Source organism: Molothrus aeneus, chromosome 14, assembly GCF_037042795.1.
Source record: "Molothrus aeneus isolate 106 chromosome 14, BPBGC_Maene_1.0, whole genome shotgun sequence".
In the NCBI taxonomy this organism is placed as follows: Eukaryota; Metazoa; Chordata; class Aves; order Passeriformes; family Icteridae; genus Molothrus; species Molothrus aeneus.
Window position 1 is genome coordinate 13839216 of NC_089659.1, and position 141700 is coordinate 13980915.

Genomic DNA, 141700 nt, shown 5'->3' on the forward strand with positions numbered 1-141700 from the left:
ACCTTTGCACTCTTCCTAAACAGGGATTATTTCATCCTCTCAGAATGGCTTAAGCACTAATAAAAGGCATTAAAAATTAATTTTCCACGCTGTCTGTTGGTGTTTCTCCCAGCCCTGGATCACACTCAACAAGCAGAACTGATCAGCAAACCCAGACCGTGTTCTCTGCGCTGATGCCCCCGCACAGACACTCCCCCCCTCCACCTCCAGCACATCACCAGGGGCCAACGTGCAATTATTAACCTTCTTTCTTTTCCCTTTCCTCTAAAAAATTAAAAAAGGAAAGCTGTTGCTGGCAGCTTGGAGATTTGCTACGGGTGTCAGGCCTGCTCCTCTCTCTCCTTGTGTCAAATCCCATATGCAAAGGAGATTTGTACACGGGCACAAGGCATCGCTGTGTGTGACATCCACTGCCCCCCGACAGGCACCATCCCTGTCCCAGGGGCTGGGAGGGAGGATCCTGGGGGAGAGGGGGAGGGAAAAACAGGGAACAGAATCACAGAGTGGTTTGGGCTGGAAGTGACCTTACAGAGCATCTCATCGCTGCACCTCCACGGGCAGGGACAGCCTTCACTGCACCAGGGTGATCAGAATGTTTTGGGGTGATCAGGCAGGGTCTGTGCTCCAGCCTGGGCTGTGTGGGGTGTCACTGGGACTCATGGCAACTTCTCCTTTGGGCCAGGAACTCTCCAGAAAGGACATTCACATCCCTTCTGCTGGCTGGTAGGGTCTTAAGTGGTGCCTGTATCATGCAGGTGGCTGCTGTCAGGAGGCATTTGAGCTTTGGTGCTTAAAGGTGAAAATGTGGGATGTGTGCATGGGTGTTGAGCAAGATCCCTCCCAAAACAGGGATGAACAAGCCCTGGCCAGCAGATGGGATCCCATCAGACAAGGCACAATGGAGGGATGCTTGGCAGAGGGACCATCAAAACACAGGAAGCCATGCAAGGACCTCCAGGTGACCCCACTGCAGGGGCACCACCCCAGAGACACCCCTGAGCTGGGCACTGGGGCAGAGCCTGCCCAGGGTGCCAGCAGCGCTCCCATCCCTGCAGAGACTGGGACACCAGTCCGGGAAAGCCACCGGTGCCCCATTCCCAGCCAGCCCCGCTGCTGCCCCTGCCTTCCCTGCCTTGGATCCACCCAATTACAGCTAATTAGCTTTTCTGCCATAAAACCCTAAGGAGACAATGGAGAAAAGCCTCCTGCCTTTGACAGTAATGAAGTTAAATAGATATTTATTTATCCTTTTATTAGACAAACCAATTATAATTTTACGCTTGAAATAGCTAATTTTTAAAAGTGATGTCGAAGCATATGTATATACTGGGGTAATATATGGCCAGCCCTGGCCTGTAACAATCCTGCCTCATTACCAGCACGGCTGACGTGGTATTTAAATATCCTCTAATGCACCCATTCATAAAATGATAATTAAAAATACGCTGAAATGCATCTATTAGGACAGAGATCCTGATTATTTATAGGCTCTGGTTTGAGTTTTGAATGATAAAATCCTGAGTAATTGCTTGGAGTGGTGAAGTGTTGCTTCCCTGGCAGGCTGACCCACCATGGCTGGGAAAGCAGAGGCTGCTGATTCCCAGCGAGCTGTCAGTCTGTCCGGGATCACGGGACGAGCAGGCTGAGCCTCCCGGTGCCCTGCGGGAGAGAGGAGTCCAAAACATCACCAGAGCACAGGGAGAAGGCTCAGAGTGTTCCTCCTCTTTCAGGATGAGCAGTGTCCATCTGGCACCTCCAGAGCCCTGGTGTCCAACAGTGGGATGGGCAGAAAACTGCTGCCGATTGCAGAGCAAGCACTGGGAGTGAGAATCCCAGAGAAAACACCTGGGAATGTCGGTGCCAGAGCAAACACCGGGAGTGAGGGTCCCAGAGCAAACACCTGGGAATGAGGCTCTGCAGCAGGCTCTGCTTTCCCCACCTCTCCCTGCCATCTGGACATGGAGTCGGGTGGCTGGAGACCACCTGACTGCTCAGCCAAACGCCAGAGACCAGAGATCATAGAGAGACTCTTAAAAAATTCATTTCCCTGGCTATAAACCCTCGGTGAGTGCTGCTGAGTGCTGGGCTCAGCTGGCCCGGGCGGCTCCGGTGCCTCCCTGCAGCGTTCGGAGCCACCTGGCCCCGCCTGAGCCCCTCGGCCCGGCCTGGCTCCTGTGCTGCTGCTCCTGCTCTGTCCTCTGGCTCTCCATCCACTTCCCTCTTCCCACAGGATCAGGGCCTCCTGCACTCTTTTCTAAAGGCAACAGGAATGACTTGGGAAATGAGAAATTTGCTTTAAGATGTGATTTCAGCCGTCTCACACCTAGGAGGGATTTTCAGCTAATTTCCCCAAACGTTCCTAGTTGGAGATTTCTTGGCTCAGGGCTAAAGGGTCAGTACAAGCCACCAGAAGTGGGAGCTTCCCATCCTGCAGGGCTGGGTTCCATCACTGGTACCATTCCCTGGTACCATTCCCAGGATACTGGACATCCTTTTCCAGCCCATCGTGTGTTGTCAATGGAGCTCTGCGAGGTGATGGCTGAGTTTTTGGGAGACAAGACCAATTCCTCACAAATCTTCATAGTCAAACACATTATTTTCCAAAGAAAAGAGGCTTTCCAAGGACAGCCAGCTGCCAGCAGATGGACACAGCAGAGCAGGGCAGCTGCTGGAGCTGGAGGTGCTGCAGGAGCCTGGAGCTGTGGGCAGGAGCCCACTCTGGGTGCTGCTGCCTCGCCAGCCCTGGGCAGGCTCCTCACCATCCCTGGGGCAGCTCTGTGGCTCCTGGGGCTGGGGGATGCCCCTCCATGCAGCCATGGGATGTTTTTTCCATCTCCCATCTGCTCCCTGCTGCTGCCATCTGGCTCTTTCCCAGCCTGGACTCTTCTTCCTCACACCTTTGCCCCTCCAGTGGCTCCACAGCTCCAGTGAACGTGGAGCCCTGGCTGCTGCTGCCATTTCCCAGCCACTGGTGCTCTGGAATCATCTCTGCTCTGGCTGTGACAGTGCCTGTGGCTGTCCTCCACAGGGACAGGTGCTGGTTTCCATCCTCCTTGCTGCCTCCATGGCGAATGCCCAGTGGGTTTGCTGCACCTCCTCTTTTCACTTTTACTCCAGTTACTTCATCTCCCTAAACTGAGCTGTTCTGGGTCATTCTCTGGGGAGCCTTTAGGAGCCAGAACAAGAGCCAGACCCCTGGGACGGCAGGGCTGGGAGGGGATGGGTGTCACTGTGCCACCACCTGGCTCTGCCAGCCCAGCCTGGTCCTGCACAGGTGCTGAGGATGGGCAGGATTGTGTGTGACAGATGTGAGCCCAGTGTGTGACAGATGTGCTGCAGCATCTGGGCACAAGGAGGGACAGGGCTTCCAGGGCTGGGAGCAGCCAGGCTATGGGGCAGAGCAACTCCAGAGCCACATCTCAGTTACCACAACACAGTCATGAGGAGTGGACCAAACCTCCTTAAATCTCTTCTAAACACACCCAAGCACGTGCTCTGCCACCGTCCTGCCAGGAGCAAAACCTCCTGCAGAAGGCTCCAGGACACCCATCCTTGCTCTTTCACAGACATCCCGAGGATCAGGGGCTCCCCCCGTGCCCCCTGAGCCCCGTCCCCCATGGCTACTGGCAGTGGGCTGGGGTGCCTTTGGTGCATCACACTTGGTGCGGGTCTGTGCCATGCCCGGGGTCTGCCACAGCCTCCTGCAGACCCCTCTGGAGCAGCCCCGACGCCACGGAGGTGGCTGGAGCACCTTTGGGGGCACCCCAGGCTGGGGGTTTGCTCTCTGGTTTGCTGAGTTCTGCGGGGACACTGTGGGGACCCTGGGGGACCGCAGTGTCCGGGTGCCCCCGTTGCCATCCCCCGGCCGGGCTGCGCTCCCGCGGGGTCCCCTCGCTGCAGACACTGGGTGGCACTCGCACGCCTTGGCACGGCAGCTGCCAGCAGGATTTTTCCGGAGGAAAGCACAGAGATTGAGGGGTGGGGAGGAGGATTTACCGCCCTCCCCCGGCTCCGGGGGTCCCTGCGCTCCGTGGGCGCTGCTCATCCAGCGCTCTGCCCTGTTGGGGTCCCCCCGGCGGCTGCTCCCCGCGTCCAGAGCATCACCAGAGGCTGCACAGCCCGGCCACCCCTGCCCAGCACTGGGCTGTAGCTGTGTCCCCCCATCCCAGTCCACATCCCCTCCCAGCTGGGGGAGCCCTGGGAGAGCTGCGGCTCAGCCGGAGCCGCCGCCACCCCGCAGTGCCCGCCCAGCCCCATCCCGTGTGCTCCGGGGATCTCCAGCTGCCACCCCCCAGCCCCGCACCGGCCCCCGCACCCGGGGAACTGGGTGGGAATTACAACACATCATTTATTAAAGGGTTGCTGTCAAGGTTGACAAGCCCCCAAATTAAGTAGCTTAAAAATTCCATTAGCTGAGGTCTTTCTGGTGCCATGTCCTATCTCACTTTTGTTTATCAACCTTCACGGCTCTGAATATCTGGTAGCTGCTCAGCTGTGTCCGTATGGTGGAGAGACTGGGGGAGGATGGGGGAGCCGGGGGAGGGGAAAGTTCAGCACCCGAGGAGCTGGGAACGCGCCGGGAGCTGCTCGCACCAGCCCGGGAACGCCAGGGGCTCGGGGCCGTGTGGATTCAGCGCTCCAGGGGCTCGGGGCCGTGTGGATTCAGCGCTCAGGAACACGAGAGGAGAATCCCCCACGGGGAGGGCAGCAAGGGAAGGGGTTGGATGGAATTCTGGGCTCTGAGGTGCTGCAGATGGTGACGAGCCCCCCCCCCACCCTCCCTGCCAGGGTGAAGGGTCCTGTGCCCTCTGCTCCCAGCCTGGAGCTGCTCCTCCTTTGGTGATGTGAGAAGGGGAAAATTCCGTGTTTGGGTCAAGAGCAAGGGGACATGGATCCCTCGTGTCACTGCATGCAATGCCCAGGCAGCAGCTAAGGAAGATGAGGTGGTGTTGCTCATCTCCTCTTGGCACCACAGCTCCATCCCTGCCGTGTGGCAGGACCTTGGAGATCCAGGGAATGGGGACAGAGTGCCTGCACAGGCATCTCTGCAGCACAGCATCCCCAGCTCAGGAGAGGGCATTTGCACAGCTGGAATGTCACATTCCTTTAAAATAAACACCAGGACAAGAAATGTCACAGAAGCTCTGGCAGGGCTGTGTGTGCGGCCAGCGAGAGGTGACAGAGTCTGGCACGTGTCACTTCCAGTTACTGCTGTCCCCTGTGGGCCCAGCAACGCGTCCTCAGCCATCCCATCTCCCAGGGCTGCAGGGCTGGGGAGCAGAGTGTGTGACAGAGGCCATGGGCCACACCAGCACTGCCAGTCTGCTCACACTGTGTCACCAGCCAGGGGCTCTGGACACAGCTCTGGACACAGCTCTGGGCTGGGCTCTCACAGTGCGCAAAGGAAGGAGGTGCTGGCACCTGTCTGTGTGGTACCACCCATTCCTTCAGCCCATGTGCTGAGGGAGAGCTGCTCCCAGGCTCCAAACATGTTCTTTGTCAGGGAGGTTTCCTGGGAATGCCAGGAGATGCATCCACGTATCACTGCCACCTGCTCTGGAAATGCAGCACAGGGTGATGGCTCCTCACTCACCCTGGCCTGATGCACCCGAGATGTGGCTGCTGGAGGCAGCTTTGCTTCCCAATCCCTGCTCAGGTGTGCCTCCCCTCCTGTCCTGTGACAGTCCCTAACACTTGCACAGTGGCAGGAAAAGGAGATTTTGTGTCTGTAAGTCTGTCAGTCCTTGTTTTTCATTGTCCCCCAAAGATAATGGGAGATGCACAAAAACAAAGATAATGGGAGATATCACGAGAATCAACCAAACTTCAGGAGCCATCCCCAAAACTCCATCTGTTTTTGAGCACTGAGTGTTAATCACTCCATGGCCTGGATCAGTGTGTCCCTCACCAACTCTGCCCCCCTGATGGGTTCTCTCACTAGGAGATGTCAGGTTATTAAAGAGCAGGACTGAGGTTTGCTGTCCCCACCAGTGCCCTGTCCTGAGCACCCCGTGGGATCAGAGCACCAGCATGCACCCAGCCTGGGGAGGTGGGAAACACCTCATGCCCAAACCTGCCCCGTCCCCGCGGCACAGAGGGGAGGGGAGTGTGTGTGTGCAGGGCCAGGCACCCTCCCCGCGCCCTCCTGGCTCCAGGAGCAATTACTGGGTGTGAGGGGAACAAGAAATCTGCGTGAAAAATCTAGAAAAAGCAAACTGCTCCATTCCACCAGGAAGGAACCCGGCTATTTTTAAGTTCAGGGACGATGCACGCAGCCAGATAAAATATTCAGATTTGCACAAAAGAAAACAGAAGGAGACTGAAAACATCGCAGCTCTGTCTGTCCCTTGCAGCCTTCTCCCCACCCACTCCCTGGGGCTGCCTGAGCCCCCCTCGCTGTCCCCGTGACACTCGCCTGGGGCAGGGAGGATGCACAGACACGGGCACGGGGATGGGTGGCTGCTCCCACACGGAATGCCAAACGCTAAATACGTGCCAGGGCATCTCAAGGAACGGCTTGTGAAACCCACTGACCCAAATTCTCCCACCCAGAACACGTCCTGGCTGCGCCACAGAGATAATGAGCTGAGGCAGCAGATGAATTGTTGGCAGCCAACGCGCCGGGGAAGCGACGCCGGCGGCCACGGGGACGAGCAGAGAAAGGGCTTGGGTTACCCCCACAGTTTGTTATCATGGTGAGATAAGAGCACCCCACGGGCCCCCCTGCCCTTGGTGTGGCACCATGAGGTGGGGCGGACAGGGCATGGCCCTGGCTTGGGAGTGATGGCTCCTGACAGAGCGGGAGGGACCCCATCGCTGCCAGGAGCGGGACCCCATTCCTGACCCCATTCCTGACCCCACTCCTGGCCCCACTCCTGGCCCCACTCCTGGCCCCACTCCTGGCCCCCACTGCTGCCCCAGGTTCCTCAGGAGCAGCCAGCACCCAGGGGGCTCTGGGGCCCTGCCCAGGAGCTCAGGAGGCTGTGCTGCCCAGATTGTCCTGGCACATCCTGAGCACCACGGCAGGAGCTCCTTGGGCATGGAGGGGTTTTCCTCTCCCCTCGGTGTGCGGATCCCATAAATCAGACCCCGAGCTCTGCAGCACCAACAGGAGCTCTGCCTTTTGGGGCACATTCCACTGCTCAGTGCTATTGTTGTTCCCATTCCCCCATGGAATGGGGTCAGGGATGTTTTTATGCTCCCTTTGCACTCTTGGCCCTTCAATGCAACCACGAGGTGAACAAGTCCACAAACCATGGGGGCATTCCTGCTCCTAGGAACCCTCAAGGGCTCTTTTCCAGCCCAAGACCCCAACTCTGCTTTTCTGCTCTGCAAGCCAAACCAGCTCAATTTAATCTCAATTGAAGAAAATGGACTTGAAATGTTGGAGGTTTTTTATGTGAGGCTCTGCTCAGTTATTACTCTTTGTCTATTTTTTTTCTTTTAATATTAAAAAAAGTCAAAACCCAGGAAACCAATATTCCTGTTTCTTCTTTAAAATTTGATTTTATTAGAATTGAAATTAAGGATTTTACTACAAATTTCCCTGCACAGGATGAAAATACCTAAAGAAATGTTTTTGATGACCCAAGGAATACCTGTTCAGGAGCTGCTCTGCCCCATCCCTGGGGTCAGGCACCTGCAGCTCTCCTGGCTGTGCTGTAGAGGCCATGGCCACGCTCTTGTGGGTGCCCTTGCAGAGAGAAACTGCCTCAAATTTCACCCTGGGAGCACTTAGCCATTTGAAATATTTTCTTTTTTTATAAAGACCATGAGGATTTGCTGCTGGCTCCATGTGTCAAGATGTCCCCAACAGGCTGAGCGGTGTGGGCATCACCTCCTCTGACCAGGGTCGGAATGGCAAAGTTGTCTCTTGCTTCACTGTATTGAAAAATTGGGATTTTTTTTCAGGTTCTAATTATTTACCCCTCACACTAAAGCTACTTCTGTTTGGAGCTCATTTCTCATAACTGTTTTAAAACAAACAAAATTACCCTGACCAGGGAGGTGATGCTGAGGGTTTCAGAGAATTCCTCTGGCTCCTGTTTCCCCAAAGAGCATTTCATGGATGAAGGAGTTTAAAGTGTCTGAGAAGCGATTGCCAAAAAATGGATTGGAGGAATAAGGAGCAGCAGTGCAGAGCATTACCAAAAATACCCAGGATTAAAAACAACGTTTAATTTTAGTGTTTGTTTTGTTCTCAGCCCAAAGGCTGCTGGGGGACGTGCACAGAGAGATTGAAAAGGTCAAATTACCCAAGAAGCGCCTGTGTTAGAGGTGATTAAAGCAGAGAGAGGTGTGGAAGAAAATTATTGTGTCAATTATTAAAAAAAAAAAAAAAGGAAAACCACAAGGACTGGCTGATCACCAGCCCCTGCCTGTTGACAAATGCTCTTTCTGGTGTTCCCTGAGCCCTTCCAGCAGCACCAGGAAGGATGGAACCCCTCACTCCTGCCAGCCTGGTAGAGGTGATCATTCCTGGTGCATAATAATAGTGAGTATTTCATTTATTGGGTTAACTGTCTGTATCCTATTCTGTTTGTGAAGAACAAAGCACACTGGGGTCCACAGGCACACAGGGATGGAAGACAAGGATGAAACCACCTTGTCTTGGGTTTTTCCCACATTTCCTTCAGCAACAGCCAAACATTTTGATTCAGTGGGCCAATGATTGCCTCGTTTGTTTAAATATTTATAGCCACAAGTAGTAAATGTTAGTGGCAACCTATGAGCATCCTTCAGCCATGGGAAGTGTGTCCCCACAAGCGCTGAGGCTCAGCTGGGATGTGGAATTCGCTGTATTTTGTAGGAGAATGGCAGATGAAGTGCTCACAGCAATTTTTACAATGATTTGCCATAAAATGTGGTGTCATGAAACCATGAAAAAAAAGAAGGATTTACTTGGGGTTGTTGGTAAGTATTATCCAGGTGTCACCGGTGTTACGTGTGTGGGATTGTCAGTCTTGGTGCAGTGGGTGATGCCACCACGCTGTCCCTGTCACCTGCAGGACCTGGGCTGTGCCTGCTGGCACAAATCCCTGGCCTTTCCATGAGGCACAGCAGCCTCCTCCTTCCTATGCCTTCTCCTCAGAGCCTCTGGGGATGAGCGATATTATTGTTATTTAGCTCAGCAAAGCGGCGGCAGCAGCGCTAATGGAACAGCCCCGGCGCGCTGCCAGCTCCATTCCCGCTCTCCCGAGAATGCCCCCGGGCAGGGGCTGCGCTCCCAGCCCCTGGCTGCTGGTGCTGCTGCCGTGCTCAGCCCTGTGGCCATCCCAGCCGAGCCATCAGTGCTCCATGCCGGGCATTGAACAGCTTTGGGCACGCGGCCCCTCACCCCGGTGTCTGCTGTCCCTGCACAGACTGGCACATGTCCTGATGGCACTGAATCGGGGTGGCATGCCAGGGGCACGCTGGATGGGCGCTGGATGTGTGCTGGATGTGTGCTCGATGGGTGTGGGATGGGAGTGGGATGGGTATGGGACGGGTACGGGATGGGAGTGGGATGGGTATGGGATGGGTGCTGGATGGGTGTGGGATGAGTATAGAATGGGTGTAAAATAAGTGCTCTGTCCCCGGGAATGTGGGCTCTGTATCCCCGGGAATGTGGGCTCTGTATCCCCGGGAATGTGGGCTCTGTGTCCCCGGGAATGTGGGCACTGTGTCCCCGGGAATGTGGGCGCTGTGTCCCCAGGAATGTGAGTGCTCTGTCCCCGGGAATGTGGGCGCTGTGTCCCCGGGAATGTGGGCGCTGTGTCCCGGGAATGTGGGCGCTGTGTCCCCGGGAATGTGGGTGCTGTGTCCCAGGAATATGGGTGCTGTGTCCCAGGAATGTGGGCGCTGTGTCCCCGGGAATGTGGGCGCTGTGTCCCCAGGAATGTGAGTGCTGTGTCCCTGGGAATGTGGGCTCTGTATCCCCGGGAATGTGGGCTCTGTATCCCCAGGAATGTGGGCGCTGTGTCCCCAGGAATGTGAGTGCTGTGTCCCCGGGAATGTGGGCGCTGTGTCTCCGGGAATGTGGGCGCTGTGTCCCCGGGAATGTGGGCTCTGTGTCTCCGGGAATGTGGGTGCTGTGTCCCAGGAATGTGGGCGCTGTGTCCCCGGGAATGTGGGCGCTGTGTCTCTGGGAATGTGAGTGCTGTGTCCTGGGAATGTGGGCGCTGTATCTCCGGGAATGTGGGCGCTGTGTCCCCGGGAATGTGGGCTCTGTGTCTCTGGGAATGTGGGCTCTGTGTCTCTGGGAACGCTGTCTGGGGCACCGGGAGCAGCGGCTGCCCCTCTCCCTTTGTCTCCTTTCCCCTTGAGGGGGCATTTCTCATCCCTATTGACAACGTGTTGGGGACATTTCGACATCGAAGTGACAGTGGCATTTCCATGACCTGAAAGCGGAGCCGGGGCCGTGCGGGCTTTGAAGGCATTCGCTGTCCGGAATCGTGAGCCCGACTGTGCCGGGCTGTTAAAGCGCCGTGATGGGAACAGCAAGTGACAAAGTGTTTCTGCAGAGCGCGATCCGGCCTGGCAGGACTCATCTCCCCGAGCCTTTGGAATTTGCAATATTCATTAGGACTTGGGAAAAAAAATGTGCTTCCCTTGGAACGATGCAAATTGTGAAAGGGACCCGTTCTCACGCGTGTGCCCCCGGGTGCTGCGCACGGCGTGGAGGGGACCAATTATCCCCCTTCCAGTTCTGGGTGGGTTTGGGAGGGCCAGGGGGAAGGGAAATGTCATGGCTGCTGTGCCCTGTGCTGTGCCAAGCCAGGGAAAGGACCCTGGAGCGGTCCAGGCGTTCGTGGCTCCTGGCAGAGGCTGGCTGGGGGACAGGCACCGTGTGTGTGACAGCAGCTGCGCCATGGCAGCCCCGGGGCTGGGGCTGGCAGGGACCCAGAGCTGTTCCTGCCTGTGCCACGGCCTGGTTGTGGCACTGTGAGGCACCACAGCGTGTCGCTCCTTGGGACACCACACAGTTCCAAAGGACACCACACCAGCCCATGGGACACCACAGCAGTTCCATGCCAGGAGGGACCATGCCAGACCCCATGGCATCACACCACGGCACACGGGACCATAGCATGGCACACCACGCCACATGGCACCCTCACAAAGCACGTGGACACAGGGATGTTGCTTCTGTAGGGTTTTGTCTCCCCTGATGCCATGTGTCCCCATGCCATGCCCCAAGAACAGCCATGGGGACTAGTGTCCTGCTCCAGCCCTTCATCTTTTGAGGAGCTGATGCTGGGATCTGGAATGTTCCCCACTCTCCAGAGCTTCCTTCCCCTATCCTCCCTGGCTTTGCAGGTACCTCAGCCAATGGTTCCTGGGGACTTTGAAGGCAGTGGTGACACCTGAGGGTCCCCAGCCATGCTGCCAGCAGAGTTTGATGGGGAGGGATGAGCCAGGGGTGTGTAGATGGCAGCACTGTCCCTGTCCCGATGCTGCCCCACTGGCAGAGCCTGGGAGCCCAGCTGGGAGCAGAGAGGGGAGCATGGCCTGGGAGCTCAGGGGCCATCTGGAGCCTCTGGAGATGCTGTATAAACATCCACAGCCTGGGCCCATCTGTCAGGGCTCAGTGTAAACAGCCTGGAGTGGGAGCAGGAGCCCCTTTCCCAGGAGCTCTGGGGGGTGACAACGCATCCGGACTCTTCCCCCAGTGTCCAGGGGACCTTGGGCTGCCTGCAGACACCCTGACTGTCCTGAGGGATCCCAGCACTGGGACAGCATGGCTGGCTGTGCCTGGGCTGGCCACAGGGAGCTTGGACATTTGTACCACCATGGAATTGCAGAATCTAGAAGGTTGGAAAAGGCCTCTGAGACCACCAAGTCCAACTGTTCCCCCAGCACTGCCAAGGCCACATTCACACGTTTTTGAACACTTCCAGGGATGGCTGTGGAGTAGCTGACTAGGACCAGTTGATCTCTTCCTCTGCCCCACTAATTCAGGAGTCCTCTGCAATTAAATGAAATTTGGGTTTATTGGAGAAATGCTCCCTTGCTGCCACTACTGCTGGAGGTGCAGCAGCACGCAGCCATGTGCAGGGCTCTGCATCCCCTCCGCTCCTCTCCCACAGGATCTCACAGGAATGAGGGCAGGAAAGAGAGAAGGGACCACGCTGGGTGGCTGCAGAGTTGGGTGGACCACCAGGCCAGCGCCAAGGGCTCTGCCATGCCCTGTGTGTGAGTAGAGCCAGCTCAGAGAATTAATGTCTTAAGGACAAAGGGAGTGTTTTGATTGTGGACTGATCATTTTCTGCTTGACTTACGGCAAGATTTCCAAGTTTCTGTCCTTATTTGATAGAAACGAGCCTGTTGATAAAGGGAGCAGTGGGTTTGTGCTGAGCATGAGGCACACGCACGATCCACGGCGGGGCCCAGAGCAGGCACAGGCAGCCTCCCAAGGGGTGGCCACCGGGGAAAGGGTTAATTTAACCAGTTCTCATGGGGTTTTGGAAAGTTCCCTTTTTCCAGGAGGCTGCCTGACGCGCTCTGACAGGGCCCTTTGAGCTGGCACAAAGGCTGTGCTCTGCCCCTGCCCTCCGAGCGCTCCCACCCGCGCCAGCAGCAGCTCAGAGCAGCTATAATCTCACTAGCAGAGCCTTTTACTGCTGTCACTTCGAGCCTCCTGCTCCATGTGAGTGCCTCAGATCTCCAGCAACGTAAAGAAGCTAATGAACGAGGAATAAACAAGGGTAGCCAGGCAGAAAGGCTGCACATGGGGACATCTGAGCCAGCCCGGCTGCTGGGCCAGCCTTGGAGACACCACTGCCAAAGTGATCTGTAATTAAAAAAGTCTAATCTTCCTTGGTATCCAGAGATAAAGCAGGGGGGAGGGTGTGCGTGGAGGTGATGGGGAGGGGAAGTCATGGTGGGAGCAGAAATGGAAGGAGAGGAAGAGGCAAGAGCAGAGAGAGAAGGGAGTTGGTGGAGAGTGCTTGAGGCAGGGGGACGGCACAGAGGGAAGGGGTCCTGGGGACCCCAGCCCTGTCAGCTTGGCTCCTGTCCCTGCTTCTGAGGGAAAAAGGGCTGGAGGAGCACCCTCCTCACTGAGCCCAGCTGATTTCTCTGCTGCAAGCCGGAAAATCAGGATCCTGCTGGGAGCCCAGCCCTGCTCCTGCTCCCTCCCCATCCCAGGAAAGCCTGGCCCGTGGTGTCACCCCCCCAGCACAGCCCACCCAGCCCTCCAGGCTCTGGCTCCTTGTCCTGGGGTCACTGCTGGTGGCACAAAGTGAAACCATTCCTGCTTTCCCCTGGCCCATCAGAAAGGGAAGGAATGTTGCTTTTCTTCCTGTAAAGATAAATAAGAGAATGGAAAGCCAAAGCTCACTAAAGTCATGGCTGTGAATCATTTATTCTTCAGAGCCTTCAGGGGCCATGGACCAGCGGGGTTAAGTTGTGGCACTGGGCCAGGCTGTGTCCCTCAGCTGTCCCCAGAATGCCCATTTGTCTGGCACAGAAGGGACAGCTGAGACCCTGCAGCTCCCACCAGCTGTGCTGCACACCAGCCATTGAGCTTCACCCCAAAACAGTGCGAGGAAACCCCAAATCCACCTGGAATACTCAAGAAATGCTGGATTAATGTTACTTAAGATAGCAGCTCCAAGCATTGGCAGTCATCCCATCATTTTCCTTTGTGCCAATATTAAAACTCCTGGCCAGAGCAGCGTGACAGAGTGAGTGAAACTCCAGGAGATCTTATGAGGAATGACAACCTCATACCTTGGGATGGAGTCACAGGTCACCATTTTTTCCTCCTAATTTCCAGAGTTAAAAAAAAAATAATCGCAGCCCTCTTGTTCCCTCTGGTTAAAAGTCATAAGAGCAGTAAATTAACAGCATCAAAGATAGGGAAAAAAAAAACAGCCCTACATAAAAGCAAGTGGTCAATTTGGAGCCCTGGGAGGAGAGCTCAGGGCTGATCCAGCAGGGCTCAGTGCCTTAAATGTCTCTGTTGTTCCTTTGAAGAAAATCATTGAAGTCAATGGACTCACTTAAGTGTTGGAAATGAGATGTGTGATTAAGCCCCTTGCTGAAGGGAGGCCTCCAAAGTTAAATTATCTCATAGCCCCAGCCCTGAAACAGCCTCAGGAATGGGGAGCATTCCCTGCCCCACTGCAGAGAGCCCTGCTCTGTGTTTTGGGGTGCAGGCTGGGGGAGAGCTCTGCCCTGCAGCTCCAGCCCCCTGAGACCACAGCCTTTCAGTGCCCACATCAGGGAGTTGCTGTCTCTGCTCACCTCTTTCGCCGTTTCCTCCCTAATTGGCGACTTTTAGAACCAATTTTATTGTCAGCTTCCTTACATCCCACATTATCCTCATCGGGAGCAATTTAAGGATGAATTATCTCACCTGGAGTGCTGCCCCCCCTGCCTGGCAGCGCTGCACATCTGTCCAACATCTGCCAGAGAGGAATGGGGGGAGTGGGAGAGGTGCAAAGCAGAGGTTGTTTCCGGAGGGGTTCAATAAACTCAGTGCAGGAGCAGGTTCCTGCAAGCTCTGCTATTCCAACCTGCAAACATCTACAGAGCCCCCAACAAAAGGAGGCAAAGAGTATATTGCATGTGGTATTTCTCCTCCAGATTGATTTATCACTGGCACGTCTGTTCCTTCCCTCCCTGTGCACTCCTGTCTCCTGGTAATGCTGTAATATCGTTTATTATAGGACATTATATAAAGCACTCTGTCGCTGCCAGTGTTGTTATTCCTAGACCAGACTTCTTTACTCAGACCCAATTCTGCAATCAAGGAGTCTCCTGCTTTGAGGCAGAGCCCTGCAGAGACACCTGCACTTTGTCCCTAAAGCCTCATGCTTTAAGAGGTCCCAGTCTGAGGATTGGTGTGGCCAAGCTGCCACATGGGGTCTATATGTGCCCCGGAAAGGAAGAGGAAATGGCAGTATTTGTGCTCTGAGTGGGTTTTGTTGTAGACTCTGGAATTTGTGTTGGGTTTTTCCTGTTTTCTGTGGTGGCTTTCAGACCTGGCAATGCCACAGCTGTCCCCACAGCCAGGTGGGGATGACCCTGGGGTGATGATCCCCTGGGGATGCCATACCCCAGTGGGAGCAGAGCTGGGAGCTGTGGCTGTGGTGGGTGGAATTATGGGCACATAAAACCTGTGAGATGAGCTTTAAGATCCTGTCTAACCCAAACCATTCTGGGATTCTGTGATTTATTCTTTTTTTTTTTTTTTTTTACTTGAGCAGCCCAAGCTGGTCCTTGTGAATCATTGTGGCATGACTTCCTGGCAAAGTGATGTTTCCCTCGTGTAGCAGGACAATAAAAGCAGAATTACAAATTGTTCTTCTGCTGGAAACCACACACAGAGCCCCTCTCTGCTGCTTTGGTCCCAAACACTGTCTGTAGTTCCCCAGTGCCCCAGCCATGGCATACCATTCCAGTGGCTGGTGACTGGAGTGCTGGATGTGCAGGGATAACAAGTTTTGGGGGTCTGGTTTAAAGTCTGAACACCCCTCTGAAGCCATGGGGGATGGCAAACAGCCAGGAGAGCTGATGCTGAGGAAGGACTGGCCAGGCCCACCATAATTCATGGCCACAAAGCAGCGAAGCAGCCAAAGGTATTAGGAGGTTTCCAGGAGGGATTAGGCACTGTCTTTGAAGGCAGGTCCAAAGGGGTGATTAAGCAACTCCTGAAGTACAAACCACAGCCCAGCAGAATGTGGGAGGGCACCCAGGGGACAAAATCGCCCTGAACGTGACTGATTTCCTGTGCTCTTCCTGGAGAAAGCCCATCTGGCTGGGGCTGGAGCATCCTGAGCTCTGGGGGTAGGGGCTGTATTTTTGTCAAACAGCTGAAATATCAACAAAGGGGCTTTGGTGGGCTCTGGCAGGGGGGCCAAGGGGGTGGGTGAGCTCTGAAAACCAGTGACAGAGGCAGCCAGGGCAATGCTGTGGGGGGGACAGGACACTGCAGGGAGTGCCTGGGGACACAGCAGCTCTCCCTGCTCACCATGGCCAGGCTCATACCCAGCTCTGGCCATTGCTGCCTGCCCGGGCTCCATCAGCTTTCCTGATCTGGCACTGGGAGGGCTCTGGTGCTGCTGCAAGCCCAGGAGTTAACATTTCCTAGAACCCAGGGAAGGGGGACCAGAGGAAGAGGGTTCTCGAGTGTCAACAAAGCAATGATCTCGTGCAAATAAACAGCAGAGCTGGATGATCCCGCGCTGTTTGCGCAGGGAACGGCCGGAATGCTGCTCGCTCCTGGAGCTGCTGGGGGCCCAGGCTGCCTTTCCACGGGGGGCTGGCTCCAGCCTGTCCCACCATGTCCTTGGGCTCGCTGAGGGAGCTGCTCTGGGCCACCTTCCCAGGCTGGGGTGTGGCCATGGGCTGAAGCAGTGCAGGGGTTCAGCCCCTTGTACCCACGGGCAGCTTCTCCTCCTGGTAATGGGTGAACACAAAGCTCAGGCCTCCAGCACCTCTGCTTCCCTGCCTCCTGCCTTCAGCCTTCCTTAAATCCCTTTTCTGGGAACAGAGGCTTAGATCAGAGTGAGATCCAGCCAGGATGCACAAAGGTGTACAAGGGATGAAGAGCTACAGGCAAAGTGATCCTCAGGCTCTCCAAGCACTTCCCAGGCAGTCCATGTCACTGGAGACATGGACTGCCTGTCAGGAGAGGGTTGGGGGTGGCACCCACAGCTTTGCCTGAGAGGGCAATTGGATCTGGAGATCAGGGAGGTCCATCCTTTGTGCTTGAGGAGTACTTGGTGATGATGGGAAGCCTGGGTGATGCAGGAGAGCTGGAGATGTGCGTGGCACACAGGGGGTATGCCATGCCATGACAATTCCACACTGATGATCCATGCCATGCCGATCCCATGCCATGATGCCCCATCCCATTCTTGGCTTCACCTTCACCTCTTGTCCTGGGAGAAGGAGTTTCACCCATGCAGTCCCTCCCCAGCCATGAAAACTTCCCCCCAGCACATTTCCCTCCATCCCTCCACAGCCACTTGGTGCTGAGCAGGATGGAGAATCTGCCCTGGAGCCAGGGCTGAATTCCAGCCTTGTTTATGCTCAGCTTGGACCTTTGTCCAGACCTGAGCTGTGGCAGGTGGCAGGGGACACAAATCCTCCTGTCCATGGCTGGCTGCTGTTGGTGAGCATCTGTGGGGTACACAGATGGTTTAAGGGATGCAGAGATGTTTTAAGGGGTCACAAAGATGTTTTAGGGATCACAAAGATGTTTTAAGGGGCACAGAGATGTTTTAAGGGGTGCAGAGAGGTTTTAAGGGACACAAAGGTGTTTCCAAGGGCACAAAGATGTTTTAGGGGTCACAAAGATGTTTTAATGGGTGCAGGGAGCACGGCCAGGCCCTGGCTGACACACAACTGACACGGCCCAGCACATGTGTGTTGAGGAGGAGTCTGTCTGCAGCAGGGAGGAGCAGATCTCCCGGGTCTTCAGCTTTAATATCCTCTGGATTAATATCTAGGAGCTACACATTTATGGGAAGCCAATTACACACACACAGACCTGCACATGTAGCAAGTGAGGGGTGACCAAGCACAGGGCCCTGTTCTGCTGGCAGGACCAGGGAGGCACAGGGCAGGGCCAGGGAGGCACATGGCAGAGCCGTGGAACTGGAGAGGAGCAGGAAAGCAGCCCTGGCTCATTTGTTTTTTGTGACATCATGGCCTCCTCTGGCTTTTTTCACAGTTTTCCTCTGTTGTATTTAATAGACTTAATGGATCACACAGCACTGTAAGAACAACAGACCTTCAATGTTTTTATTAAAGCCATCTACAAAAATCCCTCTGTGCTCGAGCTTTCCTGCGGGGTGACTCTGCTGAGATGCTGTTTCCATTAAGGACAATTGTGGCGAATAAAGAAGGAATGAACAAACAAATGGAAAAAGGGAAGGGGAGGGAGCAGTGGAGCAGAGAGGGCTGCTGCTGGCAAGAGGGTGATGCTGGCTGTGTCCCCCTGCCCATGCTTGACTGGGGCCCCTGTCACCCAGCCTGGCATGGGGGGCAGTGCCAGGGCCTCCTGCAGAACCAGACTGGTTTGGGGAGTGCTGATGTTGGCATTGCTGCTCCCTCCTCCCAGAGGGGTCACAGAGGGGAGATGGTGCATTCACACCTGCCAGGTGGGGTCATTCCCTCTCTCCTTTGGAGCTGTGAGTGCTGCAGGGAAGGAGCTCTCCCTGTGCCATGTGTGTGACTGTCACCACCCAGCCACTGCCAGGTTCCTGGTACCAAACCTTTCTGGCTGCAGAGCTGCCAAGCACCGAGCAGGTCGGTGGGTGCTGTGCTGTCAGAAATAATGGGAGCCACGGGGTTTGGCTGGCAGCCTGGGGCTCCATCCCTTTGCTCATGTGCTGGGGTGGAAAGTGAGCTCCACAAAAAGCACCTCACCAGCCCTGGTGATGCAGCATCCATGTGGGACCTGCTACTGATCCAGTGTGGGGTGAGGGGACAGCAGCAGAGAATGTCACAGCCACTGAGATGCCACTGAGGGCCCTTCTCTGTGCACTGGGGCATCCCCAGGGAGATCTACCAGGTCAGGAAAGGGGAGTCATGTCCAGTCCTGGGCCCACATTCCCGGTGTGCAGCTGGGAGAGGCTCTGAGCTTGGGCACACTCTGATGTTGGACCAGAATCTTTGTCAGCAGCTGGAAGCAGCTGGCTCTGCCCAGCCCAGCCCAATCCCCTCTGTGCCTGAGCTGGTCCAGCCATGCTCCAAGGCTGAGCAGGGCAGGAGCTGTGGCTGCAGTGGCTGCAGTGTGTTGGACAGTGCTCATTCACCCTCAGCCTGGCAGGGAGAACATCCTCCTCCAGCTGCCAAAAGACTCTCAAAACACTTCTGCTGCTTTGATCCTTTTCCTTTCCCAAAACTGATACCCAGACCTTTCATTTTGTGGGTGCTCAGAGTTCAAGAAGGTCTGGAAAAGCCTTTCTGTCTCTGCAGAACCCTGGGACCCTTGTCTGGCTGCTGCTGTCAGCAGCCCTGCCCGCAGTCCCAGCCCGGACATGGTGCTCTCCTGCCACAGGCAGTGTGGAAAATGAGGGACACACCAGAGCTCCTTTGAAAGGGAGATGTCAGTTTCTAACTGCAGCTTTGAACCTTCCTCTGAAATCCCAGGGAAGCTGACCCAGCTGATCCCATCAGTCAGCACACACAAGTCCAGCTCTGAAGTTCACTCTTCCGTCCGTGCCACCATCCCAAGGAGCACGATGATGGATGAGGCCTGTCAGTCCTGCAGGTATTTTGGTTGTGAGAGCACCCTGGAAACCCAGGGTCCACCTCAGCACATCAAATGTGGTGGCCTCTGGATGGCAGGAAGGGAAGGACACAGAGGGCAGGAAGGGAAGCACACAAACCCCGTGGGTGGGTTGATGTTGATGTGCTGGTCACTCCGTTACTCTGGGGCTCTTGGAGGCACTTGGCACGTGGGCCCCTTGGGGACACAGCAGTGCTGAGCAGGAGCAGACATCTCTGTGCCACCCCAGGTGGCTGAGGGAAGGATTTTGGGGCCTAGCCTGGAAGCACATGCTGCAGGTTGGTGTCTGGGTTTTTATTTGCCCAAGGACTCTGTTTCCATCTCATTACCCTGTGCTCCTTTGTGCACCCTCAGACACCGCCGAGTTCTCCTCGAGGGTCTGACAGACACGGGCAAAGCTCTGTGATTTATGCCACTCTGACATGACTGTAACACCTGGAGAAGCCCATCCTACCTGCCCTGCCAGAGCTGCTCACTCAGCCCTAAATCAACAGAGCCTGCCTGCGCCTGCCCTTGCAGCTCACAGAGCAGCCCCGTCTGTGCGTGGCCAGTCCCCTGTAATGCGCTAAGCTTCCCGACATGATGTTTAGCACATGTTCCCTGCTCTGCCCCCCCGCTCAAAGGCTGCCTTATAGTTTGCAAATGGGATGAAACCACTGTGCGGCCCCGCGCCTTGGCCGGGCTCCCGCCCCGCGGTGCGGCTGCCAGAACCTTTGCCGCACCTTCCAAGTCATTATGTGTAGTCAAAAGCCTGCCAGAAGGGCTGGGAGGATAAAAGAAATAAAGGAAAAAAAAAAATAAAACAGAACCAAAAAGCCCCAAATGCACGTGAAGGAGCGGCAGAGTAAGCGAGGCATGTCCTCCATGGAGCGCTGCCCGCCGCTCACCGTGCGCTGCCTGCTCCAGGTGGGTCTCCTCCTACGTTGGCCTTTTGGGGAACAAAAGCCGTGCTTGCCCGGGGAGGAGAGCTCCGTCCCCACTGGGTTTGTCTGGGACGGCTGCCACCGTCAACAAAGCCCGATCAGTGCCGAGAAGCTCGGGGGGATGTGTCGGGGCAGGCTGGGGAGCGCGGAGATGCGGCTCAGCCCCGCGCAGACACTGGGACCGTATCGTGGGGATCGGGAAACGCCTCCGAGGAGCTGATGAGTGAGGATACAAGGAGCTGCGGTTGTCTGTGTAAACAGGGAACCGCAGCCAGGAGGAAGGATCAAAGCCGGGATATTCACCCAAAGCCGCAGAGCTCTACTCCGGGCTGGAGGAAAGCGCCGGCGCTCGCCCCGGGCTGCCAGCGAGGGCACGGGGCAGCACCCCAGGGGTGGCACACAGGGACGGGTCTCATGGCCCTCCCACCTGTTCTCGTGGCCACAGAGGTGGCAGCGGTGCCTGAGCAGGGACCGAGGCACCTGCGAGCGCCCGCAGGGGGATCGGCCTCTCGGGAGGTGACGAAGGAGGGGACAGCGAAGGGGGACAGGGCGAGGAACAGGACCAGAGAGAGGAGATGAGGAGCAGGCAGAGCCGCCCGCTCCTGCCGATGTAGCCAATCCTCCGAAACGAGTGCTCGGTGCTTTCCCGGCTCCCACCATCAGGAGAGGCTGTGCGCTCACCAGGGAGCTCCGCTCCCGCTCCCACAGCCAAGGGAACGGGATATCTCTGCCCATATTGGCACCTCCCTCTCCTTTTGTTTCTTTTCTCCATCCTCCTCATCTCTGCCGGCTCTGGATGCGGCATTTCGGGAAGCAGTGCCTTGCTTTCCAGCCCGGGCTGTGCCGGGGCCGGAGCGGTGGCGGCGGGCACTGCCCGCGGCCCCTCCGCTGCCAGGAGCTGCTCCCGCCGCACGCCAGCGGCCCCGGCCACCCCGCGCTGGAGGTCCTGGACTTCTCCCAGTGACCTGGAGCTGTTTGCCGTGTTCCTGCACAAGACCTAGATTTTAATGCCAGCTGAGCAGCTGTATAAATGTTTTGTGACATTTCGGAGGCAGAATGGATCGTGCTGCTCGAGCCTCCTCTTTCTGAGCGCATTCAAATGGTACCTTTTCAGTTTCAGGGAACTTTGTTTGCTTTAAAGGCTTTTTGATCAATTCCAGCGGAGGCCTCAGACAGCCAGCCTGCCTCAGCCCTCCATCCCAGGACATCCTGCAGGCCAGCACTCCCTTTTTCTCTGCAGGGTGGCCTCCACCACAGCCACACTCCTCTGCATTCAGAGCTTCCCGGGGGCTTCAAACTCTTCCCAATCCTGGAGCAGCCATTCTGGTTATTAACAGCCCTCTCTGAACACACACAGCCCGCTGCAGCATCTGCCTGGCCCACGGGCTCTGGGCAACCTGGAAAAGTTAAAAGCATTGCTGAATTTGTTAATTGGCACAAACTGCAAAACTCCTCCGTGGAGATTCTGCCATCTTATTTAACGAGACCATTCCCTTGGCCTCGAGGCAGAAGGGAAAGACCCCAGACACCTAATGAGCTTCACAAAGGCCGCTGAGTTAATAGAGCTCAGTGTGTCGACTGGAAAAATTAACTTCAGAATCAAGTTTTCTGCAGTAAGAGAAAATGGTTTGAGGTCTAGAAATGATCACAGGGGCCCAGTACACCCAGTACACCCAGGGGAACCAGCCACAGCGATACCTGTGTGACAGGGACACACCACAGAACTGTTGCAGGGTGCCCAGAGGAGCTGGGGCTGCCCCTGGATCCCTGGAAGTGCCCAAGGCCAGGCTGGACGGGGCTTGGAGCAGCCTGGGATAGTAAAAGATGTCCCTGCCCGTGGCAGGGGTGGGACTGGATGAGCTTTAAGGTCCCTCCCCACCCAAACCATCTCTGATGAGTGCTCTTGTCACAGCAAATCCACTACTGTCACCTCTGGCTCCTTAGCTGGGACAGCAAAGTAAATATTTCAGCATTTAACAGCCCCTTTTCTGTGTTTCTGAGCTTGTGGGGAGAATACAGGTCCATAATTGCATTTCAGAATATGAGGCTCTCTCTTACATACTGTCTGGGCTAAAAGGCAAAAAAACTTCCTGCCCTGTCCCTCAAATCAATTTCCAATTACTGAGAAATCTCACCCCACACTGGCCTCTCCTTGTTTAAGAACAAACAGTGCCTTGATACTGATAAGGATTTAAACCCAACTAAGCAGCAGCTGCTTTTTACATGAGAACTACAAATTTAGTGCTCTGTGTGCTCTCAGAAAAGAGGTCTGAATTGGTCAAAATTTCCTTCCAGCTCTGTGCACACACAGGGACTGATGTGGCTGCATGATGAGGGTGTTAAAGCCAGCTTTCCCTCCCTCCTGGCAGACACGGGCTTATTCTTTGCCCCAAATCCTTACAGTTCATTTTTTAAACCTCTTGAGCAACTTATCTTTCAGTATCTCTCTTTGGAGCCTCCCATTCATCACAGCTAATTGTGGGCTGCCAGCACCCAGAGGGGATTCTGCAGCTCGGGCTGGTGTCATGGTCTGGTGGATGGCATGAGGGGAATGGCTGAGCCTGGGCTGGCATTTATCATCTCTGAGAAGAGCTTGCTTAAAAAAATAAAAAAGGCAGAGTCTGCATGGATGAAACTGAGTCAAGGGCCCACACAACAAGTCTGCAAAATCCTGCAAGGGGAAGGAAAACCATTCCCTTCTTTTCAGCAGATTGGGAAGCACTGAAATTCCTTGGAGCAGGACATGGCAGGGACAGCAGAAGCTGCAGCTCCTGGCAATCCCTGGGCTGCCTCCTGCTTTCTGCAGGCTCCCTGAGAGAATCAGTAAGGCCTTTAGTGCTTTGGGATCTTCTCCCCCCCTCCACTTCAATGGAGAAAGGGAATAAGGTTTTATATCCTCTTCCCAACACCATTTCACTGAACACCAGCCTTTTGGTGGGAAGAAATTATCTTCAGCCAAATTTTGTTTGGAAGGAAGAAATAAGCATTTTGATAACCTCTTTGATATAACAGAGGATGTTGATTTCTACTTTTTTTTTTAAATATCTCATGATAGCTCTTAATCTCCAAATGTTTGTCAAAGTCAGTTAAGAACAGGGAAGAAAGCAAAGAGTGCCCGGGGCTCCCACAGCTGGGACAAGGCAGGTTTGTCACTGCACAGGAGCTGCTTCAGCCCTGTCCTTAAGGACCTCTGTGTTCAGACGGATTTTCCATCCCTGCCTTGTTCCCTGGCCTGAGCAGCCTGCCCCCAGCCCAGGGTGCCATCCAGACTCATCCCTGACACCCTGGCTGGGGCTGTCCAGGTGCTCAACCACCCAGGCCAGGCTGGTGCTCCATGCCTGAGGGCAGGTGCTGGGATTCATGGAACATCCATGGGAATGAAGAGATTTCTCCCACCTCCCATTGGTTCTGAAGCACATGTTCAGAGGCAGGGGCATCCCCTCCTGTGGGGTGAGCAGGGGGAGCTGAGGGAGCAGAGCACCCTGAGCTCTGCTGCCTCCAACCAGAGCATTGAGAGCAGCTGCACAGGCTGGGCAGGGGACAGCCCCAAACCAAGCCTGAAAGTCCAGCCTGGAGGGAAAAAAAAGGCAAAACCCACAAAGCTGAAAGGCAGAGTGCAGTGAGAGTGAGTTACCAGGAGATTTTGAAACACAAAGCCAGAGCCAGCCCAGAAGGAATGTACACAGAATGCATGAAGATCTCTGCTCCTCCTCTGACAAAGAGCATTTTGCTGTGCCTCATGCCTGTGCCTTCCCTCTCCTGGGGCTGTGGGGAGGAGGCTGAGGGCAGGGCTGCAGGCTGCCAGCCATTGATGTCTTCTCCAAAGGCACCACGAGCTCTCCTCACTGCTGAAAACCCCAAAGCAAATTGAAGGGATTCACCCAGAGCATCTTCAGGCAAAGGAAAAACAAACCTGGAGCTCCCAGGAGGACCTGCAGCCTTGGCACCTCCGTGTGCTTCCTACAGTGGGGACATTCCAGGGTTATCCACAGCAAGGGGTCCCAGAAACAAGGGGGGGTTCAGCAGGGATGGGCAAATCCCCGTGGCCGTAGCCCAGGGAAGGAGGCAGCCAGAGGTGATGTTTCTTTCCAAAGTGTAAAACCTGTCCTCATCAGGCACCTCATTCCCAGTGAGAACCCCCAAACTCTTCCTTTCTGCCCATTGCTCAATGTCCAAGGGCACTGGGTGGGCCATGCAGTGCTTGGTGAAATACCAGGAACAAACCATGCTTGGCAAGGCTCTTCTGCAGGCGCTGCTGCCTGAGTTATCCACGTGCTCTGGGTGGGATGAGCTCTCTGGACACTGCACCATCTCTGAACCATCAGGGTGTTTTCTCCTGCTTGGTCACACCCTGTCACCTGTGCCAGTGCTGGGATCCCAGCACCCACCTGGAAAAGCCAAATTTCATCACCCCAGGCCATAGCCCCATAACCTTGCTTGACCTTTCATTCTGAGCAGCACTCTGGGTTGGTAACAATCCTAATCCATCTCTTTGGTGCTGAACTTCCAGCATCTCTGTCCCTTAAAATTCCCTGGAGGCCACTCACAGGCATGGAGCTGCTGCCATCTCCCCATTGTCTGACCACAGCAAAGACTTAAAAGCTGCTGTTCTGAAACATTTCAGAAAAAAAAAAAAAAGAACATTATTAACAGCAAGATGATAAGACTTGCAGGTTTCAAAGGCAGGAGACATGAATGATTCCTTTTCCTAAAGAATGAGACCCAATGAAAATGCAACATTTCCTTCAGAAGCAAGAGCTCCCTCCCAGCCAAAAGGAGGACAGAGAATGGCACGAGCTCCTGAGGATCCCCAGGGAGGAGGGCTCTGCCTGCACCCTGCACACAGGGTCTCCCCTCTGCAAGGACAGGAGATCAGCACTGCAGAGGGAGCCTGATGGATTCTGCTTGCCAGAAGGCCATTAGGATAAAAGGAAAATCCCACTTAGCAGAAGTTATGAATTTCCCACAGCCAGGCTGTTGGCACTGGAGGGATGGGAAGTGCTGATTATTAATGGAGGTGTTGAATGATTTCCTCCCTGGGCTGCCTCTGAGATGAGCAGGAGCTGCCCAGGGGAACAGGGAGCAGGTTCTTCTCTTCCCAGAGTGTCCATGGGGTGGTGGCATTAACCACAGGGCCCTGGCAGATCTCAGCTCCCTGCAGCTGCATTCCCAAGGGATGCTCACCGAGGGAATGGCCTTGGTACAGGCAACCCAACCTTCAACTGGGCCCCCTCTGAGAGGAGGGGTGGGCTTGTCTTCTCCTGTCTCAGGGCAAGAGTGGGAGAACTGAGAGTCCCTTCCAGTGCCTAAAGGAGCTCCAAGAGAATTGGAGAGGGACTTGGGACAAGGGCCTGGAGGGACAGGACAGAAGGGAATGGCTTTTCACTGATAGTTGAGATATTGGGAAGGAATTCCTGGCTGTGAGGGTGAGGAGGCCCTGGCAGAGGGTGCCCAGAGCAGTTGTGGCTGCCCCTGGATCCCTGGAAGTGTCCAAGGTTGGACAGGGCTTGGAGCAACCTGGGACAGTGGAAGGTGCCCCTGCCCATGGCAGGAGGTGGAACAGGATGGGCATTAACGTCCCTTGGTCCCTTCCAACCCAACCATCCTGTGATTCCATGATTCTGTGAACATCACCACGGAGCAACCATCACTGAGCAACGTGCCCAGCCCCTCCCAGCACCCCAGAGCTGCTGCCTGAGCTGCAGGAGCCCCCAGGACAGAGCTGGGCCAGCCAGGTGAGGCAGCATCAGCTGCTCCCTGCCCTGAGGAGCCTGCACAGAACATGCTGAGCTGTTAAGGACAAAACCTGTTGCTGGGAGGCAGAGTTCCACCTGCAGGCTCTGATGGATGGAAAGTATTTAAGTGAGAGCGTGGCAGCCCCAGGACAGCCAGCCCAGCTCTGCTCCATCCCTGCACTGATTTATTCCCTTCTCTGCCGCCCCTAATGCTCCTCTCAGCTCTGCGTGGCTCAATGCAGCACAAATTAACAGAGCCCACAAAAGCCCTCTGAAGCCATTCCCCTGATTAACAGGTCTGTAGTGCTGAGAGATATCTTCATTTTCATAACCTGGCACTGAATGGATGGCAGCCACGGAGCTGCAGCACGTCATTCCCCAAAGGGAGGAGTGGCATGGATTTTTCTGTACTGCAGGAATTGCCAAAGATTGAGACAAATGGCTCAAGAATCAAAAAGGGGAAAGAGGAAAGCTGGGGAAGGAAGGGAAAAACGCTGCAGGACTCACTGGGGACTGAGGGCTGGGCAGTGATGGCCCAGACTGTGACCTGCTGTGGCTCTGTCCATCCATCTGGGCTGTGCAGGTCAGAGCTCTGCCCTGGGGCTGGCCCAGGGACATTGGTGGCTGCAGCTCCTTGTGTCCCTCTCTCAGGAACCAGCAGGTTCATCAGCAGACAGCAGGGCAGTGACACATGTGTCCCTTGGAACCATTAAATATGAAGTTGGAAAATACCTCCGAGCTCAGCGTGTCCAGCCCTCATGCAGTGCCAGGGCTTACACAGCTGCTTCTGCCACATCCCTGGAGTTTTCTGCTCCTTCCTGGCCATGGTGGTGCCTCCAAGCAGGGTCATGGGTCCTGCCTGGCTCCCACCCAGGGGCAGTTCCTCAGCTGGACCCCTGAGTGCCAGCCAGGCTGTGAGCAGAGCAGGGGGGGCAGCAGAGTGGGGCAGTGCTGCGTGGCCATTCCCAGGTCCTCACAAAGCTCCATTTTCACTCTGTCATCAGGACTAAGAGCCCAGGATATCCTGGGATTCATTCAGGGCGAGAAGCCTCCCTGCACAGGAGGTCTGGGCATCGTTCAGGGTCTGGAAGCTGGGCTTAGCCCACTTAGTGGCTCTCCAAGCACTTGACCCTGGGATTTAATGACTTGCTGGGCCTGGCTGCACCTCCTGCATCTCTCCAGAATTGTGCAGAGGCTGTTCTGTGCTCCGGAGGAATGATGGGGGTGGGGAGTGACTCTTCCAGCTGTCCCCTGAGCTGGGACTGGGGCAGCCCCACTGGCCCCATTTTCTGCTGTTCCCCCTCTTCAGCCACATCCTCACCCCAGATAACCCCGGCCAAGGGAGGGGAAGGAAAAGCTCCAGAGCCAGATAAAGACAGAGGGATTATAAGGTGTTTATGCTTTTGCAAAATTAAAGTCTTGAAGGTGAGACAGGTTTACATTGGCACAGAATTAATGGTTTGATGCAGCACAAGGGGACAGTGAGAGCAGGGAGCGGGGCCATCCATCAGCACGCGCCGATGGCACCGGGGAAGGCGATGCTGCATAAATCAGGCCCTGTGCAGGAAATAAGCAGGATGGATGACAGGCAGGAGCTGGTGATCTGTTATTCCCACAGCGCCAGAAGATGCAGGAAATGTGGCTGGGTGAGTTCAGGTCTCTCTCCAGCACGGTGGCTCTGGGATGAGCCTTCCCTGCCCCGCCAGGTCCGTGCATGGGGCTGCAGAGCAGCTCTGGGCTCACCCACGAGGCACAGCAGGACCTGGGGGCTTCACTCCCCTCTCTGGAGGTGTCAGTGCCACTGCCGTCACCACAGCCTCGGAGAAACGAGCCCAAAAGGAAGCAGAGGAGGTTTTCCTTCCTGTGGACAGCTGCTGAAGGGGATTAGGGGTCTCTCTCCTGTCCTTCTGGCATCTCTGCATTGCTCTCCCTCCCTGCCAGGGTGTTCCAGCTCTGCTTTGGGAATGTGGGCACTCAGCTGAGGGAGATGAGACAGGAGCTGGGCTGCTCCATAGGCTGGGACTCATCTCTAGTGTGCAATTCCCTAATTTTAAGACTTTGGGCTCAGTTTCTCTGGTTATTCTCCAGACCTCCCCAGCAGTTCCTGGTGCCGCTCTGACTTCAAAGGGAAATGAGACCTTACACGTTTAATTGAGGCAAATTTCCTCCCTGTTGTCGGGTCAGCAAGGGGGGATTAATGGGGGCCAAGGCTCAGCCCTCTGGGGACACCCAAACATTTCAACACATGGGGCAACCCTGGAAGGTGGAAAACAGGCGATGGGGAACTGGAGGTGACCAGGGCTGATCAGGAGCAGCTGAGACACATAAATCTCTCCAGACATCAAGAGCTGCAGCCTCCCCCCACCTCTTTATTTAGACTGTGTTTTTCGAATGTAACTTGATGCAATTAAGCTCTTTCATCAGATGTCCTGCCTTCAATTTACCTCCTGCTTAGCGATATCACCGGCAAAGCAAGGACGTGGGAGGCTCCTGCAGCCTTGCACGGGTCTTGATATGGGCAGGGACAGCTCAGGTGAGTCCTGCTGTCCTGGGCTGTCCCTGCAGCTCTGTCAACTCCAGCAGCAGCCCTTGCCTGGGGTCACCTCTCGGGAGAGCAGCACAGCTGGTGGGAAGCAGCTTGGGTGCCTCACACACTGTTCCCCCATCTCCCCTCCCCTCTCCCATGTGCCTGTCCATGCCATTCCCGGGGCATGAAGAATTTGAGCAGAGAGGAACGAGGTGTCGGCGTGACTGTGCCAGGGAACTCCAGCCCTGTCCCTGTGGGATGCTCCCGGCAAGGAGAACCCGGACAGCCCTGCCGAGCTCCTTCCCCCTGCACAGACCCAGAGCCAGTGACGGACCGTGCCTCACCCGGCCAGGATGTGAGACGGGCCAGTTTGTTTGGACAGTTTTAGGGTCACTTCCAGGCTCCCGGAGATCCAGCTGCTGTCAGCAGCCGGCGATGCAGCCCCGCGGGGACCCGACCTCTGCTCCTACAGGTCCGACCCCCGGGGCCGCGGTGCTGACACCTCCCTGCTGGCTTGGCGAGGAATTTCGGATGGGTTCCCCCCCCTCCCGAGCCACCCCAGCCCCGCAGGTCTCCCGCTGGGATGCAGCTGCTCCCAGCAGCCATCCCTGATCCTCACTCCTCCCAAAGCAGAGGGGACAATCCAGCCCCGGCGGGGTTTGGGGTCGCCCTAAAAGATTTGGGATCCCACAGAATCACTGCCTGCCGTCGGGAAGGCAGCGAGTCTCACTCTCGTGAGCGAGCCCGGGGAAGTCGCGGTGCCCTCGCCGGGCCAGCCCCGGGGAAGGGCGGGCGGAGGGCGCAGGGGCCGAGCCCTGCGGGAAAAGCCCCCCCAGTCCCTTATTGGAGTGCTCAGCCCCTGCTGCGAGGCTGAAGCCCACTAACATTAACCCTGAGGCTGTAAAACCTGACTCGGTGTTTAACAGCCACACGGCGAAACACAGCGAGCCGAAAAACTGCGCGGAAATTCCCAAGCCAAGGACCGCGGCTGGAATTAATTAGTTCTTGCTCTGACAACCTTTTCTGGTGCCACCAGGTGGTAACAACGTGCAGGAGCCGGCTGTCCCTTCATGCCACAGGTCCCGGACAGATGCTCTTAGGCTGGGAAAAAGAAACCTCTGCGCCTTGGGACATCGATATCCAGGGAGCATAAATCCTCCCTGGAGCGTTGTATGGCCATGGGGAAATGCTTTTGAAGGATGGAGGGATCTTAGCTGCTACCAAATGGCAATTTTCTCGGAAGCTCTTTGGAGAAAAAGGACTTTTCGTGAGCCCCGTGCACAGCGGGGCAGCGTGGGGGAGTCTCGGTGCTCTTGCCTTGATAGAGCACTGCGGTGATGGAGCCGTGTCCCCGCTGTGGCTGTCCCCAAAACTGGCACCCACAGCACAGCACGGCGGGAGGAGCTGGCAGGTTTTCCTGGGAAACCCGAGCCTGGTCCCCCAAACACGGGAGGGAGGAGAAGGCTGGAGAGGGGAAGGGCAGCAATGAGCTCAGCGCTAAACGCTCCATGATAAAGGTTCTTTCTGGGCTTTTCCCGAGCCCTGATTGTCCCCGGGAGAGCGGAGCCGCACAGGGCGCTTTTCATCCCTGCCCGCCCCTCTCCACCTCCCGCGGTCCGGCCTTTCCTTCTTCGAGGAGCAAGAAAGTGAAAATCCTTTGATGCCAGGAAGCGATGGAGAGTATTTTCTCTCCCAAAATAAAGGACACAATTTTCTAAGCATCTCCTCTCCTCCTGGGGCCCTCCCACCTTCCCCATCCCTCGCTCCCTGCTCCTCTCGCCCCCGCTCCCTGCCCAGGTGAACTCCTGGGCAGAACCGCTTGTCATCTTTTCAACAACTCGTTTTTCCCTCGCTCCGAGTCTGCAGGGAGCGGCTCTTAATGTTTACACACCTCCGGCTGCGGGGCGGGAGGTGAAACAATCCCGGCTTTCATTCCATGGAGGGGACCGGGAGATGGAGCAGCCCCGACCATGGTGCCCACCACAGCGCTGGGGATGGCCAAGCTGCTCCTCCCCAGGGACCCCTGTGCCAGGATACAGCTCCTGCCTTTGCCATGGCTCCTCCTCCTCCTCCTCAGGGGAATGTCTGGCCTGGCTTCTGGCTCGAGGTTATCCTGGACATCACCTGCCCACGGCCACGGGCACATCCCTGGGTATCTCCCCACCGTGGAGGGTCCCATCCCTGATATCCCATGGTGGTGTTGGGTGCAAGCTGAGTTTATCAGGACTGGTGCAGGAGTGTGGGCTGCCAGCAGCCCCTCCCTGAGGTGTTTTGTGGTTTATTAAAGGCTGAGCCCGTCCCAGCCATCCAAAGCTCAGGATGTGACCCCACTCCCCTGCAGCATATCAGAGCCCCCGAGCTGGGAAGTGGAAAGGAAAACTCTCCCACCCCTCTCCTCGTGTAGCAGGATTGTGTCCATCCAAAGGTTTCTCCTGGGGACTGTGCTCTGGGAGTTTCAGAGCTGTGTGTTTGTGAGGCTGCCCCAGTGCAGTGTCCCCAGTGCCAGCAGGGAGGGCACATCCCTGTGTGTGCAGGACACATGACCCACACCCAGGCTGTGCCTTCTGCTGGTCCTGAGCCCAGGAACGTGTCCTTCCCCGTGTCCTTTGTGCCTCCTGAGCCCTGCTGAGCACTGCACAGCTCCTGCTGTGGGGGCTGAACAGACTGATCAGGTGTGGGGCAGCTGGATGCTGAGAGCCCCCGAGGACCTTCCCACAGAGCCATCACCTTGCTGCAGGTGGAGGTGGGAGCACAGAGCCACCAGGAGCAGTGGGCACTGCTGGGAGCTCAGGGATGGCCGGGGCAGTGGTGGAGAGGAGAGGGAGTGGATTCAGGGAATGAAATCTCTGTGCCAGCCCCCTCCAGGAGCGACCTGAGAGCACCCATGGCCCTGCAGTGTGTGCTGAGCATCGCCCCTGTGCCCTCTCAGGCCCCACAGACAGGAACAAGCTGGTTCTGGTTCAGCTGCTGCTGCTGCTCCTTTATTCATTTATCATCTTAGTCCCATCTCTGAGACGTGACAGAAAACACACAGATGAGGGAAAGAAGTAAAGTTTGCTGAGCAGGGTGGGATTTCTGTGTTACTTGGGGGACTGTGTCCTACTTTCTGCTGCTTCTTTCCCTCTCTGACAATACTCCAAGGGCAAAGCCTCCAAGGACCCCAAGCCCTTGACCTTCTTCGTCAGGCAGAGCTGCTCAGACGCAGCCTCCCCGACGGACCCCGGCTGGCGTCGGAATCAAGGATGTTGATTGCATTCAGATTCTAATTTACTCAACTTGCTACTAGGAAGTCATCAGAAAAAGATGGTTTAAAATCATTCAGGGAAAACTCAGAGCATAAAATTTTAATCGCCACCTTGTGAAATGAGGCTCTCCTGGGCTGGCCGAGCCTGGCTGCTGTGCAGGCGTGGATGGAGATGTTCCTCAACAGTTTGGCTGCTGTGGGCAGGAGGATGGAGATGGGGACAATCAGCTGCAGTAGCTGCTGCAGGATTTGATCCCTACAAGCAGTTTTGGGAAAATGTTTTGCTGGACACCAGCAGCAACCTTGGGTCAGGCACTCTGCTCCCATCAACACCCAAACTTTCACCCCTTCAGCAAAACCCTTTTGACATCTGTAAGAGCTGCCACCTCCACCTCTGCAGCAGGATTGTATTATTCATGGTAACCTGGTTAATAGAATAATTCTGCTTGGTTTTGACTCAAAATTGTCCATGTCAACCCCTCAAGTTTTGGTGATGTAATTCAAAACAGAGAATAAAACACCCATGGGTACGAGGCCGGTCCCTGAGCCTTGGGACTATGGCATGCTGGATCTCCCTAGACACACACTCCAGCCATGGAGCCCTCTGGGGTCTGTTTTTGAGCAAACTCATGTAAGTCCATCCCAGATAACTTGTGAACATCTCCTTAATCCTCTCTGGTCCTGCACAATGACCTGCACCCCTCAGGTGCTGAGGGAACGGGGCAGGTGAGGGTGGATGGAGCCAGCACAGACTCCTCTGCAAAACATCACGAGTTTGTAACTAGAAACAGGAAAAAGCCTCTGCCTTCTTCCTCATCCTCCCTCTGAGCAGGCTCCTGGCCTTACACAATCATTTACTTGCTGGAAGAGGCCAATAAAAGATCATTAAGGCGGGCCCAGCAGCAGAGGGGCAGATTGTGGTGCTGGGGTGGAGCTTTGCCGGGTGATCCGAGCCTGCTCCCCGCTGCCTCAGGCACCCCTGTCACCTGCCAGTGTCCCCAGGTAGCTCAGAACCCAGAGATCAATAAAGGCACACTGGGGCTGGAGTGTGAGCGTGCCCAGGCCAGCATTGATCCCTCGTCACTGCAGAGAGCAGAGTCTGTAATGGGCTGGGATGAGCCGGGGCTGACGGATCCTCGAGCAGCTGGAGATCAATAGCTTTCATAAAGCAGACTGAAAAATAGGGAAGAGGCCTAATGGCACCAGAGTGCTGGGCTACACTTACACAAGAAAAACAATTTGAGGAGGACAAAATAGCAACATTGATCATGCCACTATTCCCCCATTTTTATCTTTCTTTGGGAAAGTTCTCAGCGAACTCCAGACATCACAAACCTTTGCTGGAGCCCTGGTGCAAGCAGAGGCTGCTCGTGGCATTGCTGCTCCTTGCATTCCCAGTGTGTTGTGCTGGGTTTAACCCTTACTTTCATTAGGGAAATTCCCTGGGCAGGCCCCCTCTCCCCTTCCCTGCATTGTCAAACCCTTGGGCTGGAGGGAGGAAGGAGCATCCTCCTGCACACAGGGAGAGGGGCAGAGCTGCTCTGCTCTTGTATTACCCTGGTCTGCCCCACCCTCACTGGGACAACTGGTGGGAGTTTTGGGGTTCTCTGTCCCTGCCAGGGAGCCAGAGCTGCCCCAATAGCACCACTGTGGTCACAGCCCCACAGCAGCTCACAGGAAGAATTCTGTGCTCAGGATTAACTCCGTGCTGTTCTTGGCAGCACCTGACCAGATGATTTATCTTGGAATACACCAGCCTCATTTATTATCTTTTTTTAGAGATGTATTCTGCAGTTGTGGGTAAGTTCTGCCAAACAATGCTGGACTGGGGTTTTCAGTGGGATGCACCAAGCAATTCCTGAAACCTGGGACCATATCAGAGTCTGTGGGGAGAGTGTTCAGCTTGTCATGGACTTAATAAAGTTTATTGAGTCTTTGAGCCTTTAGAGTCTGTCTGATCCTTCATCAGGGCTTACAACTAAACTGCCAGGGAAAATAAATTTGCTGCTCAGGGGCAGGTGGTGAAATTGTCATGGATGCTAAGGCAAGGCTGGCAGGAGGGCTGGGCAGAGAGGAGGAGGTGACCACAACGAGAGCTGGGTCACAGCCAGGGAATGTCAGCTTTTAAAGGAACAATTTGCAGAAGCTGCCATGGAAGTTACTGTAAGGTCAAAGTGATGAAGCAGAACACAGTGGCTGGACAAGCAGTTCAGGAGAGATTAATCTGCCATGGAAGGAACAATCGTGGCAGGATTTGCTTGGTGGCAGTACCAGAGAGATGTCCTGACACTGTGAGGTGGTGGAAAACCCAGGGAGGCTTCAGCAAGAGAAGAGATCATGGAATCATGGAATACTAGGATGGGTTGGAAGGAACCTTAGAGCCCATCTCATTCCAGCCATGGGCAGGGACACCTTCCACTAGCCCAGGGTGCTCCAAGCCCCATCCAACCTGGCCTTGGACACTTCCAGGGATCCAGGGGCAGCCACAGCTTCTGTGGGCAGCCTGTGCCAGGGTTTTACCACCCTCATTTTAAAAAATATATCCAGTCTGACTGGACCCTCCTTCAGTTTAAACCCATTGCCCTTGTCCTATCAGACCTTCCCCTGCTTCAGTTATGGCTGAGAACAACAAAGGGGGACAAACCCAGCCCTACCCTCCCTGCAGCTTCATGTGGTGTTTTCCTGGACCTGGGGCTCTGTGCTGGTGTTTTGTGGGGTGCACAACTGCTCCCAGAATCCTGAGGAAGGAGGGCACTGCCAGAGCTGTCCTGAGCCAACCTCTGCATCAGCCTCCTCATGGAGCAATCCTGGGAGAATCCTTGGAGACTGAAAATCTCCCAGGCAAAAACCCTTGTGAAATGTCTCCTTTCCATCACTTCAATCCCATCCACTCTACAGAGACACAGGAAAAAAAGGGCCCATCTGTTTGGAATTTGCTTTGAAAAGGAAACCCAATCTTCTGGGACAGCATCTCCCAGCGCCTGCTCCTCATCCGCTGATCTCTGCAACCTTGGCACACAGAGCATCTCAGCAACCATTTCTCAGCACACCCGAGTGCAGGAGAGAGCCTGATTTACAATTATCCTTCAGTTACAAAGGTAATTTTAACTGGGATTAGCTGATCCTGTAAAGTAATTGAAGCCAGGAGGTCTGGGGCTGCTGCGCTGTTATTATCACCAGATGCCATCGCAGAAACAAAGGGTGAGGGCTGCCTCCAAAAGTGCTTCTCAAAACCTTCCAATTCCATCTCTCCAGGTAGGAAGGGAGGGTGAAATCTGACAGGCAGGGAGAGGGGGAGAGAAGTGTAGAGATGAATGAGCAGAGATCCTAAATGGATCAGGATGGACAAAGGGAAGGGGGTGAGGAAAAGGGCTGCTCGTGGGCTGAGCTCCTGCCCAGGGACCTCTCTGCAGCCTGCTCTGTGCCCAGGGAAGGGCTGGCTCTTCCAGAAGGCACTAATTATCCCTTCTTTTAGATAAAGAAACCATCCTGCAATTAAACAAAGGAACAGCCCCTACCCTCACCCTCTTGGGATACTTTGATACATTCGCAAATGCTGCAGCTGCATTTGGGGTCACCAGCCCAGCTGGCACCCCTGGCCCTCGCTGCCAGCTCTCCCCAAATCAGAGCCCTCAGTGGCTCCCAGGACGCTGGTACTGCTGTCCCAGCTCTGCTTGGAGTGGGGCTGCTCATCTGGCACCGGCCCCAGCGTGTCCCTGCAGTGAGCACCGCGTTGTGCAGGAGCTCATTTAATTGCTTGGAGGGTTTTTGGCTCCTCTGAGAAATCACCAGATCCCGCAGGTGATGGTTGGTGGGAACAGGAGCACGGGCAGGAGTGTGGGGAGCACAGAGGGAAGGGCTGGGAGCTGCCTCAGCCTCTCCCTGCAGCACCCTGGGCACAGCAGGGTCTGGCCTCCAGCCTGGCAGAGCCACCCCAGGCACAAGGGACCCTCCAGCCTGGCAGAGCCACCCCAGGGCACATCCCAGGACCTGTCCCAGGACCCTCGGGAACATCTGACGGGAGCAGCTGGGCTCTCTGACAGGGCCTTGACTGGCAGCTGCTGCTTGGATTGCCCAAGTTGCCCCCCTGTGGCACCACCTGGGTGGCATTGCTGCCACACTTGAGGGTGGTTTAGCTAAAGTGCCTTCAGCTGCCAGACACCCCCAGTGCAAAGTGGGACCAGGGCACTGCCCTCAGTAATGAGAGCCCAAGATGTGTTCAAGGGAAATATTTCTGCTTGTTCAATAAAACAATGGAAGTTTTAGGACAGTTCAAGTGCAATTGAAGCTGTCATGTCACAGATGTGGGGGACAGTCCTGTGTAATCAGATTACAGCAATTCCCTGACAGGACCAGATCTGATCCTAAACTACACGTCAAGGTCGCTTCAACTCCACACCAGAGGGAGTAAAACCCCAAACACAATCAGGAAGAAATCACAATAAAAAAGGAATTGCTTCTGCTGGGATTGCAACCAGCAGTGATCGCTGTGATTTGCACTAATCAAGGCCAGCCCGGCCCCGTCTGCTGGAATTATCTCTCCCACTAATCCCCAATGTGTTTCCTATTTGGGCTCTTCTGAGCTTCCCTGTGGAGCAGCCTGGGTGAGCCCCTGGTGGAACTGGCAGGGCTGGAGCTCTCCTTCCCAGAGGAACACCTGGGACCACTCCACTGGCCCTGGGGCTCTGGAGAAGGGTGACAGGGGGATGCTCCTGGGGGCCCCTACATCCCAAGAACAGGAGCCTCCCAGTCCCCAGATGGTTCAGCTCCTTGTGGCTCCCAGAGCTTCTGGTCTCTTATTTTAAGGTCAGAGCACAAACTGTGTCCCCCCAAGCACTGCTGGGGCAAAGGGAAGCTCAGACAGTCAGGAGCCTTTCCCAGCAGCACAGGGAAAGGAACAGGACCATCCTGAGGTGTCCTCACCTTTAACCAGATCAGAGGGAACAGACTGTACAGGTAAGCTTTTATGGTGATTTGGTTCTTCACAAAAACCATTTTGTTTCCAGCACAAAACCATTAGTCATGGAAAAAGAAAAAAAATAAACCAGGAAAAGGGAAAGAGAAACCCAGGAAAGTTCCTGAATGACAAAGGAAAGGCATTATTCCTTCTTTGTTATTCTTTACCCTGAGCAGGCTCAGCCAGCGACTCGGGGAGCACAAACCCCGCGGTGGCCTTGGGGCACTGCTGGGGATGAGCCTTACCTGGGGGACCTGGGGGCTTCTCCTGGGGCGCCACACTCTGGGACAGCCACATGCAGCCCTGTGTGACACATGGCAGAGCCAGGGCTGGAGTGAGCAGGGGTGGTGGCTTTTGTGTACACAGAGCAACTCATCACAGACACGAGGAGGGATCATCCAGGCACGGGGACAACTGGGACTGGTACTGGGAGGTGTGGGAGCAGGACTGGTGGTGCCCATGGGAGCAGGATTGGTGATGCCCATGGGAGCAGGATTGGTGGTGCCCATGGGAGCAGGATTGGTGATGCCCATAGGAGCAGGATTGGTGATGCCCATTGGAGCAGGATTGGTGATGCCCGTGGGAGCAGGATTGGTGGTGCTCACAGGAGCAGGATTGGTGATGCCCATGGGAGCAGGATTGGTGGTGCTCACAGGAGCAGGATTGGTGGTGCTCACAGGAGCAGGATTGGTGGTGCCTGTGGGAGCAGGATTGGTGGTGCCCATGGGAGCAGGATTGGTGGTGCCTGTGGGAGCACTCGGTGCTCTGGGCTGGTTGACAAGGTGGGCATTGGTCACTGGTTTTACTCAATGATCCTGGAGATCTTTTCCAACCTCAGTGATTCTGGCATTCTGTGACTGGTCCAAAAAGGGCTCTGAACAGCTTAGCAGGGCTCCAGGTGGATCCTGGCTCATTTGACTCAGGGGTTTTGGCTCTCTGTTGGCCAGTGGGGCCAACAGAGCCCATTTCCAGCTCTGAAATAACCCAAACAACTCTCACTGTGCCAAGAGGCTGCACATCCCACTCAGACCTCAAATCCAGGAGCTCCAACACAGCATGAGCTGGAGGCAGAAGCAGACTTCCTGCAAAAAGATAAACTTTCCCCACTGCACCCCTGTGCCCAAGGGGAGGCATGCCAGGACAGTGGACAGCTTTTCTTTTTTCTGTGAAAAGCTGGCAGATACAGGACCCACCAGCACAGAGCTCTCCAAGGGCACTCAGTGCATCCAGTGCAACCCTTTGCCAAAAAAAAAAAAAAAAAAAGAATCAGGTAATACCAATCTGAGATGAATTGAAGTGTGATCCATTCACCAGTGGAGTGTGAGTGATGTCCACAGCCAGATTCACTGAGTAAACTCTCCATCATGGAATATTCATTCATCTCAGCTGCTTATGAGGAAAGAGTAGAAAGCTGAAAATGTTCCAGTGCCAATTATTTATTGAAGGGATGTTCTCCTTGGCAGGCTCAGAACACTCAAGCACAGTGTTTATCCTGCCTTCCTTGGGAGAGGCTGGATCAGCAGAAATGGGGAAAAGCTCTGCTGGTGTTCAGGCTGAATTTCCCTGTTTTAAGTTTCATCACCTTTATTCATAGCTCCACTGCTTTGGGCCGTTCTGGACAATATTTCTTCCTTTTCAGTGTTTACACCCTTCAGATATTCCTAGACAGCCATTATATTCCCTGTTAGTCTTCTCTGGGCCTGGCTATATTTCCTTATTTTAATCTTTTCCCATCATCAATCCCTCCTGCCCCTTCATCATCTGTGCCTCTCTTCCCTGAATTCCCTCTGATTTGTCGACATCACTCTTGTTTATGATTCCAAGATCTCATTTAGCATTTGATTTCTGCCAAAAATAAAATTGAGCTTGATTGTTTTCGCTGATGACTGAAGGAGACATGAATTGTTGCTTGGAAAACAGTCCTTGAGACAGCAATATGTGAGGGAGGGAAAAGCAAGGCAGCTCCATCAGGCAGACAAACACCCAGATAATGTCGGCTCTGGCTCGATTGGATCTTGGGAGCTGGGACGTGCTGACAGTAATAGTCCCCACTATTGGAGTGTTTAGCTTTTAAACAGAAATGGGAGTTATAACTCAGGCCCTGGCATAAATCACCAGGCCAGGAAAATCTCTCAGATACAGGCCTGCACAATAAACCTGGCTGAAATTCCTCATCCTTGAGGAAAGAAGCAAAATTGCAGCTTCCTTCGTATGGGAAAGTGAGGGGGGGTTTGAGTCAGATGCAGCAGTTTGGTCATTGAGACCTTCAGCTGGGAAAGTCACAAAGGGTTTTGGTAGGGAATGTCTGAATTGCCACAGGGCTGGAAAAAAGAGTGGTGAAGGGCAAAGTGAGACTGCAGAAGGATTTTCTTCCAGGGAGGGACATCCAGCCTGGCCACTGGGACTGGCACTCACTGCCCACACCTCTCAGGGCTGCCCATGGGTGTCTGCCTGCACCTGTACCTGCAGCTACACCTTCCCTTCATCTGCATCTACACCTGTCCCTGTACCTGCACCTGCACCTGGATGGAGCTGTTGGGTGGTGCTGCAGGGTCTCCATCATTTCTGGCCAGCAGGTGATGTCATTTCTGTGTCCAAATGCTGGTTTAGGGACCTGGTGTTGCTCATCCGGATGACCAAAACTGGGTGGCTCCAGCCTGTGACTCTTCCAGGTGTCTCCTCCTGGCTTCCCTGAGGAGGACCGAGCTCCCTGCCCATCCCACCCGTGACTGGCACTGTCCCCTGGGATCTCTTCAGCCACCACTGGGACAATGCTGCTCCACACATGGAATCACACAAGGCTTGGGGTTGGAAGGGACTTCATCTAGTTAGAGTATTCCATGATTCCATGGTTTTACTCCCTCGGGAAATCACGGTGTGCCCTGGGCACCCCCAGGCAGAGGGCAGGGAGCAGCAGTGACCCTCCTGCATCCATGGATGCAGCAGCTGGGGCTGAGGAGCAGCACTGCAGGAGAGGGGCTGCAGCGGGAATGCTGTCCCTATACTGGAGCACATGAAACCCCCCCGGATATCTGAGATCCACATGAACCCAGCGAGCAGGTGGGGCTGGTTTCCCCTGGGAAGCAGCCACCTTCCAGGGAGACCCCAACAGAGGATCTGTATCTCCGGGGGATTTCCATTTAAATGCTCCTTGGCAAAATCCCCTTAAAAGGCTGCTGGTGACTCGTGGAAAGCTTTGGAAAACATGCTAATTACTGGGAAACAATGCTGCATCTCCATGGCTAGAGACCCTCTGGTTCCCTCCCTCCCTTCCCGGGGAGGCATTTCCATGAGAAGGGCAGCTTTGTCTCTCCGGACTGTTCGTGCTGCTTATTCCTGCACCTGAAGTCAGGCTCCAAAGTGTGGGATCCCTCAAGGCATCTCCACAGCAACCCCCCTTCCCTCCCCCGAGCAGGGCTTGGGACAGGGAGCTCCTGTCACCCCCGGGAGTGGGACAATTAGGGACGGGATTCATTGGCGTTATTGCTATGCACGGCGTGTGCTGCAGCAGCATCCCAAAGCTCCCGTCAGGATCAGGTGTCCTGTGCTGGGAGTGTGTAAAACCTCTGTCAGACACAGCCCCTGCCTCTGGAAACTGGTTTCTCCAGGGGAACACATGTTTGTTTCAGCAGAGGGGAGGATCCCGCGTGTCTCTTTGCTATCACCTCCCACCGAGGGCTCTGTTCCAACGGGAGCATCAGCTCGGGAATCAGCTCCCTGCACCATGGAAAAAGCCATGGTACTTCTTGGCTTCATTTCTGTTGGGTTTGTTTTGCTGTGGCAGAACTGGGATGGGATGGATGGGATAGGATGGATGGGATTTCATCCCTTCCCATGGGCAGCAGTGGCTTTTGGCTGGGGGATGAAATAGCCACTAACTTCCCCAGCAAAAGTCAAGAAAAATGTCAGAAAGAATTTGGGCCATCTTGCAAGGACTAATTATCCATTCTGATGAGAAGGGAAGAGGAGAGGACCCTGGTTTTAAACATAACCCAAATACCTGTGAGGAAACCCTAATTCTGCGTGTCTGTGCCCCATCTGCTCCTTGTGCCGGTGTCAGAGCCTTCCTTCACTCAGGCTTTTGGAGACCTGCCCCATGAATCATGAACCTAAATAGTTCACTGGGGTAGGGATGTACAGAGACATTCCAGGTTTGCTCAGGAGCAGTTGGATATTCTCCTGTTGCTCAGGGGGACGGGGACAAAGCGATGAAAGAGGAGGGAGCTGTGCAGGGGGAGAGCGGCGCGGCTGAGCCGCACTGCGGGAACACGGAGCGTTCCCATCGGCCAGGGGACAGCCAGGAACACACACAGCAGCTACAAGATGGCAACAAAGCAGAGGGATGGCAGCAGCTCCGGTCCCCGAGCTGGCAGCAGGCAGCTCAGGCTGGCAGAGCCATCCCTGCAGCAGGTGCAGTGCCAGGCGTGTCTGCGAACAGGGAGTGGGATGTGCCCGGGACATTCATTACCCAGGCCAGGAGAGGCTTCAGGAGGAAACAATCCCATGAACGCTCACTTCCCCACACCCAAATTCCTCCTTTTTCCTAGAGAGGCAAGACCAACACGGCTCTTTGCATCCGAGCGAGGGATTAGCCGTCCACGGTGCCTCAATGCAGGCTGGAAGCCTTCCAGGAAGTCAGCGCCCTGGCGCTGCCTCTCCCTCTAAATGCTTCGGCTTCCTGCAGGAAAATGAAATCCATTAACAAGTTCCACCCCTGCTCGGAATTCAAGGCTAGAACTGTCAATGCTTTGGGAAGGAGCTAAATGGGGGGATTTCCATAACAATCAGCAGCTACAGCATTAATCCATAGTCATATTAACCTGGGATGACAAGGACACGTCTGGCTGTTGTCTCTAATGTAATCTGCCATTGTGCCCCTTCCCGCTGAGCCCGGCTTTGTGCTGGGCTTGGGATGGGAGCAGCTCCTCTCCCTGGGTCTGGCCACAGCTCAGAAATGAGAGAGAGAGGGATAGAGACGGGAAAACGCATTGCTGTGTGTGTGCTTGTGTGTGTGTGTGTGCACAGTCTCTCCCTGTGCCCTTGTGCCCCAGGCTCTGTGCCCTGTGCTGGTGTTGGGCCTGTGTGAGGTGTCAAATACACCTGGTAAAATGAGGGAAAGGGCAGAAATTCTGGTGTGGGATCAGTGCTCAGGGAGGGAATGTGTGGACGTAGCGCTGGCTGGGTGTGTTGGGTGTTCAGCGTGTTGTGGCTCTGTCCCTGTGGATCTGCTGGCACAGGGATGCTGCCATGCCAGGCGCTCAAGTGACGATCCTGGGCAGCTCAAATGGATGGAAAAGCCATCAGGCCCCTCTGCTCCTTTACAGCACTGGCAGTGTGTCCCCTGCAGGGCTGGGCAGCCCCCACTGACCCTTCCCTTCACCTCTTTTTGCTGTATTTGCCTTCCTAGAAGCAGCACCTTCTCTCTGTGGAAGGATTAGGACATGGATACAGAGCTGCAGTGCTGGGGCATCCCACCCCAAATGAGCCTCATTTCTGGCCTTTCTTTTTTCAAAAACCTTCCAATCCATTCCATGATTTCTGTGTTACTGTTTACTTCTGTTGTAAAGGGGGTGGAAATCGGAAACTCTGATTCACCAGGATCCTTGCACAGAAACTTCACACGCTGGAACAATTAATTATCCATTAAACCCTTTGTCTGTGTCATTGCATTGTTCCAGGCTCCCATTGAAGCCCCTCAGCGAGGCAGCCAGCTTGCAAGTGTGGTTAATCAGCTAACGAGCTTAGAAATACAATAGACACAGCAACATGGTGCTCTCCGAGAGCCACCATGCCCAAGGGTCTCCAGCCACTCCAGAAAACAGGGAATTAGCCATGGTTTGGCCCCAGTGTGGGCCAGCAGAGCTGTGTGAGACGCGGTGCTTGGAGATGTGACATTGAAAAGCTTCTACCAGCTCCAGCATCATGGAATCATGGAATGGATTGGAAAACCCATCTTGTTGCACCTCTTGCCATGATCAGGGACAACTTCCACTATCCCAGGTTGTTCCAAGCCCTGTCCAAACCAGCCTTGAACATTTCCAGGAATGGGGAGTCCACAACATCCTTGGGCCACTAATGTCTCAGGGCATCAGGGATGCAGGGAGTGATGGGGACATGCAGGTGGCCAGGTCACACTGGGCAATGGGCACAGACCCAAGAGGGCAACAGCTTCAGGGCACCACTGCAGTATGAGGTGGATTTAATGGGGAAAAACTGCTGAGAAACTGGGAAAATTTCAGCTTAGCTGAGGTTAGAGGTGACGCTTGTGTCTGGAAAGTTGTTGCTGTGTGGATGAAGTTCTGGGAAAGCGGCATTGGAGGGAAGCAGGTGGAGGCATGAGATCTTTGAGGATGCCTTTAATGACAGAAATTCTGTCTCTGTTGTATTTAGGCCTTAATTACAACAGCCATAAAGGTGTTTATTTCCTGGCGACGAACGGCGGGCCAAGGAGAGAACTCTCTCATCAGCTCTTACAAGTTTCAATTACTTTTTCTCAATTATGTTTATGTTTTCCTTGCAGCTTTCAGGAACAGTTCCCAGGAGGATGGAGAAGGTCAGGAGACAAAGCCACAGAGGCTGGAGAGCTTTGGCCAAGGTCAAAGCGGACAAAATCCAGAAATTTAATTGCAAAGGTGGATGAAGGAGCTTTTAGATGACCATCAGTCAAAGCTGGAGCTTTCAGGGCAGTTTTTTAGTCCTGTCTCTCACTTGCCTTCCTTTGCCAACCTCCATGAGGCCTTTGTGTGCCCATGGGACACTTTGCCGTGTCTGGGACATGTGTGGCTGTGTCTGTCATGGGCAAAGGCTGCTGGAAAAGGCTCTGCTTCCATATCCCTTTAACACAGCCATGACCACATCCTCACAGTCTTTGGAAAACCAAACAATGAGTGATAAAACTCCAGAAATCACTCCCAGGTTTAGTCTCCCAAAGTTGAAAATTTTCCATGACTATGCCACAAACCCTCCAGCCTGGAAGCCCTGGAGAGTAGCAGAGATAAGAGCAGCTATCAGCTTGAAGAGGCTCAGGCAGATAAGCATCTTGCTTTGGAACAGCTGATAAAGCTGCAAGCTGGGAGAAATCTATGAATCTATTCCAGAGCATGGGAGTGAGGGAGCCTGGGCTGGGAATGCCTCTTTGGAGAAGGGCTGTGCATGTCCTGCAGTGTCACTGACCTGTGCAAGATCCTTGCACTCCCCTCGTGCTGAATCCTTGTTCCAGCCCTTCCCCTGGATGGAGCACAAGGAGCTCACAGCTCTGCCCCTCGGCCCCTCCAGTCCTGCCCCTGCCCTCCCCTCTCTCTGCTCTCCCTGGAGTGCTCTGTGTGTCAAAGTCATATCTGGGAGGAAACAACAGTGAAATGGCCTCAAGCTGCACCAACGGAGGTTTAAATTGGACACCAGGAAGAATTTCTTCACAAAAAGTAATGCAAAATATTGAACAGGCTGTCCAGGGCAGTGGGGGAGGTACCATCCCTGGAAGTGTTCAAAGACTGTGGATGTGCTGCTGGAGGACACAGATTTAATGGTGAACCTGGTGGGGTTAAGTTGATGATTGGACTTAATGATCTTAAAGGCCTTAGTGATTCCATGACTCTCTTCTATGATGTCACTGGTTTCCTTCTCCTGGGATTCCCTCCTAATCCTGCCTCAGAGGGTCCTAATCCATCCCACATCTCCTTTTGAAAGCTGCAGGGCAAAGAACTAAAAATATCCTTTCCTTTGCCCTGCAGAGGGAGAGCCTTGGAGGCTGCTGAGATCCCAGCCAAGTCCTGGGAACACAACGCAGAGAGTGAGGGAAACTCTGACATTCCTGGTGCTCCGCTGCCCCCAGCCCAGGGCCAGGTCCTGTGGCTGTGGGGGATCTTGGCACTGGGGGTGACAGACCATCCTGGATGGATAAAGGACCAAAAATGGGAACATTAACAGCTCCAGCACAATTATTCCTGCCCCAGACAGCTCCTGAGGCTTGGGCACAGCTGTGTTACTGGACAGGTGAGAACAGGGGGAGCGACAAAAATTCTGCTGGGACTTATGAGTGTCTCAGACTCTTACCCAGTGCCATTCCTATTCCAGTTTGTCTCTGGGGCAAACCCTGGAGGTTCCCAAATCCCCTCCTGCCCGGGGGTTGGTGTCCCCAGGTCCCCAGGCGGGAGCACAGAGCCCTGGAGGGGATTTGCTGACTCTGGGAGTGTTCAGTGCCGATGGCTCAGCGCTGCTCATTAACGGGAGAAGGAACCCATCCCCCACCCCTCCCCCTTTTCCAGGCCAGGTGGAGACATGATTTATTGCACTCTTTAGTCATTATTCTCAGTTACCCAATTATGTTTTTTAAAGTTAAAAATGCAAGAACTTTGTTGCGGCAGCATCTGGGGATTCTGCAGCATCTGGAAGATGGTTAGGAAAATAAAACCCAGAGGAAACCAAAGAACAACATCACCAGCAGATTCTTGAGTGCTACCTGGCAGCGATGTCCCCACCAGGTCAGGGGGTGACAGAGCTTCCCAGGCCTTGACCCCGGGCTTGGCAGAGCCAAATCGGGCTGGCACCAGGCAGGGGAGTGCCAGGATCTGGGCGTTTGGTCCTACTTAGCAAAACCTGCTCCTGCCTAAACCAGAACAATCAGCAGGGAGGGCTCAGCACAAGACAGATAAGGCTGCGGTGCTGCTGACTCAGCACTTCCCCTCCCTGGCTCCTGAGCACTGCCACAGTGGGTTTGGAATCTCTGGATCATCAAGGTGGGAAAAGCCCTCTGAGACCATCGTCTCCAGCTGTTCCAAAGCCACCACTAAGCCATGTCCCCAGCTGCCCCATCTACATGTCTGGTAAATCTCCCCAGGGATGGGAATTCCACTGCCCTGGGCAGCTGTGCCAGGGTTGGACAACACTCAGGGGAAGAATTTTACCTTAATATCCAATTAAACCTCCCCTGGAGCAACTTGAGGCCATTTCCTCTTGTCCTGTCTTGCCCTTGCCTGGAAGGACAGCAGACCTTGGGATGGCTGAAGGCTGCAGAGCCTCCAGCTTCCCACCATGTCCCATCTATTTCAGGAGCCCTGCCTTGGAGCAGCAGTTCCCAAAGGAGGATGCTTCTAAAATCCGGGGAATTCATTACAGAGTCCCAGGTGATGTTAAGGTCTGGAGAGGAGAGTAATGGTACTGATTGACTCCTGTTGGTATTTTAGCCTCTCCTCTCCTCTCCTCTCCTCTCCTCTCCTCTCCTCTCCTCTCCTCTCCTCTCCTCTCCTCTCCTCTCCTCTCCTCTCCTCTCCTCTCCTCTCCTCTCCTCTCCTCTCCTCTCCTCTCCTCTCCTCTCCTCTCCTCTCCTCTCCTCTCCTCTCCTCTCCTCTCCTCTCCTCTCCTCTCCTCTCCTCTCCTCTCCTCTCCTCTCCTCTCCTCTCCTCTCCTCTCCTCTCCTCTCCTCTCCTCTCCCCATGTGCAGCACGTGGCATTCCTGCTGCTCAGGCATTCCTTAGGTGCAGGATTATTTTTGCCTGTTTGCTGATGCTCAGATTCCTCCCTGCCCGTTTCCAGGTCAGTCCCAGCGCACCTGGAGCTCCCCACCCCTTCCCTGCTCTTTCATCTCCCCAACCCACTTCCTACCTGCCTCCTCTTGGGATCTCTCCCCCTTGGCTTCCCCTCAGAGGGCTGCAAGGGGGGCAGAGCCCCCCAAGACTCCCAGTGCCTTCAACACCTTTTCCAGCATCCGTGCAGCACCCAATGCCCAGATTGGTCCTTTCCATGCCAGCACTCCAGATTTCTACAGGGTCCCTTGCCAGCACGGGGCTCTGGTTAAAGATCACCTCAGATGAACATGACTGGGGCACATGGAAATGGTTTTTTTCTCCCCAGTTTGGTGCCTCTCCCAGCTCTCTGCTCTGCTTCCCTGTCATCGCCCCAGTGAGCTGAAAATGTCACCGCTGCCACCACAACCACGTGTGCCTGCAGAGCCCAACGAGGCACTTAATTAGGCAGGGGAAGAGATGTTTTTTTCCTGCCTGACCACATCCCACCCCAGAGTCGGTGGCTGCTCAGAGCCATCGATAAGCTCAGTGTCCTGGTTCACAGCCTCTTTGCAATTACAAATGGAGAAAACATAAAGAAAAGGACCTTAAATCATCTAAATTAAAGCTCTGAGAACTGTGCAGTTCCACTGCCTCAGCTTAAACAATCACAGCACCACAGCTTTTCCTTCAGCTCTGATGAGGAATTTGGGCAGGGCTCCATTTCTAGGACAAGGGGGGATGGTTTTAAATTAAAAGGTTTGTTTAGGTCACACACAGGGAAGATATTTTTTACAGTGAGGGTGGGCAGGCCCTGGCAGGGTGCCCAGAGAAGCTGTGGCTGCCCCTGGATCCCTGGCAGTGCCCAAGGCCAGGTTGGATGGGGCTGGGAGCCACCTGGGACAGTGGAAGGTGTCCCTGCCCTTGGCAGGGATGGCACTGGATGACCATGAAGGTCCTTTCCAACCCAGACTGTTTCTTTGTACTCCCCAGCCAGTGCCCTGGAGGTGCAAACATAGGAACACTCTACTCCAGGGCCACAGGAGCTGCCTGCTCTGCCTGCCTCTTCTCCAGCATCCCAGACCCACTTCTCCCTGGCAGGGAGGTGAGAAATGGCTTCAATAATGTCAAGTCTCAACCCCTCTTTAAACATATTTCAAACCCAGGAATGTTTATTTCCCTCCTTGGAAGGACCAGGCATTCTTCTGACTGGTCACACACTCTTGGTGTCTGGCAGCACAAGCCCTGACCTTAATCCAGGACAGTTCCCACCTCTGGAATCCTCAGGTAGTGATGCAAGCATCCTTTACTCATTCCCTAATTACCTCATTACCCCTGGAAAAGAGGGAGAGCCTGTCCTTTCAGGAGCAATCCTGAGGGGATTCTCCATTTCAGGCATTTTCCTTCACTGTGACAATTCTCTGCTCCACGGGGTCTTCAGGTACTGTTTTTGCAGGAACAGAGCCCTTCATTGTGCTGATGGCTCAGATGAGGGATAAGGGACTGCCAAGGAAACACGGCTTTGCAGTGACATCCCAGGTGGTGGTGGTCACATCTGGGAAGAACTGGGGGCTCACTCGGGGCTGGGGCACCCCTGGCACGTGTAGGGATGGGACAGTTCTGAGCCTGATGTCTCCTGGCTTCCCACCATACAAACAAACCCCAAAATGAATCCCTACAGCTTTGACTGGTATTTTGCTTCATTTGCACTGCAGGATTTGGTTTGGTGCAGTTTTGGGGGTGCTGAACAGCAGGAGGTGGAGGGTCCCCAGGGGTCTCCTTTTGGGGTAGAGCCATCGGTAGAGGCAGGAACAGGGGCCAAGGATTCTGCAGTTACCCAAAAACATCTGATGACACCAAGTGAGAGAGGAGAGGGATGGCTCAGGGGCTTGGAGAAGAGTGCTGGAATTGAATCCAGCAGAAGAAAATCAGTTAGGGAAGAAATTAAAATGGTTCTTGTTGAACCTTGTCTTCCAATGGTTCTTGTTGAACCAGAGTGGTTTCCCAAATGGATTGGGGATAAACTGTGCCATGGGCTGCCATGGACAATAGGGGATGATTTACCAGAGGGCTCAGGCTGGCCTGGTTAAAGTCCACACCCTGGACACCTCTTTGGGATCTGCAGATGACTCTGGTGTCCCCAGGCATGTCACTGTGGCTTGGCTCAGCTCAGCTCAGCACAGCTCAGCATGGCTCAGTTTCTGTTTTCTAGGAAAAACAAGCAGAAAAAGGAGAAATGCTTTAAAAAAAACCAAACAAAACAAAACAAAAAAAACCCAAAACAAACCCAAAACTGGAGAAGGAAATGGGGTTGGAGGGAAACAGAAGCTTGTCACTTGTTAGAAAAACCCAAAATAAACGGGATGCCATCCAGGCATAATGCCATCCAACCAGAAATGTGACCTAATTTTCCTTTCCAGGGATGAGCCAACTCCCTCCCCCCAGCAAGAGCTCCCTGCCCAGCCCCAACCACCCAGCCAGGAGCCCCAGGACCCCCAGTGCCCCCGGCCCCAGGCTGGGCCCTGCAGCACCCAGTGCACAGGCAGGAATTGGTGCCCAGGGAAGGCCAAAGGGCACTGCAGGCAAAACATCGACAACTAAAAACATTCACAGCTGAAAACATCAACAACTGAAACATTCACAACTGAAAACATCAACAACTGAAATCACTGAATGATGCTGGAGTCCCTTAATGGCAAGTCCAGGGAAGTGGTGGCTGTGGGTCACAGGTGAATCAAAGAATCGGGGTTTGGGTGGGAAGGGACTTCAAAGCCCATCCAGTGCCACCCCTGCCATGGGCAGGGACACCTTCCCCCATCCCAGGCTGCTCCAAGCCCCATCCAACCTGGCCCTGAGCACTTCCAGAGATCCAGGGGGAGCCACAGCTTCTCTGAGCACTCTGTGCCAGGGCCTCCCCACCCTCACAGCCAGGAATTCCTTCCCAATATCCATCTAACCCTGCCTTCTGGGAAGCCATTCCCCCTTGCCCTGTTCCTCCAGGCCTTGTCCAAGTTGATTTGGGCTCTGCTGTTGGGGAAGCTGCCTGTTGTGGCACTCGGCCATGGGAGGTGACAGGGCCGTCCTGACCCTGCTGCCACAGGTGAGTGTGGGGCTGTCAGAGGTTCCCACCCCTCTGCACCCACAGACAGCACCTGGAATAGCTGTGGATTATTTCTCCTCAGAACAAGGAGTGCACGTAGTAATTGTATCGAAGCGTGCAAATAGCAGAACAAACAAAATCCTCAACTTGATAGGAGCAGGGGTTGTTGTAGCTAGGAAAAAAAAATGATCAAAAACATGTCACACAGGAAAAAGGGTTTCCATTCACAAAGAAATCATTATGGTTAATTTAATTCATTGTAGCATTTAATATAAAAAAGCTTTTCTACAGAGACTGGGAAAAAAGCCAACATTTATATATAAATGGGTTTTATTTTAAAAGCTAATGCAGTGGGCAGGATGCTTCAGGGTTATTTTCTCTCCCTCTTTCTTTCAGCGCATATGCAAAGCTGGTATTGTATCCAAAAAACAAGGAATTTGCTGCTATCTAAAGTTTACAAATTGCTTTTTTTCAAAAGCACCATTTCATATCCCTTAGAAATGGAAATGACAGGGTTTTATCTCCTCACTGCCTTTCTCTTTGCTTTTTTAAAGTTACTTATATTAGTGTCCAAGGCACTGATTTGCAGAATGGGCTGTGAATATTCTGCCCCTGCTGTCCCTGGGAATGCCTGACATCTCTTACAGGGATGCATTTTCCAAAGCTGCTAACCTGGGTGTGCCCCTGGAGCTGCCCTCGGAGCTTGGAAGGAGAATCATCTGTGTTTGTGCAGGGGACAGATGGCTCCTGAACGACTGGTCTGATCAAATACCTTCAGCCAGGGAATTGCAGGGCAAGGAAACATATGGCACATCCCACAGGCAGGGATGCAGCTCCCAGGGCTGGGAGTCTGTGTGGCACTGTGCCCTGGGTCACACAGAGAGAGGAGAGTGCTGGGACAGGGCTCAGGGTGGGCAGGTGGCACCCACCTGGTGCAGAGCAGAGCCCCCTCTCCACCAGCCATTCCCAGGGCTCCGTGTTCCCACAGTGATCTCTTGGTGATCCTTGGATGCAGAGCCTCTGTCTGCAGTGGCCAGGCTGGAAGCCTGTCCCCAGGCATGAGCTGTGCCACCCTGCCTGCCTTTCCCACTTTCTACCCTGCTTTTCCCTTGCTGCCACCTCATCCTGTTGTTTCCATGTTCACAATCACGGAATCACAGAATGGGTTAGGAGGAACTTAAAACTCATCTTGCTCCAACAACTACCATTACACCAGGTTGCTCCAGGTCCTGTCCAGCCTGGCCTGGAACTCTCTCTGCTTCAGCCTCCTCTTGTGAATTTGAGGAGCACCATCTCATCCCCTTGGATCTGTCCTCTCCAGGCTAAACTCACTCCAGGCTTTCAGCTCCAGACGCTTCCTTGCTCCTTCCTTGGCACTGCCTGCACCTGGCACAGATAGGAACTCAACCTGAAAAAGTCCTTGCCACCTCTGCACCTCCTGCCAGGGCAGGATCAAGGCTGGATTTTTATTTCCCTTCCCTTCCTCTGAGATATCCCTTCAGGGATTCTCAGACTATTCACCAATACCAACAAACACGGCCACATCACATGTGTGGAGCAGGGAAAATTATCCCACTGTGGAGCAGCTCAGCAGAAACTCAAGCACAGCAAGGTGAAGCACCTTGCCCAAGGTCATCCAGGAGTGGGGAATGCCAACCAGGGCACTCCCCATAACCCCATGCTTTCATAGACACCTCCACAAAGCCATTTCCTTTGTAAAATGCCAACTGCTATTAAATTCCTGGACTTCTTAGCCCTGGAATTGCATCCATTACCCTCTCCCAGTGCTCGGGGCTCTGTTCTGGCTGTATCAGCTGGCAGGACACCCTTGTCCTGAGGTAGCATCTGCACCAGGCCAGCGCTGATTTCTGAGGAGTTCAGGCTCCACCTGAGCACCTGCTCCTCAGGCCTGGGCTTGTTCCTGCTGCTGTCCAGCCACCTTGGCCAGGAGCTTCAAAGCAGGCAGGATGGGCCCTCTTCCAAAGGCTTGGAATGCAGAGTTTGGGAAGCGTGCTGGAACCGCTACGTCTGTACCACATCTCTGATTTATTACCCCCGGTGTCTGTTGCTGCTCAGGAGCGCAGTTCCTGTTCAGACCTTTGCTTTTCCATGCCAGTAGCTTTAGCTTTTCAGCAGGAAAGCTTTCTCCCTGGATTATGCAAATACTCTGTGCATTGTCGTTCCCTGTTTGCGTTACGTTCACCTCCCCTTTGCTTTGATTAATGCTCCCTCTCCCCCACATGCTTGCTCCAATATGTTTGTTTTAGGGATGGGCAAATGAGCTGGGAATAAGAAAAATGGAACTGAACCTTCACCCAAAACTTGAAGTGGGTGGTTTGGAAAAGAAACCCACAACAGAATGAATAAGGCTTTGAACCACACAAATAGTTCCCTTGTTGGTGCAGCAGAGACAGTCTGGGCCCCAAAATGATGAAATGCGTGTCCTCTGCAGTTTCCAGCAGCTCTCCGTTTGCTCACAGCAGCTCTTGCCCCCAGGCAGGCTCTTGCAGAGGGATCAGGGGGAGGGGGATGCAGCCAGCCCCGGATGCTGCTGTGGGATCAAGCCCCCAAGAGCTGCTCTGAGCTCTGTGCACGGCCCAGCCCTGGGATGTGATGTGAGGGCTCACACTGCCATGGCCAGGCTGCCCAGGGAACGCTGAAACTGCTCCAGAGAGTCTCTTGGGACCACAGAATCCCAGAGTCAGTGAGGTTGGGAGAGCTCTCTGAGATCATTTGAGTTCAACCTGTGCCCATCCCCACCTTGTCACCTGCCCAGAGCTCTGAGTGCCACCTCCAGTCCTTCCTTGGGCACCTCCAGGGATGGGGACTCCAAACCTCCCTGGGCAGCTCCTTCCAAAACTGGAAGGGGTGAACCTAAATATACAAGTCAGCTTGGAAAAACCCCTTTGGAGCCTCTATAGAGCAGGACTGCCAAGATGCAGAGAGCTGTGGCTGCAACAGGGTGCAAGATACAGGGGGACGGTGCCCCAGGGACACCTTGCAAGGACAGGGAGTTGGATGAGCTCGTGGGGTCTCACTGCTCTTCAGAGGGATGAGAACCCTCTGTCCCTTGTGGGGCTGAGTGTGGAACCCATGGCTGGGGCCAGCACTGTCATAGCTGAGCTGGAGGGACACGCTGAGATTTGGGGACTGCAGGCACGGGGCCAAAGTGCCAGTCACAGCTCCTGCTCCCATCACACCGGGGTTTGTTTGGGAGAACCTGTCAGAGCCTGGCAGGTTTCCCATGCTGATGAAAGAAGGGAGGATGTCTGAAAGCTTCACCAGGTGATACAGCCATTAAGGCAGCATGACAGACTCACACCGAGGCACGGAAAGCCAGCAGAGATTGGCAGCTCTGGGGCCGGGAACCAAACAAGAGCTGCAGAATCAGCGCTGGGTGTGCGAGCGCTCGCGTGGGGCCGGGCACGCTCGGGAAGTCACCATCCCTCATCCTCACCTCCCTGACAGCTCCCAGCTCCAAGGAAGATGTAAGCAAACAGAAGGGTGGGAGCCCCCGCTCGCAGTCCTGCCTGGAAATTATAAAGGGCCGTTCACAGAGTGGCTTTTGTGCCTTTAAACTGAATGTTGTGCTGCTGAAAGGTGGGCTGGGCTCATGGCCACAGGGTCTCTGCTTCTTGTGGGCACAGCTATGGCACAGGTGAAGGGGCTGCAGCCTCCCCTCCACACCCCCTGCCTGGCACAGCACCAGTGTCCCAGGAGGGCTGGGACCAGTGCCCAGCTCTACCTTGGACACTGACTCCAAGGATGCCTTGGGAGCAGGGGGAGGAAATCCCATCTCTCCAGGACTGTCCTGCCCATTGTTCTTATGAGACTTCTGCCACTCAAATGAATTCTGGATGCAGATCCTGCCTGTAGCAGGTGGGGTTGGCATAAAAATCTGCTTCATGTCCTTCAAAGGGTCATGTTGATAATGCCCAGTGCTGGATCTCTTGAGCATCTCTTGGCTCACCCAGGCCTGGAGGTTATGGGTGTCTGTGCCTGCTTTCCCAGGGATCCAGTCTGAGGCACGCCAACAGAATGCCCCAATGAAATAGTTCCAAACACTTTTCAGAGCCTCTTGCAAAGTGGTCACTTCATGCAAGTGAAGATCACAGAATTAGAGAATAACTATGTTGGAAGAGACCTTCAAGGTCATCAAGTCCAACCCATGCCCTAAACACCTTAACTAAACCAAGGCACCAAGTGCCATTTCCAGTCTTTTTTTGAACACATCCAGATAGTGAGAATCACAGGGCAAGAGGGTGGAGTGGATTCAGGGAGTGATGCAGGGAGCTGGGCACAGGGATCACAGACTGGGACAAGGAAAAAGCTGTTCCCATCCCCGGCTCCTTGCAGCCAGAACTGGCTCCTCTTCCCCAAGCTGGGGCATCCAATAAAGGGGGAATTACAGGGATGAAGTTCTGCACCACGCAAAGAGGAAGCATCAGCCAAACATTCCTGGCCCACACCCCTGGCCATAATTAATAAACTCGAAGGAAATTAAACCACAAGAAGAAGAAAGCCCAAACACCAAAGCGAGGCGCCCCGGCCCAAGCTGCATCACGTGCGGCGCAGGGGAAGCGGCCCCGACGCCCAGGCAGAGCCACAGAGGTAATTGCAGTCACAGGGCGAGAGGCTAAACCAGCATGAAATGAGGCAGGGAACAGATATTAAATTTGCAAGCCCCAGGCAACAGGACTCCGTTCAGTTTATTTGCATTAATCAGGTCAGGGGAGTAACCTTGTTTTTTTCCTGCAGGAGATACCATCAGCTGTTATTTGTTTCTCATGTGAAAGTATCACAAGGCACAAACAGCGGCTGGGAGAGGCTGGTGGGGCCTGGGCCACGTCCGTGCTGGCTGGGAGGAGCAGCTCAGCCTGTGCCAGGGCCGTGGTGGGGAGCTGGCCACGCTCCATCCCCTGGGAGCCACCGAAGGACGGGATGGTGGCGGGACTGCTACCAGCACCAGAGGAGACCTCACTGGGGCTGGAGTGAGTCAGCAGCCACACACCTGCTCCAGAGAGCTCCTCACCTGCTCACGGCAGGGCTTGCTGTGAGGGGAGAAGGTTCTTCAGCCAAGCAAATTATTGGGTGAAAGAAAACCTCTGAGGGCTGCCCACAGATTCAGGAACAGCCATGACAGTGCCAGTGCTGTGGGAAAGAGCCACGTAACTTGTGACTCTGTCGTTTTTGTTCTTGTTGCCTTATGGAGGGGGACTAGGCTGATGCACCAGCACACCTTTGGGGGGATGTGGAGGGGACGGTGCTCATCCATTCAGACATGGCCTGGGGACATGGGCACACAGCTCCTGTCCCCCAGCCCCAGGCAGGGGCCTGGACTGGAGCCCCAGGAACAGAAGCCCAGGCATGGCCTAGGAGAGAGCAGGAGAGGCACTTTTGGGAAAGGCTTGGGCTGGCTGCTCTGAGCATCCCTGCCCATGGACCTGGGATGGAGCTCCCAGGATCCCAGCCCATGGACCCTGCATGGAACTCCCAGGATTGCTGCCCATGGACCTGGGATGGAGCTCCCAGGACCCCAGCCCACGGAGCTCCTAAGATTCCAGCCATGGACCTGGGATGGAGCTCCCAGGACCCCAGCCCACGGAGCTCCTAAGATTCCAGCCATGGACCTGGGATGGAGCTCCCAGGATCCCAGCCATGGACCTGGGATGGAGCTCCCAGGATCCCAGCCATGGACCCAGCACAGAGCTCTCAGGACCCCAGCCATGGGCCTGGCCTCCTCCATGGCAGCTGCTCCGCCTCACCAGGGGCACAGGCCGGGGCACTCGGGCTGTGCCCAGACTCCAGCACCCCCCTAATGACCAGCAAAGGAAGAGAGGACCAGAGCAGCCACCCTGTGCTGAAATATCAAAGACAAAAAGTGTTTTGAACCCGATCCAGGCTGGCAAAGCCTTGGAAGTGTCCAGAAAGGCAAGTCCGGGCCTTGATCCTGCCATTTCAAGTTGGAGAGCTCCTGGCAGAGCAGGCTGGTGGGAGAAGGGGGAGCGGAGCTGTGCTTGCCCAAACCCCAGCAGTGCTCACATCTGAAGGGGAAGCTCAGCTCAGAGCTGGGAGCTGGCAAAGCCCACCCCATGCTGGGGAACGCTGGGGATTAGGGAATAACTGGGGCTGCACAGACAGGGCTGGGAGCAGGGAGGCTGTGGGATGTGTCTGAGAGCGTGATCCCCCAGGTAGGGAGGGTTTGGGATTGTTCGCTTTGTCCGGCTACAAAAGGCAGAGCCTCCGTGCCCACTGCAGGGTTCAAGCAGGCCCTCCCTTTCCCAGGATCCAGCAATATTATCCAGCTGCTAAAGCTTGTGGAAGCTCTGAACTCTCCTTTCAAGCTCCTAAATAAATCAGAGCGGAGGGCAGGCGGCTGCGGAGGGGCTGCCGGGCAGGGGCTGCTGCCTCCTCGTCCTGCCAGATTGCTGCCTGTGCACAGACCAAAGCCATCTTCCAGCCGCTGATTTCACATTCCAAGGGAGCAGATTAATGCCTGCAAACTTCTCAGTGGAAGCATTCAAACGCTAATTGGTAGTTGCAAGTAATTAAAGTAATTTACTCAGATTATAAAGAAATTTCTTAACAGTGATTAAGCAACTCTGGGACGTGTGTAGTTGTTTGTAATCACTCCCCCAAGGGGATTAAAGCTCTTGGCTGTGTGTAATATGTCTTGTAACACCCTATGGGTCCTGTTGGCTCATGATAGCAAAGAACAGCTTGTTGGAAGAGATATAAATCAGGCCTGTGTGCACATAAAGTACCTCACATCGGGAACAGCTCTCCTTCACGCTCCAAGCCTGGGAGCACAACTCTGCAGCGAGGGCAGACATCCCATAAACCGGGCTTTGCTCCACAGGCACAGGCTGTGTCATCACTCACAGACAGCACCAGAGGAGAGGCAGGAGGAAGGGCAGGGCTGTGGGGAGCAGAGACACAGCGTGGGGACAGCTCAAGGCACGGCTGTGCTCACCTCTGCTCGCTGGTTCCCATTTGCTAACCCGTAAAATAGGAATAAATCCACTAAAAAATACTAAAGGGATCCACTCACCCCGTTGATTTAGTGCTCCAAAAGTAACTGAAGAAAACTGCCAGCTCTCTGTGAAGTTGATACCTAACAGATTACACTAAACCAGAGCTAATCAGCAGATTATCACTCTGATTGTTCCATGTCCTTGTTATCCCGGCCAAGCCTCTAGACCTTGCTCAAGCCTGTGTTTAGGTTCAGGGAGGCAATTCCCTCATGGAGAGCGGGGAGGAGGGAGCCCACATTGCTCATCTGTGACATAAGGATTTTTCTTGCTTGCATTTCACTTTTATTGAGTGGCTGCAGTGAAATATTCCTGTCCTAGCCCAAAATGTGCACACAGGGCTGAGCTGGAGTCACAGCTCAGAGGAACCTGGAGCTGGTGCCCTTCCCACCACAGGGAATCTCCTTTCCTGTAAGGAGGGATCTCACAGCCAGGCCCCTCTGCCCTGCCTGGAGTAGATTCCCTTTAGCTCTGGGACTCCTGCAACTCCAGTAAAAGATGCTTTTAGCACATGACTCCAGGGAGCAAGGCAATTCCCAGGAAAACATTCTGCGTGTGTTGCAGCCTCCTCTCACACCCGATGCCTGCAGTCTCACCATCCTGCAGCACCACCAGAATTTGTTTTTATGTTTTATTTATTTATAGGGTTTTCCTCCATGCTGGGAGTACAGAACTGTAAATATTCCACGAGTGCTGGCTGCAGCAGGATGCCAGTTTACCTGGGCACACAAGCTCTGAGCAAACTGGGAGCTCATCTCCACGACGACTCTGGCACAGTGCTTTGGTGTTTGCTTTCTGCACATTTTTGGCCAAACAAAGACAATTGTTCAATTATTTTTTTTTTCTCTCTCTAAAGGCAGCACAGGAAGGATGGGACGAGCTTTGTTTGCCTGCCTGGAGGAAGGCATTGTTCCATCACGAAGCCACCACAACCCTCTGTGGCCCCACGGGGTGACCCTGGGTGTCACCAGGGCTCTGTGCTGCTCGGGACAAGCTTTCCACACTCACATATAAATAGATGCTTTATTTCTGTGTTCTGTTTACTGTGCGTAGAAATCTGATTTTCCCTAATGGTCCTTTATAAATAGTTTCCACCCACCCCCTGCTTGAAAGCTTCTCTGACTCACATTGGAAATTAGGTTCTTCCCCTCCTCGCTATTGAGAACAATTATAGCTCTTTGTTCCGCGGGAATTAAGAAGCACGAGGGCTGAATCCAGCCACATGAAAATTGTCACTCTCCTTTGTTTTCTGCCTGTAATAATTATCCTGCCAACTGCTCACTGCCATCCTCAAGCCCCGGGTGCTTCTCTGAGCACCCTCCACCCTCCAGCCCAGCCTGCCCTGGCTTTGTGCTGATTCAGGTTTTAGTGGCTGCTCTTGGCCGCATCCTTCATTTACCTTTTCCTTCCATTTCCCAACAGAATGGCATCCCCGGGGGAAAAGAGGTCTCCAGACAGGCTGGGCAGGCTCATGAGGGGACAAAAAGGGAGTAGCCTGTCCTTGGGTTGCTGGTCAGAAAAGGCTGCAGCACCTTTCCCAAGGGTTCCCAGGTTTGGGCCACCCTCAGGTGAAGCCAAGTGCCCTGGCCAGGGGTGACACAGCCCCTGCCCTGGTGGGATGGGAAAAGGCTTCTCTAGAACACAGCACAAACCCACATCCCACATGGATGGATGGATGGATGGATGGATGGATGGATGGATGGATGGATGGATGGACGTTCAGTCGTGTAGACGTGGCACTTAGGGACATGGGTGAGTGGTGGCCTTGGCAATACTGCTGAAACAATGCTCTTGGAGGGCTTTTCCAACCTTAATGTTTCAGTGAGTCCATGATTCCGTGAAAAAGAGAGCAGGGGCAGGCAGCCAGAACAATTGACAGAGGGATAAATGCTTTTCTCTTCCCACAAATCTTCTCCAGTGTGAAAACCCCTGTTTAAAAGAACACAACCAAACCCTGCCCGATTTTTTTAAAGGATCTAAAATGACTCTCCATTGACCCCTCCAGCCACACACTCATTTTTCATTAAACTGTTCCTGCGATCGTATAAGCAGCGAGAGAGAACAAGCAGGCAAAATGGTGAAAACAACCCAGAGGGCCCTGGGGCTGTAATAACTGAGACAGAAACATTTCAAATTATACCTTGGGTCAAAATGATTTGAGATTGATCAGGAACGAAAATTACCCCTGAGCTCCAGTTGATTGTCTGTGCCTTGGGTTCATCCTGAGGCTGCGTTTCTCCTGCATTCCCGTTTTTCCTGGGGGTGGGGGTACCTTGACCTGTGTCACAGGAGAAGGGAAGGAGCCTTTGAGCCCTCAACACCCACCGGTGAAGCGGTGTCCTGGACAAACCCGCCCCAAATTGCTTCCTCCCTCCACCCCGGGAGATCTTGTTTTGCCATTATCAAGACAATACTGACAAGCCCAGACTGTTCAGTGGCTGCAATTTGGGAAAGAAAAGCCGAAGGTTTGTTCGCTGGGAAGTGCCCCCGGCTCTCCAGAGCTTTGTCACTTCCACTAGAAATGGGCACGTGCGTGCAGGTCCCTGTGCCCTGGGGACAAACTGGGACATTCCCTCCAAGGGCTGCAGAACGGGCACACCCGGGCCTATAGGCAGCAGCTAAAACAAATGAAAAATAACATTTGTATTAAAGATATTTATTTATATACAATATATTAGAGATTTATAGTGTATATAACCAGTATTTTAGATATTAATAATTTATGTAAAATCAGTGTTTTCTCTTTATTAATTGCTTTATATTTATGTATTTTTATCATGTATGTATTGAATATTTTTTATTTCTATATTATATATGTGTCAGCTTTTGGCCTTCATGTTGTCTCTCTGTTGGGTGCCCCCAGGTCCCCCAAACCTGCAGGCTCAGTCTGAGCCCAAGGAACAGCTTGAGGAGGGAACAAGGCCTGGGCAGGGCAATAGCTGCTTTTATGGTTTTTCAGTGTCTAACCCCAAATATTATCATTTTGTTGGTCTAATGCACCAAAGTTCAGTGCTCTCATCTGGCTGGTTTTGCCTTGCCAATGAAAAATCTGCATTATCTCCCTCTGGCTGGAATTGTCTTGCTGATGGATAACCCAGGTGACCACCCAGGCCAGGAGTGTTGGGATCCACCCGGGTGAGTGCCTAGAAAGCTCCTGGGGCAGGAATGTCATCCCAGCCCCACGGGGATGGTCCAGAGCAGGAATGTCATTCCGGCCCTGGGGGGATGGAGCAGGAATGTCATCCCAGCTCTGGGAGGATGCTCCAGAGCAGGAATGTCATCTCAACCCCAGGAGGATGGAGCAGGAATGTCATCTCACCCCAGGAGGATGGACCAGGAATGTCATCCCACCCCAGGAGGATGGACCAGGAATGTCATCCCGGTCCTGGAGGATGGAGCAGGAATGTCATCCCAGCCCCAGGAGGATGGACCAGGAATGTCATCCCACCCCAGGAGGATGGAGCAGGAATGTCATCCCAACCCCGGAGGATGGAGCAGGAATGTCATCCCAGCCCCGGAGGATGGAGCAGGAATGTCATCCCAGCCCCAGGAGGATGGAGCAGGAATGTCATCCCGGCCTCGGAGGATGGAGCAGGAATGTCATCCCGGCTCCAGGAGGATGGAGCAGGAATGTCATCCCGGCTCCAGGAGGATGGAGCAGGAATGTCATCCCAGCCCCAGGAGGATGGAGCAGGAATGTCATCCCAGCCCCAGGAGGATGGAGCAGGAATGTCATCCCGGCCTCGGAGGATGGAGCAGGAATGTCATCCCGGCCCCGGAGGATGGAGCAGGAATGTCATCCCAGCCCAGGAGGATGGAGCAGGAATGTCATCCCAGCCCCAGGAGAATGGAGCAGGAATGTCATCTCAGCCCCAGGAGGATGGACCAGGAATGTCATCCCAGCCCCAGGAGGATGGAGCAGGAATGTCATCCCGGCTCCAGGAGGATGGAGCAGGAATGTCATCCCGGCCTCGGAGGATGGAGCAGGAATGTCATCCCAGCCCCAGGAGGATGGAGCAGGAATGTCATCCCAGCCCCAGGAGGATGGAGCAGGAATGTCATCCCAGCCCCAGGAGGATGGAGCAGGAATGTCATCCCGGCCCCGGAGGATGGAGCAGGAATGTCATCCCGGCCCCGGAGGATGCTGCTCCGCCCCCTCTCCCAGCGCGGCTCAGACGGCTCCGCTCCAGTTCCCGCCGCCAATGCTGCGATGTTTAATCAGGTGCAAAGAAGTCGCGTTTCCCTTGGCTCGCTCTCCCAAGGATGCCTTTCCCTCCATTTCATTCCCTCCTCTGGCATCCAGCTGGAATGCTGGCCCAGCACTGTGTGTCTGAGCCACCCAGGCCTACATCCTCCTCCTTTCTCCAAAAATTGAGTTTTCTCACCAAACTTGGTGGGGAAAAAACTAAAAAACTGGGGTTTTTTAGTTCTGAAGGACAGGATGTGACAGGGGCTGTTTAACGGGACTTTCAGGTGAGGAGCTGCTTGCAGAGGATCCAGCACTGGAGCATCTTCTGAGGTGGAAGGGAGCTCAGAGCCCTGCTCCCAACACTGCTCATCCTTTCTCCTCCTGGTCTCCTCTTTTTTCTGCTGGAATTTTTTTTTTCTGCTCTTTCCAAACCCTAACAGCTGCCTGGTACTTGAAAGAAGGAAAGAGAGAAATGACTGTTACAAATAAATATTTAATTAAAAGGGCTCAAGCTCTCCCTTTAAAAGGTAAGCCTGACCTTTAATCACTGGCTCCATCCTGCTGGAGCCCTGCTGAGCTCCCATCCCCTCCTGGGTCTCCAGCCAGACCAGGAGCACACACGGATGAGGGAGATGTTTTCCCATCCAGCCTCTGCTGCTGCACTTGGGGAGCCACAGATGAAGTTGCCGAGCTCCCGATGGCTCCCCAGGCTGTGACATGTTCAATCCCATCAGGAATTACTGCTGGGATAACGCTTGATTAACCCAGCACAAAGTACCTGCTGCTCAGAGGGGCTGGGGGAAGCTGTGCCAGCAGTGAATGTGGCAGGAAAACAAGGGGGGAATGGCTGGGGAATGCTGGCCAGGTGTGGGAAGGGGGTTCTACCATCCTGGGATGGAGAGGAGAGCGTGAGGGGTGTGAGGTTAAATAGGTCTCCATGTGGGCAGGGCTGTCCTGCACAGAAAAGCTCTCTCTAGAGCACCTCTACATCCAGCTCGTGTGTCCTCAGCACAGTGGAGCTGTTGGAGAGGGTCCAGAAGAGGCCATGGAGATGCTCTGAGGGCTGGAGCCCCTCTAGAGCCAGGCTGGGTGAGCTGGGGGTGCTCACCTGGAGCGGAGAAGGCTCCAGGGAGGCCTTTCCAGTGTCTAAGGGGCTTCAGGAGAGCTGGAGAGGGACTTGGGATGGGGGGACATGGATACACTTCCATGTGTTAGACAATTCTGTGGCCAGCCTCAGGCTGCCAGGGGTTATGTGGGGGGGCAGCCCCATCCATGGGGAGTGTGGCTCAGCCCCCCAAAACACCTCGAGCCTCCAGACTGCACCAGCCTCTGGCCCTGCCTGAGCTGCTCTGGATGGAAGGAGATGATGTGGAGGTGAAACTTTCTGTATCCTGTTTCCAGCCCCAGGCAGGGAGGACCAAGATATTTATTTGTGTTGAGCCAGAAGAAAACTTCCCATGGCCCAGCCCATTCCCACAGAGGAATGGCACAAACTTTCTAGGAAAACACAAAGTAGGCAAGTCTGTGTTCCATGAACTTTAAGTAAAGCCTCCCCTCTCCGCAGAGCACCAGTAAACACAGTGGGAAATAAACCCAAAATTACCCAGCAAAGCCTAAAATTGCATTTCCAAACCTTCAGCCAGCAGTTCCCAGAAGTGCCAGGGCAGAGCTGCAAAAAAAGCAGCACTGATGTGTCCTGCATTCAGGGACATGCTCCATGGTGGCAGTGGGAATGCTCCCTCAGCTTGTAGGGATTTTCCCATGCTCCTTTTACCCCAGTAGAATGATCCCTGTCCAGAGCTGCCTCAGCCTCGTGTGCTGGCAGAGCTCAGGTGGGATCACCCATCCCTGGGTATTCCCAGCAGAGATCTGGGGCCTCTCATGGGACCCAGGGCTGGGGGGAGAACAGCCCCAGAGAGCCTGAGAATGGGGCTGGGTGGGCAGAGGAGGCAGGGGGGGGCTGCTCATCACCTGCTGGGGGAACCAGCAAAGCCCAGCTCAGCACTTGGGATTTTCATGGCTCTTTGGGCCTAAGGTCTTTTTCCAGGGGCCAGGGGCTTCTGTATTTTCCTTTCCCTACTTTTTCTTTTCCTCTTCATCTTCTCCTTCCTTCCTTCCTTCCTTCCTTCCTTCCTTCCTTCCTTCCTTCCTTCCTTCCTTCCTTCCTTCCTTCCTTCCTTCCTTCCTTCCTTCCTTCCTTCCTTCCTTCCTTCCTTCCTTCCTTCCTTCCTTCCTTCCTTCCTTCCTTCCTTCCTTCCTTCCTTCCTTCCTTCCTTCCTTCCTTCCTTCCTTCCTTCCTTCCTTCCTTCCTTCCTTCCTTCCTTCCTTCCTTCCTTCCTTCCTTCCTTCCTTCCTTCCTTCCTTCCTTCCTTCCTTCCTTCCTTCCTTCCTTCCTTCCTTCCTTCCTTCCTTCCTTCCTTCCTTCCTTCCTTCCTTCCTTCCTTCCTTCCTTCCTTCCTTCCTTCCTTCCTTCCTTCCTTCCTTCCTTCCTTCCTTCCTTCCTTCCTTCCTTCCTTCCTTCCTTCCTTCCTTCCTTCCTTCCTTCCTTCCTTCCTTCCTTCCTTCCTTCCTTCCTTCCTTCCTTCCTTCCTTCCTTCCTTCCTTCCTTCCTTCCTTCCTTCCTTCCTTCCTTCCTTCCTTCCTTCCTTCCTTCCTTCCTTCCTTCCTTCCTTCCTTCCTTCCTTCCTTCCTTCCTTCCTTCCTTCCTTCCTTCCTTCCTTCCTTCCTTCCTTCCTTCCTTCCTTCCTTCCTTCCTTCCTTCCTTCCTTCCTTCCTTCCTTCCTTCCTTCCTTCCTTCCTTCCTTCCTTCCTCCCTCCCTCCCTCCCTCCCTCCCTCCCTCCCTCCCTCCCTCCCTCCCTCCCTCCCTCCCTCCCTTTTCCTTTTTCCCTCTTTTCCCTTTCTTCCCTTTTTCCCCCTTTTTCCCCCCTTTTCCCTTTCTCTCCAGGATGACAGGGTCTCTCAGGCCCTCCCTGGAGCCAAGCACAGATGTCACCAAACACGAGGTCACAGTTCTGCCTCTCCAGCCAACAGCAAGGTCAGAACATCAGAACTGTGGGGCAGTGGGAACACCAAACTCCTCCTGCAAGCCCAAAATCCTCCATGGGACTGGATGGGGACACTGGCATCTGTCCCCCTGCCCTGCTGCTCTGGAGCTCCCCCAGATCTGGCACCCCCCAAACCCAAACCAGGCTCCCTCTGCAGAGTCCATTGGGCAGCCAGAACCCACAGAAAATGCAAATGGCTTTTACAGTCATTATCCCAAATAAGCTGTGTTTTAACTCAGTTTTAATTAAAGGTGGGGGGAATACATGCCCAGCTAAACAATTTCCAAGCGGATGATGGGTCAGAGCAACAGAGAATTCCTTTGACCCAACTGGCCCAACTTTTTGAAAATTTAATTAAAAACACCCCAAGTTTTGCCCCAGTAAATTTCCCAGAGCCCACAGGCCTTTGAAGTGGTGTAATTAGGGCTGTTGGGCCCCTGTAGGATGCTCCATGTGGATAAACTCCTGAAAAAAGGCTCCTGTGTGGTGGTGGGATGGGAGGGTCTGTGCAGGAGCCCCCATCCCTGGGTCACCCCTGAGTCACCCCAGGGTCAGGCAGACACCTCCTGGTGCTCCTGGGTCACCTCTGCAAGCTGTGGCTTCCTCTGCTGCAGAAAGGTGGAGGAAGCAGCACCTAACTATGGGGTTTTCCATCTGAAATCATGCTGCATGTGTGGGATCTGCATGCAGGGATGCAGGGATGCCATTTTTAGGGATGCTCCCTTGCTTTCCTGTCCCAGCAGGATCTCCAGGACAAAGCCACCACAACAAAGGAACCAAAGTCTGTCCCAGCTGATCCCTCAGGTCAGTGTTGGGACTCCCAGTGCTCCATTCCCAAGGTTGGGAACTAAACCTGGTCATTCCAGGTTTGGAGATGAGGCCAGGTTTCTCAAAGTGCTCAGCAGCTTCTCTTTTTTTCCAATTTTCTTTAAAAATAAACTAAAATAAAGAAGTCCTTGCAGCAATGAGTGGTTTCTGGGACTTGTTTCTGGACATCCTGGAATGGATCCAGGATGGGGGAATGGCTTTAAACTGGAAGAGGAAGAGTAGGTTTAGATGGGATATTGGGAAGGAATCCTTCCCTGTGAGGGTGGGGAGGCCCTGGCACAGGTGCCCAGAGCAGCTGTGGCTGCCCCTGGATCCCTGGAAGTGTCCAAGGCCAGGCTGGACAGGGCTTGGAGCACCCTGGGCTGGTGGAAGGTGTCCCTGCCTGTGGTAGGGGCAGGACTGGATGGGCTTTAAGATCCTTTCCAGTCCAAACCATTGCCTGGTCCTCCACTTCCATCACCCCTTTCCACGCCAGATTCACACCCAGCTGCCTCCCTCCTGCCACACATTCCCATGGCTCTTCCCCATCCCAGAGGGACCTGAGGAGTGCACTTTGCACTTCTGCATGTGAGTGAAACACCACAGCACCGAACTGTCTTGGAAAGAAGCCATTCCACAGTTTCCACCTGAATTTCTGCTGCAGCTTCAAAGTGAGCAGGATGCTCTTGGAGTCAGGGAGAGGAATTGAATTGAGGAACCCCCAAGCACAGGCAGGTGCCTGCTGCCATTGGGTGGGAAGGTAGAAACAGAAAATACATGGAAGAAATTGAAGAAATTGGAACAAGGAAGCAGGAAAGCACAAGTGGCTGCACAATAAAATTAAAATTAAAAAAAAACACTATAAAAAAAAAAGTCGAGTGTGTTAGAGATGGAGCTGTTCCAGGAATGAAAGCGCTGTGACGGGCAGGTGTTGATGCCACCAGGCATAACAGCAAAGAAAGGAAAATCAGGATAGTGTGGGGGTTTTTTTAGCATTTATTCCAAAAACACTTGCTGAACACGGTGCAATCTCTTTGATATGAAGGTTAATTGAAAGAAATGGTACAGACCCCTTGGAACTCAGTCTGAAATAGCTCCAAAGAAGGAAAATTTGGGGCAAATACAGAAGACAAAGGAAGGCAAAGAAGTGGAAAAGCAGAAGATTTAAGCCGGGCTTTGGAGAACAGAGGAGCTGCACACCTGGCTCACACCTGGCTGTCCCCACACCCTTCTCATGCACCCGGGCACTCTGTGGGGTAACCTGGGTGCTGCCCTGGGAATACCACATGGAAATATTGCAGGATTTTCCCTGCCTGGTGATTCAAGGCAGAAAACAAAGGAAAAAGGACATAAAGTTACAGCCAGATTCGAAACTTCCTGCTCAGGCCTTCACCAGAGCCATGCACAGGTCACAAGCTGCCGTTGGAGGACAGTTTTCAAGGCTGTAGATCCTGTTTAATATTCTCCTCCCAGGCCTCTTTGTTCCTCCAGGCTTGGGCCAGAATGAGAAATGCAAACCCTGAGCTGGGAAAGCCAGGAACAATTCCTGGGGTCTGCAAATCCGGCGAAAAAATCACCGTGGGGTGCGGACAGCACGGGAGAACTCCTGTGCCATGGCTTCAGAGCGAGCTCAGCATCAAAAGGGGTCAGGACAGAGCTCAGAACTGCTGGAAGCTGCTCCGAAAATCCTTGCCTGGTCTCCAGTCAGCACTTCTCCAGTGTGGCTGTCAGCATTCCCAAAACCTCAGCCATGAGATCTCTGCTCGCAGGACATGGACGAGCTCCGGCTCCCAGCTCCCTCGCTTGGAAGCTCTCGGTGCTCTCCTGGCAGAGCACAGCCCGAGAGGCAGACACAGCCCCCGAGAGGCAGACACAGCCCCAGAGGCAGACACAGCCCCCCCGAGCCCCCCGAACACGCCCCGGCCGCGGCTCCCATCTCCCGGGAGCGTCTCTTGGAGAGCATCTCCCCCTTGGCTCCGCGGCCAATATTTGAGCTGTGCTGTAATTGGCCATGGAAGCCTCATGGCGTTGATGTTCGCCTTGATTAGCCGAACGTGCAAAGCACTTACAATGCAAATTTCCCTTTAAAATTCCGTTTCCTGCGAACCCTCAATGAATCAGCTGCGGAGATCTCCCACTGAGAGCTCTCCTGCCAGTAAAAAGTTGATAGTGCTAATGTTTGTGGAGTGGGAGCGCACAAGGGGGAAGAAGCACTAAAGCAAACTCATCCAAAAGCGTCAAATATTTGCAGAAAAATGCGCCCATTCTCTGCCCCGCTGTCCCGATTGTCGCCCCCCGCCCAGCTGATCGCAGCCGCCCCCCAGCTCTTCCTTTCAGCCCCAAGATGCAGCTGTGTTTTCTTTGTTCGCGCTCCCTTTGCAAACGCTGCTCTTGCCTTATTGAAGTCTTTGAAAAAATATTCTGTATAGAAACAATTCTGCCGACACATCAGATTTCTCCGGGCTCCCTCTCCCCGCTCCTGCCTCCCCCATTTGCATGAGAATGGCCGGGATGCTTCTGCAGCCATCACCTGGCACCGGGCTCCTGCTGCCCTCCTCGTGAGGTCATTTCCTCTGGCTGTGATGTCACCGGCCCCAGGGACACCTTGCTGGTGGCAGGAGAGCAGCCGGAGTGGGCAGCGAGCCCCTGGCAGCTCCCCAGGGCAGGGATGCAGGCCCGGCTGGCACAGAGCTCCCGGCTCTTTCCTTCCCGGGCTGCTCCATCCCAGCCACCTGCATCCTCCCTGCGTGTCCCCAGCCCCACCACGGGGATGACTGGGAGGGCTGTGACTGGTGCAGAGCATCGTCACCTTCTGGAAATACTGGTTTAAAAAGAGCTTTTTTTCCAGGCAGGGCCTTCCCGGGGAGAGTGGGACAAAAGGGGCAGAGGGAGGTCAGGGCCCTGCACGAGAAGAGAAGGACGGGGAGGGATTTCCCCGAGAGGGGGGTAATTAATCACCACAAACTCTGCTCTGCCAAACCTGAGTCCAGCAGTCCCTCTGCTGCCTGCAGACCTGGAGGGGGTCCAGGTCTCATATCAAGGATTGGTCTCAGACTCTGGGCTGGGAGGATCTGCTGGGGGCTCCCTCCTGCACGGCACAGGGGGTGGAAATGGCTTCAAAGCTCTGTGGTGGCTTTACAAAGGAGGGATCTGGCTCTGTCTGTGTGGGCCAGCTCCTCTGCCTCACTGCAAGCCTTTCCAGTGTCTTTGAGGTCAGGCTAAAATGTGCCACCATTCCCAGATATTCCCACAGGCTCCACCAGCTGCAGCAATGTGTCCTTCCCAGTGTCCCACTGAACATCCCACTGAACCCTCCTGCGAGTCCAAGGAGTCTGATGGACAATGGGTCAGCAATTCCACCAACCCAGCATTCCTGCAGGGCACCATCCACATGCCCAGGGTTGGCTGAAAATGCTTCCTGGGGGAATCCTTCCCCTGCTTTTCTAGGGATCCAAACCATTCTGAGACGAAAGCACAAAACCATCTCACGAGATTGCCTGGTGGAGGGACTGTCTGAGCTGTAGGTGTTGAGATAAGAAGCTGCTCCACATCTCCACATCTTGTCAACTTTTATTAGTTTATGGGCCCTTCTGTGCTGCAGAGCTCTCCTGCCTCTGCCCCCTGCTCCTCCTTCCCTCATGGCACCACTGGATCTGGCCATCCCCTGTGTCCTGGACAGGCTGTTGGACATCACATCACACCCTGAGCTGGCTGCTCAGCTGGAGAAAACCCCATGGCTGGAGCCAGCCCAGCCCTGCCTGTCCTCCCCCTCCCTCCCTGGAGCAGAGGCCAGAGCAGCCAGGGTGGGCACAGCCCAGGCTGGGACGCCCCTGCCAGCAAAGAGCCATCTCTTAGTGTCCCATGGTGGGCAGGGAGCCCAGGTACCATCCCAGCTCAAGCTGATTTGGGGCCTGTCATGGTTTAAATCTCCCATTACTGTCATGGCCTCAGCTTTCCCTTCCTTTGTTTTCCAGATGGTATTTTTTCTATCTTATCTTCTTTCATCAAACTCTTGTTTCCTCCTTCTGGAATCACCACATTCCTGATCTATATGCAGATTAAACCCTGGAAACAGATGCTATTGTCAACTTTTATTAGGTTATTGCATTAGGAAAGGACCATATCTTTACAGTCATGATATAAAAGAAAACTCATCGTAAGTCTCAACTCCTGGAAGTGACAGCAGCAAAACAAAGGCTCTTCTGCACCAGAGCCAGGCTCACAAATCAGGAGCTGTGTATGGATCCCCAAGACTTTGGGAGGAGCAGAGGGATCCCAGGCATGAGGGGCTGCACCAGGATTTCAGTGCTGACCTTCCTGGGAACCTCAGCCCCAGGAGAGGTGAACAACGGAGCCACTTGAGCAGTTGGTGTCACCCTCTGGATTTGTGCTCTGCCTAAAGAGCCCTCCTCAAGAGCTGAGCCCCTTCTGCCATCAGGGCACGGCTCTCCCCATGCTTTGCCTCCTCGCTGGCTCTGTGTTTCTTATTTACACACAGGCCTCCAGCTGCAGCTCTCATGCTGCAAAAGTCATTCAGTGCTCTGCTCAGTGAGAGATAAGAGAGGCAGGAGAGCTGCCAGCTCCACGACGAGGGAAGGGACCCACAGCCTTTCTTCCTGCATGCTGGTTGGGAACTTGAACTTGGCTCAAGGGGAAGCACCTCCAACCAATGGAGCCTTTGGGATTTGCTGGGCACTTGGACTAGAGGGGTGTAGTGAGTCCCTTCCAGATGACAATAGAGTCTTCTCTCCTCTTCTCTTCTCTTCTCTTCTCTTCTCTTCTCTTCTCTTCTCTTCTCTTCTCTTCTCTTCTCTTCTCTTCTCTTCTCTTCTCTTCTCTTCTCTTCTCTTCTCTTCTCTTCTCTTCGTTTCGCTTCTCCTTCCTGCCATTCTCCCATCACCCTCCAGCTCTCCCCACATCTCTGCTCCCTCTTTGTCCCCCTTCCCAGGCCTGACAAGCTGTGACTGTTGGAAAGGAGCAGGGGCTCTGGAAAAATGCACATGTGGGGTGCAGGAGAGGGAAGCAGGAGAGGGGAAGGCATCAGAGCACTCGCAGAGATGTCTCCTGCTGGGATCCATTTATTTCCCCAGTCCCTGCTGGGATGTGCCAGGCTCTGGGAGCACCCACTCCATCATGGGTGGGTGATGGAGCCTCACTCCATCTGAGGCTCTGCAGCCCTGGGGTCTCTGTTTTGTCCCTCTTGCCCTGAGTCCCAGTGATGGACACTGAACAAATCACACCCTCCAGCTCCCCCCCAGACAGCTTAAAAAGTGCCAACAGAGCAATTTCCTGCTGCTTGCAGGGAGCAAACCCGGGTGAGAGCAGAGCAGGGGGAGTGCAGGAGAAACTGGGCTGAGCTGGGCTTTGGGAGCAGCCGGGTTTCCACTGGTGCTGCTCTTTCTCCTGGCAGCCATCCCGGAGCCTCTGCTGTGCCAGGGATGCTGGGGAGGGGGAGCTGGGGGCACGGGGGGGCTGGGGGGGCCCCAGGGAACTGCTGCTCCCTCTCCCTGCTGGGATGGAACTGGGTTAATGGGACAGGTATTTTTAGGGCTGAGTGGCCAAGCTGGGGCTGCTGCTGGTGCTTAACCTGGAGGCTGCATGAACCAGGGGAAGCAGAGCTCGCCCAGAAATGAGATTTTCTTCCAAGCACTCATCTTTATACTCACATTTCCCAGCCCTGTGCTGGGAGTGGGGCACCCACCCATCTCCCTCCTTTATCCTCACATTTCACTGTGTCACAGCAGCTCAGTGCAGACACAAATTACAGTCCCAGATGGACTCTGTATCTCTCCCAGAGTGCCTCTTCCCCCCCATCCCCTGAGCCAACCTCAGCCTTGGGGGGATTATCTGAGCCCCACATTGTTCCAGGCAGTGCAGTCCCATGCCTGGTGCCCAGCAGCTCCTGCAGGTGAGGCTGCAGCTCCCTGGCATGCATGGAAACACTCAACTCCATTAGGCAGCACTTCCACGCTCGCTGGGCTGCAGCTGAAGCAGAGCAGCTCCGGCGGGGAAGCACCAAAGGCAGCTCCTTGTCAGGGTGATTTGATGTGACACTTCCCTTCCTTCCCGGCAGCTCTGAGAGACCTCCTGCTCTGCACAGCTCTGCTTTGGTCCCTGGGTTTTACCTCCTGAAATTCCCTCCTGCAGCAGCAGGGCTGGTGGGTGTGATTCAGCTGCTGGCAGCTCGAGTGGCCTCACAGTAAAAAAATAATAAGGAAGAGAGGATGCAGCGATGGCTGTCAGGGGTGACATGTGGCTGTCTCTGCAAGGGGCTGATGTCATCCACCCCCCTTCCCAAGGAGGCACCTCCTGGGCAGGACAGCAGGAGCACAGCCTGGCCCATGGAGCACAGGGCTCACAGGGGCTCTGTCACACTGCCCTCAGTGCAGGGGGGCTGCTCCATCCCCAGCTCTGCCCAGGGTCTCCTCAGGGACCACATCCTGCACCTGCCAATCCTTGGCTCGTGCAACCTGCACTCCAGGCATGTTTACATGAATTCCAATTGGAATCTGCATTCCAGCACGGACCGAAGCTTTGCCTTGCACCCAAAGCCTTTGGTTTCCTTTTCCTTTCTCTTTTCCCCTCCTTTTCCCCCCCCTTGTTGAGCTCCATCCCAGTGTCCTGGCTGGGGCTGGCTGGCTTGAGGTGCAGCAGGAGGGAGGTGACAGGAACCTGTGGCAGGCTGGGAACAGCCACTGGCCCCTGGGCTCAGCTGGGATGGGAGCTGGATCCCAGTTATTGATTGCAGGGATGCTGGGGATTTGGAACAGGCTGGATTGAGTAATGGGCTGCAATTTCGTCCAGGTTTTGCAAATACATTGATGAATATCCAGCAAAGAGAAAAAGAGCACAAGCTCTGTGGAGATTCCTGGGAGGAGGCAGAGCAGGGCTGTGTCTCCATGAGCTCCTGGGCTGTGTTCTCCTGGGGCAGCTCCTCACAGCAGCCACCAGCTCAGCAAATCCCAGCTGGATCCTCTGCAGGGGCTTTGGGAAGGGCTCAGGGCTGGGAGCTTTTTGCACCTCTCCTCAGCCAGCTGGCACAGAACTGCTTCCCACAACTGCTTCCCAGCCTCCCTGGCTTCCCTGGAGCAAGGCTTGAGGCTTGATCCTGCTGCTCCAATGGACACTTCTTCCCCTTCCTAAAAGCAGGTCTGAAAGACAGAGCCCAGGCTGGCCCAAGCAGCCCCATCACACCTATCCTCCTCTCCCTTTGCATTTTCCCTGTGCTTTTTCCCTCTCCTGCATCCTCTGGGAGCTCTACATGCAGAAAACAGGAAGATCAGGAGCGGAGAGGCAGCGCTGGGCTGGTTCGGGGTGTTGGGTTTTGCACCACAGCAAGGCTGGAGGTGCCCAGGCACAGGGGGATGAGGAACATCACTGAGGGACCCCACTCACTCCCTCTGGAGCTGGGGGGGCTCCCGGTGGGTGCTGGGGGAGGGAGGGTTTCAAAGGAACTCATCCCAAGGCCACATCTGCTGCATGTGTTTAAAACGACTCATTAAAGTTCCTGAAAGGCCTAAAAAATGAGTAATTCTCTAAATGAGGGAGGCTATAATAGCCTCTAACAAGCTGTAATCGGAGGCTGGTGAGCACCTCCGGAGCTCATGGGCTGGGGGGGCCCCCCCGGCCCCAAAACCACGGGGATGGAACACGGGACCACGGGGGTGGACGTGGGCATGGGCAGGGAGGGTGCCTGGCAGGAAAACGTGGGGAGAGGGGAAATAACAACCAGGAACAAACAGATTTCAAGGGAAACAGCAAAGACTCAGGAGATTTATGGGAGGAACTGGGCTCTGGTTGTAGTGGGGGAGCCACACCACCCCCCCAGGGCTGGATTTGTGCTGCTCTTCTGGGCAGGGGGGGTTTCTCCTTTCCTTCCAGCAGAAAATACCAAGGCACAGGAGTGCAGCAGGGAGGAGGAGATAAAACAGCCCAGGGAAATCTTGGGGAGCTTGTGCACAGTCCCCACAGCTCCAGGGGAGCTGGGATGGTGGGAGCTCCTCATCCCCCACTGTCTCTCCACTGGGAGAGCCCCTGGCCAGGATGGAGGCCAGCCCATGGTGGCAAGGGGGGGGCACTGCTCTCGAGGGTGCTGCAGTTGTCATCCAGCTGGATCTGCTGCTTTGAAAATTGTCAGAATTGCTTTTCCTTCTCCACAGCTCCATGGCAGCACAGGCAGCCCCTTCCCCAAGCACCTCCTGCTGCCGGCATCGGCGTCGCTGGGGATGGAGGCACCAGGCTGCACCAGGCCTGGGCTGTGTTCACACTGCCAGCCAGCAGATGACATTTCCCTGGGCTCCCAAAGAACTGGAGCACATTGGAAATTCAGGATTCAAGATGTTCAGCTCTTGTGAACAGCTCACGCTTCTATACTGGGAGATGATGCACCAGGCTCCTGGCACAGCTCCGGGCTCTGACTTCATGGAGGGACAGCACTCATGGAGCTGTGCCTCAGCCCAAGCCATGGCCCACCCACTCCTCTGGGGCTGCTGTGTCCTTGGGGTGAGGATATTCCCAGCAGGGAGAGGATTTGGGGTGGGAATTGGGGTCTGGTACAGCGTCTGCCTGTCCAGAGCTGATGTCTCCCTTGAGAAGGAGGAGCCAGTGGGATGGAGGAGATGCAAAGGACAATCAGAGCTGTGTTCCTGGCAAGTCTGGAGACATTTCACATGTTCTTCTTTGTCTCTTAAAGCCCCAAGTCCTGGAAAAGCAGGTCCAAAAGGAAGGTTTTGTTGAAAAACAGCCTCGAGGCCACAGGGAAAGAAAACGCTAAAACCATGAGCAAGGTGTCCCCAGAGCATCCTGAAGGCTGGGGACAGAGCCCCACCAGCCTTGCTCCATCTCCTGAGAAGCACATTAGGATTTCTCTCAAACTGGTTTTGGGTGGGCCTTGACTTCCAGTCTCTCAGGTTGTAATTGGGGTGTTTTTAAACAAAATCATTTAACTGAACCTGGGGCATCCCTGCTCCCCTGGGAGTGTTACTGCAGGCTGGGCCCCTCTGGATTTCCTCTGCCTGAGGTCACCTATGCCTGAAATAGGATCCCTGGCTGATCAGATGTGTCCCAGCAGACTTCAGGGCTGCTGAGGTTGTGAGCTCCTCCAGGAGCTCCTGCAGTGCTCTCTCCTCCCTTTGGAGCAGGCACCGTGCTTTCTGTGATCCTTGGGAGCTGGCATTCCAGAGACATGGCAGGGTACAGGCTGATGTCACTGCTGCTGTCAGGGCGGGGGTTTATTTATCCAATTGTCATAATTAAATTCCAGTCAGTCATCCAGGTATCCTGTCCAAGAGGAAGGTCAGGGAGAGAGGAAAGGAAATGTGAGAGAAACAAGAGAGGTTGTGAGATCCACAGATGTATCCTCTGCCTGCTCATGTGAGCCCTGCTCCTGGGGATGGGATTGTGCATGGGCAGGGAGAACACGTGTGTGAGAGCACGTGTGGGCTGTCCAGAGCATCAACAGCACAGGGACAGGAGCCTCTGGGCCCCTCCAGGGCTGGCACACACTGATGGCATCCCTGTGCCCCTGGGACATTGTCCCTGCACACCTGGGACTGCAGGACCTGGCAGGAAGGAGGGAAGGAAGGAAGGAAGGAAGGAAGGAAGGAAGGAAGGAAGGAAGGAAGGAAGGAAGGAAGGAAGGAAGGAAGGAAGGAAGGAAGGAAGGAAGGAAGGAAGGAAGGAAGGAAGGAAGGAAGGAAGGAAGGAAGGAAGGAAGGAAGGAAGGAAGGAAGGAAGGAAGGAAGGAAGGAAGGAAGGAAGGAAGGAAGGAAGGAAGGAAGGAAGGAAGGAAGGAAGGAAGGAAGGAAGGAAGGAAGGAAGGAAGGAAGGAAGGAAGGAAGGAAGGATTTCTTTGCCCTTCCTTGCCCTCACCCTGGATTGGTGCTGCCCCAGGAGCTGTGAGCAGGGCTGGGGTATAAATAGGAGGATCTGGGAATGTGGGGAGCACCCATCTGGGGACACCCTGGAGGGCTCTCAGCCTATCCATGAGATGGTGATCCTGGTGTTCCCAAGCCTTTGGGCTCCAATGCTAACTGGAGTCTTGGACCACCTCTTCTCCACCCAGAGGCAAGTTTCTCTGGAAACCAGGGAACAGGGGAAAATCCTCCCACCTCCCAGCTGCCCGCATGGCTCATGGCTCCAGGGCTGCCTTCCTCCCCCTCTCACACCTCCCTCCATTTCTGCAAGGCCCTGGGAGATGTTAGATCATTTTTCCAGATTCTCCAGGTGTCCATAAAATTAGCTGCAGATTCCTCCTTGGAAAGGGGAGCCGCAGTGAGGAGGAAACCTGAATCCATGGTGGTGCCCACTCCCCATTGTTTTCCTGGGGAAGAGGAGCAGCTCTGTGGATGGCAGGAGCACCCAAGGCTGTGCCAGGGGCTCTCCCCAGTGGGATGGGGAAGCTGTTTGCCCTTCTGATGGGAAACAGCTCCCACCTTCACGCATGAACACCCAGTACCCCTGTACCCTTTTGGCTCCTGCCCCCGTTTCACTGGAAGGCACCACTCTCTGGGGAATGTGGGGAGAACTGAGCATGGGGAAACCTTCAGCTCTGGCCAGAGGGGCAGTGCTGGGGCCCCTGGCAGAGCCTGTGCCCTGCAGGGCATCCCTGTCCCTGCTGGGAGCACTCTGGGCGGCTGTGCTGGCTCCGTGCATGTGGAGTGTGAAGCTGTCAGGGCTGGAGAGAGCAAACAGCTCCACCAGGCACAGGGAGAGGGGTTGCTTGAGGATGAGGTGGTGGCCGGCAGCAGCTCTGCCCTGGATCTCCAACACGTCTGGAATGTCAGAAATCTGCTGGGCTGGGGCAGGTGGAGATGCCGAGGTGCAGAAGGAAGGGGGTGCAGAAGCCAGAGCCAATTCCTTCTCTTCTTCTGTTTCCTTTTTGTGCAGGCAGGAATGATCTCATGTTTTGTCTAATCTAAATTCTGTCAAGCAAGCAGGGAGCAGAAAAAAAGAGACGGAAAGCGAGCAAGGGAAAGCTGCACAGTTAATAAAAATCTGCCAGACACATGTTCCCTGAGTCCAGGGAGGGGAGGGGGAGCCGGGATGTGCAGAGCCTTGGGAGAGAACGGGAAGGAGGGCTGGGGTCTGGGAGCCCCCTGTGCTGAGATTCATCCTCTCCTTCGCCTGGTGAGAGCTTTTCAGCCAAGGCACGGCCACCCTGGGGCTCCCTGTCACAGCCCGCCCGGGCTCACTGGTGGCTGCCGCTTGGGTTGGTGGCCACAGCCCCCCGTGTCCCTTTACCTGTGTCTCCAGTGCCTCCCAAGGTCATTAGGAAGGAAGGAAGGAAGGAATGCCAAACACACCAGCGGCTTCCCTTCCCTCCCTCCGTGGCACGTTTGCTCTGTGCTGTCTCACTCACTCAATCACAGAGCGGGACAGACGCTCCCTCGGACGTGCGTGTGGAGGGAACCTGAGGGAAGGCTCAGAAAAATCCTTTGCTTTTCATTCTCATTCTCCAAAAAAGCTTTTCTCACCTGATGGATTTCACTGAGTTTTGTTTTCGCTCGCACAGCATCCGCAGGTGGAGCAGCGCGGGGCTGTGGCAGGCACGGCCGGGAGGAGCAGCGCGCCCCGGGGCAGGGCTGGAGACACCGACACCGCCACCAGGGCTGGCTTGGCTTTGAAACGGGGCTTTCCTCAGCCAGAGCTGCTCCTCTCCCGGCCACAGACACGCTTGTGCCAGCACAAAGGGGGAGGAAGGGGAGGCTGGAGGTGGGAGCAGCCCAGCTTGTCCCCGCTGCTGGCTCATGGTGGCAAATGTTTGTCACATCATCTTTGTGTCACATCCACACTCAGCTGCCAGCGTGACAACTTCCAAGGGGAGAGGAGTCCTTGCCAGTGTCCCTGTCAGAGTCCCTGTCAGAGTCCCTGCCAGGCTGTCTTTGGCACGGTGTGTTCTGGTTCATCAGTGTTGCCTCATCAGGGATTGAGTGGCTCCAGTGTCCCCCAAAGGCAGCAGGATCACCAGCAGCTCCATTCAAAGGTGGCCTCTCCACCGGTGTCTCCAGGAGATCATGGGATGGGAGCTGGAGCCCAGCTTTGGTTGTCACCTCCTGCAGGTGCCCATCCCAGATGTGTCCAGAGATGCTCTGCATCCCCCAGGGATGTCCCTCCATCCTCCCCACAGCGACAGGAGGGGCTGTGAGGGGATGGAGTGTGAGTGGCCTGAGGAGAACAATTCAGTCCCACACAGCACGGGGGGAGCAGGGATGGAGAGCAGGGAGTGCAAGGGAAGAGCTCTGAGCTCTGCTCGAGGTCTCCAAATGAGCATCCTGAAATACATTCCCAAGCCACAGAAACCACACTGGAAAATTGGTTTCGGGTTCCGTGCTGCCAGGGATGGAGAGGGGGCTCGGCAGAGCCCAGATGGGGCCTCTTGGTGTCGATTAACAAAACAAACAAACAGCGTTGCCCTAATGAGCTCCGGCTCCGAGGGGAGGAGGGGACGGGACCGGCTGCCACCGCTGCCATGCCGCAGTCAGGGAATGCCCGTGGCCCTTCCCGGGATGACATTCCCCTGGTCCCACAGCCTGCTCCGCAGGCACCGGGGGATGCCACCAGCATCTTCCCTGCATGGCTTGGCCCCTCGCATTCCCATTGTTGTACCGCAGGACAAAGCGCTCAAACCCAGCCTGTGTCCCTCTGGGATGGATCTTTCACAGCACATTTCCAAGAGGATTTTGTCCCTTGCCAGCGCTGGGGCCCTGGGTGGCTCTGCCCGAGGTGTCCCCCCAGGGCTGAGCTTGGTGCCACCCTGGCTGTGGAGGGACAGCCCCGCTCCCAGCCCTGCCCTTCCACCCCGGAGCCAGGCAGGAATCGCACCAGCACTGGGCTGCTTGCAATAAAATCCCAGTGCTTGTAAAATCCCTTTCAAGTGAGACCCCAGATGGCATTTTCCCCTCTCCGCCTGCCCGCAGCAGTGACGGAGCCAGGCCTGTGGTAACCGAGCTGGGGCTCCACTCCAGGGGGGTTTCCCCATTCCCTCTTCACCTTCTTCCCATCTCTGGGGTCCATCAAAGCTCCCAGTTCACTGGTGGTGCTGGGATAGACCCCACCCCAGCAGGGACCCTCTGCTCCTGCCACGGGGAGCAGGGGGGAAGAAGCACAAACTACCTCAACACCTCTCCAAGTCCTCAGTGATGTCAGAGTTCCCTTCCCACCCAAACCATTTTGTGATTCCATGATTCCCATCACCGACAGGCATTCCCAGGGTTTGTGTGCACCCAAGAGCTGAGCACATGACACAAGAGGCACAAAAGCTCGAGAGAGAGATGGATGCTGGTGCCAAGATTCAGCTGATTTTCCATCACACTTATTTACAGCACCCTGGGTGTATCCCTGGATCTCACCCATGCTCCAAACATCCTGGTTTTCCTGCTGTTGTCCTGGAACACAAGGTGGCTTCAGGGGCCTGGTGTGCTGGGGCAGTAATGAAACCCGTCTGGGAGCGATCGCTTCTTTATCTCCCCACTCCGTGTTCCTGAGGACCACATTTTTTAATTTGTGTTGGATAAACAGTATGGGATTGTGTACGCAAAGAAGCTCTAATTATCCCCTGGGGTTGTGTTTCCTTAAAGGAAATGAACTGGGCACAGTGTTCCCTCTGGAGAGGCGCACCGGAGCAATCGCTTCCAGATTTCTCCCAGTGCCACGAGAATCCTCAGCTCCAGCAGCCCCCAGGAGAGCAGAGGGTGCTGCGTGCTCTCCTGGGGGCTGCCTCCATCGGTAAGGGGGGCCCTCCTGCAGGAATAAACTCATAAATAAATTGTGGGGTCATCCAGCACAGCAGGGGCTTTTGGTCTGGGAAGGAGACCTGAGCCTTGGGAAGGGGACCAGAGCCTTGGGAAGGAGTTTGGAACCTTGTACAGCAGGGGAGTGGATCAGGCACTCAGAGCTGCCCTCCCCAACAGCCTGGGGCACCCCTGGCTTTGCTCCCCTTTCCTGCAGATTCAATTCCCCCACACAACTCTGCTCTGTGTCACAGAATCCTGGGGTGGTTTGGATTGGAAGGGACCTTAAAGATCACCCAGTTCCATCACCTGCCATGGGCAGAGACACCTTCCACTAGCCCAGGGTGCTCCAAGTCCCATACAACCTGGCCTAGGACACTTCCAGGGATGGGACAGCCACAGCTTCTCTGGGCAACCTGTGCCAGGGCCTCAGCACCATCACAGGGAAGGATTCCTTCCCAATATCCCATCTAACCCTGCCCTCTGGCAGTGGGAAACCATTCCCCCTTGTCCTGTCCCTCCATCCCTTGTCCAAAGTCCCTCTCCAGCTCTCCTGGAGCTCTTGCTGCTGTAGAAATGCCACCTCGTGTCCCCACAGAGCCCAGGCTCTCTGGGCAGCTCCCGAAGTCACAGCTGCTCCCAGATAACCCACAGGCATCATCTGCCCATCTGAGGGAGCTGATCCATGAATCCCTGGTATTTATCCCACTCCATGACACTCACCAATCTCTATTTACACTGCTGACAGCAGCTCTGGGCTATTTTTAGGCTTTATTGCTGATTGTATCATCAATGTTCTGGGTAGTTAACTTGGCAGCAGGGGAGTAAATTCCAGGGGCTTCACCCCTGCAGGGACCTGACATCCAGTCCTGCTTATGGAGAGTGGAATTCAAGGTGGATCCTCCTCTTGCCCAGTGGCTCCATGGATCATCTGGTAACTGCTCTGATGGGCAGCTGGGGATGGCACCAGTGCCCAGGGAGGGCTCTGAGAGTTGGCTTTCATCATTCCTGGACCGGGAGCCAGGTGCTCCATTGACATCAGCTGGGCCAGGCAGAGCCAGAGCTGGGATTCTGAAGGACACAGCAGGTCCAGGGGCTGGAATGAGCCCAGATTGGGTGGGGAGGACACAGAGTTTTGGGGGAAATCCCAGAGTTTTGGGGGTTTGTGCAGGAGTAGGGTGGAAGGATAGACTGCCTGGCAGTGCTTTGAGATCCCTCTGGTGCGTGAGGAACACGAAGGGGCCACGCATGGAAGCAGAGTGGATGGGTGTGGATGGGAAGTGGGGGGATGTCGGCCCCTCGCTGTCCCCCAGCCCCCCCAAAGCCCCTCCTTTGTTAGCACACTGCAGTGAGGGGCCACAGCTGTCCCAGTGTAACCCAAACCCGCTCCCGGGGCTCGCTCGCTGGGAACCGGCTCTGCCCAAGGATTTAAATTCAATTTGTTTTATTGAAGTTTCTTTATTTTCCCCCCAACCAATGCATCAAACTCTCACTTTACTGAGATCGGCTGCTCTCGGCCTTCCCTGACGCCCCCCCTGTGCTCCCCCTCCTTCGCCCCCCACATCTCACTGTCTGGATGAGCCTCTAATTCTTTCTCCTCTTTCAAGCCCACCAACGCTTCCTGCGGTATGAGCCGTAGAAATGCCATGAATTTCCTTTGTGTTCCTGCATGAAAAAAGGCGGAGGGGGGGAAGGAGGAGAAGCACAGCGCGTGGCAGCGCTCGGGCTGACAATAATCTCTGCGGTTTTTCTCCCAGCCCCAAGTTTATCCCTGTGCAATTCAGCGTAGGAAAGCTAATAACGATGTGTCAGGAGGAGCTGATGGATATTTGCAGAGTTGAGCAGCGGGGCCAGCGCTGCTCCTGCTCTCCCACCCAGTGCTTGGTCAGGGCTGAAGGCTCCGGCCCTTTCGTGCTTTTTAATATTAGTGATTTATAGGAGCGGTGTCTTTTATTTTTGAGGCTTGTTTCATTCCCCCTGCTGCCCACAACCCCCAAAAGCCCCAGATCCCTGCCTTGATTGCACCTTGGGAGCTCCATCCTGCTGGGGTCTGCATGGGGACAGAGCCAGCACCCTGCAGGGACCCAGTGGGAATGGTTCCCATTCCCACTCCATTGACCAAACTGGGTGACATCAGTCAATGGGCAGTGCCCAGGCAAGCCAGGCCCATTATCCTGCTGCTCCTGCATTCCTGAGCACGGCTGGGCTCTGGGATGGACCATGGCCCTGCACATCTGTCAGTGCTGGGACCCAGCTGTGGGAAGGGTGGGAGCTGTGTGGCTGCTGAAGGTTGGACATTCTCATTTTCCCTCTCTCACCCTGTGCAGGAGGGGCCCAGCCTGGGGCTGGGGCACCCAGTGTCCCCAGCCATGGGGACATCACTGGCCTGGCTGCCCCCAGAGGTAGCAAGCCCTGTGAGTCCCTCATGGCTGCACTGCAGAAGGGACAGAGCTGCTGTGTCCTTCCAGGGGACTGAGATTTCCAGGGATGTGAACTGTCTAGAGGAGATAACCCAGGAGCTGCCCTTGTCCCAGATCTCCCTTCCCACCGTGAAAACTCTTGGGACACGTTGGGACATTCCTCCCACCAGGGACAGGGAGGCTGCTGGGGCTGAGTCCTCCCTGTTCCATCAGCTCCTACAGGCATTCCCAGAGCTGCAGTGGGAAAGCCAGGCTGGCTCACAAGGTTTCAAGAGCTGCTCCAAGTTTCTAATATTTTAAAGGATTTGTCTACAACATTTATTTATTTGGGTTCCTTAAATCAGTGGAGGGAATTGCCTGAGGCTCACAAGAGTTCCCAGAGCTCCTGGCTGGCATCGGACAGGGATGAGGGAAAACACAAACCTATTAGAGCAGAAGAAAATAAAAAAGACAAAGGATTAAATTGCTGCTTTCACTACCTCTGACCTCTGAGTCACAAATAACGGGGACAAGGTAATGAAATCTTTGGACTGAGCACAGCATCTTCTGCTGTTCCAGGATTTTGGCTGCGCTGGCGGCAGCTCAGGCCTTACACCTCACAGATGGCTTGTTCTGGGGAGATTCCCAAGTTACATCTTCCCTCTCTGCCTTTTCATACAAAATGGGACCATCTGTCTCTTCCTCCTCCCATTTTCCCTCTCTGTGCTCACTGCACATCCAGGGCCCTTCTTCCCTGTAGTTTTCCTTGGGGAGCACGACTGGGCTCTGACCTCCCCCAGCTCCTACTGGCCACAGTGACCCCTGGGCTCTCCCCACTTTTGCAGGGGTTGCAGTAATTCCTAAATCATCAATCATGAGAAATATCTCACATTAAATGTACAAACCCTGCTGGGCTGTGCTGGTTGGTCCCTGCAGGGACCTCCCGTGTCACACCGACTGCACACGCTGCACCTGGCTGCTCATTTCAGGGCTTGCCATTACCAGGAACTTCTGTTTTCCCATTAATTTATCCCCTGGCTGCTGTGGCACATGTCCCTGGGCACTGGTATGCTCCATTCACACAGCCCTAAAGGGATTGGGAGGGACCACAGTGGGGTTATGTGCTCGATTTTGAGTCAAGTGCTGAGGGTGGCACACACATCTGTGGGCAGAATTCTGCATTATCCACTAGCTGTGCCCTAGTGCTGGAGAAGGTCCAAGGTGAGCCCCTGCCTTATCACACCTGCTTTATCACACCTGCTTTATCACACCTGCATCCCTCCATGGGATCACTCTGTGTGGGATGTGTGCATCCCATGGGATCACCCCGTGTGGGATGGTGCTTCCTGCCCAGGGTGTGGATGGAGCTGCGAGGTGAGGGAATAGCAAAGGTCACCAGTGGTGTGTGGTGTGTGTTTCTGTGGGGCAAGGCTGAACAAGGCTGACAAGGATGAGGGGGCAGGATTGCCCTGAATCACCCCAGCCCAGTCCCCCATGGCAGCAGCTTCTCCCCCTGCCCTGCTGAGGTGAAAACCTGGTTATTTCCTCAGGGGAGGTGAAAACCTGGTTATTTCCTCAGGGGAGAACCAACAACTTCCCCAGCTCTGGGCTCTCCTGCTTGATTATCCCACTGCCTGCACCCGCCACTCGCCGTGGAGAGTCCCCGCACTGGAGCTGCAGAAACAATTATGTTTTCATTACCAAAGCAAATTAAGGCGCTTGCTTAATCGAGTTTATTAAATACCAGTGAAGTCCCTGGGTAAATGGATGGCAAAGCAACTTCCTGTGCTCGGCTCGGGGAGGAAACAGAAATGTAATCAAGGCGAGGGCTCCAGGCTGGGCTGGGCTGGGCTGGGCACATGCCTGGACCCTGTGGGATGTGCCCCGTTCCTGGAAAGCACTGGCCAGCTCAGGGACCCTATTGGAGGTCTCTGTCCCCTGACCCCCTCCTGCATTGGGACACCCCCACAGAGCTGGGGGGCTCGGCAGGAGCAGCGTGGGGGCAGCTGCAGGGTAACCCCATTTCTCGGGATCGGCAGTTTTCCTCTCGCTCCCATCGCAGCCTTGGGCGGGTTATTTTTAGCTCCCTTATTTCCCTCAGGCCAACTTTTTCTGTAACATTTCATCCCTTTCTCCGTGTTTCTGGTTGTTATTTTCCTCCTTCGAGCCGCCTTCTCCTGCAGAGCTCCATCTGCCTTCCCCCCTCTCCAGCCTCTGCGGGATGAGGGGCGAGGCTGAGCCGGGCTGCCAGCAGGGAAGGGCTCCTGGGGAGGCATTTTGGGAAGCTCTCCCATCATCGCCAAAGAGACTGCGCCGGGGTCAGGCGGGAGGAGCTGGAAATCCCCTGGCAGCGCCCCAGCGAGCGGCTGCTGTGCTCCGGCTGTTCTGCCAGGCGGCAGAGAGGAGAGCTGAGGGACACTCAAGGAGCCCCAAATCTGCAGCTGATTCCCTGCCCCCTTCACCGGGAGCGGTCCCTGGCTATGCCAAAGGGATTTGCCCCATGCCAGGACATCCCGTGGGACAGTGAAGGCTGTGGAGAGGAGCTTGAGAGAGCCTCGTGTCCCCTGGGGCACACAGGTCCTTGTCAGCACGGTGACACAGGTGCTGGGTGCCCTTCTGTGCTGCCCTGGCCTCTGTCTCAGGGCAGACTGGTGGCACTGAGACACTGGGGAGCTCCCTTGTCCCCAGGTGTTATTTGTCTTTGAGCCTTCCTGTGCCACGCAGATGAATGGATTCTAACAGACCAAACCTGGCTTATTAAAAGAAAAGATAACCAAAATGTCAGGGCTGATTTGAAATGGAAAACAGGGTCTGGGAAAGAAAAAAAATAAAAAGTCCAGACTGTTTTCTCTTGAAGTGCATCAGGGGACCAGGCATGGCCTCTTCCCAGCTTCTCTTTGTCCTTCCTTCCTTTTCCTCCAAAGCGCCTCTGAAGTCTTCGCTGCTCCTTGTGTGGGTCTGTCCCTCCCAGCACAGCTCGGGGGGCAGCGGGGCCAGGGGAGGGGGCTCTGGGGGAGTCTCTGCCCTGGGTTTGTGCCCAGTGCCTGGCAGAGCCTGGGGGATGCCTGTGCCATCCCCTCCTCCTCCCCAGGTGGGGGAAAGCAGGTGAGATGTGCAGCCACAGCCCCGGTGCCTCCACACCCGTGCAGGAGCTGGGGGATCCCTCTGTCACATCCCTGCCACGGCCCTGCTGCCTTTGTCCCCCCGGGGAGGGCCAGCCCAGACTTTCCCCTTCCATGCTTGCTTCTCCTCCTTCTGTCAGCACTGTGGGACCTCAGAGGACTCGGGGGGGAGTTTTGGATCTCTCCACTTGCTCTCCCGAGGGCTGGAGCTCCAACACCGGCAGCACCAGCCACTGAGAACCCTGAGCATCTCCCCCCAGACACGTGCCTGAGCTCTGGAGACGGCTCCCAGCGCTGCATTTGGGACATCTCCCAGCCCTGGCATCACCCCAGAGCCCAGCAGTGCCTCCGCCCCTTGCAGCCCCAGGAGGGGAGGGTGATCCGTGCCTCCAGCTGCTCCCTGCTGCTTCCCATCCCCTCCTCCCCTGCCGACCCCACACCTCGGACATAACCCCACACCAAATCACCCCAGAAAGGAACCGAGGAGGTTGTGATGGCTTGGATTGAGCAGCACACCCAGGTTTATTCATAAACCAGGATATTCATATTTTATAACGTGAAATCTCTGCTTGCTCTGTGAGGGCCTGGGAGCTCGATGCCTTTCAAGCTCCTGAATAGCAAAATAAGGCTTGAAAGGGAATACTGCTGGGATATTTTCCATCATTTAAAGCAGGGGGTTTAATTCTTTCTGTTTCCCTCTCCCTCTCCTTTCCCTTCCCTCCCTCTCTTCTCTTCCCCTCAGTCTCCAGTGAGGATGTTCCAACGAGCCCACCAGCTTCAGGGCCGGGGCGAGTGGGGGGTCACACTGAGCAGTGGGGGGCTGGAAGGTGAATCTTCATGGCCGGGAGTCACTCGTGTGCTTGGAAAGAGCAAAGATTCCAGGAGCAGGCGGTTCCCCATCAGGTGTCACCGGCAGAGCGGTGAGGGTGAGGGTGGCACCTCCGGGGCATGGGTGGCCGGGGGAGCATCGCACCCCCGGGGCCGGGGGATGCTCCGGAGTCCTTGTCCGGGGCAGCGCCGCCGTCCCTGCAGGTTCGGCAGATGGAAGGGCTGATGGAGGGTCCCGGGATAACCGAGGAAACCGGGATAACCGGGATAACCGGGATAACCGGGGGGGGGCCGGGGCGGGGCCGGGCGGGGCGGCGGCACCTGGGGCCGGCAGTACCGAGCGCTGCCGCCAGGGGGAGCGCGCGGCTAAGGAGAGCCGGGAAGGGAAGGGAAGGGAAGGGAAGGGAAGGGAAGGGAAGGGAAGGGAAGGGAAGGGAAGGGAAGGGAAGGGAAGGGAAGGGAAGGGAAGGGAAGGGAAGGGAAGGGAAGGGAAGGGAAGGGAAGGGAAGGGAAGGGAAGAGAAGACCGTGTCATGGAAGGAAGGAAGGATTCCAAGAAGGAAGGAAGGATTCCAGGAAGGAAGGAAGGAAGGAAGGAAAGATTCCAGGATTCCAGGATTCAAGGAAGGAAGGAAGGAAGTGGGGACATTACTCCTGAGCTGTGGGGCAGGAGAAACACAGCTGACCTGACTCTTACAGGTGTCACAGCTGGAGAAACACAGCTGACCTGACTCTTACAGGTGTCCCAGCTGGAGGGTCTGTCCTGCTTTGATGGCATCACCATTTGTGCCACTTGCCCAGACCAACACCCCCAGGACTCCGAAATGCCTCTGGAACACAGCAATGCTGGGCTGCTCTGTGGGAAGTGGAATCACAGCAGAGACAATCAAAGTGGAGGGATTGGGAAATGACCTGGCCTGGCCTTGCACTGAGGCTCGAGCCAAAGATGGGCTCCAGGAGGATCTCTTTGGGTCCGTGACTCTGGCATCTGCACTTCAGGATTTGTTTGCACCTTCCTGGCAGGCTCAGGAGAGCAGGACCCCAATCCTGGGGACACAGCTCACCTCAGCAGAGCCAGGAGCAGTGGGAAGGGAAGCTGACAGGGTATTAAATGACTCTCAAGTCAGGTTTGTTTAGAACCTTTTAGTTTGAAAGAAATTTTTTTTTTTTTTTGAGGAAGGGTTGAATTTCAGCCCAAAGCCCATTAGTAAATGTCTCCTTGGACCTTACACTGAGCTGGTTTGGTTTGCAGAGTGCCCACGGGGACTGATACCAAAACAAGCCACTGTCAGCCAAGGCCAACGAGGTCAGGAAGGGATGAGGAGGGATGTCCTGGATCCACCACGGTGATGCTGATGAGTCCAGGCTTGGTGGCTTAGGCTGCCCAGAGCAGCTGTGGCTGCTCCTGGATCCCTGGAAGTGTCCAAGGCCAGGTTGGGCAGGGCTTGGAGCACCCTGGCATAGTGGAAGGTGTCTCTGCCGTGGCAGGGGTGGCACCGGATGGGCTTTAAGGTCCCTTCCAACCAGACCATTCTGTGATTCCATGACTTGAGGACACACTGGTTTTCCATGTGAGCGTCTGTGCTTGGCAAATGAGGAATGAGCCCGGTCCTGCTGTGCTGCTGGGGGGCTCTGCAGCCCTGGGGAAGCGAGGAGCACCTGCTGCCCACAGTCACGCATGGCAGGGATTTGCAGAGTTAGCTCAGCTTTGAAGTCAGCTTGTCAGCACAATTCCAGGTGTGGAGTGGGTTCACGGGGGAAACTCAAGAAAATAAACAGCTGGGTGAGAGCAGCCAGCAAAATAAACCCAACCAGAGCTCTGTGTGTGGGGCTCTGCTGGAGCGGCTGATGAATGCCAGCACAGAGAACAAATCCCACAGCCCTGGTGCGAGCAGGAGAGGGCTCAGCTCAGCTCCTGGAGAGCAGGTGGAGGCTCTGGAGCTCCCTCTCGGTGAGGATGGATCACCACACCCTGCCACAGGCAGGGCACAGCGCCTCGGCTGCGCTGAGGAGCCCTCGGATCCTCCTTTGGATGCCGGGGGAATTCAGACGCGGCTTTGAGGGTCTAAAGGGATAAAGAAAAGAGAGGAAGAAGAAAGGAGGTGAGTGTAAGAAGTTGGGTGTTTCTATAGCAGCAGCAGCAGCAGCAGCAGGTGGGAGCGCCCGTCACTCAGCACAGCGTGGGGACAGAGCTGGCACCGCCTGATAAGAGCTGCTGCCTCCACGGCTGGGGTCCCACCAGCTCTCAGGATGGAGCCCTTCCCTGGAAAGCTGCTGGAGATGGGGGAGGAGGAAAGTATGGGCTCAGGGAACCTCGGAGAGCAGGGGGAGGCGGCGCTGGGTGGCACCAAGGGGACAAAGCCCTGGGCTCCTGTGGTGTTTCCCACCTGAGGGCCGCTCTGGAGTCCCAGGAGACAGCGATGGGCACAGAGGTGATGGGGAAGGGGCAGTGGGGGCTCTGTGCTGCCCCAGCAGGCAGTGGGTGACAGGGGCTCCAGGGGCAGTGGGACTGGGACAGAGCAGCCAGAACAAACCTTCCTGTGCCCAGCGGAGTGTCCTGAGGACAGGAACTGCGAGAGCTGGTGCCGAGTCAAGAGAGCAGCTGAGAAAACACATTAATGCACCATAAAGAATGTCTTTGCTTCCCAATGATCTTTTTTATTACTATTATTTATTCATTTATACGCCACTGCCTTGCTTTTTTTTTTTTTTTTTTCTCCTTTTCTTTTTTCTTCTCCTTTTTTTCTCCTCTCCCAGCTCTTTCAGTGCCTCATACCACCCTCTCCACCCCTGGAGACTGCATTCAAACACTGTCTGATGCTGAGGGCTGGCTGGGGGGGTCCGGGGCCATCAGCATGCCTGGCACACGCCAAGCCCAGCCAGCAGAGCAGTGCTGGGCCCGGCCACAGCTCCTCCAGCCTCCAAATATTTGGATTCTAAAAGAGCTGGGATAGAAACACCAAGAAAAATAAATATTTTACAAACACAGTAACCGAAAACCTAAACAGGATCCCGCCGCCTCTTTCTGCCCAGGGCACGCTACTGAAGCAGAGCTTGGATGTCACAGCTGTGGCACTGACACTTTATTTCCTTACAAAGGAATGTTCTGGGGCTGCAGCGCCGCGTCAGGCCACTCCCATGGAGCTTGGGAAGGAACAAAACCTGTCTCGGGATGCTGGGCAGCTCCTGGGCTGGGAATGTCCCTCTGCTCCCCTGGGGGCTCAGGAAATCAAACTCTGCCTCCTCCACACCCTGAGAAGGCACGAGGGGAGCCAGGAGCTGGCCAGGCTCTGGAGGTGAAGGATGAGGGTGGGATGTTCATTGCCCCAGGAGTCACCTGGGGAGCCAGGACCTGGCCAAGCCTGGGAGGTGAAGGAGGTGGAAGTTTCATTGCCCCAGGAGGTCCCTGAGGAGCCAGGACCAGGCCAGGCTCAGGGACTGAAGCAGGAGGTGAAAATCCCTGCTCAGGGCTGGGATCCAGTGCTGGCTGAGCACAAAGCCTGAGCAGGATCCTCTTGAGCAGGGCCTGGGGACCCTCCCCATGCTTTAGAAGCACAGGGACTCCAAAGCCTTCCTTCCAGCACCTCACTGGCCCAAGGGCCTGTGCTGGTGACAGGAGGCATCTCCTGTGTCAGCCTGCTCTCTGTTCAGCATGGGAATGCTCCCTCCAGGCTCAGTCACCATCCTGTTTCTGACACTGTGAGTGCCACCAGCTGGGACCATTGCCCTCGCGAAGCTGCTGAGCCCTTTCAGTCAGCAGTTTTTTGGCTCCAGTTCATGTTCTCTGCAGACCAAAGGAGACCTTGTCCCTTTGACTTGTTATTTAGGGGTCCCTCAGGACCCAGAGACACAGATCCCTCTCTGGGAGAGGAGGAGGAGGGTCGGTGGTCCTAAACCAAAGAGGAACAAGATGTTCCAGTGCATGGTGCTGAGGTCACTGGCTCAGCTCAGCTGGGGACCGGTCACAGAGGGCCACCATCATGGCACAGCTGTCCCTGGTCCCCCCAAATTGCTCCCTTGGCAGAGCTGTGGGCCAGTGAATGAGCACCAGTGGCCTCTCAGCCCTGGACACAGGACAGGACAGCTCCTCCTGCTGCCCCTCCAGCCTCCCAGCCATGCCCAGGCCCTGGGCTCACACCCATCCCCTGTGCCCACTCCCCACTCAGGCTCTGGGGAGGGCTCCGTGTGCCTGGGGCTCTCTGGGGTGGTGGTGGAGCCTTTTTGTTGTGGTTGTTATTTTTAATCTGCGTATTGTTCTGGATTTGCGTCAGAGACAGCAGGTTGGAGGGACGTGCCTGGCTCTTGGAGCACAACGTGGCAAGGTTGGCAGTGCCCCCCAGTTCTGGGAGAACCAGATCCAGCAGGGCTGTGCTGAGCCCCAGCGCTCACCCCAAGGTCTGCAGCAGCTTCCAGTCACTCCTCACTTCCAGCCAAACCCTGAGGATGAGCAGGGTAGGGAGGAAGGGGCTCTCAGCGCCAGAGCAAGCACAGGATTTGGTCTTGTGGGGCTGCCCTGTGGGACAGGAGCTCATCCTACCCCTGGCCACGAGGGATCCCACAGCATCCCAGCCTCTGCTGCACAGGGAGATGCTGAAGAACCTGCTGAAGAACCAGCAGAGTCCCATCCTGCCCTGGAAGCCCAGAAGTGCCAGTCTGGGGAGCCTGGAGCACCCCGTGTGCATCAGTCCCTGCAGGGGAAATAGAGCAGCCTCCAAGCAGGGAGGCAGTGGGTGGGGACAATTCCTGACTGCCACTCTCCTGGTGGATGGAAACGAACCCTGCTGTGAGCCCCCTGAGGGAGGGACAGCAAAGGGACAGCATGGGAGAGACACGAGGCTGGCACCTGGTCACCTCCTTGTCACTGGAGCAGTGTTTGCCTTCCTGCCCTCCTCACTCTGCTCCCCATCCCATCCCATCCCATCCCATCCCACCCCATCCCATGGGAGCTGCTCCTGCCTCTCCCACCTGTGGGAAGAGCCCCCTGCTCACCTGCCCCTCCCTGGCAGGAGCCTTTCTGCCCAGTGCTTGCCAGCCTCCAGGAATGAGGAGGAGAACACGCCAGGATCTCACTGAAAGCACCAACTGTTCTCCTCACATGTAAATGCTGCTGCTCTTTTGATTTTAAATGGCTTTAATGCTGAGTTCATCTGCTAATTCCCCTCCTGCCCCTTGTGTATTGTATATTAGGAGAAATGTTGTTCTGTATCCTGAGCAGTTTATTTTATCGAGTTTAAGAGAAAATCCCATACTGAGATGCTGCAGATAAATATTCATTGTCACATCTGCTTCGGTTTAAGATTGTTGCCTAAAAATGTTAAAAATACAAACATATTTGGTGGGGGAGAGGCTGGGGTGGGAGGGTTGGGGTGGGCTGCTGAGTCTGGGCCTTCAGTGCAACTCGTCAAATGTTTTATCACCAGCAAGGAGAGGAATCACAATGAGGGGAAATCACCCAGGGGAAGGAAAAAGGGAACAGCAGCCTGAGAAGACTCAGGCAGCCCCAGCCCTGGGGCCCACGTAGAGCAGTCTTGGGTGGGAGCACCCTGGCACCGCTGCAGGTTGGGGCACAGCTGTGGCAGTGCAGGGGTGTCCCATTCTCAGCTGCTCAGAGCATCCTCAGGGTCTCCCAGTGCCTGGGATGGGGAGACAGATCGGCAGCAGCAGCAGTGGGGTGCATTCCCTGTCTCTGGAACGCTGCACCGTGGGCTGGCAGTGCTGGCAGCACCCAGGAGCTGCCTGGGGGATGTGCCAGTGCTGGGAGCCCCTGTCCAGCCCCGCTGTGCCTGGCAGTGCCGTGGTGGCCCTGCTTGGCACTGCTGTCCCATCTCCAGCTGATGAAAGCCAGATGGGCACCAGGAGCTGCACTGGCTTCTGCTGCCTCTGGGAAAGGCTTGTCCAGGCCACACTGGACACACACAGTGACAGCACAGCTTGGGACGACATCAAGGGGACCCAGCCTGGCAGAGTCTGCACTGTCCCTGCTCCAGACACACAGAGCTCTCCCCTCCCCGCCTCTGCCAGTCCATTACTTCTGCTCAGCGCTACAATTTTATTTTACATTTAAATAAAATAAACTTGACCTTATTTTATTTTTCTTTCAAAGCTTTTGCAGCTCCACCAAGCGCAGCCAGTGGATATGGAAGGCATAGTAATAAGGATAAGGCTTTCCACTTGCTGAGCACTTTATATTCTCCGAGCACTGTACAAACATTACCTAATTAAACAGAGCAAGGCAGCAGCCCTCTGCTCCGGCCTAATGCTGGGAAATGGAAACAAGGAAACTCTGAACCAATATGTCAATAACATCAAAGTCCCATTGTCCTGGCCTTGGCTTTGTTGCAAAGGAATCCAAAATTGTCTCAGAGTTTCCAACATGGCTTCGGGCTCTTCACACTTGGGAAACAAGTGTGAAAGAACTGTTTGGGAGTCAGACGACAAACCCTGATCAAAGTTGGCAGAAGTGGCCACGGAGACCCCGGGACTGCAGCCTGGCCTTTGATGCCGCCTCATGTGGGAGCCATCCTGGCGGCTCTCGCCCCCCAGCCCTCTCCAGGGCTGGCATCTTCCTCGGGGCCCTCTCATGTGCATCTGGGGAATGTTTCCTATTAGGGATTCACACTCTGGTTGAGCTGCATTCCTAATTGCGGAGACTTGAACGGCCCTAATAGGAAACACACCCGCAGCAGAGTCCCTGTGAGCCATTCTCCCATCAGAGCCGTCCCTGGGCTGCTGCCACATGGCAGGGACAGGGCCCAGGGGCACAGGGACCCCGGGGGGACCCTGCTGCCAGCTGTGCCACCATCCCTCCAGGCTCTCGGTGGGTGCCATGCCAGGTGCTGGGAATTCTGTGCCTGCCTTCCATGGCACGGTGCCTTCAGGAGCCGTTCTGTGGCCACCATCCTGTTCCCACAGCAGTGTTGGCACCTCTGGGGGCAGGAGGGGGCTGGGTCAGAGCCTGGTGCGTGACCATGCTCATGTTCACGCATCCATGTCATGTTCATGCCATGCTCACGTTGCCATGGCCACGCTGGGGCCTGTGCCCATCCGTGCACAGCCACTGCCCATCCTCTGGGATGTGCCCAGAGTGGGAATGCCTCAGTCCCACCTCCCACAGCAGCCTGGGGGTCCAGGCTCTGGCCCCAAAGCACAGCCACCCCTTGTTTAGCAAACTGAGGTGACCTTGGAGTGCTGGCCCTTTGTGGCAGCGCCCAGGTGTCCCATTTGTCACCGTGACAGCCCACACAGCTCTGGGAAAAGGTCACCTGAGCTGTACCAGCCCTTCCCTTTCACATTTATGCTGATGGCAAATTAATTCTTCATCAGAAGCCCAAGTGCCCCCTGTGCCATTGTTTGATGTTTTCCAAATCTGCCTGGCTTCAGGTGCTCCCCTCCCTCCTCCCCAGCACTGAGACACACCAAAGACAAAGCATCAGCCCCTGCATTTTTAGGACAAATTCCCTGATTCTGGGGACGTTCTGGCTGAATCTCAGTGCATTTTTCTGTGTCTGCTTGACAGCAATACCTGATGATGTCAGACAAACCTCTGGGGCCCTGGGCTCTCATTACCAGCCTGTCTAATTAAGAAGAGATGCTGCTGCTGACTGCTTTGGAGAACGATGTGGGGAAGCAACAAATGCCAATCTCCACCACCAGGGTCTGTGTTTTTGGGGTCTGCATCTTTAGAGACAGGAGGGCAGCCCTGAGTGTGCCCCAGACAGTGCAATGACAGGTTCAGCAGCAGGAACCCCTCTGAGCCCCAAAGGGTGCAGGGCTTGGGAAGTCAGGAGCCTGATTTTATCTGAGCAGACTCACTCCAGTTGCTAACAATTAGCAGGGGCTGGCTGATCATTAAGGCAAAATGAGCCACTCCCTATCCATTCCACCCCAGCTGGAGGTTTGGGTTGGGAAAGTGAGGTCCTGCATGTTCCAGTTCAGATCCTTTGCAGCCCCTCTGGAGTTCCCAATGAGGCTGCTCCACATCCCCTTGCTCAGGAACAACCTTTCCCAGGACTTTCCCTCAGGTTGGGGACGTTTGGCACAGGGGGAAGAGGGAACTCTTGTTTTTATTCTTCTACAACAGGAATGTTTTTCCTCCTGTTATTCATCAAATTCTGCTGGAATTTAATACTCACCAGCTCTAAACAGACTCTTGCACTAACAGTGATTGATGGTTTCCAACCAGTCCATAAATGCTGCCCCTCCTCAGCCCTGCACTTTCTCTCCTTCTCTCCCTATCACTCCATCTCTCCTCTCTTCCCTTCTCTCTCCTCTCTTCTGGGCCAGACAAAAGCTGATCATGCTGTTGTTATGTGGATTGATTTGTTTTCTGTTTCTGCTGTGTTTTGGGGTAGGAAGACATCAGGGATTTGTGAAAGAGCAGTGAAATGCCATGGCCAATGAAGCCTGACTAGGAATTCCTCAGGTTATTATCTCTTAGTTTAGGGAAATCCGGGCAAATTTCTCTATGGAAACACTCAGGAGCAGAAAACAGCAAAGCCCAGAGCAGCTGCCCAGTTCTCCCAGTCTGGGGCAGCCTGGGCTGTGTCTGCACACTCAGGGGGATGTGCCACCCTGGTGTGTAGGGAATGTGCATAGGATTCCCAGCCCAGGGAACTGCTGGGGGCTCCATCCGAGGTACCAGCAGGATGGAGCAGCCCAGGACAAGGCTCCTGAGCATCCTCCTGCCCCCAGGGGCTCAGGGAGTGACAGCAATTGCTGGGTTCTCGCCTGGATGAGCAACTTGTAGTCCCAAGGCACAAATTCCCAGGAGTTCTGGCTCTGGGGGCTGGAGACAGCTGGTGCCAGGGAACAAGGAAGGGGGAGATGGAAGCAGGTCAGGTGAAACCTGGGGAAGCCCCGTGACTCTGTAGAGACAAAAGCATCCAGCAGATGCTGGCAGGGAGGGCACTGCGGGATGCCAGGGATGAGCTGTGAAGGTGAGGGTGCCAGGCAGGTGATGCTGAGGGTGCTGAGCAGGTGATGCTGTGGGTGCCAGGCAGGTGAAGGTGGGGGTGCCCAACTGTGGAAGGTGAAGGTGCCAGGCAGGTGAAGCTGAAGGTGCCAAGCTTGTGATGCTGAGGGTGCCAGGCAGGTGAAGGTGAGGGTGCCAGGCTGCTGATGCTGAAGGTGCCAGGCTGGTGATGCTGAGGGTGCCAGGCAGGTGAAGGTGAGGGTGCCAGGCTGCTGATGCTGAAGGTGCCAGGCTGGTGATGCTGAGGGTGCCAGGCTGGTGAAGGTCAGGGTACCAGGCAGGTGATGCTGAGGGACCCCCAAGAGGCAGAGCCCCCTCCCTGCAGCGCTCAGCTCTGCTGGGAAGGGGCTGCTCCCAGGCTGTCTCCTTCCCCTGGCCGTTTGCTGGAATTCCCACAAGTCTGGATAAATTATCCCTGCCTTTCCCCTTCCCTTGCTCTTTCCCCAGCAAAGCTCCCTCCTACCTGGTGGGGGCTGCCCTTCCCTTGGAAAGCCCAGCGCTCCGAGGAGCCCCGGCTCTCCTGTTCCAATTAAGCTACCTGAGATAAAATCTGGGGAGCTCTTAGAGGGAAACAACTTAAAGAGATGTAAAATGGTAACTTGATTTACTCATTTGTTCCTGACCGTTTGATTCCTCCCCGAGCCGCCACCCAGCCAGCTGGGTTATGTGTCACCGGGAAAAAAAAATCCAATACAGGCAGATCCCTTATCAGATCAGCGCGTTAAAAGGATTTGGGGAATGCTAATGCAGGCACAGGGATTGGGAGATGGGACTCGCTGGCTACGGGTGGCCGAGCACCAGGCAGCACCTTGGCTCCCCCTTCCCCGGCTCCTGTTTCCCCTGGGATGTGGCAGCAGGGCTGGCTGGGCTCTCCTCCCAAAGCAAGGGCTCAGCGGGGAATGTCCCCCTCATCCAGCCTTTGCTCAGAGTCCCTGGGGAACATTTCTTGCCCTGTTTTGCTGGATGAAGTGAGTTATCTTTGGGGTGTGAGCTGGAGGCAGCTCCTGTGCGTGCCTGGCTCTGCTGTGAGCGGTGTGTGCTGCATTCCCTCTGGCTGATGCCATCCTGGGCTTTTCCAGGTGCAGGGACAGGAGTGATGTCCCATCACTGACTCCAAAGGCCCAGCCCAAGGCTGGCACTGTTCCCCAAACAGCCCTGATCCAGGAGCCTGGCCCTGGGATGGGGATTTGAGATCCACAAGGAAAATCAGAGAGGTTGTGGCCTCCCCATCCCTGGGAGTGTTCAAGGCCAGCTTGGATGGGGCTTGGAGCAGCCTGGGACAGCGGAAGGTGAGGATGGCACTGGATGGGCTTTGAGGTCCCTTCCAACCCAAACCAGTCTGTGATTCCATGAAAACACCCTGGGATTAGGACCTGAGTCACACTAATGACTGGGAGAATTGTTTTGCAAATTAACAAATGCAATTTGTTCCCCAGTCCAGCACGGGGCAAGGTCAGGCCGGTGGGAAGCCCATGGCTCATTCCCTGTGACAAGAGCAGCTCTGTTTCAGCTCCTGCTGCACATCCTCGGGTGACAGGAGCCCCTGCTCCTGCTTCTCCTGCTGTTAACCCCGCACTGGGACGTGCAGAGAGCCCGTCCTGGGTGTCCCAGTGATGAAGGGCAGATTAGCAAGGCCCTGCTGCATTAGGCTGGGAATATATTGAGCTCCTCAACGTGCTGTGGGTTCAGAACAGTGGGAGGCCTGGCAGTTCCACTCCAGGGGCTGGCAGGGAGCACTCCTGAGCTGAGCTGACATTCCCTTCTCAGCACCTGTTGGATGGGTGTCCCGGCACTCCCGGGGCTGGGGCTGCTCCCCCGCTCCTGCCCTCAGGCGGGATTGTCCTGTCCCTGCTGTCACCTGGCTGCTCAAAGCAGCTTCTGCAGAGTCAGACTCAAGCCGTGAAAGTTTTGAGGGTTTTGAGACTGTTCTAGGGCAAAGGGCCCCCCTTTAGGGTTTGTTCTTGTCCTTTCCTTCCACCAGTCCCTGTCCTTGGAGTGGCACTGCCCTTATCCTGGGGGATGAGTTACATTTTGGGGCTTGAAAATGAGCATTTTTAGCTCTTGCTGCCCCTGTGCTCAGCTCCATTCCCTTCCCATGGGGCTTTTTCCCTTGGGATGGCTCTGTTGCCTGCCCATGCCTGGCCCTGTTCCTGAGAGCATCCCACCCAGTTATCCCCATGCCTGACTCATTTATAAATTGTATGGAAATACAAATGTCCCCCCGTCACCTCACAGGACGTGTGACCCTCCCATGCCTTCAGCACCAGATGAGAGCAGATTTGTGGTTTTCCCTCACTGATATCCTAGGAGAAAACCCATTTTCACCACATTTACAAGGGAGGCTTTCCAAGCAATCCTCTCCACACGGACCCCAGAACTGGAGACCCTGGAGTGTTCCCTTGTGCCCCAGCAGAGCCCTTCCCATTCTGGATAATCCCATACAGCCTAGGCTGGGGATTCCTGGCAGTTGGAGAGCACATCAGGTTATTTGCAGGCCCTTGGCCATTCTGGGGACTGTAGGAATTCAGTAATTCCCCAATAATGTCCTGCACTGGGACATGGGGCTGTCCCAGCCCTTGGCAGCCCATATTTCCACAGGGGTTACAGGAAACGTGGGAGACACTGACAAAACCTAACTTGCACTCAGTAAAATGAAAAAAAACCTGAAAAATTCCCCCTGTCCAAAACCTACCTCAAGTCAACCCAAACGTTTGTTTCAATCATCGAGCAAACATTCCATATGTGCTCCAAGCTTTTCCTTTTAAAGCTTCTTAAGTGGGCTTGAGTTAAACACAGGCAAATTTCTCCTGAAAACATCATTTCAGCCCAAATCACAGAGCTTCAAAAACTTTCCTTCAAAGCCAGCAGAACAAACCTGGTGGATTTGGTTGGATTTTTCCCTTTTTTGGGGCGTACAAGATCATTCCTGTTGGGTCAGTGTCGCGGTTGACCCGTGGCTGCACTTTTTGGGTGAGGAGTTTCCCCCAGCTCTGCCTTCTGTGGCCTTATTTGATGGCTAGTGGCACGGGCTGTGTCTGCTGTCACCTCTGTCACCTCTGCCACTGCTGCTGTCCCCCGCTCCTCACATCCACCACGAGCACAGCCACACTGAGACACGGCCAAGCCAGAATTTCTGGTTTCCATAAAGGAATATGGAGAATATTATCCAGTGAGATTTGAAACTGAGGTGGGAAAGCTGCCAGCCTGCAGCGTTTTCAAAGAGCCTCCTGTATCTCGTGTTGCTGAAAACTGGGAAGTCCCGTGGGCTGGGGAAGGGGAGATGGGAGGGGTGGGGGGTCCCCGTGGTGGGCACGGGGATGGAGGCAGAGCAGGGGGAAACCTTCTGAAGGGGTCCTTTCATATTAGAATAAGTCATAATTAATGCTATCAGGTGGCAGGAAGGCAGCATCAGGTAACATGAGCGGGGCCTTATCTCTCCCTGTATCCCAGGGCTGCAGGTCTGGGCTGGGGGAAAAGCAGGAGGCTCACAAAAAGTGTTGGTAGTGGGGCACTGCTGCCATGAGCAGCCCAGCTCTGGTCCTGCCTGGCAGGATTTCCTCAGGGAGGTGAGGTGAAGCAAACCCTGGGTGGAAGGATGGATCCACACAGATCCATCTTCATGAGGGTGGATGTTTATGGTGTTCACAGGGGTCCCAGGACGAGGGAAGAGACGAGGATCTGACTCCATGTTTCAGAAGGCTTGATTTATTATTCTATGATATATATTACATTAAAACTATACTAAAAGAATAGAAGAAAGGATTTCATCAGAAGGCTGGCTAAGGATAGAATAGCAAAGAATGATAACAAAGGTTTGTGGCTCAGCTCTCTGTCCAAGCCAGCCGGGCTGTGATTGGCCATTGATTAGAAACATCCAACATGGGCCAACCACAGATGCACCTGTTGCATTCCACAGCAGCAGATAACCATTGGTTACATTTTGTTCCTGAGGCCTCTCAGCTTCTCAGGAGGAAAATCCTAAGGAAAGGATTTTTCATAAAGGATGTCTGTGACAGATGGAGGGTGTGGAGAAGGGGTAAGCACACAGGAGGTCCCACAAGGGGGGTTTTGGCTGTCCCATCAGCATCTGTGGAAGCTCCCAGGCCTTTTGTGGTGCCACCAGTGCCATGGTGGCCCTGAGGGGCTGGGCTGGTCACTGGTGTCTCTGGGATCTGAGCTCCAGGTGTGCTTTGACCCATTTGTTCATTAGGAGCTGATCAAACCATTCCCTGCCCGGGTCTCACAAACCAGCTGTCCTTTATTTACACTTTTTTTAGGCCAAGCTCTTTCTCCTCCTCCTCAGTTGGGTCACCAGACACATAATTCCACCTTAATTAGTGACATTGTTCCTGACAGTGGGGCTGTCAGGAGCCTGAGTCACCTGGGTTAGCACATGCCTGGCCTTGGGGACAGCTTGAACAGGAGGGTTTGGGGCAAAACACTGATTTGGGGAAAGCTCTTTTGCCATGTAGAAAAAACATATTTAAAAACAAAGCACTTAAAACTGGTGGATCAAACCCTCCTCATGGAAATGCCTGTGTGGGAAAAAAGCCTCTGTGATCTCAATTACCTTCCTCTGTGAGGATCCTGCATAGCTGAAATTGTTTAGTTTCTGAGCAGCAATGATAAAAAAAACACTTTAGGTTTTTATTTCCCTACTTCGGCTTCCCTTGGGAAAAGAGCTGGAGCAAGTGATTCCACGCATGCACACAGGCACAGGGCACACAACAGCCAGAACAAAATCCCAACAAACACAACTTGTTTGCTTTAATTCTGTTTTTCACTGAAAAAATGTGAACTTCTCTGAGAAAAGACAATGCGATGGGCTCGGCTCAGCTCTGTGGCCTGCCCTACTTTTGGGGAATTTGTTTTCCAGTTTGCAGCCATCCTTAGCCTTAAATTTGTCCTATTAAGGATAAGACTAAAGCAGCCCTGAGGCATCGGCCCTTGGAGGGAAGAGGAAGAGGGATGGAAGTGCTCATGGGAGGCAGCCTCTGCTCTGGGCAGAACACAGGCTGGGACTGTTGGAGTGTCCTGTGCAGAGCCAGGAGTTGGGCTCAGAGATGCTCGTGGGTCCCTTCTGAGTCAAGATAATCTGGGATTTCACCCCCATGTCCTGGATGCTCAGCCTTGTCCCCTGTGGGGTTGCGCAGTTGACGGATGGATGCAGGGATGGATCTGGGGAGGTGAGGGATGGTGCCCCCCATCCTTTCATCCCACCCTCGTCCTTCCCCAGCACAGAGCGAGTTGTCAAAAGCAGCAACGCTTCAAGACCAGCCCCAAATAAACACAGGAATATTGGGTGATGAATGGTCCCTGCTCTGAAATCCATCCGGGGAGGAGATGTCTGCTCCTCCTGCTCGGCAGTGCCACCTCGGGAGCGTGTCACCGTGTCACCGTGTGTCACAACAGCCGGGGCGGGGCCCAGGGCAGCTGGCAGGGTTTGCAGATGTTCTCCTGTGCATCCACTCGCTCTCAGTCCGGTTCCCTCCGTGGCAGCCACGGGAGATGAGCTGGCCGTGGGGGCTCGGGGAAAGCTGCTCCGAATTCCGCATCCCTCTGCCGAGCGCGGGGTCCCCCGAGGCCAGAGCTGACTTTGTTTTCCCGTCTCCCGCGGCACAAGCAGCCCGGGAACGCGGGATGAATAGGAATGGGAATAACAAATGGGCTGGAGATAAGGCAGCGTCTGCGGGAGTCACCGCGAGGCACCGGAGAGGGAAGGCGGAGGGAGAGAGAGGATGCCGGAGTTAGCGGTGTCCAAACGGGATTAGAGTGACAAATTTCAGAGGGATGGGGGGGCTGGAAGGTGCAGCGGAGGTGGAGCACGGAGCTCTCCCTGCCTGACTTTCCCCGCAGCCAGAGCCGCCCCTGCTCGGCCAGGACTTGGGAACAGACCCCAGACACCAAGGGATGGAGGAAATGTGGGCAGGACAGGCAGGGGGAGAGCAGAGCCCAAGGAATTGCATGGGGAGGGCTGGAGAGAAAGAGAAAAAGAGGGGAAAGAGGAGAAAGAGAAGGAAGAGAAGGAAGAGGAAAAGGATGCCCATCTAGGTGGGGTGGCAGATGTTCTCAGCTGTGCATGGCCAACACATCAGCACAGATGCTGGAAAACTGGGAAACCTCCACTCTAGGAGGCTGAGCAATTCACCCCAAGGCTTCTCTGTTCATGACTGTCACCTGGGAGCTGGGTCATGGAACCAGGAGGGAAATTCAGCTTTATAGCGGGGGACACCCCATGGGGACAGTCTGTGGACTGGAACCTGCTAGTGTTGGGGTGCAAGAGGCAGAAAAGCAGGGGAGAGGTGTCAAACCATTGACCTTCAGCTGGTTTAGAGGTGTCAGCAGGCAGAAGGGAGGGGAATGATTTAGAAAGGTGGAGGAATGTGGAGTTAGGAAGGTGGAATTGAGGAAAGGAAAACAGATGATAAATTTCAGGGAAATAATCCAACAGAGAGAGGCAGAGGAGTGAGAAACTCCTCTCTGGAAAGAGATGGGACCAGCCTGCTGTGGCCCTGGGAGATGCAGCTGGACTTGCAAAGTGTGCAGCCCTGTAGCTTCGTGGGGGTGGCACAGGGAGCTGGGATGGCTCATTGGAAACACCAAATTCCTCTTGCCAGGGACAGAGGACCTCGTTCTGGTGGTGCTCCTGCATGCTGGGACCCAGCCCAGTCCTGACAGGAGCGTTCCTGGCTTCTCCTCCTGCTCAGTAACAAATCCTGGAGCAGTTTCCTTGCACCATCCAGGGCTGGACACTGACAACTCACCCTGGGGCCAACGTTGGCTGCACTGGGGAACAGGAGACCAGCCTGGTTTGTGGTAATTCCAGGCTTTTTTCGCTTTATGGGAGCATCTCAACAAACATTCGGGCTGGCCTGCTTCCCAACAGCTGCACACAGAGAACTGGGATGCACAGAGAAGCTTTATGGCCTCTGCAGCTCCAGGTAAGGGTTGATGGGATTGAAATGAGCGGAGGAAAGCTCGGAGCCCACAAGCCTGAGGATTCCCATATCTGCTCCAGGGAAAATGGGGCCAACCCAACCACACACGCTGGGCTCCCTGTACTGCCAAGCTGGGCCGAGTAAGGTCAGAGTTAGGCAGAAACAAGAGACAGAAAAGGCTGATTAGGTCACTTATTTCAGCCTCTTACCAATTAGACAGGAAATTATTTAACTGCTTTATTTATTTGTTTAGGAATGTACCTCAGCAGGAAAACCCCAGCAGCAAGAGCTGCCGTTGTGCAGAGGCAAGGGTGGAAGCCCAGCTCCTCATTCATAAATGCACATTTGTGAAAAGCATCTGCTGAAGGAAAATCTGGGGAGCAAACCTCTCCTGACAAGCCTCTGAGGCTATGTGGGCTACAGGGCTGGGAAGGGAAGTGGGATTTGCTGTGTCCTGGGTACGGGTGCTCTTCTGGAACATCCCTATTGCCTTATCTCCTTTACTAGAGACATTTCCAATCCCAGAGGGGTCCAAGAGACCCTCAAACCCCACCCCCTGGGCTTGGTGGCTCCTGGGGCAGCACCAGCCCCCTGTCACCCCTTGCTCACCCATCCCAGCCCAGCTCAGCCCCTTTCTGGGAAAAGCTTTGTCTGGTGAGGAATTTGCAGTGCAGCTCCTCCAGCAGGATGGGAGGATTGTCCCATTGGACAGCTGAGAAGATTTATGAGGTCCTTAAATGGAACTCTCTGGAGAGAGCCCAGGAATGGTTTGATCTCTGCCCCAGGTCCTTCATCCACAGAAATGCAGGGTTGCAGGGCCATGGTCACAAAGAGGGAGAGCAGTGCCAGCAGCTCCCTTCCTGCCTTGGTGTCATCAGCACTCCGCTCCCCCTTCAAAATGATGATGAAAACCAATTTCCAAACCTCAGGGTTTGTTGGGTTTTTTTCCCCTAAATGGAATTCTTGCTTCCCAGCCAGCCTCAGCTCACTTGTGAAGCAGAAGGACAGGCAGGAGGCTCTCCTGGGTGGAGGTGGGCTGGAATGGGCTCGGGCTCTGCCTTGGAAACCAGAGCAGAGGAGCCCCATGGCCGGGGCTGCAGCACCCAGGGGCAGGTCCCAAAGGCAAGCAGGACCATGGCCCATGTGTCTGAGCCAGGGGGACAAGATGGAATTGGTGACACATGTCCCCACCTGCACAGTGACCCAGGGAAGCTGTGTGCGTGGAATGGGGGATGCTGTGTGTGGAATTCTGTGTGCAGGAAATTCTGTGTGTGGAATTCTGTGTGCAGGGAATTCTGTGTGTGGAATGCTGTGTGTGGATGCTGTGTGTGTAATTCTGTGAGCAGGGAATTCTGTGTGCAGGGAATTCTGTGTGCAGGGAATGCTGTGTGTGGAATGCTGTCTGTGGAATTCCGTGTGTGGATGCTGTGTGTGGAATTCTGTGTGCAGGGAATGCTGTGTGCAGGGAATTCTGTATGTGGAGTTCTGTGTTCAGGGAATTCTGTGTTCAGGGAATGCTGTGTGTGGAATTCTGTGTGCAGGGAATTCTCTGTGCAGAGAATGCTATATGTGGAATTTGTGTGCAGGGAATACTGTGTGTGGAATTCTGTGTGCAGGGAATGCTGGGTTTGGATGCTGTGTTGGAGGTGCCCCGTCAGAGCACACCTGTGTCCCCCACACCTGTGCCCCCCACCCCTGTGCCCCCCACACCTGTGCCCCGCTGGACCAGGGCTCCTGCTCTGCCTGTCGTGGGCAGGATTGGATGTGCCAAAGCATCCCCGCGTGCCAGGCCCTGAGCCAAGCAGGGCACAGCAGTGGCCGTGTCCCCTCATGCTGGGGCTGTCTCCTCTCCTCACTGTCCCTCGCCCCAGCCCCGGGAGGACATGGCACAGCTGGGCTCCGTCCCCCTGGGTGGTGGCACAGGCAGCTGGGCACAGCTGGGCTCCGTCCCCCTGGGTGGTGGCACAGGCAGCTGGGCACCGCTCCTGAGAGCAGAGCTCCGAAGGATCCCGGCCCAGGGACGCAGCTGCTCTGCTGTTATCACACAAGAGCAGAGATGAGACAGCCCAGTTATCGAGGAGAGAGAGAGGGAGAGAGAGGGAGAGAGGCTCCTTCTCCCCTCCATCCCCCCCACCCTTCTCCGTGATCATTCTTGTTATTCATTTCCCCTCTCCTCTCCTTGCCAGGCAGACGCTTTCACAGGGCAAATCCAAACGAAAGCCTTGCAAAGAGGATGCTCATAAAATATTTATGGAGAACTGTGGTGAACACGAGTAGGATAATGAGGGTCTGTGGGAAATGGGATGTGTCCAAACTCGCACAGTGAAGGCCTCGTACGAGGCAGAGGCGCACAGTGGAGGCCATTAGTGAGTCCTGCAGGGTCTATACTCATTTCCTTCTCTGTTGCCACACACAGCTCTGCTTTGGCTTCCCCTCGCTGGCACTGGGGCTTTTCCTCCCTGGCAGCTGCTGCCTGCACTGCTTGGGGATGGCTGGAGTGCCCTGGGGCTGTGCAATGCTCTGTCCAGTCCCATGGCTGTGCTCTCTGGGAGCAGGACAGGGACACTGTGCCACCAGGGCAGGACACAGCCACTGTGCCACCTCTGGGAGCAGGACAGGGACACTGTGCCACCAGGGCAGGACACAGCCACTGTGCCACCTCTGGGAGCAGGACAGGGACACTGTGCCACCAGAGCAGGACACAGCCACTGTGCCGCCTCTGGGATGCAGCCTGGTCACCAGCCCTCCCCTCCCAGCCACTTTTCCTGTGCTCCAGCCCCATGACTGTCCTGCACCCCCTGACAAACCCACACAGGGCATCCAGGGAAGGCAGCAAGGTCTGGCAGAGGGATGGGAGTCAGTTCCCTTCATCGGGTTTGCTTTAGGAAGTGGAAGGTCGGCTCAGGTGTGAGCACCTCCTTCCCCCCACCCTTCCCTCCCATCCCCTGCAGCCTGTGGGGCTCTGCTCCCATAAACCCCCCCACACTCTGCCCCAAGGCCTGACCCCGAGCGCTGCTGGTGCCAGAAAGGGCTCTGAGGCTCTGGGTGAGCTCTGGTAAAGTGCAAACCTATCCTGTCCTGGGACAGAACCCATAAACACAGCAGCCCCCCTAAGGCAGGGATGAGCTGCCTCAAACCATGTCCTGCAGCAGCCATTCCAGCTCCTTCTCCAGTTTCCCGGAGCGGGTGTCCCACAGCTGGAAAGCTGCTGACCTTTGCAGAGCCTGCCCCAGCTCCAGCCCAAGCTGCAATTCCTCTGCACTTGGCCAAGAGCACCTCGGGGGCACTGCTGCTCCTCTTCCTCCCTCGGCTCCCCTCCAGCAAGCCCCCAAAGAGCCCTTGAACTCATGTTGGAGCACTGATCCTGCTAGGAGCCATGCCTCTGGCAGATGTTTGCTGTGATACAGGACACGACAGTTTTTATGACTTGTCAGCTGGAACCCAATCTCCTCGGGTCTTTAGGTTAAAATGGAAAAGCAAAGCTTGCACGCATGGCTGTGCCAGCAGCACGGCCTGCTGAGCCTCCCAGCAATCCCAGAACCTCCTGGAGCAGAGCAGGAACCTCTGTGTCCCTCACCATCACCCAGCCCAGCCCAGCAGCCCCAGAACCTCCTGGAGCAGGAACCTGGGTGTCCCTTACTGTCACCCAGCAGCCCCAGAACCTTCTTGGGCAGGAATCTGGGTGTCCCTCACCATCACCCAGCACAGCCCAGCAGCCCCAGAACCTCCTGGAGCAGGAAGCCGGGCTGCCCTCACCATCCCACTCTGTCAAGGTTGCTTTTCGCTGCCCCATGTCCCAGGACATGCCCTGTGTCCCTGCAGGGACACATCTGTGTGATAGGGATGTTCCTGACCCCAACCCAGATGCCTGGGGTGGGCATTTTTCCTGTCAGCCCCACGAAGGAACAAACAAGCAAGGTCACACATACCTTCCTTATGATGACTGCAGGGAGATTCCCACCTCTTCCAGGCTGGGAAAGCACCCCAGTGCTTCAGGCTATTGCACATCACCAAACATTACCAAATCCTGGAGAATTACAAGAAACCCCACATCTGCCTCACTCCCACTGCTGAAGAAAGGAGAATTATCCCCCCTGGCAGCTGAGAGGGTTCCTCACCTCCCCAGAGCTGCCTGGTGGAATTGTACTGTTCCTGCATGGGAGCAGGCAGGGATGGTTCAGAGAACCATGGAATAGTTCAGGCTGGAAAAGACCTTTAAGATCATCGAGTGCAGCTGATAATTCAGCACTGCTGAGCCCAGGTTTAGGTTTAAATAAAACACTGCCAGATTTCAGGTCACCCTCTCCACCTGTCCTGCTGCTACCACAGGAGAAGGTCACACGAGCTGGGTTTGCCAACGATCAAATCATTGATCAGTGTCACACCAGGGCCTCTGGGGGGTGAGGCACAGGGTGGTGGCAGGGAGGCAGAGAAGCTGCTCCCTCGAGGCTCCTGGTGGTGTCTCACCCTCTAGACCAGCATGGGACACTCAGGAAGGGCTGCCTGGCTGATGGATCCCACCCTGCCTTCTCCCCCTCCATCTCCATTGCCCACAAGTCTCAAAGTTCAAGTGGTTCAGGACGGGGAAGAGTGTTCCAGACATGAAAGGTATTTCTGGGCATGGGGGAAGAAGTGATTAATCTCAATTAAATGGTTGGACACTGTATAATCTGGGGCAGCAGATTGGGTTACCAGTCCTCCTTCCCATGGCTCTTGGAGGGGGATTCCAGCCTGAGGAGACTTTGGGAAGATGTTTTGACTGCTGAAGTGCCAAACTTCCAAACTTAACCCTGTTATAATTGGGGCTGTGGGGAAACATGGATGTTGTTTTTTGCTTCCTGAGCCTCCCGGACAGCCTGAGGTTTGTGCAGCTGTCACCTCTTTCCCTTTCACACTTTGACAGCTCCCACCCCAGATCACTTTTCCCAAGGTCACTGCTCAAAAAAAAAAAAAAAAAAAAAGGGAAAAAAAAAAGAAACCCACAGAGGCTGGTGCTTCCAACCTCCAGGAGCAGCTCAGCAGCCTGGGCTGATGTGCAGGGAACCACTGCTCACCCAGCTCCCAGGCTTCCTGCTGCTGGATTGGGGTTTTCCTCCTCCAGCCCAGATCCCACATCCCACTGGCTCTGCAGAGCTCCCACTGCCCCTTCCCACAGCTCCATGAGCATGCCCCAGAGCTGGGGGCTCCTTGGCATCCATGGGCACCGAGCCCTGCTGGGGTGCTGGGGTGGATCAGCCCCATGTGAGCTGCAGCACCAGCAGGATTTGAGCATCGGTGCCCGAGGAGAGCTGTGGCTGTGGAGCAGTGAGGAGCCCAGACACACAGAGAGAAGGGTTTCATCCAACAGAGCTCTCAGATCCTCCTTGTTATTGAACAGCCTCTTCCCCCAGACTAAAGAGCTGTTCCTGATGTTCTGTAGGGACTAATAATGACCTAATCCCAAGCTGTAATGGAATAAACATACCCAGCTTGTTCTGAGGTTCACCCAGAGAGATCCCACATCCCCCCTATGAGCTCTGAGCCCTTTGTGGTGTCACACAGCACACGGCCCTCAGTGACATGAGACAGTTCTGGGTAAGAAGTTAAAAATAAATATATTCCCAGGGGGAGCAGCAGAGGGATAGACCGAGCCAGGGTGTAATTACCTGAGCTGGAACAGAGCCAGGCTCTAAACTTGTATTGCAAATTCTTTGCATTGCTTTAGATACCTGCTAACAAAGTGATTATAAAAACCATATTTATAGAAGATTAGGAGCTATGCAATAGATCCACATCCGTAATTAACCATAATAGATCTGCATTGATTATTATTGATGTTAATCCTCTTCTAAATATGTGCACATTAATTAGTCAGCGTTTACCACAGACGCAATTATTTTAGGAACAGACACAGTTGGTGGGGGCAGCAGACAACGGGGTGTTTATTCCGATTTTAGTGTTTATTTTTCTCTCTGCAGCAGCACCTACATCAAGTTGTACAAGAACAAAGAGCATCTGAGTCCAAGGGCCTGGAGCATCCAGGCTCCCACACCGTGATAAGCACTTACAAGTGCCTGGGAAGGATCTTGCCAAAATATTACTTTTGATGCATAAACTATTTCCTCGTTACTATGAAACACAGCACGGTGCCAGCCTCCAAGGGTGACACTGCTCCTTTTCCTGGCTGCCTGTGGGGGTGTTCAGCTCCAGCACCGTGTGTGCCTCATCCCAGTGCTCCTGGTGGCTGGGTTGGGGGTGGGAATTGCTTGTTGGGAATGAAATCCGGGTGGGTTGGTGGGGGGAGCCTTCAGGACACCTCTTGGGGGTGCTCAGCTGGGGCTGGCTTTCAGGAGCCTTGGAATTTCTCATCACTGGTTTGGGCAGTGAGTGAATTCAGCCTCTGGAATTCTTTCCCCACCATGATGATCCATCCCCACCAAGAGCTGGAGACCATTTGCATTCAAACAACATCCTCCAAGAGCCACCAGGTTCTGCATGTCATGGACTGTTCCTTTTTGAGATGCCCTAGAGCCTCCCAAAAATAACTCAGTGGAAAACACCTGTTCTATCTTCTTCCCTTTCTGTCCTTCATCTTTTATTTCCTGCTCTCTGTCCTTTATCTCTCTCTCTCTGCCTTCAAGCAGGAAGAGCAGGAAAGAGTTTGTGCATCCCCTCTTTGAATTGTGCTGCTCCCACCACCCTGTGTCCTTGTGTCCTTGTGTCCCTTGGTCCCTGTGTCCTTTTGTCCCTGTGTCCCCGTGTCCCTGTGTCCCACTGTCCCCTCCCTTCTCCATCGCCATTCCCATGGAGATGCCTCCCACAAGACAATGGTGGGGAAGATGATTCCACCCCTAGCACTCCCCCCAGGCCAGAGCATCTCCAGTGGTGAAGAGTTTTGGTCAGCTTTGGGTGAGAAGAGTCCTGAGCATCCCATCGCCGCAGAAAGGGCAGGAAGCAGTGCTGGGAGAACTGGAACGAGGAGCTGGAGGTGCTGGGGGAAGCTGCAGGACCCTCAGGTGCTCCAGCCTGGCATGGAGTGGGGTCACAGCTGCCACTGTGGGATGTGGTCTCTGTCTAGAGGAGGGAGAAGGAGCTGCCCTGTCCCACCACTGCTGCCAAGGTGATGCCACATCCCAAAATCCCCATCGCTCCCAACCCCTAATGGACACCTGATGGCTAAAGCAGCTTCCCTCCAGTGCTCACCTGTCCCCAGAACACAGCAATCATGACCTAGATCCTGTTCCCTACATTGCAAACCTCCTCTAAATCCAGCAATTAGCCTCCAATTTGCTTTCCCCATTAATGGCAAGTGGGATCTCTCTGGGATGCTCTGACCAGACCCTGTTTTCTTCATCAGTTCAAAACCTTTCCCTCTTATTTATTTTTCACCCTTTCCCCAAATGCATTCCCCACCACAAAAATAGCATTTTTCAGATCTTTGCAATTATTTATTCCACATTTTTTCTGTCACAGCTTTGCAGGAATCAGCGTTTCTGGAGGGAGCGGGGAGGGAGGATGAGCAGCTCCAGCCTCTCCTTCCACAGCCGATGAGCCGGGCTCTTGTTTGGGCTCGGTGGTCCAGGAGGGCCCCCCGTGACACCCACAGAGTTCAGACCAATTAGGGACCTCTGACTGGGGGGAAAAAAGGGAAAAGAAAGAGCCAGGAAGGCTGGGCTCGCCTTTTTCTCTTCTTTTTAATGGCAGGCCCCCGGGGGCTCGGCGGCATCCTTGAGAATGGAAATCCTTCCAAATGGAAATCCTGCCTGCCCCTCATGGCAGAGCCTGAATGTCACAGAGGGGATGAAAGGGAGCCAAAGGCGACCCTGCTCCCGACGGCATCGAGGGGGGGGACCGAGCTAATGGGAGCACGGACACATCAAGGAGGGGTTTTCAGGGGCAACCTGAGGGGTTTTCCCTCCTCCTCGCTGGGAAGCAGCTGGAAGAAAGAAGAGAAGCAAATGAGAGGCGGCAGAACTGTGACATTTTCAAGGACCTGTAGACAGTGTCACCCATGGAGGCACTGGGCTTTGGAAAAGCAGGAGAGAATGTGCTGGTCGGGACCGGGGCTGGCATCACACCCAGCCGGAAAAATGCTGAATAATTTTGGTGGCCTTTAAATCTTTGCTTAAAATAAACCTTTGCAAGTTGAGGAGCCCTCAGGGCACAGTGTCCCCTGGGACCTCCTAGCTCAACGGCCAAAGCAAATTAGGGACCATCCCAGACAAAGACAATCCATTCCCTTTAGGAAATCCCAGATTTCCTGGGCTGGGGCTGCTCTGTGCCGGGAGGGTCTGCAGGCACATCCCATTATGGTAAAATCTGCTGTTCCTGGGCTTCAGCTGGGATGAACCCCAGGGAAATAGCTCCACTTCATACCCACAGAACAATGCTCCAGAAAATGGAAACAGCTTTCCAAAGAACCTCCTTGGGTTTCCGCCTTTGTTGTGCTGCTCTGCCAGGGCTCTGGGGAGGGGGATCAGTTTCACCCCACTGGTCAGGCTGTGTTGGGTTTGGGATCAGAATCTTTGGGCTGGTGGTCACCCTGTGCCTCAGCCCCACAGGATGATCACAGCTCTCCGTGCTGCTCAGAAAAAAAAAAAAAAAAAGGAAAAATCTGACAGAAAAGGAATTCCTGGAAGAATTAAGGGGCAACCAGTCCCACCAGTACCTTTTGTGTATGTGAAATTCTCCCCCAAGTTAGAATATCTCAGTTTAAAGGGCTTGGGAAAGCAAATTGTTTGGGGTGATTCTGGGACCAGACAGAGGATTTTCTCCAAAGCTTGACTCCAGCACAGGTTCAAATCTGTCATTCACACATCCCAGCCTGGCCAGGGGTGCAGGTGACAGCCGTGGATGCAGGACCCGACTCAGCCAAGCCCTGCTGGTGATTGGAGCAGTGTGGGGAAGGGAGGGCTGTGGGATCTGGACTTGCTCCCAGCTAAAGCTGGGGGAAATTTGCTTGGAAAGAAAATGCCAGTTCATCGAAACTGAAATATTTCATTAACATATTTTGGGGCTGGGAAGATGCTGCCAGCAGACTCCCAACCACATCTCCCAACTGGGCTGCTTTTGCCTGGATGACCCTGCCCAGGCTCTGGGGTGGCTCCCTGGGTGTCCCACACTGCTCTGACACCAGGACCAGGGGCTAAGGGGCTGTCTGGGAGACCCCACAGAATTATGGAGTCACAGGATGCTCTGGGTTGGAAGGAATCTTAAAGCTCACAGATCTCTGGCAATTCAGAACTGCCTGGATTTGCCATGTTTTCAGTGGGAGATGGGGACAGGGAGAAGTGCAGCTCCCCGGCACTGGAGAAGTGGAGCAGGAGGAAGAGGCTTGATGTTGATTGAGAAGGAAGCGTTTGAGATGGAGAATTTAAAAAATGAGCCCTTCCCCGTGGCCGTGCTGCTGTTACAGGCACTGCAGAGAGCGAGGAGGGGGTGAAGGGCTGCTCCTTCTTGAAAGTCTTCTTGGTTTCAGTGGATAATCCCAATTTACAAAACAGCTGAGTTTTAAAATGCTGCAATAATCCACTCATTAGCCCTCGCTGCGGGGCGGCGCCTGGGGGCATTCCCAGAGGAAGGTGGGACGGGTGGTTCAGGAGATAATTGCTGCACACTCGAACCCCTCCAGAGGTGGCGGATCCACTAATTTTGGTGCATTCCTTTGTGTCCGCCGGCAGCTGCCCTGCATGAGAGCTGTGCCGTGCCCGTGCCCGTGCCATGCCTGCAGCAGGATTCCCAGCGAGGCTGAGGAGCTCCACACAGGAATTCTGCCTTCCTGCTGGCACCGACAGCTCCACAAGCAATGGCAGGGATGGGATGCAGGAGTCAGCAGAGTGCTGAAGAGGCATTTCTGGCATCAGCTCTAGGAGCACAGAGCTCCTGGGGCAGCTCCCAGTGGAGAATTGGAGAAGCCACATCTGGGCTGCTGTGGGTGCCAGGATGAATGCCCTGAACAAATCCCAGGTCATGGAGCTGTGGCTGGCCCATCCCCGGAGGTGTTCCAGGCTAGGCTGGACAGGGATTTGAGCAAACTGGGACAGTGGAAGGTGTCCCAGCCCATGGCACGGTGTGAAATGAGAGGGACTCTAAGGTCCCTTCTGACCCAAACCATCCCAAATCATTCCATAATTCAATTTATTGCATTGGCCCTGAGCATTCACTGGAGCACCCAGAGGAGGTTCTTGGAGCAGAGTCCTGCTGCTGGACTCAATTCCCGTTGCTGGTGGTCCCTTTCCATCCTCCCAGTTCCGCCTTTCCTCATCTCAGTGCCTGACTGGGCAAGCAGGCAGATGATAAATATTTTGGGGTTCATTTAAGACAAATAAGCCCTAGGATTTTTTGTTTTATAAACACAACCCTTAGTGGGATTTAACCAAAATTACATTCTGAAAATCAGGTTTTTTGTTTCTTTCTCTTCGCATAGCAACCTGTGAAACAGAGAAACACCTGCGTCCCTCATACATGAGCAGGGCTGGAGGTTTTTCAGTGAAATCTCATTTTCCAGACCAAGGATGCAGGAGAAGTGAAGAAGCTGCCGAAAAAAGACCAGAGGAAGTTCCTGACTGTTGGAAAAATGGAGTCAACACAGCTCAGCCCTGAATGACCTTCAGATTTTGGGCAAGAAAGTTGCTGTTACACAGGAAAAATATTACAAAGCAGGAGGGGTTGAAACGGACATTTCTTGGCCAGTTACTGGGAGAATGACGGGTGTGAGGTGATGGCACTGGAGAGAGGATGGGAACACTCTGCAGCCGTGTCACTCTTCCCACAGTGAACCTCCTCCACACACTCTGGTGCCCAGAGCCTCTGATTTTCCTCTCTAAATTGTCACCACTGTCATTCTCTGTGCCCAAGGTGGTCCCCACATGGTGTGAAGGTGGCTCTGTGTCACCCAGGGTGAGGCGGTTCTGTCCATGCTTTGAAATCAAATCCTCGGGAACCAAAGAAGGAAAGCTGAGGGTTGTTGCCCATGCCTTTTCTCACCCAAATATGTCCAATCTCATCAGCATTCCCCTGCAGCTGCTTGAGAGATTTCCAAGAGCGCCTTGTTTTGGTTTGGGTTTTGTCAGAAAATGTGGAGCTGTCAAAGCCGAGGAGCTGTGTGGAAATGGAATGGTTTTGACGAGACTGTCATCAGGGGAAGTCTCTGAGCTCCAGGACGGAGGGGCTGATCAAACCCAGACACATTGGGGGAGACAAACGACCCTGAGCCAGCTCAGCAAGGAGAGCCAGGCCCTGGGCTGCAGCGAGGCTGAGCTGCCTCCCCTCCCCTCTGCAGAAATTTGGAACAGGTTGCCCAGAGAAGCTGTGCCTGCCCCATCCTTGGAAGTGTCCAAGGCTAGGCTGGACAGGCTTGGAGCAACCTGGGATAGTGGAAGGGGTCACTGCTCTGGGGATTTGAACCAGATGAGCTTTAATTTCCCCTCCAACCCAACCATTTTGGAATTCTATGATTGCATTATGTATTTAGGGGAATAGCCTGAAATCCGTGTGCACCCCAAAGCTCATGAGGGGTCATGGAGGGCACACCCAGAGGAAGTGAAGATTCCTCTTGCTGATTCCAAACAATTCTGGCAGTCTCTACCCAGACAGACCAAAAAAGGGAAACTGTCCTTGTCTCCAGTAGAGTTTTTTAAGGCAGGGCCTGGGAGAGTTTTGCTGATCCCTGTTTTCACCTGGATCCATCTCCAGCCCATCAGGGACAGCAGGGTTTGCAGGGGTGATGTGCCAAGGCCGTGGCCTTGGGACCCTGGGAGCTGCTGGCAGCAGGACATGGGCACTGCCAGGGCTCAGCCACCTTGCTCAGCTCTGCTGCTCCTCAGGAAATGGATGCAAAGTATTTTATAAACAGCAACATTTGCTTTTCAAAGCAGCACCTGTGTAAACAGCCCTGGAGCGAGCCCATCCACCCGGAGCCTCTGGCGAGCACCCAGAGCCCATCCCTGAGCAGGGCCAGCACTTCCTGCAGCCCAGGCTCAGGAGGGATGTTGGACCATTGTCCTGCTGTCCTGCTGTCCCTGTTCCCAGCTCCAGACACGACACCTCTGCTCTTCTCCTGCCATCCCAGTGCCACCCTTGTTCTCCATGGGCAGGACAATGCCAGCATCACTCCAGTGGTGACAACCACCATGGGCAGGAACACAGGGAGAACATCCACAGAGAGGTGGTGCTTGAGCTGAGCACTCCAGGGATCCCCCAGCACAGCAGCACTCCCAGGCTGTGCATTCCCGTGGGTATCCCAGTGATCTGCCCGACAAGGGCATTGGTGCTCAGAGAGACAATGGGTGTCACATCCCCTCTGTCTGGGCCTCCCAGCTGGAACCTGGGGTTAATGATCTCTACTTCACAAAGTGCTTCAAGATCCTGGGCTGAAAAAAACGAGCTCAAATGGAAATGATGCTGATCATGACAAGGGGAGGCTTTATGGCCTGCACGGCTCTTAATAGCACATTAATTAGGGCACAGGATTAAAAGTGTGCTGTGATTAAGCAAATAATTACAGAAGGAGAGGAGTGAATGGGGTGCAGGGTGCAGGGCTGGTTCCTGGGCTGCTCCCATTCCACACATTACAGGTCTGTGTGTGCAGTTGCTCTCAGCTTTGCCAAACTGGAATGGCAGGAGATGAAATTTTCCGGGCTGGTGTCTGCCTGGAGCGAAATCACTCTGCAAAGTTTCAGCCAAAATGCTGAAATCTGCTCCCAGGAATGAAAAAATATGCTGAATTCTGGCAAACATTTCTTTATGATGCTCTTGCTCTTCCCCCAGTCTCTTTACAGCAGGAGCTCCCAAACTGGGAGGATGTTTTTGTGCCTGGACAAGCCCTTTGTGTCCTCCTGCCTGGAAAACACGGCTGGGCTTGGCCACGTGCTGAGCCATGAGCAAGGACAGCTCATCAAAATTTGCTGTATCTGTGCCATTAAAATCCTGACCAGGATGGGGGCTCTGAAGCAGGAAAAGGAAGGATGGGGATGGATTTGGGGTTCAGGCATGCCAGCACCCTTCTGGGGTGCAGTCCCCAGCTCAGGCTGTGATGTCTGCTGGTGTCCCCAGCCATGATTTTCACTGGTGAACAGAACATTTCCTGTGAGCCTTGTGCCTTAAATATCCAAATCCAAGATCCTGGGAGCTGACTTCAGAAGTGCTGAACATCCCTGGCTCCAGGGAAAGCCATCAGGAGCAGCCAGGCTGTTAGAGAAAGGGCCATGTGCTGAGCCTCAAACATAAACACCTCCTGCCTCAAACTGGGCACCCAGAATTGCCAATTCTTTTAATCCCAGGATATCTGTGTGGCAGCACTCATCAGCAAGTGGCAGAGATGGCAGGAACTCACATCCATGGGGGAATAATCCTGCTCCAGGCAAGCAGAGGCTGTGGTAGGGCAGGAGCAGGATCCAGAGGCAAGCCCAGGAGGAGAGAGACTGAGCAGCTCCAGCCCTGGTTTAGTGTGAGCTGTTGTGTTGCTGGAATGGTCCTTCCATGAGCAATGATGAGCCAAAGTGGGAATGGTGGCTGGGCAGTGCCATGAGACACCCCTCCTTCCCAGGGATCATGAGGAATTTCTTCATGGAAAGGGTCAGGCACTGGAAGGGGCTGCCCAGGGAGGTTTGGAGTCCCCATCCCTGGAGATGTCCAAGGGAGAACTGGATGTGACACTCAGTGCCCTGGGCTGGTGATGAGGTGGGGATGGGGCACAGGTTGGACTCAATGGTTTTGGAGAACATTTCCAACCTCAGTGGTTCTGGGATTCTGGGATTCCATGATTCAGCAGTGCCCCCAGCCCACACTGCTGGGCTCCTGCTGTCACACCTCAACCCCTGCTCCCCGAGGTGCTGAGGGGTCAAGAACTCCTGGGCACATCCCAGGATCTCTCATTCCCAGCCACTGGAGGGGGGTTGTTGCTTTTGGAGCCTCTCCGTGCCAGGGAGCTGTCAGCAGGCTCAGGATCTGCCTGCAGGACAGATCTCTGAGGCAGCTGCCTACATTTTAACTCATCTTTATTTATCTCAGCCACATTTTGTTTTTAACCAGAAATTCCTGTTTTGGACAAAAAGGCAGCAGTTGCTCTGCCTGCCTCTCCTGGCAGTCTGGTTCTCCCTCTCTGCAGGCAGCTCCAGCTCCCTGCTGTGTCACATCCCAGCATGAACAGCCAGGGAATGTTTAATGTTTGTCACACAGGTGCTCTGGGGATGTTTGCTGACACTGTTTGTGACACCTGAGCACAGCAGGGGCAGGACCTGCACTGGAACAAGCCCCAGAGCAGTTCCAAAGAGGGGACAGGGGTCAATGTCCAGCTGGGAATTCACCTCGGAGGATGTGCGAGGGATGTCTGGTACCTTCTTCAGCCCCCTGGGGCTGCTCTGCTCACACCTGGAAAAAACAGACCCTGGGCTTTGGGAGGGGGAATCTGACCCCGTCCAGCCTCTATTCCAGTCAGCTTTTGATTCCAAAATCATTCTTTTGATTCCACCCTCATTTCCAGGGTGGTCAGCTGTAATTCCTACTGGAATAATTCCATCCCATCCCAACAATGTTTTTCCATTTTCTTTAGTTTTGGTTTTTTTTTTTTTGTTTGTTTGGGGTTTTTTTGGTTTGTTGTTTTTTGTTTTTTTTTTTTTTTTGAATGCTTATTTTAAAGGGACAAAATAATATTTGCAACTCATTAAAACACAAAGCACAAACCCCTCTGCTCTGGAATCAGGCTGGGAGAGCTGGGGGTGTTTAGCCTGAAGAAAAGGCTCCAAGGAGAGCTCAGAGCCCCTTCAGTGCCTAAAGGGGGCTCCAGGAGAGCTGGAGAGGGACTGGGGACAAGGGATGGAGGGACAGGACACAGGGAATGGCTCCCACTGCCAGAGGGCAGGGTTAGATGGGATGTTGGGATGAATTCCTGACTGTGAGGGTGGGGAGGCCCTGGCATAGGTGCCCAGAGAAGCTGTGGCTGCCCCTGGATCCCTGGAAGTGCCCAAGGCCAGGTTGGATGGGGTTTGGAGCAGCCTGGGATAGGGGAAGGTGTCCCTGCCTTTGGCAGGGGGTGGGATTTAAGGTCAAGGGACTTTAAGGTCAAAGGTATCAAACCAACAGTCTGCAAATTCCAACTTCCACCACCAATTCCAATTACCATCCCCTCAAAGTATTCACAGGAATATCTGTGGAAAACAAAACAAAACAAAGCCTCTTAAATGCCTTCAGGGTTCTGATCCAAGGAAGTAATGGTGAGCCTTTCTTTTGATTCCAAATTAATTTGGTCAGCTCCAGTCAGAACTGGAGAGATTTATCATTAAATATTTTTTGAAGGATTCTCCCAGTGTTATCCATGCACAAATGGCTTCAGCATCTGCCTGGCTCAAGTCAGCAATCCTGGGTTTTTTTAAGCATTCAGGTCAGCCATTAAAATACCAATTGAGAATATTTTTGCAGGTTTTATTCTCACACCAAGCTGGCAGTCAAGCTGGCACTTCTCTTTTCATCTTCACTTCCCATCGCCTCAATATAGTGTGTCCATCAATTTGCTTTTATTTATTTTTTCCAGGCTATTTTAGACAATCTGCTGAAGGAATCTCACTCAGCAACGAGTACTGACCTTGAGCCGCTCCCTTTCTCTCCCTCTCCTTTATTTAAGAATGTGCAATGAATTAAGACATCACTTCATCCCTGTGCAGGCAGCAGCAGCTCTCCAATGGAGCATGAATGGCAGGGCTGCGGGCAGCGCTGGCCTGGAAATGTGATCTGATGGAAACCAGGGCTGACCTGCTTCCAGACACAACAATGGGACACGGGAGGAGCCCTGCCTCCCAAAGGGGACACAGAGGAGCCCACCCTCCCAAATGGGACACAGGAGGAGCCCTGCCTCCCAAAGGGGACACAGAGGAGCCCACCCTCCCAAATGGGACACAGGAGGAGCCCACCCTCCCAAAGGGGACACAGAGGAGCCCTGCCTCCCAAATGGGACATGGGAGAAGCCCACCCTCCCAAATGGGACACAGGAGGAGCCCTGCCTCCCAAAGGGGACACAGAGGAGCCCACCCTCCCAAATGGGACACAGGAGGAGCCCACCCTCCCAAAGGGGACACAGAGGAGCCCTGCCTCCCAAATGGGACATGGGAGAAGCCCACCCTCCCAAATGGGACACAGGAGGAGCCCTGCCTCCCAAAGGGGACACAGAGGAGCCCTGCCTCCCAAAGGGGACACAGAGGAGCCCACCCTCCCAAATGGGACACAGGAGGAGCCCTGCCTCCCAAAGGGGACACAGAGGAGCCCTGCCTCCCAAAGGGGACACAGAGGAGCCCACCCTCCTAAAGGGGACATGAGGGATGTGCCCCCGCAGCTCTCGGAGCCTCCTGAGTGAGCAGAGGGAGGATGAGGAGCGTGGAGGTCCCAGGAGCACGGATGGGGCTGTAATCCTGCTGAGATACAGGGGATTGGCACCCAACCAGGGCTGCTCTGCACCCAGGCACATGTCTGGGGCACAGTGGTATTGTCCTGCCATGCTGGAGCTGCTGTGGTACCTGCTTTTGGGCTCAGCCATCAGGGCCAGCTCAGCCAGGCAGCCTGGCACTGCTTCCCCCTCCAAATGCCCCATCCCACCTTTCCCTGCTCCTCCCAGGGTGCTGGCAGGGTGTCCATAACCAGTGATGGCCTCAAAAACCTCCTCTCACAGAGATTAAACCCTGGCAAAGAGGGATCTGACCCCAGAGAGTGACTGAGGCAGGGCAGAGAGCGCAGTGGGACCCGGCCTCTGCTGGTGTGTCCCACACCACTGACTCCCAGGAGTTACCAGGAGCAGCTCAGGAATGAGCCTGGGTGGGAGGCAGCCACCCCAGCACTGCACTGCCAGCACCACATGTCACAGCCCCTCGCCAAGGGGACCTCGGTGTTTAATTGCATTTGGAGAGCAGAGGAAGGGAAATTCCTCCAATCACTTTGCTTTTTCCCAACTTTTCTACACCCAAGTCTCAGAGGTAACGAGGAATTAGAACAAAACCCTACAAAACAATAACAACGGCATTCAGTGTGCTCTGAAACTCCTGGGAACTGCAGAGACAAAAGGAATCCGTGGCATTGGGCTCGGAAAGGCTGGAGCTGTCAGAAATTCCAGCATTTCTTCTCTCTCCTTCCAGTGCTCTGCGTGAGGGGCTGCAGGGCCAGGGCTCCAACAGGGCAGGAGAGCAGTGTGCACCCAGGGAACCAGCGCACAGCCCCCCAGAGTCCCATCCCAGTCCCATTCCCAGCCTCATCCCAGTCCCATCCCAGCCCCATCCCAATCCCAGTCCCATCCCAGTCCCATCCCAGCCCCATCCCAATCCCAGCCCCATCCCAGCCCCATCCCAGCCCCATCCCAGTCCCTTCCCAATCCCATCCCACTCCCAGCCCCATCCCAATCCCCGTCCCATCCCAGTCCCATCCCAGCCCCATCCCAGTCCCTTCCCAATCCTATCCCACTCCCAGTCCCATCCCAGTCCCGTCCCATGCCAGGCCAGCCCAGCCCCAGCCCAGATGTGATCAATAAAGCCCCGAGCTGCAGCCCTGGCTATCAGATTGCTCTGCTTTGATTTAAGGAGTTTCCCTGCCACCAGGGACAGAACACTTGGGATGTTTGCCTGGAAACGGGATCTGTGTTTAAGTCATTAGGCCAAATTCACTGCAGGTGGAGGCAGAGGCAGCCCCAGGACTGAGCTGGGGTTGTGCCCATGCAGGGGCTGCATTTGCTCTGTGCTCCTGCTCCCAGGCAGAGCCTCTGGAGCTCCTTCCCTGCTCCCAGAGCAGGCAGGGCGTGCTGGCTCTGCTCCAGCTCCTGCCAGCCTCAGGAATTTCTCGGTGGAGTTCCCCACAGCCTCCATCCCATCCACCAGTATTGCCTGCACCTTCCACACTGAACCATGATCTCAGCCCACAGGGCCCAGGTGGTGCTGTCCCCTCCATCTTCCTCTTTTCCCTCCTTGCAGTTCCAAGGAAACTTTGATGTCACTCAAATCAGGAGCAACACCACTGCCCAGGGCTGGGAGAGGCTCAGTGCCACACACTCTGTGCATCCCTGATGTCCCATGGAGCCCCCACTCTCCTTGGGGGCCTGGGGATATCCAACACCCCTGACCTCACCTCTGGGGCTGGAACAGGCTTGGGGCCATCAGCACACCCCATATTCTCCTCCCTGAGCCCTCACACCCCCTCATCCACCTCTGTCCCCCACCACCATCCCATCTTCTGAGTGGCCTTGAGCCACTTCAAAGAGAGGGGGAGAACAGGGGGGAAAAATCCACAGAGATGACTTTTAAAAAATTTAAAGCAAAATATCTGGTCTTGGCTGCTGTTAAAATCAGAGCATTTCATTAAAAGGCTGCGGGGCTTTTAAAGACAAACTCTAAGCAGAGCCATGAATAATGCAGCTCCTATTCAGAACATGAAGATTTTAGCACATCCATAATACATGGGGTCAACCTGGGAAGAGGCTGTTAATGCACGGGAATGCAAGAGGCAGCAGCCTCAGCTGCTCTGAAAGGAAAACAAACGCGGGATCTGGAGGAGCTCTCCCACTGGCCGAGCACTCTGGGGTATGGCGAGACTCCGAGGGATTTTTAAAGCCTTTTTATTGGTGTCTTTCTCAACTAAAATAAACTTTGTAATCTCATTAAGAGCTTGGGGGCTGATGCAGGCGTGCTGGATGTGGCCCACGGAGCTCTGTAAATAACTGGCAGTGGAGCTGGCTCCACGCTCAGGGCTGGAAGCCGGGGGGGCACAGAGAGCTCGGGGTGTCCTCGAGTGCTCCACGTGCTCCACACGCTCTGGGCTTTGCTGTGGGACTCCCTGGAAAGGGAAAAGCAGGACAGGGCTCAGCTTGGGCAGACAACACCAGCGCTGTGGCACTGGCTGATCCCTGGGATGAGCTGGTGGTGCCTTTGTGGGTGCTGCAGCCACTGGGTGGGATGAACTTAATGGAATCACAGAATCATAAAGGTTGGGAAAGTCCTTCAAGGCCATCGAGTCCAAGCTGTGCCCTGACCCCACCTTGTCACCAGCCCAGAGCTCTGAGGGCCACCTCAGTGCTCGGACACCTCCAAGGAAGGGCACTCCATCACCTCCCAGGGCTGCCCCTTCCAATGCCTGGGCACCCTTTCCAGGAAGAAATTCCTGCTGCTGTCCAAGCTGAAGGTCCCTGGTGTGTAGGACAGTGGGTTTTAGACCTGGACAGGGCCCCTGGGGAGCCTTGGATGTGTCTGAGCTGTGGGAACGGAGCCAAGGGATAAACATCATCACCCTCAGGAAAACACAATGGCTGCAGTGAGGAAAACTGATTCCTCCAACAGTTTTATTCACAGAATGTTTGGTGGCTTTAGCAGAGCTCCTGAGTTATCTCCCTCCTCCGCTCTTAAGCGCGGCAGAGAGAGTGTTCTCCCAGTCCCTTATCTCCTTAATAGCCCTTCCTTTGGAGAGCAGAGATATCAGCAGATCTGAGCAGCATCGTGTCCCTCAAACATGGGCTGCTCTTAAAAAATGGTCCCTTTTCACAGAAAAACCTGTGTAGAAGTTGCTTGTGCCCATAAAATGAAGCTAGAGGAAAAAAGGGGTCTCAGTGGCTTTTGTGGGACTGATGGGGAACAATTCATCCTCTGCACTGGGGCTGGGTAAATCTGATTTGGCTGCAAACCTGAATTACTATTTGCTTTTTTTTTTTTTTCCAGTGAAAGAAGATTTAGTGGCAACCCCCCTGATGTTGGTTTGGTGCCTGTGCAATCTGTCAGCAAGGACAAGTTCCCCACACTTAATCCAATTACACAAAAATTCCCTCGCAGAATTATTTGGGGATGAAATAGGCAAAAAAGTCACGGGGGACCCTTCATCCCCTGTTTTATATCGGTGCATGAGCTACTCCTCCTGTCTGGTGTTGGGCTGGAAGTGTCACCAGAGCTCAGCCCACACAGAGGGACCCCCTTGGGAAGCGCTGGTGCAGGGAGAGCTTGGGATGTTTTATGGAATTCCCACTCCCGCAGCATGAAAACTCCCACTGAGAGCCGAGGTGGGTCTGGCCAGGAGCTGTGAGGAGTCTTCCACTCCCAGGGCTTGGGGGACACGTGGGACCAGGTGACTGGAGGTGGACAGAGTCCAGCTGTGGCTCCACACTGTGGGAATCATGGAATCTCTGACCAGTTTTTGTTCACAGGGACTTTGCAGTTCATCCCATCCCACCTCCTCCTGAGACACCTTCCACTGTCCCAGGCTGCTCCAAGCCCCGTCCAGCCTGGCCTTGGACACTTCCAGGGATCCAGGGGCAGCCACAGCTTCTCTGAGCACCCTGTGCCAGGGCCTCCCCACCCTCACAGTCAGGAATTCCCAATTCCCAATATCCCATCCATCCCTGCCCTCTGGCAGTGGGAAGCCATTCCCTGTGTCCTGTCCCTCCATTCCTTGTCCTAAGGCCCTCTCCAGCTCTCCTGGAACCCCTTTAAGCACTGAAGGGGCTCTAAGGTCTCCCTGGAGCCTTTTCTTCAGGCTGAACACCCCCAGCTCTCCCAGCCCGATTCCAGAGCAGAGGGAATTCAGGTGGAAAATGACCTGAGCCCATGGATCCTCCTCCCATGGATCCTCCTTTACTCCAGGGAGAGAAACAAGCGGATGTGATCCCAGCCTGGCCAGTGCAGGGCCTTGCAGATTTTGGTCTGCTCTAGGCTGAATCTCCCTCCTTCTCCCAAGACGTGGGGCTGCTCCCCATTCCCGGGAAGGCAATCGCTCTGTCTGACACCTCGGTGTGCTCGGAAGAATTTCCTGATGCTCAAATTTCCTCTTCCCCGCTGCCTTTCTCACACTTCACGTCTGCAGCTCTGCCTCCATCTGCTTCCCCTCCTTCCTTTCTCCCTCTTGGGCAGGTGGGGAAAAGAGAAAGTGCCTGTGGACAGAGAAGAAATTCACTGTGGCAGACGTGGCGCTGATTTCATTCCTGGGGTAAACTTGGGAAAGGCTCCAGGGCTTTCCTGGGGGGGAATTTGGCCAGGGGGAAGAGGAGGCATGGGGAATACATTAGGAGGGTCACCCCACTGGCTACAAACAGGCTTCGTATTGTTGCCAAATGTTCATTAATCCAAAAATAGAATTTCAGAAATGTACAACTTTGCAGCAGGAATTCAGACAATCCAGGAAATCCAGGGGTAGCCCCGTGACCCGGAGAAAGCCCTGGGGTACCCCCAGGAGAGGGGGTGTGGATCAGGCTGGCGGAGCAGCTTCAGGGGATGGAAACCCAGGGCTGTTCATATATCATCACTCCAGGGAGAGCCGAGGGGCAAAAGGCAGGAATAAATATCCCACTGCCTCCGGATGCTGACATTTTGGGCAGGAACACAGCAGAGAGGCAGCCACAGCCATCAGCTCCGTGCTGGAGAGCTTGGGGGACAAAGGAGGGGACTGAGCTGCCTTGGGCTCTGCTGTTCCTGGTGTCCCCTCGTCCTTTGGTGAGTGCAGGAGCCCTGTCCCCTCTCTGGAGGCTGCAGTGACCCCGAGATAGGACTAATAATAGTGACAATCAGACTAAACCTCCCTGAACTAGCCTTCTTCCACATCTCAGCTCACACATCCTTCAAAGCCATACTTTTCCTAATCTCAGGGTCCATTATTCACAATCTAAATGGCAAATAAGACATCTGACAAATAGGTGGACTCCAAAAAACACAACCCACAACAATTTCATCATTGCCTTACCATCAGCAACCTCGCTCTAACAGGAACACCATTCCTAGCAGGGTTCTACTCAAAAGACCAAATTATCGAAAACCTAAATACATCCCATCTAAACACCCGAGCTCCTCTCTTGACTCTGCTAGCCACATCATTCACTGCAGAATACACAATCCTCATAACTGTACTAGTACAGACTGGCTTCCTTTGAATCCTGCCCCTAACCCTGGCAGGGGCTGCCCCAGATCCCACCTGGCTCCAGCACCAGCACGGGCATGGCAAGGCCTTGATGCAGCCAAGGTTTGTGCTCTGGAACGAAGAGGAAAGTTTGTGCCAGCAGAAAGGAGACAGCCTGAGCTCTGGGAGCAGCTCTGCCCCGGGCCAGGTTTCCCTCTGCTCTCCCCAAGTCCATCCCAGAGCTGGCTTTCCCCACATCCCTGGGCACCCTGGCACATCCGCCCCATCCCAGCTGCTCTACTGGCAAAGCTCCCACAGTGAACCCGACGAGCTGAGGGTCAAACCTCCCCCCGTGCCCCTGGGAACATCCACGGAAGTGCCCCAAAAGAATGAGAAGGGAGAGAATGTGAAGAGATTGGGAGAATTAACTCCAAGAGACACAAATATTGCTGCCCCTGCCCTCTAATGCATTCTGCCTTCGGCCCTGCGTGAATGACAATGGAAAAACCATCCCGGAGAACAAAGCACGGCTGCAGCCAGGCTGAGGGTGGATTGAAACACAGAAAACACTGAGAACACAAAACCTGCTCAAGGGCACCCATGGGTACATGAGGCAGGATAGCAGGCCCTTGTCTCCGTGGTTTTTTCTTGTTTTCCCAATGCTGGAAGCATTGTGGTTGTTGCTTCCCTGGTAGGAACCATGCAGCAGGGTAGTGCTGCTTTAGAGACTTGGCCACAGCTGATAAATGGATATTGTAGAAGTTGAAGTTGGATAAATGCATCTATCAGCAGTTTATGAGAGGTGAAAAATCCAGATTTGAAAAAAAAAAAAACAACAAAAAACCCCAAAACAACAGCAACAAAAAACCCTGGCACGTTCTGCATTTGGTTCTTTATTTTGTCTCCCTTGCTCCTAAAGGAAAAGCAAATTAGGCTGAATTAAGACATTTGTATATTTCCTGCAAGGGGAAGTCTTTGACTTTTGAATATAAAATGATTTTCACTTTACAATCATGTTCATCTAAATTTGTGTTTTGAGGAAGGACTTGAAAATCTCCCTGCTCTGCCTAAAGCCCTGTGGCTGTGGGGCCACAGGCAGCAGGGGCAGCCCTGGCAAGCATTTCTCTCCTGGTGTCACCTGAAAGCTCCATAAAGTGACATTATTTTGGCAAGCTGAGCCCCAGGAGCTCTGTGCAAAGCAGTTTTCTGGTCTCCCCTTGCTCTGTCCCCACACCTGGCTCAGCTCAGGGCTCACAAACCAAGTCCAGGCTCAGGTGCCTGAATGAACAATATGGAAATATTCCCTCAGTGCTGCTGGGTGTTCCTTCCTGCTTTATGGGGAAACTCTCCCAAATGGCGAGGACCTGCCAAGCATCCTTCCCTTGGGCAGGCTGGCAAAGAAATCCAGAAAGCAGATGTGGAGAACTTCCAGAGAGGAAGTGTTGAGAGCAGTCCCAGCGCAGGCTGGGGAGGGGAAGGTGGCTGATGGTGCGGTGGCATCTCTGTCCCTGCTGTGACCTGGCTCTGCCATCCGGAGATGCGGGATCCAGAGGTGAGGATCATTCCTGTCAGCTCAGGCTCAAGAAACACCTCAGGGCTGGGGAGGAGCAAAATCGTCCAGGAGCCATTGCAGGGGTTGGGAGTGCTCTGCCACCTCATCATCCAGGAAAAGGCAAAGTGGTAATGAATAGGATCCCCATTATCTGGGAAAAGTGAACGTGAGAATGAGCCAACGATAATGCCATTATCTGGGGAAAGTGAAAGCAGGAATGGGGCATAGATCCCCATTATCTGGGAACAGTGAACATGGGAACTGGGCCATTCCTCCCTGAGAGCTCAGGTGCCCCTCAGCTCTGTGCTCAGCAGCATTTGCTGTGTCCTGGGCAGGACCTGGAAGCCATCCTACACAGGAACTCCAGTCCTGCATGGGTTTGCCACTCAAACACAGCTGAAGAGCAGGAGCAGAGTCCTTTTCCTGTGACTACCAAGCCCAGCATTTGGCCACCAGAGGAAACCGCCGCCTGTTTCTTCCACCTGGAGACCTCACGGGGTGGGAATGTGGAAGCAGGGCTGACTTCAGGCTCCTGTAGCTGGAGGATGAGGAAAGGAGGCTCCAGGGCTCACGGCACTGCAGGGGTGGAGGATTCCCAGGATAATGACTACTGTAAATCAGGGAAATGGATCTGGGAAAGCTGCTGAGCCCAGCTGGGCTTTCACCTGGAGAATTATCAGACACTCTGAATGATTTGTGCCAGTTTTCTCCCTGTTCCATCCCTAATAACAGCAATAGCCAGTGGCTCTCTGGGTTCATCTCCTGGTGGGAACACCAGGGATGGGCAATGAGAGGGACAAATTTAATGAGACCTGGGGAGTGTCCTCGACCAGATGCTGCTCTGGGATGAGATGCTCAATTTGAGTGTGTAAAAGCGCATCACTACACCAAATAATTCTCATTTCTTTCAACTCTAGATGATTCTTGGTTGCTTCCTTGGACTCCCAGTGTAAGACAAACAGCTCTCACTGTAATCCATTTCAGAGATTCCTCAGGATGAACAAACTCTTTACGCCTAATTTCAAACCCACTTGAACATTATGGGTTTGAAAGTTTGTCTAAAGGATCAAATGTTATGGAGTTCCTGTTCCAGGAGAGACTGGGAAAAAGGGCACAGAGGAAAGTATGCTTCAGCTAAAATAATTCCATACATTTTACACCACACCCTCTGCTTGCTGAGCTGCAGCAAAAATCCTCCCCCCAGCATATAGAAAATTCCCTCCATCATATTTTAATTTTATTTTAAATCCAATTTGCAGAGGAATGGCTTGAAGTCTTTGGGAAGGTTATTGTTCTAAAAATCAGCGATTCAGGCAAACTTCTAATAACATTTCAAGATAGTCACAAGTCCTTTGGGTCCCTTCTGATCACTCTACCAAAGCCAACAGATTGGACACACATCTGAGACTTTTAAATCTTTGTGGGCAACTGTTAACAAGCAGAACATCGGGAAATGGCATTCCATGGAGCTCTGCTGGCACGGCCCCGGCACGAGACGGGAGCCGAGCTGCAGATGAAGGGCTGGGGGCTGAGGCACCTGGCCCAGATCCAGCCCAGCAGTGCTGGGGGTGCTGAGCCTCTCAGGCAGACTCTCCTCTCCTGACAGGTCCTTTGAAGCAGGAGGGACACGGGACAAGCTCCTGGCGACAGTCCAGGACAAGATCATGCTGAACCCACCTGGCTCCTGCAGGGAGGTGAGTCAGGAATAAAGTGGGAATCCATTCTAAAGGGAAAAATGGGAATCCATTCTAAAGGGGAAAATAGGAATCCATTCTAAAGGGGAAAATGGGAATCCATTCTAAAGGGAAAAGTGGAAATCCATTCTGGCCACGGCAATGGAGATTGTGCTCACTGGAGGTACATAAAATTCCCCTTTTAAATCAGAAGGAAAAGCTCTTCCTGGACTGGAAAGCAGCTTCTTTGTGGGTCAGAAGCAAGGATGTCCCAAAACAGCCCAAGAGGTGCCAGAACAAGCCTGGAAATTCGCTGATTTCACAAATTCACACGCAAGACACTGCCTGTGAGGCTGCGGTGTGTAGGACCGTGGCACGCGTTTGGTCCCTGGGGGGAAGAAGACGATTATGGAGGGTGGAAAAGCCGGCAGAAACGCGTTCTTCCTCTTGATCTTTACTGGGGAAGACAATGAGGGGAAACATTTCCATTTCAAAGGCATTGTGCACAGGAAATCAGAATGTGACCTTAGCGGGCAGGGCAGTCTCTAAGGAGGAAATCAGGGAGCAACTGGAGAAAGTGTAGTAAATCCCGCGGCCTGGATGGTATTTATCCAAGATTTCAGAGAGAAATCAAGTGTCAATTGCCAGGAAGGCAGCGACATGGATACTCAGCACAATCTGGATCGAGGGAAAAGAAACCATGATAACTCCTCTGGATCAGAAGGCAAAGACGACACCAAAATCAGGGTAATATGAGAGGCAGGCACAGATGCTTCCAAATTCTCCAGAAAGAGAAAAATTAAAGCATAGCTTTGGAGGAGTTCTCTATCACTCCGTGGTCAGCCGGGGATCACCAGTGGTGTTGGATCTGACAATATCCCACTGCTTGCAGGGTTTATGCTCACACGTGGTGTTTGTTCCTTCAGCATCATCCACAGGCGGCTCCTGTCCCTCCTCCCCCGCACGGGGACAGTCCCCACGGCCCGGCCACGGGTCCCCCCCGTTCAGGCTGCAGCCTCCAAACTGCGGCACAGCTGCCAGGAAGCGTTTTCCCGACGTCAGGCACGAACTGCCTGACAACCGATACCACAAACCCCATAAACCGAGCCCTGCCAAAGCCCCCGCGGCGAGCTCGGCTCTCCAGGCACAGCCCCGGCAGGTGTCACCTTGTGCTGTCCCGGCCAGGTGGGACACAGGGGCCGGATCCATCAGCAACACTCAGACCCCGGGATGGCGGGATGGAAACGGGATCATTACATGCTCCAATTCCTGCGCGGTGACTCATGCGACAGCAGGGACCAGGTGACAAAGTCACCCACCCCGGGGAGGGCCGGTGAGGGAGGAAGAGCCCTTCCCACCCCGGGGACGGGGGGGTCCCTGTCCCCTGCGCTGGTCGCCTGTAAAATCAGACACCGAAACATCGCAGCTGCGGGATCTGAGCCCACGCAGCGCCGCGTTCTCCCGCTTCTCCTGGTTCCCATCCAAAGGAATAAAGGCTCCTTGTGCCGAGGGACGGCTGCGACCATTGAGAGCCGTAATGGGAGCTGACAGCTCCGGCGGGCAGCGGCGTGGGCAGGCGGGGAGCTCCGCTCGCCTTGTCCCCCCTGACAGAGCCAGCCCCGGCTCAGCGCCTGCCGGCCACAGGTCAAACACGAGCCGCCTCCCTGCCTTCCATTCTCAGCTTTTTTAACGCCTTTGTCTCCATGGTGCGGCGCGGGGAGCCGCGCTGAGGAGTCCTCCCTCTCCGCGAGAAGCCCTACAAGTGATGCTGGAATCCCAAATGCCACGGCAGTGGTGGAGCCATCATCCCAGCACGGGTGGCAGCCACGCCGAGGGGAGCTGGATGCACGGGAGGCATGGGAGTGGGGGGAAAGGGAGAGGGCTGGGGGGGTGACAGTCACGGGCATCCCTGCCCCGTGCGCCTCCCTGGGCATCCCGCACATTCCACAGGGAGGGAACACAAAGGCTGACAAGGCGCTGGTCATCACCGAGCGACAAAGGCTGGCAAGGCCAGTGGGATGCAGCTGGAGAGACAGGATGCTGGAATCCTTGGTGCAGCCCCCAGGGATCCCAGAGGGGCCGTCCCTGGTGAGGGATCCGGAGCCCCTGTCCAGGTATGGAGTGGTGAGGCCCCCCAGGAAAGGCTGTGAAGGATGGGATGCTGCAGTGCCATGGCAACAGCCCTCCTCTGCATCCCTTGGATAATGGGCAAGCTCTGCTGGAGTGGTTTCGAGGGCTTTGAGTGCAACTTGGAATACAAAAAAAGGAGAAAGAGAAGCCTGAGAAGGCTGTGGCGGTTTGGGGGCACATGGGAGAGCCCTTCCCAAATATCCTTTGGTGCGGGAGAAAGGTTCGTTCATCAGCTGCCCAAATCATCCCATGGACCTGTGTGGCCACCCTGAGCACACTCCAGCTCACAGACATTCCCATCATGGTGGGTTTTTGGCTGGTTTTAATTTCAGTTTGGGAGGAAAGAAAGGAAAAAAAGACACCATCACCCTCCCCCACTTCTGTTTCTACTGAGGAGAGGAAAGGAGAGGAGAGGGCAATAAATTCCAGCTCAGAATCAAAACCCTGGATGCATCCCATAGTCCAGCAGATGCCCAGGCCCTGAGGAATGGCTGCACTGCATTCCCAGTCCCTGAGGACATTTCAGTGTGACAGACTGTGTGGCACAGCTCCAGGCACTGAGAACATGGCCCACACCACCAAGCGCTCAGAACCTGCTCCTGCCCTCCAAAGCTCCAAAGTTTTCTGGAATGTGTGGCCCGGGAGATGTCCTGAAGATGCTATTGGAGTCTTTTTCTGCTTGTTTATTTTCCTGGCAACAGCCATCACAGGGATGGGACTTCTGTGGTTCAACAAGTGGCTGGGGACCACAGGTCCAACCCCTGCAAATCCATAAATGGAAGAGAAGAAACACAGGAGATGTGAGAAGAGCCCTTTCTTCTCAGCCTGTGCATTTCCCAGCTGTCAGGAGCAGAGTCGTGGCGGCATTAACTGATGGAATTCCAGGGGGAAGGCCGTGACTTACCATCAGTGTGGCTCCAGCACAGAGGTGTCCTGGGGAGGTGGCACTCCTCAGGCTCTGCTCCCAGGCAGATGAAGTCCAGACTTCCCAGGAAAACCGAGAGCGCTCAGTCCTCCCCAGCGAGGCCATCCCACCGAAGGATAAACTTCATCCCAACAGCTCATTCCTGCTTTGGCTCTGCTGCCAAAACAGCCCACAAGCAGGACTGGGAAAGGGGGAAGTGGTGGGACAGGGACAATTAGAGCCAACTGCGGTGGAGGGATTTGGAGTTGATCTCTTTTTTCCCCTTTTAATAGCGCTGGATTATAAATATGGCAAAACCACATGTTATCAGACACAATGAAACAATTACCCTCGGTTTCCCCACCGTGGGGATGGGCCTTGGTGGGGGCCTGGCGCTCTCTGATGTGGACACCTGCTCTCGAGAAGGGTGATGGGTGAGCAGCAACTTCACCAGGATGTGGGGCCCAAAAACACCCCAAAGTCAGAGCACATTTTAGTCATGACCAATTGGGTGCTACCGAAGGATGGACCCATCCTGGCTGCTGAGTCATTTTAATCCCAGGCAGCAAACAACACCCTGGGCTGGGGCTCCAGCACATGGTTTGGATTTCTTCAGACAAGGCAGAGCCCTGGAAGGTTTAATGGATATCCAGGCAGCTGGGGCTCACCTTGGCCTCTCCTGAACAAGTTCTGCTGGACATCACCGATTTTTCTGTCCCATTTGCTCTGCACAGTTGTGGTTTTGTGTTCATCAAACCCCACTCTGTGTCGCCCTGCCCCGTGTGCATGTTCCTCTCTCTTCCCTTCCGATGTCAGGAAGGTTTTCCTCGAGCAGGGCAGGCTTCCCCCCGGCCTGGGCCATTATTTATGGGGCACCCCCGCGCAGAGCCCAGCCAGGGAGGTGAGTGAGTTATGGCTCTGGGTGACATCATGGACTGGACTTCATAAAGGGACTCAGCCGATGGTCTCTGAAGACAGCTGCAAAAAAAGGCAGCCCTGAAGGAGATGATGGAGTGGGTGAGACATAAATTTCTTAGGACAGGCAGTGAAAAAACGTTTACAGCCCTTCTTTCCTGAGTCTGGTTTCAATCAGAGCTGCAGCAGCTCCAGCGATGCCGCGCACCGCGCGCTCGCTCAGACACACGCTCTGTACGCTCAACCTGCCTTAGTGCTTGGATTTTATTCCCTTTTTTACTGGTTTGAAAATGCCCTGATGCAGGATGGCTTGCAGATCCTCAGGCAGGCAGCTCCCATGTCAAGCAGCCAAGGGCTGGATGCGGATCTGGCCTGCAGACGGGAACCGAGTAAGAATAATATTGATAAGGGTAATGAGGGGCCGGCTTTATAAACCCATCACATTGCAGTCGCAGCCTATAACAAACGGGGTATTAACTCTGACATTCATTAAGGCACTTTGCCATTTCTTCCAGGCTTAATGGAAAATCTGTCTGCTTAGCAGGGCTTGCTGCAGCGGCTGGGGAATGGGGAGGTTACTGATTAGAACAGCCCCGAGTGCTTGGCTACCCCAAAGGGCATTTGAAGTTCATTCTTGAGCTTCTTGTTCCTAATTTTATTTCATCTCATATCTTGGGGCAATTGTTTTCTACATTTACTGGGTCTGTCCTCAAGCAGATTGGATGAGCTGTCCCCACCTGAGCCCTCCATAGCTGCCCAAACTGCTCCAGGATAGAGCCTCCATATCTGAAGTCACCTTGCCAGGCTGCAGAAAGCATTGCTCCCTGTGAACCCACAATTTTTTTTTGCTACAGCTTTGTCCCATGACTTCCTGCCTTCCTCCACCCCAGACACAGAGAAGATGCTATTTCTCTATTCTTACGGCCCAATTTTAGAGGTCTGAGGATCCTTTGGAGCCCGTGGAGCTGTTGGTTAAACAAATTCATTCAGTCCTTTCAGTGGGACTTGAAATTCCCCAAAGAGCTCAGGGAAAATGAAACACCCCAAACCTTCTATGTGAGCAGCAATTCTTGTGTTCCCTGAGTGCTGGTTCCCTCTCAGCTGTGACAGGCATTGTAGCTGTGCCTGGTTCTTGGCTGAGGAGGCATCATTTTCACCCACACCCTTGCAATATTCCCAGGGATCCCCCAGGAATATCCATACAGGTGTGCAGGTGATGGGGAGCAGGGCTGTTGCTGAAGCCCACCTTGAGTGGTGCCAGGTGATGCAGAGCCCTGGGGCCTCCCCTTCCCTGAGCTGTGTCTGCTCCAGTCAGGACCCTGCTGGTCCCTGCACCAGGGTTAAACACACTTTCTATGATCCTGAGCTTTGCAAAGCCTGTGCTGCACCAGCCCTGGAGCCAGGAGGGTGTGAGCACCTCTCCAGGAGGGCAGCACCTTTCCCAAGGTGGGTTTGGTGCTCTCCCAGGCTGTGCCACACAGGCAGGCTGTGCCTTTTGGTGTCAGCACATCCCAGAGCTCTCCATCTTCCCGGAAAGAACCAACTTCCAGTCAGTCCAGCGCCTTAATCTCCATCTGCCTCTCCTGTAACTGGCCCGAATTTATCAGCAATCTGTGTTTTCGTGGATGTGCGAGGCATTTAATAAAACCCAGAGCGAGGAGATGAAAGATTTATCCCTTTGCCCCCAGAGATGTCCCTTGCGAGGGCAACGCGGGACTCGGGAGCGGAAACCTGGATTGTTTTTTATGGCAGCTGCGTGAGCAGATACGGAGCCTTTGAAGTGCTCCCGGCCCCACTTCCTCCCGCCTGCCCCCGGTGCCACCGGCCCCGGCACGGCGGGGTCACGGCACTGCCAGGATGGGCAGCTCGGTGGGCAGAGCACCGTGGGGCTGGTGGGAAGGGCAGCAGGGCATGGAGAGGGGAAAGCAGGAAGAGGAAAAGGAGGAGCAGGAGGCCAAGCTGGCCATGGGCAGAGCTGGTTGAGCCGCAGCCTCGAAACTTGTGAACAAGCTCTGGTGTTAAAGGTTTTCGGCATAAAATGATAATGTGGAACCACTGCCTGCCCAGGAGGTGAGAGATGAAGAGCCACCTCTCCACCATGCTGAGCTCCAGGAGTGCTCCAGCTGGGGTGGGACACCCAGGAATGGCACCAGGTCACCTCCTGGCCCCTGGCATCCTCTCCACCAAAGCGCAGCGAGCCCCGGCTGCTCTGCAGCACTGTGGAGCATCCTGAGCTGCCAGCGCCAATGCCGACCACGAGGAGGAACTCAGGAGGGGGAAGGAGCGGTGACATTTCCCTGCAGTCCCCCTGTACCCATCTGCAGAAGGGCAGGAGGCGCCGGGCAGGTGCCAGCCCAAATAAATACGAGGCGAGTGCTCCCCACGGAACCATCGGGGCTCTGCCAGGGAGGGGGGCACTGCCGGTGTCGTGGTTTCTAATGAGCAATTTTAATTTCTTCCATAAACAGCTAATAAAGCTCATCTCTCTCTCCTTCTCTCTAATGCACCATTTATTTCTTGCTCTGAAAGGCGAGCAAGGAAATTCAGGCAGGAGATGGGAGGGGGGGTTGATGCTAAATGTCAGCACTGCCTGATGAAGCCTAATTGTCCCTCGGAGCTGCTGCAGCAGCATTGGTACCCACAGGATGAGCCCACAGGCTCTGGTGACAGGGGGCTGGCAGAGCTTGCCCTGGGATGCTGCTGGAGCAATGGGGCAGCAATTTTATCCATGGTGTCCCTTAGGAACAGTCTCAGAATGGGGATTGCTCCTTACTCTGCAGAGGGACTGGGGACTCGTTCCTGGGCAGGGACAGCAGAGGAACATGGCCAGCCCCTCACCATCCCTGGAAGTGTGCAAAACTCATGGGGATATGGCACTTGATGTGGCTGGGTGGGCAATACAGGATGGTTGGACCTGATGATCTTTGAGCTCTTTTCCAACCCATATGATGCCATGATTCTCTCCTTTGCCCTTTCAGCAGCTCCTGATCTACCTGGGCTGTTTTCTCCTTTTCCATTTCAAGCCAACTCTGAGCTTTGCAAATATCATCAGAAGGCTCAGGCATGTTGCTTGTCCTTGTGGATTGTGATTGTTTTTAAAGTTACTGCAGGATAATTGTCACTGTGCCAAGAGGATGGTGACCATTTCCAATTCCAAACTGGCCAGGGAGGGCAGGGAGACCACGGAGCTGGTTACCCAGGAATAACCAGGGTGCTGCTGCGGTGTCTGTGATGGTGCAGGACAGAAGGAGGTTTCCAAAGCTGCTGTAGTTGTGGTTTTAGGGCCAAAGCAAAGCAGTTTCCCATGGAAGTCTCTGAGCAGTGGGAATAGTTGGGGTACAGGTGTCCTGCCAAGGAACCTGGGAGCCATCTGTGGAATCTGGCCCTGTGTGCACATGGGATGTTTGGAATATCAAAGAGAGATCCCTTTTCATCTCTCAGTCTGTCTGGGGAGGGGACATGGGACAAATATTTGCACCATTTTTTCTGGGTTTTCAGTCCTTAGCATGAGCAGGACAGGGAGGAAACACGTTGAGGAGGCACAGGAGGAGATGTGGAGCTTTGGGCCCATCCAGAGTTTGGCTTCCCAGCGGATACCAGTGCAAATAAAATACAAACCCTGCAGGAATGTGGGGGTTGGAGCTTCTGAGGCCCAGGGAAGTGTTAGGGCTTAAAGGATTTGACATTTCTGAATCTTTCCCTTTCTTGTTGTTTGTTTATTCTCCAGGGCAGAGCTCCCAGTCGGGGAAGTGGCACTGATTGCCTGTGGCTGAACATCCCTCCCTGTGGTGATATTCAGGCTGGATGTCCCTAACACCCATCAAACATCACCAGGCTGGGCCTGATCATGCTCTAGAAAGATCTATAGGTTAAATACAGACACCCATAGATATTCCTGTGGAAAAACCATGGCCATTCACAGGAGCTGAGTTCCCTGAACAGCTGTGAGACCTCTTCAAGCCTAATGCAAGAGAATTTAAAGGTGTCACAAAACTGTGGATCAGGTCTGTGGCAGTTTTAAGCAGCCTTAAGTTGTACAAAGAGAAAAACTTCCACTCCCCAGTTGGAGCTGTTTCCCAGTTGTGTGCAGAGGAGCTTTGGAATATTCAGGACATGAATGATAAAGCTGAGAGGAGACTGTAAATCATTTTCTACTCCTGTTAACTCAGGATTTTCAAACAGCTCCTTCAGCTGCACTGGAGCATTTCTGTTCCTTGGGGGAACTTTGAAGCTGTTTCCACTGGCATGGATATTCCAAAATTCTTATCAATATTTTGTGTCTGGGACACACACACACAGAGCTGTGTCACAGCTTTACACAGCCCATCCAACCCTGTGTTTCCCATGGGCACAGCCCAGGTGGGACTGGGAAAATCCAGGGGTGGAAAAGCCCATCCCAACCATACTGTTCCTCATGGAAACAGCATCCTGCCTGCAGACATCCCAGAGACTGAGGAGGGAGGAAAATTTGTCAGGTGAATTTGTCAAGCAGGGGTGATAATCATTCATTTAGCCTGTAATGACATGGCACTTACCATGTAATAACCTGGATATTGCATGGAAATTACCATGTAATCCAAGGCTCGGGAGCTGCCATATTGTCAGGGCCTCCATGGTAATTTGTACCCTCTCATTTACAGCCCTGAAACTGCTTTTATTGTGGCAACAAAGCAGAGATTCACAGTTTGCCAAAAGGAGAATCTCCAGAGGGATGTTATGAATAATTAGGCAGCCACGGTGGTTTTGGATAACATCTTTACTGTAACTCCATTAAGGAACAATTGATTGCTTTCCTAGCTCTGACTTGCCTCCAGTCCTTCCACCCAGAGCTCCTCTCCCCACTGGAGAGGCGGCTCTGCAGAGGCAGATCCACAGCAGGAGGATTGCTCTGAGAGGATGAGCCTGGGAGAGGCAGCAGCTCCAGCAGGACAACGTTCACTGGAAAGCAAAAATGTCTGTGGGACTGTGGGGTCGCTCCTCAGCTGCTTCAGTGCTGGTTTCCATGGGTTTTGGAGGAGATGCTTGTGGAGGACTTGGGCCAAGGTGTGGCTGGAGCTGAGGACAGCCAAGTGAAAATGGTGCTGGCACAAACTCGACCATCAGGTGGATGTGACCTCCTCGGGACCAAAATCCACCTTCAAATCCCACCCTCAGGTTTCTCTGTCCCCAAAAAGCTCTTTTAGAACTCACTGATCAGGGTCTAAACCTGACCCTTGCCACCCTCAACTGCACATCCCCAACCCTGCCTTTGTGTTGCAATAAATTGTGTTTCTCTGAGCCACCACTGCACTGAGGATGGGTTATTTTTAGATGGAAATTCAGGAGGTCAGAGGGAATGTTTTGCATTTGAGGATGGGAGGAAGACATGGCCTGCTCTGCCCCTCTGCCCTCTCCTTCTTCCCTGCCCCTCATCCTCCTCCTGACCCGCTGGTAACCCCCTCCCACGGAGCCTCCCCATCCTCCTCCCTGGGTTGCTGTGCTTGCCAAGGGGCTGGAGAGCAGCTCCCAGGCCTGGTGGGATCATGGAACCATTTAGCTTGGAAAAGACCTTTCAGATCATTGATCCAACCCGTGCCTGCTCCTGGCCGTGGGGTCCCTCCTCTGGATGACTCAGTTGCTGCTCCTCTTCCTCACTCAGCTCTGCCATTCCCTTGGAAGCTGATCTGTGGAGGGAGCAGCTCTGGTGTTGTTGTTTGCTGTGCAGACTTGGGAACTGGGCTGTGCCTGCCACGGGAGCGGGGTGAACGTCTGGGGGAGGTTTGCAGTTCCCAGTGATTGAGATCCTCTGCTTGGAGAAGCCTAAACAAACTCTGTAACCTCAGGGGAAATTCTGCAGCATTTTAGTTTTAAGTGTTTCCTCTAAAAAAATAACTGTTTGACCTAGAAAGCTCCCAAGGAGCATTCCTGGGGCTGGAGAAGCTCCGGGAGCCCAGCCTGGAGATGGGATTTGGAATTAAAGTGTTAACATGAAGAAGCACATCTTTGCTTTGAGCTCAGACTGGAAAGAGCTGCTCACCACAGACTCACCTCTGGTTTACTTCCCAGCAGGGAAAGTCGAGAAAAATCCACCTGGAATCACATCCCTTATGTGAGGAATGGGATTCTATAGGATTACATCTATCCATGCCCCAGGTGTAAGGATAGGTAAGCGGGATTCAAAAGGGAAGAGCCCTGAATGTGAATGTTCATTCATTTTATTCCCAGACCTGTCTCACCTGGGGATGGAAGAGGTGTCCCTAAACCCTTCTCTTAACCCTTTTGAATGTCTCCCATCTGTGGTTCAAATTATATTTTTTTTTTCAGAGGAGAAAAAACCCGGAAATTGCTGACCCATTTAGAGCTCTCTAAAACTGCCACTTTTAGAGCCCCCAAAATAGCTTTAGTGAGTAGCAGATGTGCCAAAGTGGAGAAATAAACACAAGTGTGCTGCTTTTAACCTCCAAACTGCTTCTTGTGCAAGGCTGCAGTGAAACCTCAGAGTGGGTTCCAGCCCAGAATCCAACCCTGCACCCACCACAGCTCCTCACCCCCGTGCTGGGGGTGTTTCCCAAGGGGCTCCCAGCCAGGAGGAACCCAACTGCTCCCAGAGCCAAGGAGCACCCATAAAACATGGAATTAGAGAATCAGAGGATCTCCTGGGTTGGAAGAGAGCCACCAGGATCACAGAGTCCGAGTCCAGACTGTGCACAGACACCCCAGCAATCCCACCCTGTGCATCCCTGGCAGTGCTGTCCAAATGCTCCTGGAGCTCTGGCAGCCTTGGGGCTTTGCCCATTCCCTGGGGAGCCTGTTTAGCACTGGACACCCTCTGGGGGAAGAACCTTTTTTGGTAACCACTTCAATGTCCCTGACACAGCCCCATGCATTCCCTGGGTTGTCATGTCCCTGCTCTCAGAGAGCAGAGACCGGAGCTGCCCTTCGGGAGGAGCTGCAGTCCCTGCTCAGCTCTGCCCCCAGTCTCCTCCAGGCTGGGCAATCAAAATTCCCTCAGTGGCTCCCTCAGCCACCCCCGTGAATGATTATCACGCCTGCTGGACAAATTCACCTGAAAAATTTGGACACTCTCTGACAGCTTTAGATCTTTCTGCCACTGCAGTGCCCAAAACTGCCCCAGGGCTTGAGAAGAGGCTGCCCCAGGGCAGAGCAGAGTGGGACAATCCCTCCCTCAGCCAGGCCCCCGTGTCCATATCCCAGCCTGGACATGCCAGGAGCAGACAGTGGGATCAGCACCAGCATTTTGTGCTGAGCACCAGGGTGCAGGTGCTCAAGTTCCCAGTGAAAGGTGGGTGTAGGAAACACCTTCGAGTCCTTTGCTGGATGGCCCCAGAAATTCCATCAGCTCCCTCAGCCCTGTGGCTTTTCCAGCCAGAGCAGAGCCTGCTCCCAGCCTGGCTCCTTGTCTGGAAGCTCTGCAGCCAGCAGTAATTGCATTTTGTCAAGTGGTTTTAGCAAAGCCATCCACATTTATTAACCATCTGGATTAGAGAAATTATCTTCCTGATTCCAACTGCCAGCCCAGCCAAGGACTTATCACAGAAGGGAATAATGGATCCCATTCCTCCCTCCCCACGTCACCAGGGGGCTGCTCGCTGCACTTTATTTACCTGGCTCACTAAAGGAGTCTCTCACACAGGTCACTGCTGGGTCCTGCATTCCAGGTGACAGCCTCAGTCCTGGGTCTCTGCAGTGCTGTCCCTCTCTCCTGTCCTCACAGGAGGAGGAAGGAGCTGTGACATCAGAGTCAGCACGGATTTCACAAAATCACCTCAAGCTAATGGGAAAAATTCATTAGAGGAAGGAAGGAGGGGGGAATGCTCATGTCTCTCGTACATCATCCCTGTCCTCCTCCCTCTCCTCTCATGTCCCCTGCCAGAGACAGGAGCTCCCCTCCTCACTTTGATTGCATTCATTTGCTGCAGGTTTCATCCTGTCAGCCCACTGTGGGCACACAAAGAGCCCTGTGGGCACAGGGAGCGACAATTCTCCGTGTTTCAGCTGGAGACTTCTCCCAGCTCCATCGCTCCCTGGCAAAGGGGGTCCTGTGTCCCCCCCTGCTGCTCCTGATGCTGCCACATCCAGAGCATTCCCAAGCTGGGGAAGGTTCTGCAGGCTGTTCCCAAAGCCAATTTCTTGGGGATCTGGGGTGCTGACGGGTCCCATGCAGACACCTGGCTCTGGGAGAGCTCTCCAGGCACAGCAGCCTGGGTTTGATTGCTCGGGGAGCTGCGTTACAGGGACCTGCTGCTCACTCCATCCAAACCCACACTTATCCCCATTCCCACGGGGTTTTCCCTTAATTGAGCTGCATTAACCTGGGAAGGGAGTATTGATTGAGCAGCAGCAGGAGCTGAGCTCAGCTCAGGGCTTGGCTCTTTGCAGAGACGTGGTGGGAGCTTCCAAACCAGGACACACATGAGCTCATTGGGATGGGGATTTCCTTGGGGGGACAAGAGAAGCCCTTCCATCTTTCTACCACACCTGGAATAAGACTGATTCCCTTTTAATGGAAATTGTAAGGCTTTGCCTCCCTCCCTCCACCTGCATTCACAGCATTCCCAGCTCCTCCCAGTCCTCCCAGCAGAGCCACAGCTGAGGGGAGGGAAATGGGGTTTCACCTCTTGTAGATGCCCAGTTCCTGACACCCCGAGGGCTGGGTCACGTCTGGAGGAGCAGCTGTGGGACCTGGGAGTTGCCCCCTGTGCCAGCCCCACCAGAGGGAGCACCCAGCTCTCCCTGTCCCTGCAGCTCAGAATTCTGCACCAAAGCCATGAAATTCCTTAAATTATTAAGTCCAGGTCATTGCAGGAGAGACGTGAGAAGGGAAATTTAAAAATGAATGAAGTCTTCCAGAGCTAAAAACATCTCTCCAGCACATGCAAGGGCTCAAGCCAACAGGGATGTTCCCAGAGTCCCAGGATGGTTTGGGCTGGAAGGGACCTTAAAGCTCATCCCATCCCACCCCCTGCCATGGGCAGGGACACCTTCCACTGTTCCAGGTTGCTCCAAGCCCTGTCCAAGCTGGCCTTGGACACTTCCAGGGATGGGGCAGCCACAGCTGCTCTGAGCACCCTGTGCCAGGGCCTCTCCACCCTCACAGGGAAGAATTCCTTCCCAATAACCCATATAAATCTGAAGCCATTCCTGCAAATAAAGTTATTCCCAATCAGGTGCACCTTGGAATGCTCCCAAAGCAGTGTCCAATAGATTGGGGTTCTGAAGGAGCAGCCCAGTCTGGAAAATATTTTTGTTCCCAGGTTGTAGCTCACCTGCAGCATCACTTCAGACACTTCAATCACTGCAAACTTTTGGAAGTCACCTGAGGAGCCTTCTCCTTCCCCAGCTGCTGCAAACCTAGGTTAGGAATTTTGTTCTGGCTTTCTTTGGGAAAGTGAAAATATTTCTCTTTTATCCTCAGCTTGGAGGGGAATAAGACAAGGCTGTTAGAGCTGGCTGCAGCACAACATTCCCAGCCAGCCAAAAACACCACTGTTCCAGTATTCTTTCATCCCAGATTTGAGCAACAGTGTCAGCAGCTCCAAATTTCCAATGAAATAAAAATTCCAAACCCCTACTATAAACACTGGAAGGCCTTCTCTAAATATTTTGCTTCAATCAGGCTAAAGTCACTCAGCTTTATCATTTCATGAACTCCAGCCTGTTACGAGATCTCAATGAACCTCAGTGGCTCAGTGACAACGCCAGGCTGTGGCTGAGGGACCTCAGGTGACACAGGGACGAGGATGCTGCTCACACCCCTGGTGCTCTGCTGGTTGCAGAGGGTTTTGACCCTTTTCTTTTGAGCTGTTCCACTGAGTTTTGGCTCCTCCAGGGAGATGGGGAGGCACCTTTGGCTGGGGGTGGGTGAAGTGGGGGCTCTGCGGACCACCTTGGAAACATCTCACTCAGGAAACATCCCACTGGAAATGCTCTGATTCCCCTGGGAACAGCACTGCACAAGTCTGAGGGAGGAACGGGGCAGGCAGGGAGAGCAGATAATTGGGAATATTTCCCAGGAGGCAGATCCTGAGTTGAGTGCAGAGCGCAGAGCCCCAGCAGGAATGAGCCTAAAATCAGCCGGATAACCTGGAAAACAGCTTCATTTAAATTTCAATTCCAGCTGAGGAAGGGAATTCAGCACCTTTCTCATTTCAGCCTGTCCAGGACTCATCACACTGGGGAAGTCCAAGCCCATCCATCACCCCTGCCCTGCCGCAGCAATTCCTCACTCCAGGGAAATCCTGGCTCGGAGAACGAGGTGTGCCCAGGCAGGGAGAGCAGCAGGCTCTGCCCTCAGGCTGGTTGTACCAATTCCCAGAGGTTTCCCAGCGATTTACAGGAACATTTCTGCAGCCCCAGGATCTCGGGGAGCTGCTGCTCTGCGTGTTTGAGCTGCTCTGTGGCTCTGTTTACACCTCAGGCTTCCTGCTCTCCATTTTCCTGTGTTATCACTAATCCTGTTTAATTGAGGCTTCCTTGGATTTGTGAGGATGAGTGTGGGGCTGTTGGCAGAGTCCATGGGCAGCTGGTCCTTCTGTGGGCACAAGGGAATGCTGGTCAGGGCAGGAATAGACAGATGTGGAACCAGTTCCAGTGAAATCATTCAGTAACAGAAACAATTTAGACCTGAGGATACAGGATACCCCCCTGGGGGTGTCTGCAGCGTTCCTGATGCCCTTCAGAACACTAAAACTGGGAAAAGGGGATGGGAGAAAGCTGCACACAAGAGTGCAGAGCCACATTTCCAACAAACTGTCCTGAGGGGCTCTCGCAGGCTCACAAATTGGGATAACCAATTGGGATAACCAAGTTCCCAAATTGGGATAACCAAGCTCCTTGGCAGAGCAGCATCCAGCTGTGCGTCTGCCAGATGTGTTCAGTGCTGCCTGGAGAATCCCAGAGTCCCAGAATGGGTTAGGATGGAAGGGACCTTAAAGCCCATCCAGTGTCACTCCCTGCCCTGAGCAGGGACACCTTCCACTATCCCAGGCTGTTCCAAGGCCTGTCCAACCTGGCCTGCTGTGGCTGCTCATCCCAGCTGTGCCTGCCCCACCCCTGGAACTGCCCAAAGCCAGGTTTGACCTGGGATAGTGGAAGGTGTCCCTGCCCATGGCAGGCGTTGGAACAAGGTGGTCTGCAAGGTTTCTTCCCACCCTAATAATACTGGGATTACATTTCTTCTTCTTCTTCTTCTTCTTCTTCTTCTTCTTCTTCTTCTTCTTCTTCTTCTTCTTCTTCTTCTTCTTCTTCTTCTTCTTCTTCATAATAATAATAATAATAATAATAATAATAATAATAATAATAATAATAATAATAATAATATAATTATTGTTATTATTACACTCCAAATGCAGGGCAGGAGGGCTGTGACAAGGAGAGGGAAGGAGAGCCTTGGCCAGGGGGTTTTACAGCCAGGTCCAAGCAGCCCTTGAACGAGGGGCATGAAGAAGCACCATCAGCAGCCTGGGAACCCTCCCGCACCTGAGGGAAAATGAAGAAATGCAGAGTGGTTTGAAACTGCAGGTAGTGAGTGATAAAAGCTGCTTATCACAGGTTGGGAGAGGCAGAGCTGACCCTGCACTTCTGTCTGGGAGAGTGATGGGGGGAGTTGGCTCCAGGAGGGGCTGAGAGATGAAGACAAACACCATTGTGGATGGGAGGGAAAAGGTGGGTGAGGGAAGGGAAAGCTGTGCTTGGCTGCAGTCCCAGCTGAGGGCCAGAAAAATGAGCTTGGTAACAGAACCTGGCTGGCTTTGAGCAGGCTGGGCTGCCATCAGTCATGGCTTGAGACAGGGATGTGTCAAACCAAGGCACAGAGTGATAACAGCCTGGAAACTCGGCTGTGGATGGACAGGCAAGGTCACCCCTGGGAGCTGGGAGAACAGAGGGGCTCTGGGTGCACAGCCCGAGCAGGGCTGAGGCAGATGATGCCCAAATGATGGGGGTGAGTGATGGAAAAAAGGCTGAGGCAGCACAAACCTCCTGCTCCTGGGAGGAGAAAGACAGGGAGATGTCACTGGCAAGAAGGAAAATGCAGGATCACAGGCAGAATTTCAGTCATGAGAACATGGCAGCTCTTCATGGGAATGGGTCTGATGCCTCAGGTTTTAGCTTTTATATTTTCAGATTCTGTGCTGCTTTGGTGTGTAGTTCTGAGCTTCACATTAGGGGATGGTGAGCTCTCTGCACAGAGCAGGGAGACAAAACAATTCCTGCTCTAGCTGGGGACCAAGGACAAATGATCCAAATCTCAGGCTCAAGAGCACAAACAACATGGACTGAAGAGAGAAAAACAAGGATGGGACTTGATGAGCTAAAGCTGTAATTGGGCAATTAATTCCAGGATGCAAATGGAGCAGAATTTAAAAAGTGAGAGACCCCATGAGCAGTCGTGCATTTTGTGACCATTTTGGTTTATCTTGGGTGCAGCCCTGGCTGGA